The 112,675-nt window shown below is 41.0% G+C and overlaps 2 protein-coding genes across 2 annotated transcripts; both read right to left on the bottom strand.

The window, feature by feature from the left end:
- Positions 1–7,547: 7,547 nt before the first annotated feature.
- Positions 7,548–9,263, bottom strand: LOC147325099 (uncharacterized). Its single transcript, XM_086302738.1, has 4 exons — positions 9,243–9,263; positions 8,569–8,772; positions 7,987–8,471; positions 7,548–7,896 (listed from the first exon to the last, which is right to left on the bottom strand). Exons 1-4 carry the CDS (start codon positions 9,261–9,263, stop codon positions 7,548–7,550), a joined length of 1,059 nt encoding a protein of 352 aa, XP_086158864.1.
- A 5,062-nt stretch (positions 9,264–14,325) lies between these two features.
- On the bottom strand, positions 14,326–106,352 carry map1ab (microtubule-associated protein 1Ab). The gene is made up of 7 exons (XM_086299396.1): positions 106,012–106,352; positions 98,725–98,826; positions 34,297–34,379; positions 33,727–33,864; positions 20,087–31,859; positions 18,339–18,571; positions 14,326–15,974 (listed from the first exon to the last, which is right to left on the bottom strand). Exons 1-7 carry the CDS (start codon positions 106,274–106,276, stop codon positions 15,819–15,821), a joined length of 12,750 nt encoding a protein of 4,249 aa, XP_086155522.1. The 5' UTR covers positions 106,277–106,352; the 3' UTR covers positions 14,326–15,818.
- Between the last annotated feature and the right edge of the window lie 6,323 nt (positions 106,353–112,675).

Genomic DNA, 112,675 nt, shown 5'->3' with positions numbered 1-112,675 from the left:
CATCACTCCAGAGAACACGTCTGCACTGTCCAGTAGCAGCATGCTTTACACCACCTCTTCTGTCATTTTGCATTGCATTTTGTGATGCAAGGCTTGGATGCAGCTGCTCTGCCATTGAAACCCAGTCCATTAAGCGCTCTACACACTTTTCTTGAGCTAATCTGAAGGCCACATGAAGTTTGGAGGTCTGTAGTGATTGACTGATTGCTGACTGATTGATTTTATGTGGCTCTGGCTGATTCTCAATCACTTCCACTTTGTTATAATTTCGCCAATCTTTGTAGAGGCGGTCTGCATGCTTAGGTGGTTTATTTTATACACCTGTGGCCATGGAAGTGATTGGAACGTATTTTGAATCATTTGGATGGCTAAGTGAATACTTGGGCAATACAGTGTATGTTTGTGTTGTGTCATATTTTCCACAGACCTATATGACAACTTACACAGCTCTGACTTCAATCATGTAATGCTGCTTTGTTTTTCAAACCAGCATTTTGTTTTAACTTAAAACCACAGAGGAAGGTATTTTATAAAACCTGAATCTGTGGAGTACATTCACTCATGTTCTTAATCTGAGGAGACTAAATTGTTCACCTAGAAGACTGAGATCCTTTACCAAATAGTTACCAAAGTATCTCTATGTATAAAGTTTTTATGTGGGACCTCTAAATGAAGGTTCATGGGGGGGAAAAAAACGGGGGGAAAAAACCCAGTACCATTCACAGAGAGTTGGGGAATGGCTGCAATCACAGCACTGTAAGATGGTGAACATGTACCCTTAGGCCCCCTCCTCGATTCAGAGATGGTCTTTCCCTTTTCACATGATCAGTGGTTATTGGTCAGTGGCAGTTTAGCCACTCTCCTTTGACCTCTGATATCAACAAGGTATTTTCATCCAGAGACTTGCTTCTCGGATATTTTCTCTTTTTGAACAATTCTCTGTAAACTCTAGAGATGGTTGCGTGGAACATCTGAGATGATCAGCATCTTCTGAAATGCACCAAGAGCTCATATGCACCAACAATCATGCTACCTTCAAAGTCTCTTAAATCACCTTTCTTTCCTACTCTGATACTCTGTTTGAAATTCAGCAGCTCTTCTTGACCATGTCTACATGCCTAAATGCCTCGAATTGCTGCCATGTGATTGATTTGCATTAAGAAGAGGTTGAATAAGCGCATTTAAGAAAGTGGGCAGTGAGTGCATAGCCTCATGTAAAAATAATCGATGTGAGTCAGGAAATTTATTCTGATGGGAAAAGAAATGTCTAAAGTAACTCTTACCGCAGTCCAAATATTTCAAATATAGTCAGTCTTAAATTAAATGATGTCATCACCAGTGAGACTGGCCAGTGCTTGCATTGTGAAGGGTCTAAATAATAAACACAAATAGCATGACTGAGTATATTAATATGTTATGATGTCCCATAACACTCATGGTAATAGACTTGTTAATCAGCTGTCACTGTTTCAACCAAACGTGAAGATTTGGTGCTAATCCCGTATCACAGAGTGGTAATGTCAGACTGTCAGACTAGCACTGTTGAGCTGCTGTAACTAGAATAGAAGCAAATAGCTGGATGTCCACCCTCTGGAACTAATCACAGTTAATGAGAACAGCCCAATAACGCAAAAAAAACAAAAACAAAAACATGTTCAAACCAGCTTCACTTTATGTGACAATATTATGTTGCTAAAAACAACATGAATGCTCTGCTTTATCCTATTTGCTATGTGAAAATATAGACATCATGCTTAGCAAGAATCATTCTTACAAACTGTGTCTTCATTTCATCCTTAATTGCAATACTTTATGCAATTTTCTGGTTGCTTATTACACTTTCGAGTGTAGGGTGGTAGGTTTTTTGTTTGTTTTGTTTTATTTGTCAAAAATCCTTTAGTTTCCCAACCTAAAAAACTAAAATAAAGTAAATTATACCTGGATAGTAACTGTTGTGTGGATCAGCTGACACAGTATTTTGGTCTGACTGCGTCAGATATTTGATATTGTCACTGCAGGCAGTGTAGACACTGTTGTCCAAATTCACCCTTGTCCCCAGATTATTTTGGACAATATATGTGCTCTACGGTGTACATTCTAGGACATCGTCAGGTCTCAAAAAAAAAGTTGTCAGGTATCAGACAAAAAAATTGTCAGGTCTCAGTTGTCAGGAAAAAAGTTGTCAGGTATCAGAACACAAGGTACCAGAGAGAAAATCTTCCTGCAGGTGGCGGTGTTGTCATGTCCCACCCAGTGTTGCCAATTTAGCGACTTTGTCGCTATATTTAGCGAGTTTTCAGACCATCTTAGCGACTTTTTTTCTGAAACGCGACTAGCGACAAATCTGGCGACTTTTTCTGGCGTTATTAGAGACTTATTTATGACGACTTTTTGGCGTGAAAGCGCGTATCGCTCTTACTCTCAATAAGCAGCGGGTGCTGCGGTGGGCACCTCGCTCGTGCCAAAGCGCTCACAGGCGGAGGATAGTCCTCCCCCAGCTGCTATCAGGGCAGGGCTCCCGCACTGACTGTAACGCAGTCAGTTCTTCTTTTACTGTTATGTTGTTTTGTGGACCACAAAGTTTAAAACCACACACACACACACACACACACACACACACACACACACACACACACACAATAACTCCACCAGAGTGCCTGCTTCGGGTCACTTTTGCCGGTCCAAGCCCGGATAAAGGAGCAGGGTTGGAATTGTGACATTAAAAAAACAATAATTGCTAAAAGAAATTTAATTTGTAGTTCTAAATAAATTCTAAATGCATTTAAGACGTTTTTTACTGACTTTATGTCTCTTCCACGATGTTATTTCTCTCTCCAACAGCGTAGGTTAGAATTACATTAGCATGACCAATTATGCAAATTAGGCGATGACATCATTTTCGCTAAATGATGTCATCGCCTAATTTGCCTGTCCCATTTGGTTCTTTAGCCGTCAGAATTGTTGTCTGAAGACCAACGAGGATACCCAATGGATTTATTTTGCCAAATGGATCATCGTGGCATTGCCGTATTGGTCCATTTGATCGACCTTTGTTTTTATTATTTATTTTATTTTATTTTCAGCTGTTACAGACGGGACGGACATGAGTGAGGGATAGGAAAGGGAGAAAGAAAGAGGAAGGAAAAGAAAAACAGAAGGGGAGAGGGAAAGTGAGAAAGGGGGGAAAAAATAAATAAATAAATAAAATAAAATACAATCTCCTGGATCACCAGTTGAGAGAGAAAGAATCGAAAACAAGCAAAAACAAAACAAAACAAAGTAACATACTAAACACAACACCATCGCATTAATCTAGCTAAGTGTAAACAGCAGTAAATACTAAATATTCAATGTTGTTGTGCAGCACGCAGGACAGACAGCGCACAATGTGCTTTGAAGTAGCAGCCAAGAAAGGTGTAATTTAAGTCTACGAATAGTGAACACGCGTGTGCACACCTGTGTGGATCAGCGCGCTTGTATTCAAATGGTTTCCACATGTAATGGTCTGCAAGAGGGTGTAGAGAGCCATAGCCCTGTCCCACAGGGCATGAAGCAGGCATGGAGGAGATCCAGGCCCCAGACATCCAGAGTGCGAGAGCCCAAGGAGGACCACCGGAGGGGCATCCGTGCCACCTTCATGGGAAGGGCTAAGGATCCCCAGACGAGGCGTCACCCAGTAGCCACCGAGCAGAAGCTAGAGGGGCTGCACCGGCGTGCCCGCCGGCTCTGCCGGCAGCCAGCTGTGCCAGAGTGAACCGAGCCACAGGCCCAGAGGCCGGAGGGCTGAAATCGATTTCCAAATACGTCATCAACGTGTGACAGCGGGAGAGCGTAAGGTCATTGACCTCACCTGAGTTTTACTGCGGTTCAGGCTCCTAACGACACAAGGGCTGTATCCCAATTCAGGGTCTGCAGCTTTAAAGTGCGCAGCCTTAACGGTCCACAAGGGCCGCGTACTTAAAGGCCGGAAGTGAGAGGCTTGTGAAATGGGACAGTCTAGCCTCCGTCGCGCTGCCCTGGATGCCTAGCAACCATGATACTAACAGCTGGAAACGTTTCATACAGCTTTGTTTGACAGAAATGAAAGAGAAAATCTTTTGTTTGTTTGTTTGTACATGAGCTTTGATTTGATAAGTATCTGAGGCTGACTGTGAAATCATGATTATTGGGCTTCACGTCTGTACTGAACAGTCATTTAAGATTACCTAGTAAATAACAATTAGCTAATGTTGTTCATGAGACTAAAGTCATCTCACTTTGGTAATGTAAATATAATATGGCCAATATTAAAGTTATAATTTCAATCATTATTAGTTATTACAGCAGTGAATGAACTCTGTTTCAAATACTGAGCTTCAGTAAAGATTCAAGCTGCATTTATTTATATTATTTATATTTCCTGTCACCTTAAATCTTCACTCAAAGACAGGTTTCTTTGACACAGTATATATAACTGTGTTATATATATGAGAGACAAATATTGTTCTTTTAATATGTTGGCATTACTAAATTTGTCTCAGTGCTTAATTTAAATATCCATAAAATCATCACATTCTCTGTAAGATTAAGGTCAACTATTGAACGGCGTATATTTTAAAGTAAAGGCTTTAAAACCAAGTTAGTACAAACATCGCTAATGTCACATAACTTTGCCGACATTTGGCCAACAGTAATGTTTTAATGTTCTTCGTTATTAAACATTCGCACATAAATAAGTAACATAATATTCAGTTGTAACACTTCCAATTTCTCCAATCAGGGCTAAGTTTCAAATGATGTGACTCATCCTGTGCATGCCCAATTCAGTTCTGCTATCACATGTGAAAAATCAGCACATTTTGTCAAACACAGACAATTTAACATGAAAAAAAGTAATTTGTATGCCAAAAAGTAAGTTTTTCTACTTTATTTCAATGTTTAATAGCATTATCTGCTTTGCAGTTAAACTCATCAAACTTAAATTATGTTATTTGTATGTCTATGGGGATATATTCTGTCTAGGTCTTTAGTGCTAATGTTTTAGCCATTGGCTGTAATGTTAGCTAGTTCATGGCTATAGGAGTCTGGGTCAGTTGTAACAGCAACAGTCTGGGTTAGTTGTAACAATAATGCAGATGTTACAACTTACCGCACTATTACTTTAACTTATATTAAACAAGTTGGGGCAACGACATCAGCAGAGAGAGGTTCACTGGTCACTTTTGTATATGCGGTTAATGCCATTGGCAACACAATTCCTCCACTGTTTGTGTTCCCCACACATACATTATGCAGACCACTGTGTCAGAGATGGACCAGTAGGAAGTACTGGTAGTGGAAATAAATCAGGATGGGTGCAAGAAACAGATTTCCTCATCTTTCTGAAGCACTTTGCAAACCACACCAAGGTAAGCCATGATAAAAAGTAATGGAATTGCGATGCTGGTGCACAACTAGATTTTTTCAGCTTCATTGTTATGTTCAAAATTGGTGCAAGAGTTGTAGGTTATAATGCCCACTGAGCCAATGAGGCCAAACTCAAGGAAGACCAACCAAAATTAATGAAATATTCAGTTGCAGAAATTTCCATAATTTGTCTTTTTTGGGGGGGTTGGAATATGTTCAAAAGCTAGATTTCTGCATTCTGTCACACACACACACAGCTACATAAATGGCTCTAAGTGCATTCATGTGTTGAATAAACAAAGATTACATGTTAATGTTTTGTTAGTACCCTTATTTCATTGTGTTACATTTCACCCCAGGATATGTTACAACTAACCCAGACTATGGGGTTAATTGTAACATTTCACTCTTTGTGTTTGAGGCCATACCATGCAATGGGTAATTGTGCTGCAGAGAAAATAGCTGCACTATTTAATAGCAGAGACATGTAAATACTTTGCATTACATTTTGAATCCACTACCTTAAACGAGCTCCAATTTACAGACAGAAATGTCAAAAATGTTACAACTATCCCCGGTCTCCCCTACTTTTAAAAGTTTACTCTTCGGTTGCCCGTCTTCCGCCGTTTTTTTCCCCGGCAAAATTATCCACACCCACCGCCGCGCTATGCATTCTGGGATATGTTGGGCCACGAAGTCTACACTGCCACGGCCTTAAAATTCAATGAAATGAAGGACACATTTGAGGACCGCATTTCGAGCAGCCTTTGAATTGGGACAGCCTTCGTCGTGTCGCTGTGACGTAATTGGCCTTAAAATACGGCCTTTAAGGCTGCAGACGCAGAATTGGGATACAGCCATGGTAAGTTAATAAACTTATCTTGGCCTGTATAGAGGCCATCCTGCTACACATGAAACACATCAGAGTCATAATTGTTATTTTAGTCACGTGTTTGTTTATTATCCTTATTGTTTTATTGTTTTAAGCAACAACTTCAAGAGGAGAAAAAACATAAACATGAGGCAGAAAATGAGATTGAAAATATGAAGAAAGAATTGTTGGAAACTCAAAAAGTGTTGGAGGAAGAGAAAATTAAAATACAGGAAGCAAAGAAAGAAATGGAAGATACAAAGAGTTACACTCAAAACATGAAGAAGGAACTGATGAAAGTGCAAGAAGAACTTGCAGAAGACAAAATTGAGGTGAAGGCATTCAAGAAAGAAATGACCGGCTCTGCGGTGACCAGGAAAGACTGCAAAGACGCACTTAAAGAAATACGAAAGCACAAAAAGGAAGCTAAAGAGCTCCTCAAACAGAAAGTGAAACTGGCCAAACAGCAGCTGAAAGAAAAATTTAAAGATGCCGAGGAGCAGCTCAACAAAACCTTAAAAGAACTAAAGGCAAAAGAAAAGAAAGCCGAGGACAGGAGGGGATTCTGGAGCAGACTGCTGAGAAAGAACTGACCCAGCAGCATCAAGTTTGAGGAGATCAATAGTTTCTTCCTCCTTCCCCCTCTCTCCACCTTTCTTTCACCCCATCCTTCTTCTTGGGACGTTTGTTTGTTTTTTAAAAACTCTAATCTAAATACATGTACTGAAATACACAAATAAAATTGCCATAACTTGACCTCATGTTGCCTGCTTCTTTTCTTGTGTGTCTGTGGATGTAAAACAGTAACACACTTTCTGCTCTCTCTTTAATTGTAAATAAATGCAATATGTTTTCATTTTAAAATGAAGTGCAAAAAACTTCTGCTCTAAATCTTTTTTTTTAGCAGAAAGCTTTTTTTTTTCCTGTTGTGGAAGTTTTCCATTTAAATAAAGCCTGCAGATGAGCGGTGAGCGGTAGCTAACATTCTTTAATCAAAACACACAAAGAACAGACAACCAAGCTTGATGAAGTCCCTGCATGACCGCGGGACAGACGGTCAGCAGAGTCTCCCTGAGCCTAGCATGGCTCTCAGTTAAATACCTTCTCCAGGAACAAAAGGCAGTACACAGCTGTTTCACACCTTAACACTAGAATTACTACCCTACTACTAGATTTACTAGCCCTGCGCAAATTTGCGTAAATTCCCCTGGCACTGCGTTGTCTTTACAGTCCCTGGCACAGCAGCTGCAGCAGCTTCAACAGCCTGCGTCTGTGCTAATATTTCCTTGTGCTACATGAATCGGCAACGAAGTTCCTGAGCTAGAAGACTCAGAAACAATCTTCTTTTGCCTGTCCACCCTGTACATGCCTTGTACAAAATGTAGGCATTCACCGCCGCCAGGTCCAGCATATTGTAGAAAACTGCTACTGACCACCTGCGTGTTGCTGCTCTTATGGAATACATCCGCACAAGTTGAGTAAGTTCATGCCAGACTTTATTCACTGTGCCCCATAACGGCGTTTTGCGCTGCAGCAGTCTGTGCGACAGTGACAGTGAAGTAAAGAAATTGTCTGTTGTGACGTTTCTCCCATCATCTAAAAACGGCTCCATCAGTTTCATGACCACGTTCTCTGCCAGCCTCTCTCCCTTCTGACGACTGGGGTCTTTTCCCAAGTAAGGAGATGCACTGCAGACATATTTGGTGTCCAAGTCCATGGCCATCCAGAACTTGATCCCAAATTTGTCTGGCTTGGTTGCGTTATACTGTGTGAATGGACAACGAACCTTGGTAGGGAACAGCTGTTCATCTATGGTCATGTGTTCTCCTGGAGTGAAACTCTTAGCACAGTTCTTGTTGAAGCGTGTCCAGATGTCGGAGATCGCCGCAAATTTATCTGTTTTCACCCGTTCTGCCCGCGTGTCCTTGTCATCAAATCGAAGGTGTTGCATAATTGAAATGAATCTATCTCGGGGCATTGTCTCTTTGATTACTGGCACCAGAAATCTTTCTGACCAGCAATCCACAATGGCACCAACAGGACACATGATTGCTCTTACAAACAGGATTGAAATGAATGCCATCAGTTCATGAACTGACAAATTCCAGTCCGGCTCTATTCTGTGGGCTTGATGGACCGTACACTCCCTGATGGTCTGCAGCATTCCCACGTCTAACAGGCAAAGGAAGCTTTGGAGCACACTTGTAATCTTACGCTGTCAGAAGATAGACAAATAGAGAATGGTAAATTTACATGGACCTCACTCTAAATGGGTTTATATAAATATCATGTGTAATATGGCAGTGACAAACCTTAGCAGACTCTGTGGGTCCAGCTTGTGCAGTGAAGCACGAGCGATTTGCTACTGCACTGGGCATTTCAATGTCCAATGTTTTTTCTTGAGAACTGAGACCTGACAATTTTTTTGTCTGATACCTGACAAATTTTTTCTTGAGACCTGACGATGTCCTAAAATGTACACCGTAGTGCTCACTTACATCTGGACGAGAATTTCCCTAAAATTTGAACAACATTACATCAAAAATGTTATTCTTTCAATACCCTCTATACCGCATATTTATATTTGGTGTCCACAGCTGTGAGTTGTTTTGGTAGAGAATTCATGTTCCCCTTAACTTAGTTTTTTTTCCCCAGAACCATCAATTATTCAATTATTTGTACTTTTTGCCAGTAAACTGGCCAGCATAGCTACATACATTCATTAACGAATTTGTACTTGCTGTTTCTTGTTTTGATTTCTATTATTATGTCTTATAGCTCATAAACGGCTTATAGCCACACTTTGTGTAAATATTTGAATATAGAATATATGAAAGTTTATCATTCTGAATTAAATGACCAAAAACAACCTTTTTTTCCCCCTATTTTTTTGTGATGCCGTAGTACTTAATATACAGAGTGTATTAAAAAAGAATGGTCCAATTTCAAAGTATAATTGAAAGTGTTTTACAAACAATGGCATTACCTGCTTAGAATTATCAACCATTTTACAGGGAGTGCAGAATTATTAGGCAAATGAGTATTTTGTCCACATCATCCTCTTCATGCATGTTGTCTTACTCCAAGCTGTATCGAAAGCCTACTACCAATTAAGCATATTAGGTGATGTGCATCTCTGTAATGAGAAGGGGTGTGGTCTAATGACATCAACACCCTATATCAGGTGTGCATAATTATTAGGCAACTTCCTTTCCTTTGGCAAAATGGGTCAAAAGAAGGACTTGACAGACTCAGAAAAGTCAAAAATAGTGAGATATCTTGCAGAGGGATGCAGCAGTCTCAAAATTGCAAAGCTTCTGAAGCGTGATCATCGAACAATCAAGCGTTTCATTCAAAATAGTCAACAGGGTCGCAAGAAGCGTGTGGAAAAACCAAGGCGCAAAATAACTGCCCATGAACTGAGAAAAGTCAAGCGTGCAGCTGCCAAGATGCCACTTTCCACCAGTTTGGCCATATTTCAGAGCTGCAACATCACTGGAGTGCCCAAAAGCACAAGGTGTGCAATACTCAGAGACATGGCCAAGGTAAGAAAGGCTGAAAGACGACCGCCACTGAACAAGACACACAAGCTGAAACGTCAAGACTGGGCCAAGAAATATCTCAAGACTGGTTTTTCTAAGGTTTTATGGACTGATGAAATGAGAGTGAGTCTTGATGGGCCCGTGGCTGGATTGGTAAAGGGCAGAGAGCTCCAGTCCGACTCAGACGCCAGCAAGGTGGAGGTGGAGTACTGGTTTGGGCTGGTATCATCAAAGATGAGCTTGTGGGGTCTTTTCGGGTTGAGGATGGAGTCAAGCTCAACTCCCAGTCCTACTGCCAGTTTCTGGAAGACACCTTCTTCAAGCAGTGGTACAGGAAGAAGTCTGCATCCTTCAAGAAAAACATGATTTTCATGCAGGACAATGCTCCATCACACGCGTCCAAGTACTCCACAGCGTGGCTGGCAAGAAAGGGTATAAAAGAAGAAAAACTAATGACATGGCCACCTTGTTCACCTGATCTGAACCCCATTGAGAACCTGTGGTCCATAATCAAATGTGAGATTTACAAGGAGGGACAACAGTACACCTCTCTGAACAGTGTCTGGGAGGCTGTGGTTGCTGCTGCACGCAATGTTGATGGTGAACAGATCAAAACACTGACAGAATCCATGGATGGCAGGCTTTTGAGTGTCCTTGCAAAGAAAGGTGGCTATATTGGTCGCTGATTTGTTTTTGTTTTGTTTTTGAATGTCAGAAATGTATATTTGTGAATGTGGAGATGTTATATTGGTGTCACTGGTAAAAATAAATAATTGAAATGGGTATATATTTGTTTTTTGTTAAGTTGCCTAATAATTATGCACAATAATAGTCACCTGCACACACAGATATCCCCCTAAAATAGCTAAAACTAAAAACAAACTAAAAACGACTTCCAAAAACATTCAGCTTTGATATTAATGAGTTTTTTGGGTTCATTGAGAACATGGTTGTTGTTCAATAATAAAATTATTCCTCAAAAATACAACTTGCCTAATAATTCTGCACTCCCTGTATGCTCAGTCCTGGTTTTCAGTTAACTGGACATACATTTATTCCTCTGGCTGTGGTATGGGGCCTCTCTTCAAGTGTTCTTGGCTTCGCTAGATGTTTATTAGAAGTTAATTTTCTTAACCATAGAAATCATTCTGAGATCATCCACTTCCAGGTCTTTTGGTCTTGCTGAGCTGGGCAGCGCATTTATTCTTTTTAAGAAGGAACCAGACTCCATATCCTGAAGTTTTTTTTTTTTTCTATCTCTGTAACAGGTTTATTTTGTTTTTTTCAACCAAATGATGGCCTCCTCATAATTTCATACTGTATTTAGAGTGCCTCTGACATGATACCAAATACACGTTAAACACTTGAACTCTACTCCAGATCTTTTACCTGATTAATTCATCACAGAATGATCAGGGCCTCATCTGGTCAGAAAACTGCTGTCAGTCAATCATGCAATTAGTTTTGTGCCTCTGAAAATGGGGGACTGTGTATAAAAATGTCTCTAAAATAGTTAATCAGATAATAAGACCTTGCTTTACAGCTGAATTGCTTAATTGCTGGAACAAACTGTAGTGGTGCACAGAGACAAAATCACAACAACAACAACAAAAAATCATAAAACATGTGTACAGAAACATACAGCAGATGACATACTGTATGTGGTCTCTCATAATTCAGTTAGATTTTAGTGACATTTTCAAAAAAGAAAAAGAATAAAAAAAAACACACAGGGACCACATTTAGATTTCATATATTTTAATTGATGATCACCAGGCTGTTTCCCCTTTTACAATGAATCTGCAGTAGTTCTAGTTTTACCAGTTAGATTTAAAGAGACAGAGAGATATTGAATATTGCGCTGCGGAAGAAACCATAAATTTAATACAATGCAAAAAATAAAAAATAAAAATAAAAATAAGAGAGAGAGACAGAAAGAGAGAGAAAGAAAGAATCAAATAGAACTACCAGTACAGTGTCTTTTTTTTACAACATGTTAATAGGGCAAGCAATAAAAGCACAGCCCAGTTTTATATTAGGTCAGTACCAGTTAAGACAATTAGCTTTTTTTTTCAAATATACTTCTTTAAAATAGCATTGTATTTTTTTCATTATAATTATTATTGTTATTATTATTTCAATGTTAAACAAGTACATTCAGGATATAACTAAATAAATCACATGCAGAAAGATTAGATGGACAGATGACACCATACGTTGATTGTGATCATTTTAATGCAGGAGATGAAATCGAACTGAAAGATGCACTTTTTTTTCTTTCCATATCTTATCAGCGTTTTGTGTAGCTTCAGCTGTTTTTGATCATCCCGTCACATAAAACTGCCTAAAATAAACAAGATTCGCTTCTTCGTTGTATCTTTCAGATTTGCTCTTTCCAGAGCGATATGTACAAATCTGTGTACAGCACACAAGTGTGCGTGTAGCATTTTATTGAGTTTATCAATTTTATTAATGGTGTTTTGAGTCTGCATGTGTTTCAAGTCATTTTCAGGAAAAGGAAAAAGTTGCAGCTGCAGTTAGTACTATGTTACTGTGTTACTGTTAATATGTTGCTTGTGGGATCTCAGTTTCTTTCTTGAACCTTCCTCTTTCTTTGGAACAGAACTGAGACTGCAGTATCTGCTCGCCTTCTGCACGCCGTTACATTTATTTCTGTCTAAGTTGGTGTGAATGTTTTTTTTGTATTTGCATTTTTTCTTTGTTTTTGTCTATTGTTTTTGATCCAGCAACATTCATATGGTAGTACCAACTCTACATTCAGAAAAATAGATCTCCTGTATAGTGCATTCAGCTTCTGTATAGCAATACAGTTCAGTATTGAGTGATTCACAGCGTTCTACTTAATGCCTCAGGAAAAAAATCTCAAGGCCGGGTATTTGGAATCTGCCAACTTAAAAACATTATTCAAAGACAGTACAACAAATCAGACCATCCATAAAATCTGATTCGCACATTTAATAAAAAGCTTCTTCCTGCTTTGATCCCAGCTCATACAGCATCGAAAGGAGAAGTGAAAAGGACTTTTTGCTTGCTTGATCGGTTCACAGACATTTAAACATGTCTTCAGGGGAGTCATTTTAAAACCTTCATGCTAGGCTGGATATGTACTTGTGCGTACGCAGATGTTTGATATACAACCTGCATCAAACTCAGAGATTCTCTGCAGGTGTGATTTGTTTTAAAAGAAAGGAAAAACACACAGAAGCCATGTCTGCCTCTGAAACAACACAAGCATGGGATGCATATCAAGGCTTGTACAGTGCATAATGGATGAGGGCTATGATGAAAAGAAAAGGAAAACAACATTCAGTGGCAGCTGTGTGAGTTCGCCATCTTTGATTTTAAAACTAAAGTAGAGCGGGCAGAACAGCGAGGCATTGGAAGATGAGGTATAAAGTAAGGAGTCTTATGAGCAGCAAGATATTGGCACTGGTCCCAGGCTAGCCCGAGGTGATGATGCGGTCTAGCCTTAGTTTCTTCCGTGTATTGAATCCAATTGAGGTAAAGGACTGACTAAAGTTTAGCTGTGAAAGCTTTTAATAGCAACATCCTGACAAAAAGGACTTTTTGGGAATCAAAACCAGCCATGCGTCCTCCATCCTGGCCCTCCTTTTTAGCTTTAAATCAGCCAACAAAAGAAACATAACAAAACAACAAAAAAACATAAAATATTTCTTGATTTTATATCTCAAACAAAGAGCAAATTAACCTCTGAAAAGTAAATCGGAATTGGATTTGCTTTGCAGCACCAAATTTAAAGGTTAAATTGTGAATATCTTTTAAAAAACGTGCATATAAATTAGGAAATGAAACATGGCCCAATGTGAATATGAGCTGCTCTCGAGTCTGGCTGTAAACAAGCAGAAAGACCTTTCACAGTGAACTCACAGAAAACTCGCCTACAAAACCAAAACCATGCTGCAATTAAAAACAGCTACTCAGAGCGTACTGTATACTCAAGCACACAAAAAACTACTTCTAAAACATTCCTACAGTATATCTGTGACCATAACCCACATTCATGCTCATTCTCTCTCTCTCTCTCTCTCTCTATATATATATATATATATATATATATATATATATATATATATATATATATATATATATATATATATATATATATTACTGTGACTAACATCAGGCAATTGCTTCATGTTGATCTCGTCCCTCGCTATTAGCAAGCTCAGTCTGGAGGAACGTCCTGTACATAGTTTAATTTATATTATTGAAAACTTCCTCTCTGCTACTACACAAACTCTCTGTGCTTCGACTTCAAACAGCGCCCCATCCCCGCCTCAGAAAAGTGCATTGCTATTTGGTGCAACACGTTGCTCTCAGACATTCATATTGGTTAGAAAGTAGTATTTTGATATGAGGATTTAATGCTTGGCTTGAATTATACGGTTCCAAAGTTTGAGTAGTGGGAGAGTACTATATCGCAGTGCAATTTACAACTTTAGTGTATGAAGAGATTGGTCCTCAGTTTTAAAGTTTTCTACTTGGTTTCTTTCTTTTTTTTTCTGACTCTGCTTCAAAATGGCTGACATGTCCATAAAACATCCTCCGCTCTCTAAAGGCACGTGAAAGAAGCCTCCTGTAACATGTTTTTGTTGTGAAAAGTACCCCCCTCCTTAATAAATAGAAATACTGCAGTTCCCGCTGGCATATCGTTACCACTGAAGGGACGAGCAGGCAAGCTTTCGTTGCTACATTTGCCACAGGTCACTGCTTGCTGTTGTGTTTTTTTCTTTCCCATCCCTTTGTGATACTAACGGAGACGGTACATTGTAGCTAAACAGGAGGAAATGACAAGAATTAAACCCTCTCACTTAAAACGCTGCGTTCGCCTCAGGATCAAATCATCACAAAATATATAATTTATTCAACAGAAACTCTGTGTTGATATGAAACATTAATCTTATATGCATACTGGAGTACACAGAACCAACAAAGACTGTGATAAAGACTTAAAGAAGAACACCCAGCAGAGATGTGATTACTGTAGAAACGTCGTCCCTTTTGCCTGGCGCCTACTGAAATCACTTGAGCGCAGACAGCCAAACAGTGTAGTAGTCTATCCACACTATACTGCATTTCACACTTGAAAGGCCGGCTAAAGAAAGGTTTAACCCTACGCAGTTCTCTCCAGAAGAGTCCGAGCTAAAACACAAGCAACATGCACCAGCTAAGCTGTGAGAGCCAGAAGAAGAAAGAGTTTTCCAGGCACCTCCTAAAACTTCACCACAAATCACAAGAAGGAACTTTTTTGTTGTTTTGTTACATAACATCAATTTATGCCGTTATCGAGTTAATCAAAACACTACTGTAGCATGAGCTGAATTGCAAAGGATGCATTTTGCTGTGTACGTCGATGGAAAAGAAAGGTTCGGATTAAGAAACGAAAGCTTTTCTAGTCTTATAAAAACACTTTGCGTATGATCTTAAGAAATAATTGATCACGGATTCGTTTAGACACCATTTTGGAGATGATGAGAATTCCTAGTTCAGTAGTGTTTTGGCACTTGTTTTGACCACTTGGAGGTCTAACTTTGCAATGTAATTTGAGTCACCTTTGTAAGAGCTACACGTGACTAATCTTGATCTTTAACTGTGGCATTATTATTCCTTTGTGGGATAATGATCTATGTTTATCTGTCAGGTGTAAATATGTTTTTGAAAAGTATTTAAATTTGTTCCACAACTGCTAGCGCTTCTATAAGAAATGTGTAAGGGCAGACATTTAACTCACAGAAGAAAACAAATATAAAAAGTACGGTATTATTTGCGAGATAGCCCCACTATCACAAAGCATATACCCAGAATTTTGACTAACAGAATCTAGTGTATTGAGGACTGCAGCAAATGGGTCTGAGACTGGTACCATGAGAGAATGAGAAGCTTTGAAGAAGCAGAGTACTGTTCGCTCTCGCTCTAACGTCATGATGAGGAGGGAGGGGTTGTTGGCGGCGGGAAAAGCGGAGCGGTGCCCTCGAAGCTCAGAACTCGATCTTGCAGGCGGGGAAGGACTCATCCTGCATGACTACGGTGCTGCTGGAGGCCAGAACCATGATGTTCAGGTCCTGCTGCCTCTCGTGCGTCTGCTGATACCATTCCCGGGTCACCTCTGTGTCATGGGTCGGGATCAGAGTAACCTGACAGAGATATAACAAAAGGAAATGAGAGGCGAGCTGGCAGGAAGGGAGTAGGACAGATTGATTTGGAGAGGACTCTGGAGTCAGAATTTGTACAGGTCCAATGGCTAGTGTTTTAACTAACAGTACATAGTCTCCAAACCATTCTCCAGACAGATCTACCTGCCAGAGATGTCTTATATCATCAATGCTGTTCATACGTGCCACAGGGCCACTGACTGTATAAGACAGCGTCCAAACCGAAAGTACTACTATTGATCCACTCAGTTACGCTCTGCACTCTTCTATTTTTGACTGACTGAGCCTCTACCTCTAAAACAGTTCTTATAATTCAATTCAATTCAATTTTAGTGATATAGCGCCAAATCACAACAACAGTCACCTCAAGGCAGACTCTGAAATACAAAAAAGAACAACAGGAAACCCTTTTCTTAGAAATACAATAGACGTGATATAAATTTTATTAGCATATTAAAGATACTCCCTCTATATCACCCTTCTGCCTCTTATGGATGCATCATATATTGCTTAGAATTTGGATGAGAAAAGGTGTCCAAAAAATGGAGATTTGTACGTGGATAGTAATCTTCTGACAATTAACCAGTAATCTCAGATATATGAGTTTTGTCAAAAATATTTTCAAAAACATGCAATTAAAACATCTGATATCATCAAAATATAGGCAATGTGAGCTGCCATGATGCCATCTTGGGTACTCTATTCTTCACAATAAGAACAGCCTTGTTTGCTGCATAGTGGTGAATCCAGTACTGACATGTGTGACAGAATACAGATGAAAGGGAGCGGGGACGGGGACGCTTTAAAACCAAATACTTAATCTATTCAAACTAGAACGAAACTGTTAACATACAAACTGCTGATGAGGAATTATATTGCACCAGTGAACATTTCTAACACATGTGTCAAATGTTTGAGGGAAAAGCCACTCTCTTTCACTGTGTATGGGACTATCCTAAATTACAACTATGCTCGAAAGCAGTTGTTTAAATTTTATCAACTGTAAATTTAAAGATTCGCTATCAGGCAATAAATGTACATATTTGGTAAATAACCCAAAATTTTTACTGTCTTAATTAATTTTGGACTGCAGTAGAACAGGAGGCCAAAACTGGATTTACCAACAATACATGCATGAGTCAAAGAAATGGCACGGCACTCTGACGGAAAGACTGACTTAGATAACAAGAGGAAGAGCAGGAGACTTTAAAACACTGTGGAAAACTTTAGCTGAATTCCTTGGTCGTCAAGGTGCACAGTTATTTTTAAAGTGCTCTGTTGCCGAGTGTGTGTTTTCTTAAATATGTTTAGTTCATAAACCATGTGAGCCAAAAGCTCAGGCTTCAGATTGCTCTAAATGCTCAATAGCCTTAATAGGGTCATGTTGTGCACACCATAGACAGCGTATAAGGTGGACATGGCTATCATGACATCGCCAATCGGTTTCTTAAGTCCAGTGAGTTGGGAGGAGCAGCTAATCAGAAGAAAGTTGGCTTAAAAGGAAATGAGGTAAAACAGCTTTTTTTAGACAGTAGGTTAATTGAGGGGCTGCACCAATTAACCCCTGAATTTATCTCACACAATTAACTGTGTGAGATAAATAAGGTTTACTTTGAGCTGTGACTCACACAAAGCTACTCTTATAGGAATATAAGAAAGGAGTCGGAAATGAAAATAGCAAACGTTTAATTTTTTTATTACAATTTGATAATTGATAATGTGCTCACTTGAGCTATAGCTGTCTTTTCTTTAGAGACAAGAATGACGTTCTAGTTATATTTGCTGCTGTGGGCCACAAGGTCAAGTAAATGTACACATTAGGTGCTCTGCAGGATACAGTGAAGTCATCAGCCTTATTATGATTATTATCCTTTTAGCTCAGATGTCTACCAACTTCTTTAATAAGAAAGTGTTGATTCCATGATTGCCATGGTTTCCCAAAGTAATGAATCTATGCTGTGCACTTCATATATGTAATCCAGCGGTCCCCAACCTTTTTTGCGCCACAGACTGGTTTATGTCCGACAATATTTTCACGGGCCGGCCTTTAAGGTGTTGCGGGTAAATACAGCAAAATAAAACTAGTACCGGTACCAGAAAAAGAACATTTATTCATAACACATGGTAAAAGACCCAGGGAAACAGTTAATGATAAAAACGATTTAAAAAAATAACGATAAAAACGATAAAAACCCTGAAAACCATAAATTTCACACCCGAGCCTCAACTCTTGCTGATGTAATCTATCCATATATTATAGAGTACATATATTATAGTCATAGAAAACGTGAGAAAATATCAAAAGAGAACAAGATGCTGAAGCTAAGGCAGCGAGGGGGCAAATACCTGCAAATTGGAGCCCCACTGAGCTTTGCCTTCCAGCAGGGCATCCAGGACTCCACGGCTAGGCTCTCCACTGCTTGGGTCATTCCCACTCACAACGTAGTATGCAGCCCGCACTCTCTTGAAGAATTCCTGGTCCACATTCTTGGCACTGCAGTGGTTGGGCACATAGGCCAGGTCAACATAGACAGGTGGTCCAGGGGGGACAGTCGAACTGGATTTCTGGGCGTTATTACCTGGAAGTGATCAAGGATACAAAATAAGAATTCAAATATTAAAAATGACTTTCCTGAAAATGCACAAAGGAATAAGCGCTTTCATCAAGTGAGATAATTATCTAATTCATTCATATGACGAAATTATTTTTGTTTGGATTTTTAAATGTGATCCGATTGGGACCTGAACATTCTCCATTTTGTTTGAAGTGCTAATGTTATCACCACCTGAGGAGTTATCGCTTGAAGTGATTTTTCTTAGAAAAGCTTTGTAAGTAATGAGTTCTATTGTTATACAATCAACCTTGATGTCACTGTTTTGTGTGCAACAGCCATAGACTTAAAATTCAAGACAAACATAGCCAATAATTTTTCAGCTGTGAAGCCTCAATTTGAGCATTTTTGCCTTTGTCACTTTGGCTTTTTGAAAGCAGATGCTACAGGTCTGACGAAGCTTGCCCTGCTTAATCATTCTTTTTACTCTGATGAAGGCATACAAAATGAAAAATATGAACATCATGTTTCATGGACCCCTTCTGGCCATTATAAATAATACAGGTTAAAGGAACCTTTTCACTGGCATCACTTTTCAGACCCAGAAGCTATTTCCATCAAACAGTAATACAGCAGGTAAATAAGTATTAAAAAAATCATAAATTTTCTAAGAAAAGAGGTGCAGAAAGGCATGGAAAGTCACGACACCTACTGAAATCTATCAGTAATTAGATAATGAGCTCTCTCAAGACCTTAACCTTATTGAAGAGTTGTCCAAGAGCCAAGGAGTACTTGTGGAGCGTTACAGAAAGACCTGGAATCAGCAGGTACAATTGTTTCAAAGAAAACAATAAGTAATGTATTCAACCGCCATGGCCTGTATCATGGCAATGGAGTCACACAAGACTCCATTGCTGAAGAAATGTTAATGCATGTTAAAGCACATTTCAAGTTTGCTGAACAACATTTAGACAAGTCTGTGAAATACTGGAAGGATTCAGTCTGGCTAGATGAGACCAAAACTGAAGTCTTTAGATGCCACGATATATGGAGATCAAAAGTCACTGCATTTCACCAAAAAACATCATACCAACAGTGAAGTCTGGAGGTGGGAGGTGAAATCTGTTTTTTAGCATACAGTACTGCTTCATATAACAGAAGGAAGGATAAATGGGAAAATGTGCCAAGATATTCTAGGTATAAATCTGCTGCTATCTACCAGGATGATGAAGATGAAACAAGTGAGAACATTTTAGCAAGACTGTGCGTGTGTGGATTGGATGGGCTGTTACTGACGTCTGGTGATAATTTTATGTCAATAGCACCTTTAGAAGTTTCTTTACTTGGAAAATTGGTGACTTGTTCGATGCTTATTTTACCTGCTGTAAATGTGCAAAGTTCTTAAAGTGCTCCTTCTGAATATGCATTACACAGTAAAGTGAAGGTCAAATATCTAGGGGCAATAATGATAATAACAGCTCTCCTGATTAAATTTGGTTTTCCAAAAGCTTAGTGTTACCGAATGTTAATGATTAACCTCACCTGAACTGCTCTTGATGCCATTGACCAAGCCTTTCCCAGGGTTGAGGATCTCGCTCCTTGAACCATGGGTTTCAGACATTTTGATGAGCCTGGAGCTTCTGTCTGTGTCCTTCCTCCTGAGGGAGGCTGATCGCGGCGAGGCAGAGTCCTTAGACTGTTTCACTGGAGTAGAAGACCTCTTCCTGACTTCCCCCTTTCGAGCAGGAGAGGCTGACTTGGGTTTCCCCTTTCTCAGGCCCTTGGTGGTCTTGTGCTCCTTCTTGAGAATTTTCTCTGTACTGCTGTGATCATTGAGAAGAGCCTCTGGATCCACCATGCACACATCTGGGTGAGGTGGGTGGGGTAGAGGGTCCTTCATCGGAGCGGGAAGGGGATCGTGAGTCTTCTGAGATGACCGTGGTGATGAAGGATGGTGGCCACCACCAGCTCCAGATAATTTGTCCACCGGCAGATGCTCAGCATCTTCGTCTGAGTCCAGATTTCCCTCTGCCGTTATTGATGGACACTCCTCAGTTTCTGGAGGGACATCAGAGTCGGACTGTGACGGCAATGACTCGCTCACTGATGTCGGTGGTGTCTCCTCACCAGCTAAAGTCACAGCCAAACCAGATGACATTGCACCAGGCAGCTGGCCTTGTCCCTGTCCGGCATCTCCATGGTGACTCTGAGCATGGTGGCGCCTCTGCTTGTGTGACCTCCTTTTCACAGAGTGCTGCTCTTGATCATCCTCACCCCCTTCCTGGGAGTGGCCACTGCCACAATCAACTTCACCCTCATCACTGGAGAGCTGGTGAGGGCTGGGGTTGATGAAGGATGGAGAAAGTTCGCCTTTGCGATGTTTGTATTCACAGGAGGAGAATCCTGGCGGGGATTCAGAGGAGGAAGTTGCTCCAGTGTTCAAATCCGAAGGGCGATCAGTCTTTACATCTCCTTTGCTGGATGTTTCTGTGTGGTACGTGTCTTTTGAGGTACTGTGGGCACTTGCCATCCACTCCATTCCTTCCTCATCATCATCACCATAACCTGGAGGGGGGGCACTTGGAAAGTCGTCCGGCCTTTGTAGAAGCTCCCAATCAGATATACTGCTCTTTCTCCTTACCTCTAATCTCTCAGACGGCATCTCCAATAAGCTTTTCTCCTCCGCTATTTCGGCCTCCCTTTGTTTCCCATCTTCTACCTTTTCACTCAGTTTGGGATCACAAGTTACTTTTTTCTCCTCTGTGATGTCTTTAATGCTCTTTTCCTCTGGTTTCTTTTCTTCTATTACCTGTTTGAATTCAGTGTCTTTCATTTTGTCTGCCTTTTCATCTTTTTCACTTGATTCTTTTTCTGACACCTTGGCATCATCCTTTAGTGGTGCAGTATCCCCAGCACTCTTTTCTTCTTTTACCTGCGATTGTTTCTCTTTCACCTCTTCTGATTTGGGCAGGTCTGTTACGGCACATGAGGTTTTGGTAGTGTCAGTGTCACTCACCGGAGTGACCGATGCTGCCTGTTGAGCTGTTTCCACCGTTGCATCAGGTTTAGACACAGCGGTTGCAGAGGTAATGGCGACTGTCTTTGTTTCTTCAGAGGTTGTTGTACTCTGTGCGACACATGATTCAGTTATTAATGAGAAAGTCTGTTTTTGCTCAGCTACTTGGATTTTTTGACATTCAATACGACACGGTAGGGTGCCATCCTCCATTTCAAGGGTATCAGGTTCCTTCTCTTGGGACTGTTTGTCAGAAGAGTCAGCCCTTTGGAGGGGAGAGACATCAAAGCGTGCTTCTGATGTGGATGAACTCTCCTTAACGTCTCCTGTAGTTTGTAAAAATGGTGCTGTTGTTGATGCTTTTAACACAGGTTCAAGCATATGAAAGCTGTCAGTAGAAGATTTTGCGTCTGGCTTTACAGAACTACTTTGATCTTCTGGCTGCTTGGCAGTAGTAGACAAGCCTGGAGATGATGGTTTGCTCTCTGCAAACTGACTGGGCAAGGACTCTTTTGTTTCAGGTTTTGTCATTACCTCCATGTACTCGTCTCTTTGAAACCCTCCAAAGCAGGAACTTGTTGACGCTGCCGCAGTTGATGGTTCCTCTTTGGCCAAAGATACTTCAGAGGTTGATAATTTATAAGGTTCATCTTTGCCTCCCAGCTTTTGGCTCAGATGGGTAGACCCTGAATATGAATAACTGTACGATGTTGAGGAGTACGTCGAAGCGGAGTATGTTAAGCTTGTGTATGGGCAAGGTGATGAGGTAGAGTCCTCGTGTTTTTCTGTGATACCAGAAGTACGCCTCACATCTTGACTTCCTTCTTGGACATCTCTTTGGCTTAAATACTTATCCTCACTTTGCTGGGAGGCATCTGAGAGCACAAGGGTGTCTTTCCTGTCATCCTTCAATGCTACTCCATTCTCTTCACTGTAGTAACTCTCATACCTACTATGTCCAATATCAGCATAGCTACCTGTTAGCGGTGAGGATGGACTGGACGTAGGCTTTGACATAGAATCAGTTTGGTCTGTTGCCAAAGAGCTGCCAGTTAAGCTACTCGTGGATGTCGGATGACAGGTTTCCTTTGATGAAAGACTTGACTCTGGTGATGGAGACTCTTTATCTTCAACTCCTTTTTTTGATTCTAGTACATCAGATGAAGAAACACCCTCTGCTGACGACAACCTCCTCTTTGTGGATGGCTCAGGGGACAAATGCTTTTTGTCAGTATCCTCTAATTTTATTTCTTCAGTATGTTTGGGTGTAACTGTTGGAGCAACAGAGCTTTCATCTATTTTCTGCGCACACGTGTCTGTTGATGAAGTTGTTCTGCCTTCGTCTTTACTTGCTGCTTCAGGAGGTTTGGATGTGCTTGTATCTCTAGCAGTGGCCTCCTCTTTAATTGGTTTTGGTTCAGGTGCTTTTTTACTTACATCCTGGACTTCTTTATCCACGGCTTTAAAAGCTGAGGCATCATCAGGTGTCATCTTACATACAGTCTCCTCTTTAGTTGAGTCAGGGACCTGTGACTTTTTATTTGAGTCCTCTACCTCTGCTAACCCAGCACTGTCACCAGAGCTACGTCTGCACATTTCCTTCTCAGACTGTTCTCTCGCACCTTTTTCCATATCTATGTCACTTGACTCTTCCTCTTCTTCATCCTCCTCCTCCTCCTCATCTTCATCTTCGTCATCATCAACGTTAAAATCCTCTCCCTCAACAAGTAATCTTTTGTCTATCAGGCTCTCTTTTCCTTCAGCACAACTTAAGGATTTAGATGTAGCAGAACTGCTAACTTCGCTATAATCAGATGCCAAAACATTATCATCAATTTCATGTCCTATAAATGTGGCCGAAGAGGGACTCCTTGAATCACTCGATGCATCCTCTCTCTCTAACACCGATGGCTGCTGAGGTAAAATGTCTTTTTCTGCAGGCGAGTACCGACCAGATGGAGATCCCTCTCTATGGTCGCAGGAGTCAGTTTTGTCTTTGAGTGACTCCTCAGATTTTTCTTTGTCTTTTTCTGTTGCTTCCTTTTCTCTGAATTCTCCAAAAGGTGAAGCAGTACCTGATGCTTGTTCACCAAGATCTGTCTGGCTCCATGAGGGAGAGGGTATTTCTTGTCTTACGCCTGCTGATTGAAGAGCAGCACTGCTGGACTCTAAATCACTTTCTACTGGTGCCTGTGTTTGAAAGGCTGCTGCAGCACCTTCCTTTATGTCATCTTTCTCTTTTTCTGACCTCTCTGGTTTGTCTTCTTTTGGAGTGAAAGAATAGGCCTCAGCAGCTTGAGACATTTTGTTGTCTTGCACCTCTAAAGCTGAAAAGCTTTTGTCAACATATGGTGTGTCTGCCCTTTCTTCTCTCTCACTCTCTTCCTCTTGGCCTTTCTCACGGTCTTCATATCTTGGGGAGTCACTTCGACTGTGGTGGCTGCTTCGCTCGCTTTCTGTGAGGGAAACTGGGCTGTAGTCGACTCTGCTGAATGAGAGAGGTTCTTCTTTGTACTGCTCATCCAGGAGGAACATGGCTCCTCCAGCTTCCGCCTGGCTTGATCTTCTGTTATCATCAATACAGATGTCAGAAGCATGATCAAAACCAAGAGAAACTTCTTGTGAGTCCAAATCGTGATCTCCTGGAATAGGTTTTTCATATGGATCGTACTTAGAGGCGCCAAAGCTGTGCTTCTCGTCTTCAAGCCTTCCACTGACAGTCTCCTCTGTGCTCAGTTTTTCACTTTCCACTTTTGCTGGGCCAGCCGTGCGTCTGACATGTTCAGAATCTTTGTCCAGCATAAAATACGAACAAGGTTGTGATAATCCCGGAGACGCCACCTCTCGTTCTCCTTCCATCTCTCTCTCCGTTTCTTTTACTGGTTTCTCATCCAGTTTTGTCTTCTCTGGAGCACTCTGGATTCCTGAGCTCACCTCAGCTGGCATCTGTTTCTCTTGATGTGGCATTTCCTCCACGCTAGATTGGCTTTCAGTACTTGAAAGTGTGTAGCTCATAGGTTGGCTGTCTGTGCTTGATATTGCTGACAGTGCTGGCTTTTTCTCAGATGAGTCTGACACTGGTTCTGTTTTGGCAGAGGTTGTCTCCTTTGATGTGGGAATATCAAAGGATGGCTCGGGCTTAGCGAGTGGTGCAGGTGTAGCTTCTATTTTTGCAATATTTTTGTCTGCTTCAAGGAAAAGCATGGACTCCTCTTTCCCAAACTCTTTGAAGTCCTCATCCATAGAGGGTTCCTGCATTGTAAGTGTAGGTATAATCACTGTGGGCTGTTGAGATGTAGGTGATTTTGTTTGATCACCCATCTGTACCGTTTGGGTTAAAGGCAAACCTGCAGAAGAGATGTCATGGTCAGATTTTCTAGGCTCCACTGACAAAGGTCTGGAACCTGCTCCTCCCATACAAATGTCTTCATCCTCTTCATCTTCTCTGTCTTCATCAGATGACTGAACCACAAATGCAGGTTTGTACTCTAACTTGGATGCCGATACTTCCTCTCCAGAGAGCACCAGAGCAGGTTGCTTAATGGTTTTGTCCATGTCCTTCTCCTGTAATTCCTCTTTCTCCCATTTCTCCTCTTTGGTGTGGTCTGCATCAGAGACATCTTGTTTTTCCTTCTCTGAGAGCTCATCGGTCTTTACGCTGGCAGAATCCTTTTCTTTAATCATCGTTTCGTCCTCTGCTGTCTCTTTCTTTTCTTCTGTGATGCCTTCAGATTCGTATGTGTATTCTTTTTCTTGCTCTTTTTCCATTTTCTGTTCTTTGCTCAGTTCCGCAACATGTGTATCATCTTTTTCTTTTCCCATCTTGTCTTCAACACCAATAATGACCCCTGATTCTATATCTTTTTCTTTTGTATCCTTTAAAATTTGGTCAGGAGATTTACAAACGTCATCTTTTACTGACGTTGCTGCCAAAGAGTCTGGCTGCTTTTCGACTGATGCAGCTCCAAAAATATCCTTCTTATCTGCTTCAGGAAGCTTATCAGAGGTCACTCCATGTTTATCACTAATATCAAAAACATAATCTTTCTTAGTCTTCTCCTCTTCCAAGGGCTGGGTCTGTGAAAGACCCACTAGTTTTCCATCATCTTTCCTAGATTCTGGCTCAAGAGGGGAATCATCTTTTATTTCCTTCTCTTCTTTAGAAACTGTTGGAGTGTACACCTCCTTCTCCGGTTCCTGTTTGATAGATTCTGCATCACAAATGTGATGTTTGACCGTATCGATTGTTTCATCCTTAATGGTTTCAACTTTAGATGGTTCTGTTTTTTTTGCATCTGTGGGTTGCTCGTCAGTGGTGTCGGCTTCTTTCTCTTTTGTTGCATCACCCTTAACAGTTTCTTTATCCTTCAAATCTTCCAAAATAGCTTTGTGGTCATCAGTATCACTCTTCTCCTGCTCTTTAGGCTCCTGCTTTATTTTTTGTTTCTCAGAAATGTCACTTTTTTCCACAACTTTGTCATCCTCAGTGGGTTGAAAGTTGGTATCATCAGTGTCTTTTTCCTTCATCTCCTTTATGGGTGCCCCTTCAGAAATAATCTGTTCATCCTCTTTTTTAATATCTTTATCACAAGTTTCCTCCTTTGGTATTTCTTTTGCCTCTTCCTGGATGAGTTTTACATCTGATGGAGCATCTCTAAGTTCAGCCTCCTTTACCTCGTCTGTGAGGGACTTGACACCAGCTGTGTCTTTGGTTTCCTGCACTATGGAGGGTTTTGCATCAGAAATTACATCTTTAATAGCGTCTGTATCTTTTTCTTCTTTCTTGGTGGGTTCGATAGCAACACTATGATCCTGGATTGTCTCTTCTTCCTTGGACAGTTTGACAGTCAGCATTTCCTCCTCACGTGTCGTCTTCCTTTTTCCTTCTTCTGTGGCTGATTCCACAGCACAAATATCTTTACCATTTTCTCTGTCTTTTTCGTCCTGCGCTGCTGGTGTAGCACCAGCTACAACAATTTCTGTGCTTGTTTTGACAGGAGGAATCTCTTTGCTCATCATTGCATCCTCTTCCTCCATCTTGGCGGGTATGGCAGAAGGAGTTACGTCTTTACTCAATACTTGTTCCTTTTCTTCTTCTACAACTGGTTCGACGGTCTGAAGTGTTTTCTCTGTGTCTGCTTCAGTTGGTGTAGCTGAGAAACTATCGACTTTAGATACGGTCAGGTGATCTTTTTCCATCTCGGTAAGTTTAATGGTGGCAGCATCTTTACTTTCCTCTTGTTGCTTTTCTTCTTCACCTGCTGGTTTAACACCAGAAATTTCATCTATGCTTGTAAGTTTATCTTTTTCTTCTGCCAAGGTAGGTTTAATAGCAGGAGGAGTCTCATCTTTACATATGCCCTCCTTCTTCTCCTCTTCTACAGTGGGTGTGAAGATGTAAGCGTCGTCCATGTTTGTTGTTATATCTTTAGCCAGTTCCCTGGGAGCTGTGGTGTCATCACTCTCTTTTTTGTCCTTCTCTAGCTTTTCTGTGGCTGGTTTAGCCACAGAGTCATCTTTACACACTGTTGCATCCTTTTCTTCTGACTTGGTAAGGCTTGGTGTAATATCCATACTAATCTCTTGCCCCTTTTCTTCTTTTATAGTAATGGCTGATTCATCTTTTTTGCTAATACTGTCTTCTTCTTCTTTGCTGACTTTAGGAACAGTAATGTCAAAAATCTCTTTTTTCTCCTCTTTCTGCTCAACAGTAAAGGGCTTGGCAGCAGAAGAATCTATCTTATCCATCTCTTTTTCCTCTTTATTATCTTTGAAGACTTGACTAGTATATAATGTTTCAGTCTCCTTTTTCTTCTCCATGAAAGGGAGATCTTCTCCCTTTCCCTCTTTCCCCATGTCTTCCTTCTCAGGCTTGATATCTGAAAGGTGGATTTCTTTGACTTCTTTTTCTTGAATCTTAAAAGTGCTACTATGAAGGGTGTCACTCTTTTCTGTCTCTTCCTTCTCCTCCATCAAAATCTTGCTATCAGACACATCCTCCTTTTTAACCTGTGTCTCCTTAACCTCACCTGTGGTTTTGAGGTCAAAATCATCTTTTTGTGTTTCGTCTTTCTGTTTCTGTTCATCTGTAAGTTTTTTGTCCTCAGGAGCATCAGTTTCTACCTCTACTTCTTGGGCCACTGGGGTGTAGTCTTTTTCTGGCTCCTTGTATTCATCTTTAATATCAACAGTCAATGTGTCCTTAGCCACTTCCTCTTTGACAGGTCTAGCATCAGAAGTATCATCTATCACTGCCTCTTTCTGTGTGTTCTCATCTGTGACAGATTTAATGGCTGAAATGTCTTCCTGAATGACAGATTCCTGCTTCTGTTCTTCCTTGATTTGTTCAGCATGTAAAGTATCGTCATTTTCCATTTCCCATTCTGCCTTGATGGTTTTAACTGCAGGTTTATCATCATGATCGTCATCATCTTTCTTGTTATCATCATCATCATCGTCCAGGAAACGACTCTCCCTGTCTGGAAATTTACCTGTTTCAGGCACTTTAGGTTCTTTCTCTGTGAGCCTGTCGTCAGATTCCAGTGAATTGCTCCCTAAAACTGGTAGTTGTACATCTGTTACAGGTTGTGCAACAACAGGTAAAGTTTCTGCCTGTTTTCCTTCATCTTTTGGCGCGAATGAAGCGTCTTTTTCTTGGTCTTTGATCACTGGAGCCTCTTTCATGTCTTTTTCAGATAATTTGTCCAAAGATTTTGCAGATTCTACTTCATGCTGATCTGCTTTCTGTTGATCAACCTCTGTCTCAGTTTTTGCATCATCTTTTGCGCCTTTTTTGTCCTCAGTTGTGGTCACTATATCACCAAATTCCTCTTGCTTTTGCAGCTCCAAATCAGGGAGCTTCATCTTGTCTTCCACTGGTGACTGACGAAGTGGAGAGTGAGCTGCGCTTGAGGGTCCAGACTGCGGAGGAGAGGCCATTTTCACAGTGACATCATCTGGACTGAAGCAACGCTCTTCGCTCTCTGAAGTCACTGAGTCGGATCCGAAAGGTCTAGTAGGCACAACAGATGAAATGTCTTTAGGTGTAACTGCGTCAATATTTTCCTCTTCAACTGGTAGATGGTCAGGTTTGAGGTCTTGTAGAGACTTTTCAGGTGACCCCGAGCTAGCAACTTTTTCAATGTCTTTCTCTTTACCCTGCAACAATTGGGTTGAAGCGTAGCCCTCTTGGAGTTTTTCAAGTGAAATTTCAACATTAGGAGTTTGGTCTTCTTCCTCCTCCTCCTCCTCTTCCTCTTCCTGAGTATCTACAACCTTAGCTGCCATTTGCACTTCTGCAACAGGAAGTTGTAGATCATCAGATGGAGACTTGGACTGTTTGTCTTCTTCCAAAGAAGGTGGTGAAAGAGTTCCTGCAGAAAGTGGCTGCTCTTTGCCTTGAGTAGAGTCAGGCGGAGTGGACAGGGGACCTGGAGTTTTAGGCGGCTCTTCAGATTGAGGTGCTGCAACGGATGCCACCGACTGATCTTCAGCGATAGATGTAGGAAAGGAGGATATTTTGTCGTACTCTGTTATGGATGTTGCAGAAGATACATGCTCTTCTTCTGCCAGAGGAGCAGTGATGATGTTGGTGAACACCGATACTTGCTCTTGCACACCTGGAATAAAACCTTTCTCTGTCATGGCTGCAGCTTGTATCTCCCTCATGCCGTGGATGTTTACAAATGAACCCGTCTGATCTGGAACAGAGATGTCGTAGGCACCGACGTCATACTGAAGATGTGGTATTCTCTCCTCTGCCTCCTCGTGAATCTCCTCATCAGAGATAGTCTGTTCTGTTTCAGAGTAACCAGGAATAGTTTCATCTTGGATGTAGGACATGGGTTCAGCTGCAGCAGCACCTTGAGCTACTGAGGTTATAGGAGCAGTAGCCCCTCCAACATGTGATAGGTAGCCTTCCTCCTCTTCTTCTTCTTCTTCTTCTTCTTCTTCTTCCACTTTGACCTCAGTCAGAATTTCTGTGGTTTTGCTTTCATCCATATGTTCAGGTTTGATCTCTTCATCAGCTATTACATCTAAATCTTCCACCTCCTCCAGTTCAGCCTTCTCCACTGCCTCCTCCTCTTCCCTTGATGGAATCATCTGTTGCTCCTCTTTAGTCACAACCTTGGCTAAGAGAGTTTCTGACTTCTCCATTTCCTCTAGCTCGTGTTTTCTATCAAATGCTTCATCTTTTGCCTCCTTCCATTTTGACTCATCTTCCTCCTCTCCTATTCCCATGTCTTCTTCCACCTCCTCCTGTATTTTCTTTACAGCAGCTGGGGGCTCTTCCTCTTCTTCCTCATCCTCATCCTGAGTTTGTGCTCCCTCATCTTCAAACCTTTGAGCGTCTTCTAGTTCTCGCTCCTGAGTCACTTCCTTGTCTTCGTCTTTAGCTTCAGCTTTGAGTTCTGCGGCTGGTGCTTCCTTTTCAGGGGACTTTGTTCCAGGTGGGATTTCAGACACTTCTTCGTGTTTTCTTTTCTCTTCCGTTCCTGCTTGCGGCTCAGAAGAGACCTTATTGCTGTCCACCAGCTCTGCTGAAACCGTTTTAACTTGAGTCTTTTTAAGTTCTTCAAACTCCTTGGTGAGGTCTTCAGGTGTGGAGGGAACAGATGTTCCCTCAACAGCTCCATTTTCTACCGGTTCAGGTTGTATAACTTCAGGTTTGGACTCCTCTGCTTTGGGTTCAGCGGGTTCAACCTTCACCGTTTTGCTTTTGCCAGTTTTGGCTTTACTTGACACTTTAGCTTTATGTAATGTCTTCCTTACCTCTGGTGTAAGTGGTTTCAGGTCAGGCTTAGTAATTTTTCTTAGCTCAGGTTTGGATGAGTCCTTCTTCTTGTCATCCTTGAACTTTGCATCCTTCTTGTCATCTTTTTTGGCAGAGTCATCCTTCTTCACTTTCTTGATCTCCTTTTTTTCCTTGTCCTTTTTCTCATCCATCTTTGACACTCTTTCCTTGGAATGTTTTTTCAGTGATTTTTCTTTCATGATTTTTTTCTTCTCTGGCACTTCAGTTTTAGATTTTATAGTCTTAGTGGGCTTTTTCTCCTCTTTTTTCTCTGATATGTTTTCTTTCACAGAGTCACTCTTTGCCTCTGTGGTGGCTGACACATCATCCTGCCCCTCGACTTCTTTCTTTGGGGCCTTTGCAGTGGTCTTCGGAGAGGATTTGAGACTCTCTTTGCTATCCGTTCTTTGTTTTAACTTGGTTTGTTTTATAACAGAGGGAGGAGCTCCTGAGGCAATGTCCTTTTGTGTGGCAACAGGATAGCGCAAGAAGTCAAGGTGCTTTAATTTTTCAAGGCCCTCTAGGATCTTGTTTTGTGGCGCATTCCCGGGGAACAGCACCCTAATAATCTTTTCTGTAGGGCTGGCAGGAAGCCATACAACTAAGGCTGTGACTGAAGTCAGGTAGGGCACAGATATTTCTCCTTCTTTCCCGTTGGGCAGCACAATGCCAGTTTTGGCCTTGCTGTTGCCAGCCCACTTCTGCATTAAAAATTGCATCTCTTTACTGTCTTTGACGGGGTTGAGAATGTACATGTCTAACCGGCCCACTCCCATCTTGTGGAAAAGTGTAATGGGCTCAATGGTGTTGCTGACAACTCGAAAGAGAGGCTCCGGCTTGACGCCGAGTTTGTTAAGGTACTGCAAAGTAAGCGAGGCCTCTTCGATGCTACGTTTCACTTTAAGATTAGATTCTGGCATGCGAAGCTTCTCTGGCACGTTGAAGAACACAACACCTAGTTCAGGAGAAATCAGGTTCTTCATCCAGTCACTATAGTTGGTGGAGCCTTGTGACTGCTCCTCTTCCTGTTCTGCTATCTTCCTTTGAAGAAGCCCATTGATGCCCGGGAGATTGTCAGCGCCGATGTGTGTGAGGAGTATTGAGTCGATGCGGTCTAAGTGGCGGACCAGCTTCCAGAAGCAGGACTTTCGATCGGAGCCTCCATCCACTAAGATGTTGAAGCCATTCACAGCAAAGAGAGCAGAGTCTCCTCTTCCGCCCGGAAAGATGTAGCAGCATGGCTTGGAAAGTTTCAGGAAGCCTCCAGAAGTGGGAGGCTCCAGGAGGTCAAAAGGTGAAGGGACATCGACGGTTTCAGAGACGTACTCTGTGAACTCTGTGACACCCTCCATCTTGGGCAGAACAGGTTCAGGGTTTAGTTTGTATTCAAAGAACTCCCGCAGGGTCTGCTGCTGTCCCAGGGAGCTCCAGCCCACCTCCCCGCGGCAGGACACAGTAAGTGTAGCCTGCTGCTTGGGGGCTGATGTGCCCAGCAATTCACTGACCTGCAAGAAAGGCACACCCAGACATGTCTGAGTCAGTGATCATACGCATAGAAACAACATAAACTCTTATGTCAAGGGAAGAAATGACAAAAATGATATTTCAACTAAACGAACCACCAAAACTGCCTAAATAAATAAATAAATAAATAAATAATACAGAAAATAAAAATAGGCAATTGGGGATTTCAGTTTTTAATTTGATTTTGTATTATTTTTGTGTTGTAATGAGATGCTTAGACAATGACTTGCTTAAAATTATTTAAAACTGAAGGTTCAGCTGTGTGTGCATGTATGCTGCTAATTGAAACAGACGGTAAGTCAGAGCATCCACACGAAAAAGTAAATAGTCCTGACTGACTGCACTATTTTCAGCTAGATTAGCTAAGCGCCACAGCTCTTCAGCAATCTCCCGACTAAAGGAAGTCATTTCTGCTGTGAGCCTGGCATTGATCAACAAAGGTGACACCATGGCACACTTTGAATGACAAGCCCTCATTTCCATAATGCAGAAATGCAAAAAGTGTAAAAAGAAATAAATAAACATCTAAGGAAGCAAACAGGAAACAAAGTGAAGGGTAAATAATTAGCAAACAAATACATTATAAAATACTTTATAATTAAAGTGAACTTATGATAAAACAAAGGCAAATAAATATAGAAGTAAATTATACAGATTTTTTAAATATAAATTAATAGACGACTTTATTTATTTATAGTGCTTTTTATTTAATAATCGATTGACTTATTTCTTCTTCCTCTTCTTTCGGCTGTTCCCTTTACGGGTGTCCTGTCACACTGCATGTCCTCCTTCATTACATCCATGAAGCTCTTCTAAGGTCTTCCTCTTTTCCTTCTACCTGTAAACTTCATCTTCAACATCCTTTGTCTGCACATGTCCAAATTACCGCAGCCTTGTGTCTCTAACTTTGTCTCCAAGCCGCTCAATCTGAAACATCTCTCTCATTTCTAATCTTGTTCATCCAGGTACTACCCAATGAATATCTTAAGATTTTCAACTGCCACATCCAGCTTGGCCTCCTGTCTTTTCTTCAGTGTCACCATCTCCACACCATGCTTCATAGCAGGTCCCACTATCATCTCAATAAACCTCCCCTCTCACTCTTGCTGCTATCCGTCTGTCACAAATCACCCCTGACACTCGTTTCCACCCATCCAGTACCACAGTTCTTCTCTTGGCACCCTATCGTCTGCTTTCACTAGACCTCTAGTCCTTCTGTCTCCATCACCCTAACTTGCTGCACATCCTTTTCCTCTTCCTTACTGTACAGCCTAACATACAACTCACTACAAGCCTTTCTTTTTGTCACTTCTTTACACCTAGTCTCACTACTTTCTTCATCTCCCTAACTATCTGACTTTGTTTTGTTTTTTTGCTAATCTTTTCCTTTAACTTACTTCCTCATTCCACCACCAAGTCTTCTTCCTCTGTCCAGAAGATCATACACATCAAACACCTTCTTCACCTCTACAGCTGTGTTTTCCCAGTCATCTGGTAACTCGTCCCTACTACCCAGAGCCTGTCTGAACTCCTCTCTGAACTCTGTGCAACACCCTTCTATCTCACTTAATTAACATATTTATTTGTTTAATTTAATTTTGCGAGCTTTGATCTTTTTTAAAAACTGAACGTTTAGAAAGTTGGGACAGGAATACTTTCAATTCTCATCATCTTTTGTGAAATATACAGTTATACATATTGTTTGTCTTTGTAGTCATTTTACAACTGATAAAAATTTGCATTTGTCCTTTGAGAGTAAACAGTTTTTAACCACACACATAACTGTGAATGCAAAATCTGAATGTTGTTATTCGTTTCATTATTACCAAAGAACAGTAGATGGCTTACCCCAGGATCAGTAAAGACACGTGAAAAGGTCTGGGAGGTGAAAACACCAGTTTGAAGGAGGAGGGCACCGTGATCTGAGCTCTGCCCACTCAAGACCAGAAGCTTGTGTCCTGCTGAGTCTGTGACTAAAGACTGGATCTGGGACACACACAGAGGAACAAAGGACAGAGAGGGACAGAGGACAGTTAAAGGGGAGCCAACACAGCCAAGATAGATAGAGAAATACCTGCATTAGTGATAAATAAAGATTCACTTAAACTGTGTCAAGGTTAACAAGATTAAACATTAATGGCCTGATTTTTTTCACGCTTCTTTCCTTTCAAAAGGGACAAAAAGATAATGCCGAATACTTGATTTAAGCAACTGAAATAATTTATTTTGTGTCATAGAAAGTCATAGAAACAACTCAAATTTGTGTGCAATAAAGAGATGAACGTAACTGAGGAAGGTAAAATAATTAGGTAAAATAGGACTGCTAAACACAGATGAACTCACTATAAGCATCTCCTTTTCTCACATCAATAAACGTAAACCAGCAAAGAACAGCAATTCAGAACATGCTGCTCTTACCTCTGATAAAACAGTGCCTTCTGAAGGGTTGACGAGCACTACGGTCTCTAAGACATCACTCCTGTGGTGGAGAGTCCTTTGTCCTGAAAGAGAAGATGGAAAACCTTTTAAAAAAAATTTTTAATGTAACAAATCTGAAGAAAGGTTATGGAGGCCCGAAAGGTCGAATGAGGTAAACGACTTGATCGAAACTGCTGGCAGACATTCAGCCATCTGGTTTGAAGACATCCTGTTTGGATTGCATCCAGACCTGATCTGGAAAACCTCTTTGAGTCAGAGAGATTTACTGTACTGCATTCTCCACTATATGTGGGGCAGTCCCTTTATAGAGACAGGCAACCCACTTGTGCATCAATGCAAGAGCAAAAGTTGGAATAAGAAAGAGGTCACAAATGTCTGTTGGGTGAAGTTTAAAATTAAAGCCTCAAGATTTTATTCGTTGTTTCTCTGCGCTCGTCTTTCCTCCCTTCGTTCTCTCCTCACCACAACCTGGTGAGGGAGATGGCTCCCCTCCCTCAGGCTGGTTTTGCTGGAGGTTTATTCCCATTAAAAGGGAGTTCTCCCCTTTTTTCTGCAAAGTTCTCGATTAAAGGGAACTGCTGGGTCATAAGCTTGCTGTATGCAAGTTGCGCTAGGATGGCTAACACCATTTTATACAGTGCATTACAGAACTTGGGAACAATGTCCGTAAATTGGACATCATTTTTCTCTATTTTTTTGACTGAATAGAAACAGTATTTGGACATGGATTGAAAGTAAACACTAACGCACTTATACATAGAGGACATAAAACAAGCGAAACGCAAGAAAATTGAAAACACTTCCTTACATTTTTTTGTGCATTTAAATTTTTGATATTATGTGTCTCCCCCAAAAGTACACCACAAATTAAAAGTTAGGTTTTATCTCACTTATTAACAGAGAAACAATCAACACTTTAAATTCAAAGATTTAAAACAGCAGCAGCATGTCAGAGTCATGTCATGTTTAGCTAGAAACAAGCCACTACAACAGAGGCTGCTGTCCCATTTTGGAGAGCTCAGCCTAGAGTTTATATTTTAGTTAATGTGCAAAAGTTACATATGGCAAAATTCCTATAGCTGCACAGGGAGTCTATGGAGATGCTGAGATCTCTGTTGCACTGATGTTGATCACAGTCAGCTTGACTATAGTATGAGTTACAAAATCTTTACATGGATGATGAGCAAAATATTGTTTTATATTCGTGCAGATCATTTCATCAAAAGTCTTTGAGTGAATGGGAATGAATGACACAGGGACAGCGGTCAGCTTCCCTGCGTTCTCGTCTAATGTGTTAGGCTGAGGTCTGGCATTTTGTTAGCAACTGACAGCTCTACTCACATGATTGGTAACCAATGTATTGTTTATGTAGTACTAGGTGACCAATCCAGGGCAGGGCTTTTAGAAAGGTCTAGACAGGAGCTAAACGTACAGTATGTAAAAACAAAATGACATTTTAAACATTAACATTTAAAATAAAATAAAAAAACACTTACTTACTAAATGAGCATAAAAATGGGAACTATCATATTTGTTATATTATGTACATTACTCATTTTAGAGGTGGTGTTAAGCTTTTAATTCCCCTTTGTTTCAGTGCAAATTAGATATCTCAGAGCTCTATTAATAGGAGGATCTCAGTGACTCCACCATCCGCCGGGATCTTCAGTGCATCCCCCGAGTTTGCAGAACTTTGCCTTCCTCTTTGCGATCTGTCACGTGTTTTCCATGAAAAGACTAATGTAAATCACTGCCAGCTTAAGATACCATGCTGCAAAAAGAACAGCATTAAGAAAAAACAAAGTACTGTTAAGATGCAGAGGAGTTTGAATGAAACAAGTAATTTAATACATTAAAGAGAAGCTCTGAAATTATTCCACTTGAATATCAATAATGCAATCAGTGTGATATTAAGTCTAGACCATCTGTGATCACAGGAAGAAGCACTCAAATATTATATTGCACACAATAATCACAGACATATTATCTGTTTTCAGCTGATCTGATTCATCCATTTATATCCTTTTTTTTGTACCAAATGATATTAGTATAATTTTGAAAAAAAGAGTGAGCTGAACTGAATCATTTTGTATTCAACCACATTTTTCTCTTTTCTACAAATCATCTGTGACATTTTCAGAAAATGTCAAGAGTTATTTTCTCTCCTCACAGTGATTCTACCTATTCTGAGATCATGAACTCTTTCACACAGGTGATCTTTTTGTGGTGCGTCATAAGAACTAAAAGCTGCATATCACGTTTTCAATAGCAATAACAATGGTTCAACGTAGAGTTAATAAACGTTATATTCTAATTAAGCTCCCACAGTTTTAACACCAAAAACCACAGCATATATACTACTATTATCAAGGAGAAGACAGGCTCTCTGGATATTTACATTAAATTACAGATGTTGGTTGTTACTTCAGGAAGTGAACAATGAACTTTCAGACGGTCTAATTGCTTCTTTTTGATTCAAATGTTGTGGTTCATTAGGAGTTACACAGGGATATGGTTGATGGTTTTTGATATCACCATTTCATAAACACAATATCCTTTTTTTATATTTGATTTATGTCATTTGAGAGTAATAATTGTGTTTAAATTACTGGCACACGTACGTCAGCTTAATCTCTCTTCTGAGTGGTCTTGGAAACAAAAGCGTTTGGACTTCTTTAAGATTCTTGAAGATGTTTCCTCTCTCATCCAAGAAGCTTCTTCAGTTCACCTCTGAGTGAATGTTGGAATGTCTGAGGTATTTTTTTTACATGTAATTTATGTGCATAATTTAATAAACGAATACATGCCCATGCTACGATATTGGTTGACCTGTTCTTGGAACTGGATAAATGCAAAAACTGAGTCATTTTAGCCCATTGCTAGGTGGTTGCTAGGGAAAATGATGACATCATGCTATCTGATATAGATGAGACCCTTATAGATACTGTGATTTTTAGTTATCATCTATTTCCATTTTTAGTCATGTTGATATATTAAATTGTGTCAGTGTCCTTATATAGAGCCCTTAAAACTGGCTAGTTTAAAGTAGCTATACAAATAAACAAGACTTCTGCTTGCATTTAGCATTCATTATGTTTTGATTCGTTTTAGCATTTTAAGCTAATTGTTATTGTTCATTAAGCTCTCTTGTTACTGGTGCATTAAACTACAAACAGGAAATGTGAGCTAGCAATACTACTACCATAGTGAAAGACTATTTTCATCCAAAACCTCTTGCATCTTGACTGATTTATCACAACTAAGGATGCAAACAGTTTAAATTATGAAACCCATGTGAACCTATAAAGTGGATTTATTTTCATATTGCAATGTATTCTTCATAAGGCAGCATTCTGCCAGCATCATTCAACCAAATTAGAAGATGTGGCTCCCTCTGTTGATGTTACCATAGGAACACACTGCAGACCAATAGAAAGCAACGATTTCTAATCAACTGACAGCTTCATAGGGTGAGTGGCGATGAGAGGTCACTGAAGGATTTAACTGAAGAACGACACCCCTTGCTGGGACAGCAGTCAGAAGTTCTAACACTCCAGCAGATCTGCCCACAGACGCGTCCGGTTTCACAGCACGATGACTAAGCTGCGAGGGTGAGCCATGATTTGCAAGTTTGCTTTGATACTTTAATCCCTGGCAAGAGCAAAACGCAACACCGAGCAGCCTCGTCGATATGGACAATAGAGACGCTGGAACCACAAAGCTGCAGGATGAATTTGTTAATTTGCTCTCACAAGAACGAGGCCCATACACTTGGTGCTTTCCTTTGACCTCCAGGTGAAGCAGATGAGGAGAGACTCCATTAGCTGCTGCCGATGGCTGCCCGCAAGCTGATTGTTCGCTGACACTGCAGACTGGTACGACAAGATACTACAACAACAAAGACACTCTCTGTCAGTGTGAAATGCTGATGTTTCTCCTCGGGGTCACAGCACATCAACAAGCCTCTCAGAGGGCTCGCTGTCACTGCAGGATGAGATTTCTCAGACCACGTCACCTTTACTCCTAATTACTGCTAATGGGGATAATTCTGTGTAGGTGACAGTGGTGCACTGGCAGGTTAAAAGGCCCTCCAACACTCAACTTTTAGCATTTTGTTATTATGTAATTCAGGTGAAGACCCCTCCCCTCTTATGTTTTAACCCTCTCAGGCCCAAATTAATTTTTTTGCTGCTAATGCACAACCAAGTCCTGCAGTGGTACTTCTGAGTAAAAAAAACTCATAAAATATGTATGTGGGATAATCAGGTTGTTAGGTCTTAACTGTTGCAAATCTGCAGCGTCTGCCTGGAGAGGGTTAAGGGGATTTAATTAAAAGAAAATGAATTTCAAACAACATTTATAATCATTTCATATTTGGAGGTATTTTTTTTAAGATGATAAACATTTTTTAAAGCTGTCCATATAAGAAAATGTGCAGCTATTTTTTGTTTTAACTATAAAAAATATAAGATTTGGGTGGTATAAACTGGAAAACCTGTGAATGGGGTACAGCAGCAGAAGACACCAGGTCGCTCCTTTCCGCTGAGAACAAAAAACTGATGCTACAGTTCATAGAGGCTCACCGAAACTTGACAACAGACTGGAACTGGTGCCAGGTCTCATGAGTCTGATTTTTTTTTCTTTATGTTAGAATCAACAACATGAAAGAATAGATCCATCCTTCCTTGTGTCAACAGTTTATGCTGGAGGTGGTATAATGATGTGTGGGATGTTTTCCTGGAACACGGCCTCTTAGTACCAACTCAGTATTGTTTAAGATTACAGCCTGCCTGAGTATTGTCTTCCTTAGTCGTCTTTCAGTGACTGCCTCTGTCACAAAGCTCAAATCAGCTCAAACTAGTTTCTTGAACGTGACAGTGAGATCACTGCTTTAAAATGGCCTCCACTGCCACCAGATATCACTTCAGTAGAGCACCTTTGGGATGTGATGCTGGGAGATTTGGATCATAAATGTAGGGCCAACAAATCTGCAACAGATGTTATCATGTCAACATGAATCAAAGTCTCTGAGGAATGTTTCCACAACCTTGTTGAGTCTATGACATGAAGACATTAAGGTAATCTTAATGCGCTAGACTTAACATACAGACATGCACAAGATAAATGTAAAAAATGTAAAACAAGTAGCAGGCAGAGGAGTTTAGATGGTTGTAGGCAAGTGAAGGTTAGGGCACCGAGTTAGTCATCCCTCCTACTGAGGAGCTGGAACATCAGTAATGAAAATTTCTTGTCCTTTAAAAAGACAAGGTATTACTACTACTGCACTATACCAAGTCACTGTTTTATCATTATCTTTATTTATTTATGTTTTTACTTTTTAACCCAATGTGTCCTAATACATGCTGTTTCTCTGTGAATTATAAAAATTCTCTTCACATACACAGTGAAACAACCGGGTCAGCATCATTATATTCCTGTCTCCAAAATAATGATGTAAGCTACATTATGAGCCAAGGACATAATGTATTTCCATAGTGTCATCTGTATCTGTCTGAACATGGGATACATCAATGCATCAGCAGGACTTCTTCAAATAAGATGAAACTGACCAATGGCAGTGGCCAATTTAGCAATGGATAAATGACTAAATCTGAATGAAACCGTTATAATAACGATTTTGTTTCACAGTAAAAAAAAAAAAAAAAAGGGTAATACATAAAAACAAAATAAACACACACAAAAAAGAAATATTGTGAATAATGCTGTCCCAGCTTCCACAGCTATCCAGCCTGTAGTTCACTCCAAAACCACAAATACCAGCATGTTGCTGTACATTCAGGGCACACCATTTACCTTCAGGACAATGTTGGCGTTCTTCATCTAACCTCAGTTTTTCTTTGTACACAGGCAGGCTCAGACCCAGACACCTCGACATTCAACACAAAATGTCAGCTTGCTCCTTTATTTTCTATCCTGTCCTAACTTTTAATTCATTGTCCTGTCATGTACTTATTGTTTTACTTTTGTTTCTCCTCTGTGTGCTTGTCCGTGTCTCCTGTTTTGCAGTTTTAAAACCTCCCAAAATGAAGCTTTTATGTTCAGTTGGGTAGATGTGATCTCTTACATTCTGCCTCTATTCCTCCTGGTGATTCAGGCTATTCCTGAAGCTCTATTTTCTCCCACACTTCTGATTTCCCACGCTGTCAGAATCACCTCATTCTCAATTTCAGCATCACTACTCTTGTCCAGCGAACTTTCTGCCTACGCTCTCCGAGCCAATCAGCACCCACTCCCTGTTCTTTAAATTCATTCTGCGGTAACTCTGCCTTTGATCTATTTTGTATCCATTCTCATCTCATCCAGGTTGTTCAGGACATCCATCATTGATTAATGAGCTCTTCTTATAGAAACTGCTGTTGTCAAAAAGACAAAAGTGTTACACTGATCGGCCACGTGGACTACGAATCTGCAGGACAGTGACAAATGACAAAGTCATGTGCAAGTCCTGCCAAAGTTTCTCACTTATCTAATGAACATGATCAGCATAAAGAAAGCTGTCAAATGCTGGTGGATTTTTCAGTGGTTTAAATTAACACACAATTAACACATATATAAATCAAAATATCCAACTTTCAAGAATTTTCAAGCATTTCCATGTATTTAAAGAAACTAAAGGTAAAAAAAAAAAGGTTAATGACAAACATCATTGTTCATATCAGCCTTTTAACCCAGTGCCCTGTGATAAATTCCTATTGTAATAAATAATGAGACATTTACTGGAAATTACAGCCCGGTGATGTGAGTCAGCCTTGTGGGTCTCAGTACACCGAGAACCAAACAGTGCGAAGCTAAAGGCTCCTCAGGCAGGCCAGCGTCTGCTCCACAGCTTAAATGTGTTTGTTTAAAGAGCCCTATTGAAGACAGCAATGTTCAGCCAAGTTGCCCTCATCTATTCATCCCTGTGGCTTTCTTTTACTGGCATTGCAGCCAGCGAGGAGGCATCATCCTATCACATAAAGTGACGTCCAAGCAAAGGCAGTGAAATGAAGACTCGCGCTGTTCAGACTGGCTGATTTTCACTTTTTTTTTTTAAATTTTTAAATAACTCATATCTCTGCAGAGGCTTTACTGCTTTTAGAAGGTCCCGGCTTTCCGTCTGAGCTGAATTTGTCTTAAGTACTAATGACATACTCGTATCAAATCAGCGCTCAGGCTTTGTGATGTGTCTGCGATTTTAACATCAAAGCAGTGCATTAGAATATCATTGTCACAGATTTTACTAAGTCCACAACAAAGACTGCAGCCAAAGATAAATCTTCCTATTTGTTAGCAGTCGCTTGGTGAGTGTCGAAACTGCAAAGCACAGTTATTTTTTTTAAACAAGAGCAATTATTTTTTTATCATATATAGTGTAACAACGGTGGCCAAATGTAAAATAATAATAATAATAATGATAAAGTCAAGTAATCCCCATTAACCAAAAGGTTCAGGCTTCAGGCTGCTCTAAACTCAGTTGGTTTTATATAATGATAATGAGAGTGGATACATGTTGTCACCTCTGGCACGCAGAAGCCCCGCCTAACACAGTGGATGAATTGAGAGACTGCTCCAGGGCTATAATTAAGGATTATTATAAACAGTGAGTCATGCAAAGCTACTCAGTCTGAGCATAAAACTATGGAGATGAAAATGAGCAGATATTGAAGGAAATATTCAAGGAAAGCCTTTCTCCTTGGTGGCCGTTCTACTTAATCATCTGTTAAGCTTCTTTTTAGGTAGACAGTTTAGATGATGCCACCATTGTTAAAAAAAATCATCTTAATAATCATTTAAAACAATCAAATACAGATAGACTGAGCGATGTTGTTTTTATTTCACATTTTACAATGTTACTATTTTACATTTGACTATTTTACTAAAACTGGCCTATTCTTTAAAACGATATATTAGAAGTATAGCCAGTAATGAACAAGATTGTACATTTTATTGTATTTGGTGATTTTTTGTGTTGTTTTTTTTTTTTATTATACCTTATCTAGCATTGTCTTTTAACTTATTTTGTTTCTATATTTTTACTTTATTATTATTTAATTAAATGTATTTGACACACTAGGCTGCTTTATTTGATGTTTCATCTTTGATTGTTAACTGCTGCACATTATTTGTTTTGTTTCATTACATTTCGCTCCATCTGATTATCCGATTGTCACCGTTAATTGCACTAACCTGCAAGAAAGGTGTTAGACAAAGAGTTTGATTAACTAAATTGAAACTCTGCTCTGAGGTTTTTTTTTGGTTTTTTTGGTTCTTTTAAACAGCAAATACCTCGCAGGGCCAAAGTATTCAAAAATAAAGTTTCCTTTCTTATGAAAACTTTGTGATTACTTGCAGCATCTGGGTACAGTGGTTAATATTCAAATAGGAGCACATTAATTCAGCAACTTCATATTTTTTGACAATGTGTGACAACAGTGTCTCTAAATAAACAATCCATTGAGTGGATTTTGCTTAGAGGGCTCACTGCAAGGTGCAAATCTGTTAAACTTCTGTTTTTCCCTATGTTTGTTCCTTGTTTCACCCTGAACTTCAAAACTGTTACATATAAATTTCATCAGTTCAAAGAAGTACTCGGTAATCCATCGGAGACATTCGTGCTAACACATGTCTGCAGTGGTCCATCTTCTTGACAAAAATAACTCTGGCAGCAGGTTCCATGCTGGGTGTCATCTGTCCTGCTTCCATCGGTTGAGTTTGGGGATCTTGGGAGATGTGAACTCTTCGCTTCCCCTCAGTTTTTGCACGACTCTGCATGTCAGGCCCAGAGGAAGGAAGGTCATTTGTTAGACAGGACTCAGTGTTTCAGCTCTCGACTCTCTCTTCTCAGCTGACCTGCTTGATATAAATATCCACGTCTGAACTCCCAAAATGAGAACGCTCTGTTTAAAGGCGACTAAAACGGAGCACTGATCGACCGAGGCCCAGCCACTGCACTGCTCCATATAGCATGTTCCACATTTACAGCAGCGGGCTGGCGTGAGGGGGGGGGGGGGGGGGGGGGGGGGGTTCAAGGAATTTAAAGACAACAGCTTAAAAAAAAAAACTTCTAGGGAGATTGGTCTAACAGAGCTTAGAATATTGGGTTTTATTTATAGTGGAAAACAAACTTGAAAAATGGACCACAGCATTGGATCAGAGGCTTTAAAGCATTCATGAGGAAAAGAGTTGAAAGTGATTCGGGAACAAGGATCGCTACTTTTTTATATTTAAAAAATAATCATAAAATATCTACAGGGAGATATTTTTTAATATAAAACCACTGAGTTTGAGAGCGTACCTACAAACCTTGCTTCTGTACCACCTATGCTATTTTTTTACCTCGACCACGTACATTCTTTTAATCAATATGATACATAAAAGTTTTACCAATTAATAAATTAACAACTTAATTTCTATTACTTAACATCTTTCATGCCTATGGCGTTAGAAGAAGTAGCCTCAGTTATTAAGAAATATAATAATGTTAATTTAAAAAGAAAGCCATCACATCATGAGAGAGTCACTGCTGGAGTTATTTTACAGGATCTTTAACATCAGATCAAACCTAGCGTGACTGGAGGTGACTAAGATACCGTAAATTTCAGAGCAGCCATCAGAAAGGTGTGTGAAAATCTGGGATATATACTTTATGTGACAAATTAAAATAAATAAATAAATTCAAAAACAGCACTTGAACCCTACAGTGAGGGGATATGGTGGCTCTGTTATGTGATGTGGGGTGTGGGGTGTTGGCATTGTTTTGATCCCCTTGTTCCCTTAGCTCAGTGTTTCTCAAACTTTTTTTCTGGCATGCCCCAGTTTCCAAGCCTAAAAAAAGTTCATGCCCCACAAGAGTAACAATCATTAAGGATCCATAATGAATTTCATTTTAATGCTTAGCACAATAACACTTCTTATTTTTCACCTGGTTGTTCCTGGTTGCTTAGAAATTGGTACTGCAAATCACTACAGTCACTGTTGGTTCTGAATGATCACCTTTATCATACAATCAAACACAGGAAGGGAGTAGACACTCAAAGTTCTTCTTTGGATGTTGGCTGGCTTCGATAATAATAAGGTCGGGGATCTGGGGAGGCCACTGATCCTGCTTCATTGCGTGTTTTTCTATCCAGGTATGCTTTTGCTGCACTGACAGTATGTTTAGGATCACTGTCTTGCTCAAACATAAACCTTTCACCATCAGACACTTTCCAGATGGTATTGCCTGGTGGATCAAACTCTGTCGGCCATTCTCCGAGTTCATAATACAATTAATGTAGACAGGAGCCCCAAAACCACTCACTGAAATCCAGCCCCAAAGCATCACAGAGCATCTACAGTGTTTTACAGATGCCTGCAGATATCAGTGTTGTACCTCTCTCCTTACCTTCTCCATGCATATTTATGATGATTTCAACCAAAAAGTTCAAATTCGAATGAGTTCATAAGACCTAGGCTGAAATAAGAATTTTCATTCAGTTCTACAGTAATGTGGCATACTTCAGCTGTTTCTCTCTTTTCCCCTTCCTTAAGAATGGTTTTGTGACAGCCACCTTTCCACTAAGACCATTTCTGTGTTCAGTGAACAGTAGATGGATCATGTGAAGGACCGGATACATCGCTCAAGTCCTCTGTCAGATCTTTATTTGATTTTTCTTCTTAAGGACATGACTATTAGATATTGCTCATCTGCTGTAAATATTTTTCAGGCCAAACACCATTCTGAGATATACCAGGTTTTCAGGCATCACCTTGTTCGTACAGATATACTATTTTATGCCTCTTAGACTGTCCTCTTTGTAATTTTTGTAGATTCAACTATAGAAATATTAGACTGTTAGCAATAAAATGCCAAGAGACAAAATGTAAAATTGGTTATTTGCTAATTTGTCTGTTATGTGGGGAAACAATACTGGTTCATGATTTGAGAACTGGACAGAACAAATGAGTGAAATAACAGCCAATGTCCAAAGAAAAACTTCACAAAGACCTTCACAAAGCCTGAAGTTCTATTGCTTAACACCATTATTTTGCCTATACACACAGACACACATAGCAAGCTAGCTGTATGTGTGTCTGTGTGTATAGCCAAAATAATGCCAAAATAATGGTGTGCTAGCTAGCTAGCTAGCTAGCAACCAGCCAGCCAGCCACATAGATTTCATACTCAAAAAGGTAAAAAACAAGCAGTGGTAGGAAGATTTCAAAATCTGTGACGTGTGTTCATGATTATTTGTACTCCATGAACATCAGCAGAGAGCTGGGTCAAAAAACCAAGCACTGGCAAGAAAGCAGCTGGAGTCTCATTAGCTTAAAATGTTATGCAATTTAAGCAGAAACATTTTTGATTTTTCTGCTAGTTATTTTCTCCACAAACTATCGTTTTCATCTATGAAAAAAAGAAAGATCAGAATTAACAATTTTTCAAAGACCAAGATGACATCTTAAGATGCATGATTTTCTCAAACCAACAGATAGAAGATACTGAGTTTATTATCGTGGAAGATGAAAGAAATCAGCAGAAATTAGCATTTAAAAAGAGTCAGTTCATTTTTGACACTTCTGATGAATAAACGTCTTAAATACTTTGTCATGACAGGCCAGGACTTCTTGCAGCTGTAGGCCTGGACATGATTTCTCCCGAGGAAAATAAAGTTAAAAAATCAACGAGTTAATGAGGAAGAACCGATGCTTTGGGCTTCATCTTTATATCCCTGTCAGGACAGCAGAGGTTGACTGAAGTAACATCACAAAGTCATTACCCTGCTTTTAATCTCATTTGCCTAATGTGAGCTTATTCCTTCCCTAGGACCGAGTACTATTGTCTGTACTTATAGATAAAGAGGTGTGAAGTGGGCTGGAAAATTAAAGAAGTCAATACAGACATTGCTTTTCCCTGCTCATTTCAGGACTGTGTCGGCTTTGAGCAGTAAAGCCATGCATCAACACTACAAGGCCAATCGTCTGTTTTTATCTAAAAGCAACGAGTGACTGCTGAGTCAATGTTGCAGTCTGCAATCCACTGAAACAGAGCTGCTATAGCTGTTTAAGTTTTAGTAGGTTTTCATCATTTCTAAAGAGCGCTAACTGAATGACAGAAATGAAAATTATGGGATGAATACTGATGAGAATAATTAGCTTCACACACACAGATTTGTCCTGTTCTTTGAATCTAATAGCTCAAATCAATGTCATATTTCTACACTGCCGCTTACCGTGTTTAAGCTGACTGTGTAGTTATGACTGCCTCATCCACTGTAATTAGCCCTAACCTCAGCTGCTTTGGGTTGTTCTTGTTAATATTTTCAAGGACATCCAGGCATCAAAGCTAAGGTATCAAACCAGCTCCTCGAACTATAGTCATTATCATCAGTTTACAACAGCCACAGAAAGCCACAGTCTTAGTTTCTGATGCTAATCCAGGTTCTGTGATTTAACATCTGAATGTTTAGGATGATAAGCCAGATAAGTGTCTGTCAGTGACTGCTGGGTGTCAGTGTTGGGGATTCACTGTATTTAATTTGGACAAAATCATAGATATTTTCCACAACTTGCACATTAATGTCTTTACGTCAGTGGATTAGGTTCTGTTATAGTAATTGTTAATCTTCCTGGAGTCACCACTTTAAAAATGACTAAATAGAAAATAACAAATGAAAATATAGACAAAACTGAACTAACAAAAATTAAACACAGCTAATGTCATATAAAACACATAATATAAAATGCAATATTGTGTCCAGGGGCAAAACAGTGTGCTTGAGCATCAGAGCTCAAACTGATGGCTGGACATTCTCCTTCAAGATTTTCTGGTACAGATCAGAATTCATGGTTTCATCAATTGAGACAAGTAGGGATGGGTATCGTTTAGGTTTTATCCGATACCGGTGCCAAATCGGTACTTTTGAAACGGTGCCGGTGCTCAAACGGTGCTCAAACCGGTGCTTAAAGAATGGAGAACACAAAATTGGTCCAAAAACCTCTCATGGTCAGCTGGTTTTTTGTAAAAAGATAACAATGTTAGCCTTTTCTGCAGCTATGGGGCATATATGGTATCACTCTTAGCTGGAAGCAGTGCTTAAACAATGGAAAAAATACAAACTTTGTCCAAAAACCTCTCATGTTTAGCTGTTTCCCTCTTTTTCTTTGGTCATTTTAGCCTTTTTGGCCAGGGTGAAGGGAGTATCTGCCATCAAACAAGAAGACAGCCGCATGTAGCTATGATGATGTTTGCTAGTTCACCTTACATGCATTAATGTAATAACGTGGTTAGCCTACTCAACGTAAATTACACACGAACAACATTAAGCTACTCACGCAGAGAAGAACGGCTGCTGCTGCCATCAAATACGGCGCATTTCTCGGCTTTTAAAAAAAAACAAAAAACGCTATGCGTCGCCAGGTGTTTCATCGGATTCGAGGTGTTACTTCCTTTGACAGTATCACAGTATCAGCTTAAAGCACTTGTTGCAGGCTGCTGAGTTTGCATCTTTTGCTGTGAAGTACAGCCAGACTTTTGACCGCTTCGCCTTGGGCATTTTTAATCTGTAGCTCTGCATAAAAGAACTCACGTACCTGGCCCCGCCTACTATCCTCGGAAACGTAAAATGATTGGCTAGAAGTGTATCACAGCTCAGGAAAAAAAAGCACCGAAATAAAGCACCGAAATGTGCGCTGCTTTTCGGTCTGGTTACTACCGTTTATGTCAGAACCGGTGCCATCATGGCACCGGACACCGGTACCCATCCCTAGAGACAAGTCATCCAGGTCCTGAAGCAGCAAAGCAGCCGCAGACCATCACACCACTACCACCATGTTTGACGGCTCGTCTGATGTTCTTTTATGAAATGAAAAACTTCCAGAAAGTTTTGCTTTTGTCTTGTCAGTCCACAAAATATTGGATCATGTGCATCATTTTTATGACTTTTGAGACTGTTTATTTTTAGTATTCAGACTATGTTTCATGTATGTGTCCTACACGTGGACTATAAACAGAAACCTAAAATGAACATTTAGCTCTTTGCCAGCAGATTCTTCTCTTGTAGAGAACAAAACTGCAAGAAACAGTACTACAGCACTTAGTAACTGTGGAAACATATTTAAAATGAATGCGGGTGATACTATTTCATATTCTTATATTGTTTGTAGGAGTGGGGTAATGGATACTGAACACAACAGAGTCCACTCAACTTTGACTTGTAATGCAGGAAATCCTTTGCAGCATCTTTTTCGAGTCAGCTGGTTTAATAAGCGGACCGTGTGTGAGCTACCAGATATCCAAATCCCTGCAAACTCTACAGATTTCCCCACAGGGATTCATTAAAGTGTATCTTATCTTTAAAAAAACACTTAAGTCCCACTTGTCACAGCCTAAATATGTGCACAGAAGTGCCAGTATTGGATTGTCTCAAAAGTAATCTTCTACTGAACTCATACCAAGGCCCATTGGTGATGATAAATGGTCTATTATAAAAGTACAAAGCCAGCGCAGTGATGGCTTCAGTAGACTTGGCTTGCTTAAGACTCCAGTCAAACAATAAGCCATGAATGTAGTGAAATGCACCTTTAACACTCTGAAAGTGGTCGAATGCATCACAAATCTGGTTAAAAAAAAGGTTTTGTAACTTCACACGGGAACAATAAATGGCATATGATTACGACAAAATTTTAACTTCAGTTAAAAATATTCACCTGCCTACTGTAACTGTTTTTTCTAAATACCTGCAAATCATTATCACCATATGAGTCACTCCCAAGTCAATAAGGGAGATGAGAACACAAAACATTAGGCCACCAATTGCAAAGTGCTTCACTAACTTTCCCAGTGTTTCTGAAGTGGTGAAGCATTAGCTCACTGTCATTATGTCTGAAACAGTGAAAGGAAGAAATCAGTGGGAAGAACAAGAGGAGACTGAGGTCAAAGAACCATGAAGGAAAGAGACACAGCTCATTGGTGCTTCAGTATGTAAGTATTGCAGCGTTTTGAGTCTAAACGAACTTAGTTTCATACCAGCCTTCCTTTCTGCGCCCTCCTTGAAGGGCCTCTGAGCTGCTTTTGGAAGCCTATCATTCAATCTTTGTTGCTGCAGACTGCCATGGTGATGCCTCGCAGCTCAAACATCCACACACAAACCCAGAGTACCTGCGCCACATGCCTTTATGTGAACACTGGAGTCTGTATACTAAAAGTCTTTTTTTAACTGACATTGCAGATTCACTATCTACAAATACTGTTTTTTATTTAGTAGAATATTGACCATAACACTGGCCTCAAAACAGGCTATATGCCCAGAATTTCACTTTTTATTCTTGTTACAGAGAAAAGCCTCTGAATGAGGCATTTATAACAATAATTAAATGATGGCTCAAAATAGAAATAATAATAGCAAAGCCCCGAACAATCGCATGCCTAAACAACATACTAAAAATAGCTGTTCAGGGATTAAAGTAAAATGTTTAAATTGTTTACGCAGCAGTGGCACAGCCTGCACAGGCACATGCCAAAACAAACGCTTTAGATTTCAACCTTCAAAGTGAACTGTAGTAATGATGCAGATTATTTAAACCATTTTAATAAGTCTAGCTTGACAAAAGACCTTTAAGGCAGACTTTATAGGACTAACAGAGAGTGAGAAAAACAACCAGGCCAACACGCCGACTGACCACCCTGAAAGTGAGGAGCGGCATGAAAAAGCTGCTGCTAGAAAAGGGCAGCGGGAAGATATTGGCAACGTGTCATCGTCTCTTAGAGTCCAGTCCACAGTGTGCCAACTATGACATCATTGCTACCCCCGGTACTCAGACCATCTAAATGGCCCCAAATGGGTGCTCAAAACAGTAAACGTTCAAACAACATACACACATAAAGAGACACAGACACACACACATGCTGCCAAAAACATCACACCAAAATGTGTCAGTCCATCCTTTTCAGGCCACCACAAACAGTTTCTGTCCAGCAGAGAGGAAGACCCATTCAAACATGTCTGCATTATTTGTCCTAAGTCAGCTTGTGTGGCAGTGTGTATGTTGCAATGCCAAACTCTGGGAATTATAAAATCCAGTTAAATCCAAGCAGCAATCCCAAAGCTGAAGTGATAAAACTGCAGTTCCTACACATGACCACTTGAGGCTGACTCCAAAAGTGAGCCATCATTGACTCCTGTGTTAAAAATGCCAGAATTTAATGCAAAAATGAAAATGTTTGTATCTTGCTACAAAAAGCAGTTCTGATCTGTACAGTGGGCGATTTTTTTTTAGGTTTAATGCACTTTGAGTGATATATACCACAATGGGTGGTATATGTCAAAGTAGCATCCACATGGACGGCAGGACCCAAGGTTTCCTAGGAGAACATTGCTCAAAGCATCACTCTGCCTCCGCAGGTTTGCCTTCTTCCCATAGTGCATCCTGGTGCCAGGTGTTCCCCAGGTAAGTGACGTAGATGCAGGCAGCCATCCACGTGATGTAAAAGAAGACATGATTCATCAGACCAGACCACCTTCTCCCATTGCTCTGTGGTCCAGTTCTGATGCTTACGTGCCCGTTGTTGGAGGTTTGGAGGTTGTTGGAGGTGGACGGGGTCAGCAAACTGTGATACTCCATGTATTCTGACACCTTTCTATCAGAACCAGCGTTAAGGCTGGAAGGGTGGACTGAGCTAAGTTGCTAAGTCTGAGTTAAGTAACTGAGACAACCTTTCACTCCCCTCATGCATAAATGAGCCTTAGCTGCACAGTTTGGCCCTCAAACTCGCTCAGACCCTTATACTTGTCCATTTTTCCTGCTTTAAGGGCAAAATGTTCACTTTCACTTTCTCCCTAACATAGCCCATCCACTAACAGGTGCCATGATGAAATCAGTGTTATTCCCTTCACCTGGCAGTGCCTGTCCAACAACTTAATAAACATGCTATTCATTTAATATCATATACTTTGTGATTACAGCAAACATCTGTATTTTTATCGTTTGTTAAAAATACATATTTGCATGGTACTTTCATTCTACTTTTTTCTCTTTGAGCATAGTTAATGGCAGCTTTGCATGTAGTAATTCTTATTACTTTGTATTTCTTTTCAGAACAAAGTGAAATATTTTAAAAACATTTCATTTTTCATTGTGGCATAAAAATATATGCACATTTACGCACAAGCTCACATGCTTCTGGCTTGTTTTTTAAAAGGACACTGCTTATTTTTCTCGCTCAGGTGTCAGGAGGTGAGGCGCATTGATAATAAACTAGCTGTCAGCAATATATTGACAAGATAAGGCATCTCATTCATCATGGAGATGGCCACAGGACAGGCTCCCTGGGTCGCATACATCCAGGTGAGTGAGAAGGCAGTTTGGAAAAAAATGTGTGTCAATGCGACCTTACCTCACACAAGGACAGTGTATTTAATCCTCCAAGGTGGGGAAAGACAAAACGAAGGGCACGGGAATGACAAAGCTTTCCTTGTCTGTTTGAGAAGACAGGCCTGAGAGAGAGTAAATGGGAATGGAGAGGTGGGAGAAAAAAGTGTCATTCAGAAGTCACAGGCTGTTAAATTGGCTGCAGATAGACTGCTATTTGTTTGGAGCTCTTTCTGCGGTAGCTCCTCTGTGAGAGGCTTTGGCCCTCAGGGATTTACTCTCAGCTTAAGGTGCTTTTCAAACCACCAGAGCACAGGTTCAAGTTACTGGCTGGTTGCTTGGTAATAACTTGTCGAAAACAACAGCCCTGTGGATAGATGTCTCTGGGTGGAGGATGACTCACATGGTGATCCACTCTAACACACGCAGAAGTTTCTCGAGCTAGAAGTATATACTATGACTCTGTATCTCAGAGCTTTGCCAGGAAAAGCTGATGGAGCTCCAAACTAGATGAGCTTGAAAGAAAACTGGAGCACACAGCTTCTGCTTCCACTGTTATTTATTGCCTCCATTGATTTCAAAGTAATAACGAAAGAAAAAAAGAGGTGTTCCAGTTTCTTTATGGACCCAGAAATTCATGCCTTGAGAGCCTATGAGGAGTAACGCTTGAAGCTCTTTTCTGAACTGTTTTCTATCATATTTCAGGCTTGCTTATAGAACAAAATGACAGAGTATGCCTCAGACGTTAGTGAGAGTGGTCTTTGCCTATGCAGCTATCCTTGGAAATCCCCAGAAACTATTCGTCTTTACTGATATATGTTGAGGTGACAAAACTCGTCACTACAGGGGAGATTGTCAAATGTTGTGTTTATGGGGGGAAAGAGTTAAAAGTCTGGAGAAACTTCAAGATTTAAATTAGAACTGTATCTATTCAGTATATGAAAAATTCAGTCTTCTAGTAAAGACTTAAAGACATCAATTACTCAAGGCCTGTGGACAAATCACCTTCAATTTCAAATGCAACAGAACAGAAAAGTTTGTTTCTGAAGTGAGTATTTTTAATCTTCACCTTTTTTTTCCAGGTTAGCTCAGCTTTCTTATAAAACATAATAAACCAGTCAAGCTATTTCACATTACAACAGGGTTAAGTGAAGGACAGGTTGCCATGGACACCTCATTAGTTATTGTCTCCCTCCTCATTTGCATCTCCTCGTTGCAAAGCACATTCAATCCTGCAATGTTCAGCAACATGAAGGTCCTGAGGTTAAGCTTCGTAATTTCTTACTTGCAGCGTTTCTTGTCCTTGCACAGTCTAATGACTCACTGTGTTCACTTCAAGTGCAGGAGCTTCATAAAAGAGAGGCGGTAAAATGCTGCTCTTTGAACCGCTGCACATTTAGTCCAAATTTAAAGAAACAACCTTGGCCACAAATATATCTCCTAACTAAACTTCTCAGTTTATTAAAAATGAATTTGCCAAGTGTGGTAATCTACTTCACTGCTTCTTCCACCAGCCTGCATTTTGTACACCTACTTAAAACAGCATTTCCTCCAACTCCCAAAAAAGCCCTTCAAAGACGTCCAGGAAAAAGCCGACACATTTGAGCTTAGGGTTAATACTACAGGTGGTAGGCAAAGGCTAAGGCCTGGGTGTGTGGGCACTCAGCATCGTAGGAACCTGAGCTAGAGATGGAGTGCTATTGACTAGAGACAGACCTCGAACTCACTGGAGAGATTATCTCTCTCATCTGGCCTGGAAATGCCTCAGGATCCCTCAGCACACAACAAACCCTACTGTTGTGTGCTACATATGAGAAAGGAAAACTGCAGACAAAATTAAGACCTGATTCTTCTAACTTTGTCAGAGTTCATTTATTAAAACTATAGATATAAAAGATGGACGTAGCCATACTGATATCACTGTTTGGACTGTGCATTTTGAAGGCATAAGGTCATGACTGACCGACACTGTTGATTTTTTGGACATTGATGTGACCATATTTGGATGACAGGGTGGATTGCTATGTTATTTGCTAAGAAATTCTATGGATGCACAGCAGAGACACACATTTCTGCTAATTAGTGCTAAGTAGCAGACTAATAAAATACTAGAATGGTACTCATAAATACTAAAGCCGAAACTATTTGGATGGGCTGGACCCAAAGACAGACATATTCATTTAACATGAATAGTAACTACGACAAAGAGGTCCATTTCTGTGAGGTCTAAGCAGCAAGCAACTACACACCATACCTGCCAATCAAATGTTAATGGACTGGTTCTTATATTGTGCTTTTCTAACATACTGGAGCACTCCCAGTGCTTTATACAGCTTGCCTTATTCACCCATTCATACAAGTACTTTTCTCTATACATAAGTGCTTTCCATCTAACATTCACACACAATCATTCTCCAGTACAGAGAGAGCAGCTTGGGGTTCAGTATCTTGCCCAAGGACACTTTGGTCAGGTATTGAACCACCAACTTTTCAATTAATTAGTGGGTGACCTGCTCTACCTCCTGAGCAACAGCTACCACTAATTTTAAGCACAATCCAAATGTATGACTTATAAAAAATAATAACAATGCGTTATGAAGTCTGCAACTATCCTTAAAGCATTTTATCTTTACAACATTTTAACTATCTACAGAGATTAACTCACTTTGGAGCCGGCCACGAGTGACCACTGCAGGAAATGCAGCTTTCGTATTGACTAAATAGTTGCTTTAAAGTGATTTAATTATGGCTCAGTACAACTTTACTCTTTTAGATGCCCATCTTTTTTTTTTTTCTCAGAGCATGAGATGGAAAAGAGTAGACTGGACAGCACCTTCACTTCACAGCAAGAAGGACCAGTAGGTCCTTGCTATGTTCTTTCTGTTATATGGTTCTTCCCACAGTCCAAAGACACACATGTTAACTTGTACAAATCTCATTTCAAGTTCAGTAAGAAAGATGTTTAATCAAACATCTGTCTACTACCTTTGGTGTTTGGTGGCTAGTCTATGATTTTCATCACTTCCTCTTTCTCATTGCTGACATCATCTGTACCAATCCTCTTTCTGCCCGCCATCTTCAAATCAATTAGCCTCCACTCCACGTACTTTAAATCTCACTGCTCACAAATCGTTCTCCCTTTCAGACTCTTTCGCGCAATCCACCTCCTCCCGATTTCCACCTCTTTTACATTCCTCAGAGCTCCATCTCAGCCTCCATCTTTATCAACACCACCAGCATCTACACTCTTGGGGGTCCTGTCTAATTCCTATCACCACTGGAATTTGTGGTGAAAACCCTGCGCTGTGGCCAATCGCTAAATAGCTTGACTGAATTCTGTTTATCAATAAATCGTGTTAAATCCATCCTAACAATCTCTCCTTATTAAACTGTTAGGGTGGACCTTCTTTTTTTCCCCCCAATGCCACATTTTGCAATGAAGTCTGATGAAGCACAAAGCAAATGTGGCTCATTGCAAACTTATCCTGCAACATCTTCCATCTGCAATGCAGCTACATCAAACTAAAAACACTTTTCCAAAAAAGAAAATAAGCCAGACAACAAGAAGCACAAGAAAATGTCTTGTCTTGTTTAGAGGTGTGCTAAAACTCATGGTAAAAAAAAAAAAAGGTAAAACAATTTATTCAGATTACACGGCTGAGAAACTGGGTGTGTCGGGTGCACTGCACACGTGGAAGCTCTGTCAGCAGTTCAGAGGGGACAAAGAGATGGAGGATGAGGCAAACAACTGCTGAAGGAGGAATCAATGTTTACTGCTGCTCTGCACCATCAGGAGGCAGGGGGAAGGCAGCAGACACCGTGGCATCACCAATATGGCTACCCTCAGCATGAACTGACTGTGGAGTGACAACTTTCCCTTACCCTGCCCTGTTTTTATCATTCAGGTCATTCCCCGTCAGTCTGTTGTTGTCGTTGTTAGTCAGGCCGTCTTTCTGTCAATTTAGAGCCATCTCCTTCTCTCTCTTTTTCTCTCTCTCTCTCTGTTGTGTCATATATTTATTTCTGTCCTCTTCTCCTTCTCCTATCCTTTTGCTTCATCATTCACACTCTTCGGTCTTTGCAGCGTTTTAATGAACCTTCAAGTGACATAAGATTTTCCTATATCTGTTCCTCTCTATTTCTGCTCCACAACCCCCCAGGGTGCATGGAGAAAAAGATGAAAACACTTGGTTGTTAACCCTCTATGTGCCTGAGCTGCTGGCTAGTGGACTGCATGTTTCAGAATGTGGGATGAGGGTTGCACAGGTCCACAAGTATAAAAAAAAAAAAAAAATATATATATATATATATATATATATATATATATATATATATATATATTTTTTTTTTTTTTTTTTTTTTTAAACAACAGATTTTTTTTAACGCTGGTAAAAAGGCAGGTGGAAAGCTTCTGCAAAAAGCTCGTCAAGCAGAACGAAGCAGAGGTAGAAAATGAACAGAGGGACAGAGACAGTGATCTACATTTTCTTCAGAGCAGAAGACATTTTCGTCTCAGCAGGAGACATCGTGAAGGGTCTGTCGCACATTGGTCTGAGCTGAGGGTCGAAAGGGTCTCTTTTTAGACAAACATAAGACAAACACAGCGAGAAAAATTTCTGCATAACTGTACATTGTCTCTCTGTTTCTGTGTGTGTCACACACTCCAGCAGCAGAGAGAGCAGGCAAAAAAGCAGCAGAGCAAACAGGGAGGTGCAAAAACACTGCAAAGACTGCTCACTGCTGCATTTTCTGAGCCAGAGCCTCCCTTCTTTTCTCTCCATTGTTGTCGATGAGTCCCGAGACTCTCGCCTCAGTACCCCTTCTCTCCGTGCTCCTCCTTTTGTATTACTGAAACAGCGCAGTGTTTTCACAGGCAGAATAAGATACGGATGGCCATTTGTGCTTGGCTGTCATTCAGGTACTGAGCTCTTCTATTTTGGACATGAATGTCATAAAGAGATAGAACTTGTATTTTTTGCTGTGAAAAACAAAGCAGGCCATGCAGCGGTTTAAACAAGAAGAATTTTGACAGTCTTTTAAACATTAACATGTTCTGGAAATGGAAATTTCATGGCCCCAAAAGTACAGTACTTCATGTTCGTTCTGGCACATTGGTTCAAAAATCAGACACTAAAACTGCCCACTCAAACCAGGAAACAAGGCTTAGGCAGGCCAGACACTCCTTAAGTAGAGTGATTTTTCTAAGTCTCTAAAACTGGAAGATTGGAATATTAATCTTTCTCATTTGGTGTCTTGATGCTCCTGTACATGTAGGTATTCATCTGGATCTCAATCTGTGATTCACATCATTATCAACCCCGTCAAACAATTCCTTGACAACGTGTCCTTGTGCCTTATGGGTGGGGTTGTCGTCCTGAAAGAGACCACTTCTGTCAGGGAGAGTCACTTTGTACTGATTAGCAGTGACTATTTCCCCCAAAGGAGACCATCAAAGTGTCCACCAACAGCATACCATAGCCACCAGATGCGTGCATACCTACTAAACAACCATTCATGAATACAAATCTATGCCCTACTGGTTTAACATCACTCTGCACTAAACAGAATCCAAAGAAAATGCTATATATGCAAATGCTGACAGCCAACATCACCGTCAGCAGTTTAAATTTGTTAACTGGTAATAAAACTTTCACAGACAGCTTCAGTGTAAATTATTAAACACCCTAATTTCATATTTATACAGCCATTCATTGGATCTTTGCTAGCCCTCAGACTTACTCTATTCCAAGCAATGTCCACCCAAATCAAAGCCAAACAATGGCTCTGTCACAACAGGACAAAGAGTCTACAGTCACACTAGCAGCGCTGTAAAGTTGTACTTGGGCACAGTGTTGCTTTCAGCTGTATATTCACACTGGCATACTACTAAGACCATAGTAACAATAACACAGTGTTACAGATATTTTTACTACATCCACAATGTTTGTTTAATGTCTGAGCATGCTAGCATTCGAAAACTGGCACCAAGTGGCTGACAGAAATCTAGTTAATGGACCTGATCATGAAAAGTCCGAAACTCACCAGACGTAATCATGGTCCCTTCAGGAACAAATTCTATACGATGACATGAAAACACAATGTAATTCAATGGTAATTCATCATCAAATTGTAAATGGACTGCTACCAGTAGGGCATGTTTCTACTCTATTTGAGCACTCAAAAGCACTTTTCACTAAAAGAATCATTCACCCAATCACACACACATGTTCATTCAAGCACTTTTTCCAGACCTTAGCAACTTGTCTAATATTTGTGCTACACTCACACCTCGGGTCAACTCAGGGTTTAGTAACTTGTCCAAGGATATTTTGACATGCAGATTGGAATAGTCAGGGATCGAACGGCTCCCTCTATTACCTGAACCACAGCTGCCCCTCTAAAGTCAAATATTCCCAAAGAACAGTTCAACTGTTATCATCATTACTAAGATATTCCAGTGTTTTATCAAAGTCATGGACTCCCACTTCCACGCTACCATCCTTAGAGCTGCTACCGAGGCTACCTTTGGCGTTTGTCCTGTGTAGTTGCCCCACACAACTGGCACTACCGAACCTACTGTTCATAATTGAAATTTAGTTTAGTTGAGGATAAAAGTTTCTATGTAAAAGCTTTAAAGCATCTGTGAGGCCAATGAAAAAATATCCTGACCCTTAAGTTTTTTAAATTAATCTCTGACATGTTGTGTTTCCATATAGCACCTGATTCCTCATGCATGCTTACAGGGAAACTGACACATCTGGTGTGGAGAAAAATAGGCAATGTATTCTATTTACATTTATTTTTAAATGACCTGCTGGAATATAAGCCAAAAATAACTCTAAAAATAGATTTTTGGACACATGCTATAACCAATTTTGTAATGGCAGTGAACCAGCAGCATGGTGATGCCAGTTTTCTGGACTGCCCTTTATGATGTCGACACACTTCATCTAACAATGCAACACAGTCCTGGTATTTCTGAACATACTGTTGAGGATAGTGAATGCTCTTATCTGAACTGAGCAGGTAGGGGCTCAGTGTCTGCAGAAATCATGGAAGCCGCCAACAAAGCTGGGACTTTCCTGCTAGACATCTGCCTCTCTAAGAAGTCAGCTGGGCCTGTGGAGAGCAGATAGTAGTAACTGGATGCCTCACTCTGTGAGACAGGAGAGAGGGGAAAACAGAGAAATGTCTGTGCAGGTTTTTTGCAGTAAGTAGAAGTAATAGTAGTGGTTGTAGTAGCCCAATTAGCAGATCAGTGGACTTCGTTACATAACGAAATAAGTGTTTTGTTTTGGGGGTTTTCTAAGAAACAACAGGTCCTTTCTACAACCCAAGAGGATTGTTCAAAGTCCAGTTAGTAAAAGAACAAAAAAAACAGGTTCAAGCTGATTTCAGCTGCACTTACATAATCTGGTTGGTCACTAATTGGAAAGCTATCTAATGTTCCCAACCGAGCATTTACCCAGTGACATAAGACGGCTAATACTTTAATAAGATGGCCTAATGAAGTGTGTCAACGATCACAGTGGTCGCCATCTCGGGCTCTGCCAAGTGGTCCTGCGAGAGTCACGGGGGCTTCGGGGGGCTTCATAATGGCCAGCAGTTAAGCCTTTTAGAGACATTAAATGGGATCAAGGTGGGTGGGTGGGTGCCACATATGAGTGAAGCTCATGTGTGGCACACACATGTATGTGTGGGTGTATGATTTTAATCAATAACATTTATATAAATGAGGTGTTTGGTCTGTCATACGATCTGCCCCAACCCCCACCCCACCCCCCACACGCATTTCCCTCCCCTCTGTGTTAAGCTGGCCAGCAGCTAATCCGTGAGCAAGCACAGCTCATTGTCTCCATCACAATCCCAAATCCTCACAGTTTAACAAGCAAACACCTTCTCTTTCGGCTGAGAGTTAGTGATTTGAAAACATACAGTGAGGTAAGTTGTGTATAATAAGTGAAGTAAGCATAACTGCATTTTAATAAACAAAGATAAACTCGCATTCACAGCTTTGGTCACTTGAGAATCACCAGTTAACCCAACATGGGGGTCTGTGGACTGCAGGAGAAAGCCAGAGTACCCAGAGAGAAGCCACACAGGTGCAGGGAGAACATGCAAACTCCAAATCCAAAGGCCACAGCCAGCCAGTGGATTTCACCCCAAGCGTTCTTACTATGAGGGAACAATACTAACCACTGCATTGACCTTGTGTAGCAACACAAGACTTAATCCCTTTACTTACAATAAATTCAGATAAAACTCTTAAGTCTATTTTTTATGCATGACTCTCAAGCATTCTCAAGCTCCAGCAAACTATGAGAAACTGAGAGAATTTCTGCTTTTCTTCAGCAACCTGAATATCTTTGGAGTTTTTGTCAGAGAAATCAAGCTTGTTGTGATGGACACTATCCCCCCAAAAAACAGAACAAACAAATAATTGATTCTTTAACATAATAAATAGCAAAATAATGGTTTTGGTCCCGGTGCGTAATTGAGCAACATCCATGTTTTTCCTGGGCTATCGATGTCATTGCAAAGACCACTGAAGGTTAAAAAGACTACTTCCTACTTCCTACTTGTTGGTTGCAAATTTGCTTCTGTGATGGCTCAATATAAATAATGGGGAATCACAAAACATGCAATTTTGATCAAACAACTCTGAACAGCAAGATTATAGTTTTGTCATACTTAGTTTTTGACCCCTTTGCTCAGAAACAGCAGCAACTTCTTAAGTGTGTTGAGAAAGCCACACACATGAATAATTATGTGTCCGTGCGTCCTATCAGCAGCTCAGGTGAAGCAGTTGAGAAATGATTCACTTTATCAGAGGAAGCTGATGAAACGCACCAACTGCTGACTCATTAATTTTTCTTTCCCAACACAGATTAATATCATGCAGTCTGCTCCTCTAACCTGGCGTAGCTCCAACATATTAAACCAGAAGACCAGATTCAGAGCTCTGAATATCGACTTTTTCTTTTACAATTAAAGATTCAAACAACCGACCAGCATCTAAGACATCATTTCATTTGACAGCTCATCTAATGATTTGTTTTTCCTTCACAGGTCATCACAGTTTTTAGAGTTCATGTAGAAGCTCTGAAATTATGTAGAGGCATGTGAAGACTGAATCACGTGAAGCAAATGTCACAAAAAGTGATTCAGCACTCTCACCACCGCTACTTACAGTTGATTCACTGGTAGCCAAAGTAGCCAGGACTGTATGCTATTCCTGAACTTCACTGATCAGTGACTGAGAGAAGCTCTGAGGATTTAAACCATGCAGCTTTAAGCATATTTTTCATTGTCACCATTGTATAAGAACATGGATAGAACCAGCAGGAATGTTACTTTAATGTACATTTAACCAGGTACTTTCAGCTACTGAAATACAGGTTTACTGTTCTGTATTTTATTGAACTATTTCTATATTATGCTACTTTCTGATACTAAACAAAGAAAAAATGTAGAACCAGTGGGAAAAACTAGCTAATATTCAGTAGCTTGTAGAACTACATATAGGATCAATAACTTTTTTTGGCCCACTCTTCTTCACTCTTCTTTTGCCAAGCTGTCAGGCAGGTGGTCCCACATTTTACTCTGGTAAACAGAGGAATGCATGATCTGCTCAATGATTGGAGATCATGATCTGTGTCTGCAAAACAAGCCGCCACCATGCTTTTACCATAACCGTAATTACAATTGCATCACTAACTGATAAATATAACCCATTCTTATTCATCATAATTAGTGTCTTTACTGTACTCTAACTTTTGCTCTATGAAGATAATTAATTAGGATTAGAAATTTGACTTAAGTGAAAAGTAAAAAGAAAATTTCCACTTTGCAAAAGAATTACTCAGCATAGAATGACGTTTAAACTCTTGTGGAGCACCACTTGAACACAGGGCTGTGCATAAACCTGAAAACCATGCCCAAAGTTTTGTAGATCATTTTCTACACAGATTTTACTCCTGATGAAAAGTTCTGACTTGCTGTTAGAACGTCCTTCCTCTTGCCCCCGCTGATGCGACCTTATTTAAAATCATGCATTATAAATCTCTCTCTTACTCCTCGGCACTACCTAGTCTGTGGATTTTTGTATACTTGGAAAGTTAATCCATGTGCCTCCACTAGAAAGCGCTTTGGTTCAACTCCAGCTGTGCTCTCTGCCAAGGAGTGTTATGTGATTGGTTCAGTCTGTCTGTTTGTTTTGTCTTTTAGCAGAATTACTCAAAAAGCTATGGATGGATTTGCATTAAACTTTTTCCAGAGATGGGACTTGTTCCAACTTAGAAGTGATTAATTTTTGGAGTTGATCAGTATGAGCATTTTGATTCAGGAATTCCTTCCCACTGTAAGATGGACATAATTATATTTTTTGAATATTAAAGTAAGTAAAATCAGAGACATTTATTTGATGTTCCACAGAAAATACCACAAACTAATTAGGATGCAGATATCCGGGTGGATCCAGGGATTCAATTTAAGCACGGCATGAAGAGAACTTGGAGCTGCTCTGTTTAAATGTGGTATACATTTATAAAAGTGGCTTTACTTAACTTGACCTGGTAACAGCTGATTGGTTTGGCAGTCACGGCTAAAAGTTTAGAGTAGCCTGGCGATCAAAGCAGTGCGACGGATTCCCAGAAAATTGCAGATTCCTAATTCTGCTTAAGAGAGCATCAAGGTGTCTCAGTGTAAGTTTTGACACAAACTTTGACACACACACACACACACACTACTGCAGGACAGTACTCATCAGCTAATTACAGCTGTACGTCTAGCTACTCCGAGATAGCAGCTAGTTAACGTCAAGCAGAATATTAAGATATCATCTTCCTATGACTTCATAAGTAATGCAAAAATAAAATATAAAGTAATGCTGCGTTTTACAAAGTCACTAGCTGATGGGCAGCTTGACCAACAAAAATCAAAGCTGCACATCAGAGGAAATGTTTCATGATATATGATTAGAGAATCTGATGGGTCGATTTTACCCGAAAATGAAAGTTGGGATTATTACACTGCAAAGTAATTACAGACACAGCCATGCATGCAGACAATCACAGTTCAGATCGCAGAGCTAAAATCATCCTGCATGCAGACAGACACTCATTTAGATCAGTAACAAACACACACACACACACACACAGATACAGATACACACAAAGAGCCTGGGTCGAACCACCTTTGCTGAGTCACTGGAAACATTCAGTACCAAACCTGGTACAGGAAACTGGAGCAGACTATTACATGATGATAACTTAATAGCACAGGATGAAAACTGACTAATGGGGAAAAATAGGAGCTTTTCCATCTGTCATCGTCACAGACAGCCCACAACACACTCGCAGACACACACTCGCAGACACCATAGAGGAGGATGGCTTCAGAGCAACGGCAGTGGCAAAATGCTCGGCATGAATGAATCATCAGAAACACAGTTATCTACCCTAGAGTACAAATGACTGGTTGGTTGTTTTGCCACCGCAACATATAACCCTTACACACACACACACACACACACACACACACACACACACACACACACACACACACACACACACAGTCTCAATCTCCTTCTTTTGTGCTCTCAAGTTTGGTTTTACATGGTCATTTGTCTCGTTCTGGACAAACACGCAGACAACATCAGTCTTCCCAGCATGCCAAATGGAAACCATAGCAATGTCTCAACTAACACAATACAGACTCTTTGTTATGTTTTGATTTTTTTTCCACCCCTCTGGGGGAGGGGGGAGGGAGCAATGGGTTCATCTGCATCACCTGCATGTAAGGTGTCTTTCAGATTTACGCACTTTAACTGGCAGTGACAACACAGGAGAGAGTCATTTCAGGGAATCAAACCTGTGTCCCTGCATATACAGGGCAGCTGCCACATCCACCACATCATCCTTTAAACTCTTACGTTTTGCCTACCGTTCTTTTGATTAGTATTTCACAAAGAAAAGGAGGTCGCTGTGTTGGCTTTTAATGATCTTGTGCCAAACAGACGGTGTATTTTTACGAACAGGTTAAAGGCTCGGCTCTCCTAAACACCTGCATTAATCCCGTCACTTGGCTAAGGAAAGGACTTGCTTAAATCCCCGACTGAACCTTGCGTGCTTCTTCTTATGTCAAGGTAGATTTAAGAGGACCGGCTGGTTAACGAGTTTATGTGCTGTCTCATGCCCTAATTTCTTCCAGACATTTCTCTTTCCCCTGTTACGCACCACCAAAGGTAAAAAAAAAAAAAAAAAAAAAAAAGCACTGCGCATAAAAGTAAATATCTGGCTACCGGGTGATGTATGCTGGATCGGAATTATGCAACAAAACCAGACGAAACGAAAAACCAGCTCACAAGCAGTGGTTTGAGAAGAAACGTCACGTCTGTGCGGAGAAGAGGAAAAAAATCTTAGCTGAGGACGGAGGGGGGGAAAAAACAAGCAACATATGCAGCAGTCGCTCCACAGCATCCCACTCAAGCAATCTGTCGCTGTAATCAACTCCGAGAAGAAGAAAACAAGGCAGAAAAACACACAGCATACATCGTTTTTTGGTTTTTCACAAACACTTTACGTACCGTTATGGGTGACGAGCCACTTTAGCGGAGTGTTGTGCGTCTAGAAACCGGAGAGGAGCGTCGGCGGTGCTTGCGTGTGTGTGTTTGTGTGCGTCAGGCGGACACAGGAGGACAGAGGAGGAGATTTGGCACATTTGGAGAGGAACGCAGCCTGGTGGCGGAGCGCAGAGCACCGGGATGCGGCAACATCCGTCTGCAGACGACAGACCAGCGGCGTGCACTCCTACCAGGGAGGGGCGCACCAGGCACACACACACACACACACACACACTGCACCAGCAGTAACTCATTCACTGCCAGGGCGGTGTGGGTGGGTGGACTGCTTTTGCAGAGACAGAGAGAGAGAGCAGTTCGCCGTGTCTGTGTGCGAGTGTGTTCATATGCGCCATATGTCACAGCTCTTTATCAAAACACCAGCTCGGTTTAACACTTCTATGACGATATTCGCTGACAATTACAGAAAAAATACTTCTGGACGAAAAAGCAGCAAATTTAAAGTATGACAGTAAAAATCTCATATATGTAAGGAATAAAACAGGACAAGTTCCACATCAGGTCTACAAAAGTGATCTTTTGTTTCTGTAAAAGTTTAAAGTAAGGTTCTGGCTCTATACTTCTACGTAGTCTTTAACAAGTCGAGTGCTGTCTTTGAAAAATAAATGCATTTTTTTTTTTGGTGCTACAGGAAAGATCTGAGTCACCCAAACTATTGTAAATCGGGCAAAGAAAGACTATGAAATCCAAATGTCATGCCCACAAGCACAAGAGGGTTACAAACAATTACCAAAAGGATAAAAGCAGCTGAACACACAGAAGAGTCTGGAAACAAAAAAGGAGGCCCCATGCCCCTTCACATTTTTCCTACACTAAACACAGATTAATAGAGAACATGCAGTTTGTAGCACAAACGCCTTTAACTCAATGACTTACTATGAGAGACTGGGTCTTGAGATTGCTTTGAAAGTATACGAAATGCAAAGACATGTTGTTCCTGCCGTTTAATCAAATCGCCACAGTCACCTCAAAGCACTTTAAATTGTAAAGTACAACAATAGAGAGAAAACCCCAATGATAAAATGCCCCCTATGTGTTAGGATGCCTGGGTCGTTGACCCAGGGTGTTTGAGTTTATGTTATTATTTATACTTTCTAGTTTTTGGTTTCTTTGAGTTCCGTCTTATGGCTTATGTCTCCCCTATCACCTGCATCCCCTTGTCTAGTTCGCGTCTATGTGTATCCTAAGTTCCTATATCCCCGTGTTCAGTCTGTGTTATGTGTTTCCTGTTTTACTTTGAAAGTCCATGTCTGATGTTAATGTGTCTGGTTTTGCTTCCTCTTGTCTCATTAGGCCTGATTTGCCCCAGCTGTGTTTCCCTCCTGTTACCCATTCCCTGATTGCTCCCTCTGTGTATTTAAGCCCAGTGTTTCTCTGTGTCTGTGTCGTGATCTACTGTTTTCCTAGCTGTGTGTTCTGGCATTTCTCTAGTTTAAGTTTGTTTTGAGTTTTTTCAGTTATGTTATATTTTGAGTATTAAATTAAAGCCTTTTTTGAGTTCACGTCTGTCTCCGGAGTCTGCACCTTGGGTCCTATTCCTGCCTGCACACAGCCTTAACCTAACACTATGAGCAAGCACTTGGTGACAGTGGAGAGGAAAAACTCCCTTTCAACGGAAATAAATCTCTGGCAGAACCAGACTCGGGGAGGGGCAGCCAACTGGAGTGACGAGAGGGAGGCGGGACAAAAAGACGCACTGTGGATCACATGACCGTTTTTCACAATGCTCAGCTGGCCAATCATGTGCAAGTAGGAGTAGCAAAAGGAAGCAAACTGCACTTAAAGCCATGGATGTTTTCTGAAAGTTACACAGAACTCTAAACTTAACTTTGGGGAAAATCGCTTTTTAAAAAACTTAATAAAGTTGCTTATCAAATTAAATTGGTTAAATTAAATTCGATGTGGAGTTTATGTACTGGTGACTGTTTGAATTACAATTATGATTCCTCTCTATTTATTTAGAGGAGGCTTTTAAAAACCTGCCCTGGAGGCTTTAACATGATGGTTGCTGAGCGGCAGGAGAACCTTTGACAGATTCCAACATCTCATACAAGGACATGCTTTAGAATTAGCTATGAAAAAATGTAATGATTTGTAATGACTGTTTTTCTTGCTCTAGTTGAATAGAAAACTATAATGTACACATAGCCCTGCTGTGGTCTGACCTAAACAGGCATAATCATAATCCTGCATGCATAATGTACACCCACAATACTGATGAGTCTATATTTAGTTGCTGAATACGTATCATGTTGTGTGACAAGCAGGACCGGCCCACCCTCATGTCGTTCACGTTTGCTCTGAGCTTTTACACCTTGCTCTGCCTCTGTGCTGTTTTATTCTTTGCTCCTCTCTTCTATATAGCAAAAATATCTTATAGTTATTTATAAAAGTGATGACAATATTTACACTCCAGTAAAGGGGACTGCAAATGTGTTTGCTTTATAAGCTGGATGAATAATAATGTTTGGATCCTGTTTTAGTGCATGCCACTAGAAGCTGGCCGTTCTTCTGTGTGCTCCTGTACTCTTGCCATAAAAACACGGCACAAACTGCAGTCCAGTTTTATCTCATACTTTAAAGACCCACATGCCATCCTTTTCCAGACCGTATATAAATTTCTCACCAGAGTAAATTCTGTCAGTCGATTAGGTCATATTTCACAAAGCCCATTCGGGAGATGGTGAGACTGCGCCGCTTCACCCGGCATGCCCAGCCAATCGAAAGAAGCTGAGTGGCTGCTGGATACGTCCCTGAATACATATAGGGGAGCAGTTTCGAACAAAGTTTCTCCTTCCTGTTCTTGGCAACAAAGCAGCTTAGTCATGCCCGTAGGTTTGCTGTAGCTCTTCCTAATACCCAAAAGGCTGTAGCCTGTAACTATAAATACGCGTTAGCATTTCCATGATTGTTTTATTTTGTAAGAGGTTGTTTTGCAGTATTGCCACTGAGAAACTGAGAGCTCAAAAAACATAAACACCCAACAAACACACTTAAACACCCCCCCCCTCCCCCACACACACACACACACACACACTTAAGCTTTTTAAAACAGACATCAGGGACACTGGCCTGCACGGTAATTAGCTGATGACTTTTCAGTCACAAAACAAAGCCTGCTTCATCGTCCTTTTTGACTACCGACTTAAATTCATGCTGCTTTCAACAAGCCTTAAACCTAGTGACTAAGACCATAAAACTTGCCATGAAAATGTTTACGGAGGTCACAGAGCACACAAAGTGAGGGATATTTTCACAAAGGGTTCTGCACAGCTGGACAACTCTTTGCGCAAACAGAGGAGTCGCCCCCTGCTGGCCATTAGAAATTATATCACATAAGCAACTTCCACGCTGACCCAAAATTTACATCCAATCACAAGTCAAGGAGTTAGAAGATGATACTTTTGTTTTGGGACAAATTTCCAGATCATTTCTTAATAAATATTTTTGTGGGTTTTTTTTTTAATTACCTAAGCATGTGTTTTTATTATTAGCCATTTGATTGTGTTTATGTGCAGCCACCACTGAAGCAGTCTATACATGACAAAAAGAGTGTGGAATAGGATAAAGGGCCCTCTTTAAAATATGATTCATGAGTTTAATTAGTCAACACTGGGTAACACTCTTCTTTATTTTGAATTTGTAGTACTTAAACTCATGCATTCTGCTGCCACAGCGCTAATTCCTTTTCACACTGAGGCAGTACTGCTCCTTTGATCAATCACTATGCAGAGTAAAGCATTAGGACAGCTGGTTGTTGTTCAGCAGTACATCAGTTTCTAACATTTCAGTCTTTAAAGTTAGTGTTTCTCACTTGATGTGGTAAACCCCGACTGAATTTTCCCTGATGAACCTGTCAACCAGGAAAACAGTCCCATGGAGACTGACTCGATGTAGGAGTTGCTCTCTATAAAACCAATGCTGATATAAAAGACTCAGCTTTTACAACATATTCTAAATGGATCATGTGCTAAGACCACCTTACTGTTGGCCCTGTAGGGACACCTTTCATGATATGTGAAGTAAAAAGCTCTTCCCAGAGGGATAACATTTATCCTAAATATTTCTCTCTTTACCTTCTCTTCTAAAGCACTTTCTTTGTTCTCTTAACTTCAAAAGTAACTTTACAACTTTAAGTCTTATCTCTGTTCTTCAAAGCAAACTTCCCCGGTGCTGTTCTCATGCACCATCTTTGTCTTATTTTGTTTTCAGCAGGTTCCCCCACTTTCATCAGTGCAATCTCTCTTACAGTATGCACGTCTCTTTCACTACTGCTAATTTCCTTTAGTTACTTTTTCTCTCTCTTCTTCCCTCTCACTCACTTTCTCTCCATCCCACAGACTGCAGCGATGGCAAGCCCTGGGATCAATATCAAAGCTTTGCATAATTCAGCAGCTGCTTCAATAATGAATGACGCAACGAGCCACTTTGGAAGGAAGGCTCCCTCTCTCGCTCCCTCGTCCTGACTCTGTCAGTGTCTCCCTCTCTCTGTCTTGCCTGGCCTCCCTTAGCCAGATGAAGTCAACCTGCTTTACTGTCTTCATTAATGAAAAATAACGGGCATAGATCTGCTAATGAAAGCTGGAAGGCTGCACGTCTGACTTCCAGATTAAGGAGTTAAAATTTTAACAGTTAAAATTGTTCCTTCTCTTACTTAAATACCAATGACTCAACAAAATGTTATACAACTACAAAAAAAGTGGGTGACTCACTGAGATGTGAATCGTTGTGTTGAACGTTGCCTCAATGCTACAATTAGCAATTTTACAAAGATTATCTTTGAGGGAAAAGAAGGTTTGATTCCAGATTCAAAGTTGTTAGATGAGCTGCAGCTAGGACAATACAGAATAGATGAGTACTTACGTTACCAAAGGTTCACAAATTTCACAAACTTCAAAGTAAGGCAACAATTTTGTTTAACCCGAAGAAAATCTTTATCTTCTTTAGGACAGAAATTTAAGTTGAAAAATACGTCGTAACAACCACACATGCTCATTTGCGCCCATGTGGGAAGGGTCAGGCTGGTGGCTGAACCACCTAAAAGAGATTAGAGTAGAGCTGTCTGTGATGACGCTGCGCTCTAAGCACTGCTGGATTAGCATTAGTATAAACGCAGTTGTAGATTGACTCCATTCAGCACCCACGGGAGCAGCTTAAAATATATCCTCAAAGATCTGAGCTTTTTAAAAAAAAAAAAATCTTTCTGAGGACTCCTTCAAAGAGTGACCTGTTATCTGCAGTTACTGCGAATCTGTGGATTCATTTGAGCCTGCCAGTCAAAAATCAACCACCACAGCGTGTTTAGAAAGCTACTACGCAGAAGGACTTTGATGCATCCATTAATCACAATGACTCATTTCAGACTGTAGCTTTTTATTACCAATGGTAAATAGCCTCTTACTTTATTCAATGCAATGTGAATTGATTTTTTGTTACAAGTGAAACTTGAGAAGTCCTTATCTTCCTGTGGCTTCCAAGAACTTAATATAACCAAATAAGTAAAGACCCTGACTACCAGGATTTTTGCCAAAGTCTGACAATATATTTTCCATCTTATTCTGTGTTTATCCAAAGAGGTTTTTTTTATCCAGTTGCAACGTATAATGTCACCCCCCATTTGAAATGGGATTACAGTTGGCATGGCTGTTTGTGCCACACTGCATTCCTTTGCTTTTTCCCACACTCTGGCTTCCTAGCAAACCAGCAACAAGGATGTTCACTAAAGACATAAAGCAAATTTGACAATTAACCTTGGTTTATGCCTGGTGCTATTAACCCTGCAAACAGCAGTAGACACCAAAAGTGGCTACCGCTGCTAATGTATATCTTGTGTTCATTTCTTTTTAGCTTCTTGTAGAGGTTTCAGTTTCCTGGCCTGGGAATCGTGTTGATGAGTGTTCAATCATGTTGGGTTTCACTATCATTTCAATGATATATCAGTACGGAGCTCAGAGGTTTCCAGGTTACAGAGAGGGAAATGCTGCAACAGTTCAAAAAGATGAGACTTTCTTGAGAAAACTTTAAAAAAGATGATTTCATTGCTTCCTGTTTCAATTTTGTCAATTCAGGAGACAAGTGTGATGACCCTTATAGCAATGCAGTTGGCAGTCGGCGCATTCTGTGGTGACCATGTGAAGGCAACATAACTTACAACACAGGTAGCAAAAAAAAAAAAGAACATTAAAAAAAGTATTAGAGAAAGTGTGACTGTTCGTGCTGTTTGTCTATACAGAAAATGAACAACACAGATTTTTGATTTACCAGTAAGTCACGTTACCTAAAATAACCCCCTCCTCCCTCTTCATAGCTCGTGTTCATAGACAGTGAAATGATTTGAAATGTTCCTCAACAGCACTCGTATGGGACTGCATCTGGTGAAACTATTCAGGCGAACCTGCCAAAAACACGAATACAAGAAATAAACATGAAATTTTCATGTTCCACTAAGCGACAGAAGCCTGTGGCACTTACGAACTTTTCACCCTCCTCACCACCTCTGGTCGCTGGGGAGTGTCTTACTAGAAAGCACAAGACAAGACGATGTGCAGAGAGGCAGAAAGAAAAGAGTCGACTCGGCGCAAACAGCCTTTCCACACTGGTTCATCTCAGGGCCAGAGAAACGGAAACCGACAGCTCCTTGGATGCATTTCCAGCGATATGGCTGACTCTGGGAGTATTTGTAGAGCAGATTGTCCTGCAAATCTAAGTGTGTGTGTTTGTGTGCCTGCATGAACATAAGCATATGGTACACACATTGGGACTGCTGCATGAGAAAGAAGCATCTATGTGAGAGTGTGTGTGTGTGTGTTCCTGTCCAGCTATCTTTGTGAGGACCAAAATCTGCATTCTACTATACTTGTGAGAACCAACAGTCACTTGTGAGGTCCTCACAAGCTTGAAGGCCTTTTTGAGGCTGTTACGTTCCCCCCGAAGGGGTCTAGGCATATGAGTGAGGGGACCAGTAACAAATGAGTCCGGAATCAGAATGAAAAGGAAAACAGACAGAGTTGTTCTGTATTAATAGAACTTTATTACGAAATGGTACAGGTGGATTACAAACGACATTAACATTAACTTAAAGGGCCGGCAACGCCGTCTTACCAACAACGCCAAAGAAACAAAGAAAACGCTCGCAGCCACGAAAGGCAGGAAGACTACCAAACAAACACAATAAAAAAGGCGGCACTTCCCACACTTACTACCCTACTCCCCACCACGGGGAGACACTCTCAGGGCCCACAAGCCCGTCTGCTCACTGGTCAGAAAGAGGCTGTCTGTCCAACATCTAGCACCGAAACGCGTAGAGCCACCGAGGAAAAAAGCCACCCTGCTCACAGCTCATCCTCAGTTTAAATAGCCTCAGAGGATGATTGCTGACTGGAGTCAGGTGGCAAACGAGGCTAATCAGCAGCAGCTGTGTCCTGGGGAGAGAGGAGAGTGAGAGAGACAGAGAGGGGTAGGAGTGGCAAGAGGGGTGGAGGCGGGGAGAGTGGGCAAACGCCCCACCCACACACTCCCACAGCCTCACAGAACGTAACATTCCCCCCCCCTTACATTGAAGCCCTACCAAAACAACAACAACAACAACAACAACACCCTATTGCGAGCTGCGTGAGAGTGCATCAGCCACTATATTGTCAGTACCTTTCTTGTGTATGATCATCAGATTGTAATCCTGGGCCAGGAGTGCCCAGCGCATCAGTCGCTGGTTGTGATTGTACATCCGGTTCAGAAAAACAAGGGGGTTGTGGTCTGTGAACACGGTCACCGGGGAAGCGCTGGAGCCCACATACACTTCAAAGTGCTGCAGAGCTAGAAGCAGAGCTAAGGCTTCCTTCTCTATGGTAGAGTAGTTCAGTTGATGGGGTTTGAACTTTGCAGAGAAATAACAGACCGGATGGCACACACCTTCCTCATCATCCTGCAGCAGGACTGCCCCGGCTCCGGTGGCACTGGCATCGACCTCTAGCTTAAAGGGGCGAGAGAAGTTTGGAGCTGCCAATACAGGGGTGCTGCACAGAAGAGATTTTGCCGACTCAAAGGCATGCTGGCATTCAACTGACCATTCAAAAGGCACCTTTGGGCTACACAGTTTGGTTAGCGGGGTCACGACCACAGAAAAGTTCTTACAGAAACACCAGTAATATCCGGTCATCCCTAGGAACCGCCTTAGTTCCCGTCTGGTGGCTGGACTCGGGTAGTCCAGGATTGCAGCAACCTTCGCCTCCACTGGGCGGACCTGCCCAAACCCCACCTGCTTACCTAGGTAAGTGACGGTTGCCTTACCAAACTCACACTTAGTGAGATTGAGGGTCAACGAGGCCTCGGCTAGCCGCTGAAACACTGTCCTCAGAAGGGACATATGATCTGCCCATGTGTCTGTGTATAGCACCACGTCATCTAGATACACATTGCACTGGGGCACATCTCCCAACACCAACTGCATCAGTCGTTGAAAAGTAGCTGGGGCATTTTTCATGCCAAAGGCCATTACTGTGTATTGCATGAAGTGGTCAGGGGTGACAAATGCAGAAATCTCTGAAGCTCTGGGAGTGAGAGGCACCTGCCAGTAGCCTTTAAGGAGATCGAGTTTGGTGATGAATTTGGCAGGGCCGATGCTGTCAATGCAGTCTTCCATACGAGGAAGCGGAAAAGAGTCAGAGACCGTTACAGCGTTTACCTTCCGATAATCTGTGCAGAAACGGGGTGTGCCATCAGACTTAGGTGTTAGTAGACATGGGGAGCTCCAGGGGCTACAACTAGGTTGTGCCAAGCCGTTTTCTACTAAGTACTCAACTTCTTCTTTCATGACCTTACGTTTGGCGAAGGGGCAACGATATGCATGCTGCTTGATTGGGACTGCGTCTCCAACGTCAATGTCATGCTCACAAACGTGGGTACGCGAGGGTACGTCACTAAAAAGAGACAGGTAGGAGTGCAGCAAGTCAAGTACCTCTTTACACTGGGACGGAGGAAGGTGAGATAGGTTGGCCTCGGCCTTAGCTAAAAAAACAGAATTTGACAACCGCCCACATTGCTGTCCCTCAGAAAGGGTACCCAGATCATCATCACCCTTAACTTCAACACTTAGCAGGGCAACAGGGACTGAACCGGGGACAGCCGTCCCAGCAGTGTCTGATGATTCTGTCATGCTGGTGTCTCTGGTATGGTATGGTTTCAACATGTTGACATGGCATAGGCGAGTCTTCCTTCTGCGTTCTGGGGTGTTGAGAATATAGTTGGTGTCAGACACTTTTTTCACTATCACATAGGGGCCTGAGAAACGAGCCATGAGGGCAGAACTGGGCACGGGCAACAACACAAGAACTTTGTCCCCAGGCTGGAACTGTCTTTCCACTGCTTTTTGATCACATCGTTTTTTCATGTTTGCCTGGGATACACAGAGAGCCTCTTTTGCTAACAAAGTAGCCCGTTGCCACCTGTCCTTGCATGTTTTTACAAACTCCACCACAGTAGTTTTAGGCACACAACCACTGAGAAAACTCTCCTTCAGCACCTTTAGCGGACCCCGCACGTCATGTCCAAACACCAGGGTAGCTGGGCTGAACCCCAAAGACTCCTGCTTCGCATCACGTATAGCGAACAATACAAAAGGGACCCCTTCATCCCAGCTTTTTCCGGTGTCGTGGCAATACTTACTCAACATCGCCTTGAGAGTTTGATGCCACCACTCCAGTGCACCTTGTGACTCTGGGTGATAAGCACTAGACACAGAATGAGAAACTCCAAAGGACCGTAGAGTCCGATTAAAATCCCTGGACATGAAATTGGTACCCTGATCTGTCTGCACGGTTTTCGGGAGGCCAAAGGTGGTAAAGAATTTGACTAGTGCTTTGGTAATGCTTGCTGTCGTGATTTTCCGCAGAGGAATCGCCTCTGGGTATCGAGTGGACACACACATTATGGTTAACAAGAACTGATTCCCTGCCCGCGTCTTTGGTAAGGGGCCAACACAGTCTACCAGGATATGCTCAAAAGGTTCACCGACAGCAGGGATAGGACGTAGGGGGGCGGGGGGCACCGCCTGGTTCGGTTTACCCACAAGCTGGCAAGTGTGACAGGTGTTACAAAACTGCACTACATCTGCTTTCATTGCCGGCCAAAAGAAATGCTGCAGTATACGGTCATATGTTTTAGTGACACCCAAATGACCTGACCATGCGTGATCATGTGCTAACTGCAGCACATGCCACCAACCCCCGGAAACGCTGCCTATAGGCTTCTGGGACCAGCTCATAGGCCAGCAGGATAGCCCTTTTCAGCTTGTCATAGTCCAAGCTGTCCTCAGCTGACAACGAGGAACAAACTTCTTGAGCCTTACCCGCCAGCTTACATTGGAGCAAAATGGCCCATGAATCCCGTGGCCAGTGCAAGGCCGTGGCTATTCGTTCAAACGACTCGAAGTAGCTGTCGACCTCAGTGTCACGGAACATCGGAACCAGACGACTGTTTTTCCCTACGTCAAACGGGGTGTCCGCCTGACGAATGGAGGCGGTCGGAGGAAGGGAAACCTGCCGGAGTTCCAGCTGTCGCAACCTCACAGCTGTCTCTGCCTCCACCTCCACCTTCCTCAATTCGACCTCTCTGGCTCTAGCAAGCTCTGCGTCTAAACGCCTAAGCTCCAGCTCTTTCTTTAGCTGGAACTCCCTCTCACGGTCCTCCTTTTCTAACTGGAGACGAGCCAGGCGTACATGGAGCTTAGCATCCTGCTTCGAGCCTTCACTTGATTCAATGGAGAGGGGTTCGAAGCGAGGCAATGTCATGGGTTTGTCCTCAGGCAGCCCCTGATCAACAGGTGTCGACACCAATGGACCTACAGCTTGAGCTGACGCCTGCGGAACAGGCTGAGACGCTGCCCCATGCTCAAGTGGACTGGCAGATACTGGCAAGGCCACTATCCCTTTCTCCACCAAGCCAGACACAAGAGCAGCTTTCAGCTCAGCCTTACGCAGAGCTGTGGAAACAGAAATGCTATAACCTGATGCCACCTCATGCAAATCCCTCTTCCTACAGGCGTCCAGTTGGACAAGCGAGGGGTTTTTCTTAAACACGGCAATATCAAAGGTAGCCATCAACTCTAAAAACAAAAAACTACCTGAGGCTAACAATAACAACAAAGAAGCACCACCTCCAATACACAAATGAGAAAACAGGCGGGAAAAGTGTGGCCAGAGGTTAACCAATAAATAAAAGTACCGCCGACCCTCTCCCCAGACCTGCCTACTAAAATCTTAGCCTAGTTAGCTTCTGGAGTGTACCAGGCTCGAGGCAACTTTAAAGGCTAAGCATCAAGTGCACAAAGCACCGACAAGCCTACCCCCGACAGGGAACTAATCCCCACCCGGGATTACTCCAAAAATAATAAAGGAAAAATAAAAAATGAGTGCCTGAAGGAGGAGCTTACGCTCAGCTAGACACTCCCCTTTTGCTAACTGGAGAGGGAGCGCAGCCGATACAATACAACTAACCAGGCCACCGGCAAACAACTCACAAAAACTCTATTTTCCTTCCATTCATATCCCGGACGAGCCCCCACATTGTTACGTTCCCCCCGAAGGGGTCTAGGCATATGAGTGAGGGGACCAGTAACAAATGAGTCCGGAATCAGAATGAAAAGGAAAACAGACAGAGTTGTTCTGTATTAATAGAACTTTATTACGAAATGGTACAGGTGGATTACAAACGACATTAACATTAACTTAAAGGGCCGGCAACGCCGTCTTACCAACAACGCCAAAGAAACAAAGAAAACGCTCGCAGCCACGAAAGGCAGGAAGACTACCAAACAAACACAATAAAAAAGGCGGCACTTCCCACACTTCCTACCCTACTCCCCACCACGGGGAGACACTCTCAGGGCCCACAAGCCCGTCTGCTCACTGGTCAGAAAGAGGCTGTCTGTCCAACATCTAGCACCGAAACGCGTAGAGCCACCGAGGAAAAAAGCCACCCTGCTCACAGCTCATCCCCAGTTTAAATAGCCTCAGAGGATGATTGCTGACTGGAGTCAGGTGGCAAACGAGGCTAATCAGCAGCAGCTGTGTCCTGGGGAGAGAGGAGAGTGAGAGAGACAGAGAGGGGTAGGAGTGGCAAGAGGGGTGGAGGCGGGGAGAGTGGGCAAACACCCCACCCACACACTCCCACAGCCTCACAGAACGTAACAGAGGCTTAAAATGTGGTTTTAGTGTCAGTGTTACAATTAAGTTATGGTTAGGTGTAAAGAGAGTTTGATTTAGTTCTCTTTTGCTAAAGCTTTTGATGCACAGTCCTAGGGGCTGCTGGATCATCCATACTCTCCTTTAAGGTTCCTGATAAACTTTTCTGCTCCCCTTCTCCTTCCCTTGACGTTCCTCTTTGGTGTATACTGTAGTTGATCCCTTCTGACCATGTATTAAGTTAATGCGGAAATATTCAGCTTTTGAGTAAACAGAAAGAGTGGTATCTTAGGCATTAATTTTTAATGGTTAGGGTAAGGGGCTAGGGAAACCATTATGTCAATGAAGGTCCTCACTAAGATAGCTGAATGGGCTTGTGTGTGTGTGTGTGTGTGTGTGTGTGTGTGTGTGTGTGGTCGGCAGGTCTTTTTAGGAAGGTTAAAGTGTCCCAGAAGTGAGTCGGCATGCCGCTCTCCTATTAAAGCTGCGACAAGGTGAGAGGACAGAACTGCTGTATCACTGTCAGGACAATGTTACACAGCAGAACTCACTGAGTGTAATTAAAGCCAGCGACACAGCCGGGATATGATGATGAAAATGAAGATGACACTAAATATTATAAATCTTTTTATGTCAGGTTTTACCGGTGTAGTAGACTGCCCAATGACACCATCTGTGATAAAAAATAGAGCACCACCTGTGATTTGGTGATGAAATTCACAGGGGGTTAGCACTTTTTGCTATGTGTCTTCATTCTTCAAGACATTTCACGAGACATTTTGTCTGCTTCCAGTCATTTTCCATATTCAGTTTCTTCTGTTTTGACTGTACTGACCACACAGTTTAGACTGTAGAAGCAACACAAGTCTGCTTTTATTACTTATCGAGCCAAAAAGTTTTACCCTAATCATCCATCCAGTTTTCCAGGCCCTTGTTTTATCACACAGCCACACCACAGTTCATGAACACACTTCATATCTAACAATTCAATGTTCAGATAAAGATAAAAGGAGAAAAGGTTCATATTTAGTGGCTTGACAGTGACATTAATTTTTTTCCCACTCACATCTGGAAGACTGCTGTTTGAGTCCCAGATGGAAATGATGATTTTTATTTTGTATGCTTTAGAAAATAAAACTACTTACTTGGGAAAAAGCTACAATGGTTGCCAGGCACCAGTTTTGCACACTTCCTCTGTTCTCTTTCATCTCTGCTCTACACCCCTGAACTGTTAATTAAAGGCAAAAAGCCTGAAAAAAACACGGTTGCCACTTTTTCCAAAGCTCTGATTCGTTGGTTGACAGGATGACACGTCAACTTTGACTCTCAACAACAATAACACGTGCTGCTAACACTGCGCGTACTTCCAACTCTTGTGAAAAAGTGGAGCAATCTGTGTCCATGCACATGAAAAAACACAACACGCTTTGTTGTGGCAACTTTAAGTTTGGTATTAAGACCAGACTGAAAGACCAGAACAAAACCCAGAAGCTGTGCAGTTTACCATTAGCATGGACAGGGAAAGCTTTATATTTCTACTTCTGAGAAGCATAAATACATAAAAGGTTGACACAAATTTAGATTTTTTAGATTTTTAAAAAAAATAATTGTTAATTAACTTCTGGCGACTTTTCCATATGATCCCCATGTGTAGCTTAAACAAATCCCCAGAACAAGCAGAAAATAAAATCCTGCACTTTGTGTGACTTTGTCATGCAATAGCAATAAATACATTTAAAGCCACTTATTAGTGGGAAATCTGGGGGTGGTACTGAGGACACTGGAGGGTGAGATGTCAATTGTGTAAAGAAAAACATTGCACTTCTTCTTCATTTAGTTCTCATATAATAAATATCTCTACGCCTACATGTCTGGCCCAAATTCAGAGACTAAGACAGCAAATCACTGTCAAATAATAGCAATTCAATTTTGGTGTTCAGTAAAGATCCAGTTCTGTCTTCCCTTTCTTGTTTAGTTTCTTGGGGTTTTTTTATGTTAAAGTACCAAAAGGCAGCCAAAATGCAGATGTGACAACCTTCCATGGTCCTGGGGGAAAAACCCTCTGTGCTTGCTAACCATAACTTCTTCTCCTACCGCGCTCAATCGATTTCTTCAAGGGAATCTAGCAGTGATGAAAATGTCTCCTTTCTACCATCCAGTACACAAGATGAACACAGAGATGGACACAGGAAGAAATATTTCCCACACTGGAGGTGATAGGCGAGGACAGAGCAATGATGCCGTAAAATTTAGAAACAGCTACGTTTTTATAAGGGTTTAGACATCCTCTCACTGTCGTCCTTCAAAAATTGGTACAACATGATGAACATCACACACGTCACTGGCAGAATGAAAGCTCTGACTCCAACAAATCTCAGGACCAATAAGTCAGTGAGAAAGCATGACCTGGATGAAGTTTGGATTGAATTGTAATTAGGCAGTCCACCTTTTCTTCCCTTCCAAGATTTTACCACATACCATAGCTGGCAAATTTAAAAACATAAAACAAACAATGCAACCTGAAATCCCATGCATCCCTGAATAATTGTGTATTTATTTATTTTTTATCAAAATTGCATGGAGGTTTCAAATTTTAGTGCAGAGGTTGTTCTCCTTTTATGCTTCCCTCAAGTATGTAGGAGAAAAAGAACTTGACAGAAACATCAGTATTAGATAGTACAAGATTTCAAAAGCATGGCATGGTCCTTGGCGCAAGACAGGTTGCTGATCTACTGGCATTTTCTGGGATCAACTATCTATAGGGTTTACTGAGAATGGTCTGAAAAAAAGAGAAAATATCCAGTGAGCAGTCGAAGTCATGTCAGAGGTCATAGAGGAATGGCCAGGCTGCCTTAAGCTGATAGGAAAGCAACAGTAACTCAAATATCCATTCATTGCAACAAGGAAGAGCATCTCACAACAACGTGTATGCTCAACACGTCAAACCTTAAAGCAGATGGACAACAGAAGACTAGAAAAAAACTCCTGGTCTAGCTGATTTCTGCAGCCTCATTCAGATGTTAGACTCAGAATTGGGTATAAACAACATGAAAGCATGAACGCACCCTGTCCCTAACAATATTTCAGGCTGGTGTTGTTGTTAGTGGTGGTATAAGAATATGAGGGATATTGTCTTGGCACATTTTGGGCTTCTCATGGCTGCTTCCTGTCATGAACTGGACGAATGGCAGGCAGATAAACCAAAGTAGATTTTAATTCACAGCTTTGTTTACATTGAGAGCTGAACAGGAACTTGAGGCTCAGACACCATCAGGGAGGACACCACAGAGAACAGAGGGAGACACAGACAGTGTATACACAGGGCAGAATGAACACATCTGGGTGCACAGCTGAACAGAATCTAACTAACTAGACAGGGGACAGCACACACAAGACAAGTGACAATCAGAATAAAACACAAAGTAACAAACAGACACAAGACAAAGGACTATCAAAATAAGACACAAAGTAACACACACACACACACACAAGACAAGGGACTATCAGAATAAAACACAAAGTAACAAACAGACACAAGACAAAGGACTATCAAAATAAGACACAAAGTAACACACACACACACAAACACACACAAGACAAGGGACTATCAGAATAAAACACAAAGTAACAAGGATCAGAAACACGGAGATAAGACTGATGACCACAAGAGACACTGAGGGCAAGACACAAAGACAAAACTAGGACAGACTGGGCATGAAAGGCCACCAGTGTTGGGACTAACGCGTTATTAAGTAACGCGTTACAGTAACTACATTATTATTGTGGTAACGAGCACGGTAACTAGTTATTATGCCAAAACCAGGAACGCATTACTCGTTACTGGGATTTAGATAGGGTCGTGTCAATGGAAAATTGTATTTAGTAGTCAGTATAATCTTTTAGTGATATAAGTTTGCATATGATAGAATACTGCATGTAGTTATTTGTATTAGGAAATATTCAACCATGTATACTTAGAGGCATATAATCAATTGTGTGTGATCTCTAACAGGCTGCAGGCTTGGTGTGCACTCCAGGAATGCACCCCCACGTCCTGGGAGCATGAGAGTTCGTACCTGGTTTTATTGTTTTATGGCAGGATTAACGTAGCTACGTTTGTTCTAGTCTAAGTGCTTTTTGTTTAGATGAACTGCAGGACTTCCTCACCGTGTTATCTAGGGTGAACCATCTAGGGTGAGGGGGGGTCTACCCTTTTCCTCTCCTAGGATGTTTGCCTTTTGTGCTTTTATGTATATGACCCTTTGATCAGCAGTAACACACACACACACACACACACACACACACACACACACACACACACACACACACACACACACACACTGAAGTATAAAATAAAGACCAGGGCAAAGCTCAGCGCGAGTCACTGAGACTGCCCTTGCTAGCAAGAAGTTCTGTGTGTTTCTCTTCTCTGAGTCTTTACTGAAGAAATGTTTTAGAATATTTTCCCTAACAGGTCGTTATTCGTTACTTCGTGTGGTGGCTATCGCGGAGCTTCCACAGATTCAGTAACATTCGCAAGTGGTGGAAGCCAGCAGGTGGATGAAGGAAAAGGGAGGCAAGAGGAGAGACCCGAAGCGGCCGCTGGTCCGAGAGTGTCAGGTGAACTGAACTTCAGGTAAGAAGTTATGACCTGCAGTCCATCTGGGTCCGATATGAACCAAGTTTAGGTGGAGTTTATTTTCGTTATGCTGACTTTTCCGTACTGCGTGCTAGCTAGCATGACGGAGTTTCTACACAGCTGGGTGGGTGCTATGAAGTTAATGACGCTGAACTTTATTTTGTTCATAGGTTAATTATTAGAGTTTCCAACCGTCCCGTAAAAAACGTAATCGTCTGGTATTCAGAGAAAAGACACAAAGCTGGAGTTATTCTGTGTTTACGCTGCACAGCTGCCTCTTCTTCTCTCATCCGCTCACCCTCCCTCTCCTGATTCTACTTCAATCATGAAACTGATCAATGATCAGCTGATCGGCTTTTCTCTCTTGTTTATTTATCGCCCACTTTGCGCCAGAAAGAGGAAACCAGCGGATGTCGCGCTAAACAACAGCAGCACTTTTAAGCTTGATCAGCTGTTGTTAGAATTTATTTAATATTAATTTCTAGTATCAGCTGAAGTTTGCTGGAGCCACAGCTGTAAACCTGCTGGTCATAAAGGTTTGGTTATGTGATGAGAGGGAAACATGAAGATGAAACCAGGACATGTCCTTACTGAATCATCAGAGCTGAACAGGTGATGGAGAAACAGGTTTACCTTTTAGGTGACATGAATGAGTTGAAGGGAAGTTATGAACTGTTTCTGAGAGACAAATAACAACAGGATCCTTTTTTTATGTAGCTGACAGCTGGTAACTGTGCAGGGGCGGGTCTAGCAAAGTGTTGCCAGGGGGGCATGTAGGGCATTAAAAGGGAAAAGGGGGCACAAAGAAATACTTTCTCATTCTCATTTAAAATGTCTCACTTTTAAAAAAAAAATTATCTGAGTCTTGCAACAAACAATTGATAAATTGATACATATATACCATCAGAACAGTGTACATCACTGTCACAACAGAGTTTATTTTCATTCAAAGGCTTTATGATTTTTCCTATAATGGTGGGCCAGTCTCTAGTCAAAATACCCGGGCTAATTTTCTGTCCCAGTCCAGCCCTGTAAGCAGCTCATCTGCAGTCTGGTGTTACCTACATCTTCCTATTCAGAAGGCAGAATTTCCGAGTTCTGAGTACAATCGAAAGCACCACGACTGCAGTTTTTGTGTTGGATGTAAAAAGCAGGCTAGGATAGAATCAGGCGTGGGATTTCTCTCGTGGAAATGTGCACATTATTTTTTCCTTTCTATTGGTAGGTGGCACAGTGCACTTGTGGCAAGTAAGCAAGCTAGAAGACTGGCAATCTTGCTGGGTATCCAGTTACGGAAGCAACACATTAACAAGAGAATTCTGAGAAAAACCAAAGTTACTTTCCCTAGTAACTCGTTACTCTGAAAGTAACGAGTAACTTGAAGTAACTGAGTTACTTTTGATAGAAGTAACTAGTAATGTAACTAAGTTACTAATTTAAAGTAACTTATCCAACACTGAAGGCCACTAACATAATTATAAGAGCATAGAGAACAAAACTCAGAAGCACTGGGAAGCAGGGAACAATATAATACTTAACAAGGTAATCAGTTATTATTCAATATGTAAGGGGGCTGGTACTACATTGTTCTGTGGAAACAAAGAAAATAGTAAATCAGAGTGGGTGCAGTTGTAAGCTTAAGATATGTATGAAAAAATGAAATAAAAACAATGGAGTTGATTTGCTAACCTCTTTTTTACTAGAATTACTGCCAATTAACCTCTATTTTACCTTTAAGTTATTTCAAGTAAAGGTGTGACCTAATAAAGTGGTTACTTAAGATAGTTGCACTTAGTCATTGACAGGAGGTAACAGCTTCCCAACCTTTTTATTTACCACTGCAGCAGGGAGTGAAACCACTGGGCCTCAACTCAAATCCTGCTGGATTACATTTTTCTCGTGTCTCCCCCTCACATATTTCCCCGACAGCTCCTGTCTATGAAAAGAAATAAAAAAATATGGGCAGACAAGCAATTTTCCCTTAAAAAAAAAAAAGACATCAGAAATGATCAGCAAAACTGTTATTTGATGTTGAGATGTTATTGAGGTAAGAGGTCACGATGCTGACTTTTGGTCAGTGCAGGTTTTTAGTACGCACAAGTGTCAGAGGAAGATGAAAGCTGTGAAGTATGGGCCACAGCTCTGGTGTGATTAGAGCTCTGAAATCTTTGTGGCTTTCCCTCTCACATCCACATTCAAAGTACCGTCTCCAGCATGAATGATCCTAAAGCTCCAACCGTACAAGCAACTAATACCGGACTGATTCTGAATCAAAAAGACCCAGAGCGATGGTATTAGAGGTTAGAGAGAGAAAGAAATAATATGGAAACTGAGGAAAGAGAAAAAGTCTTAATGCAGCAGTTAAAGCCATCAGCTGCTTAGATTTTAGGTGTAAAACTATCAATTTAAATCTAAAAGGACAAAATTTGATAAAAAAGGAAGCGAGATCTCATAAGAGGGTTGCTTTTGCTTTCAGATAAGCATTTTTTAGAGCCATTTAGATTTGAATTTGAATTTGGAGAACGTCACAATGGGACGTGAGATAATGCTTCCAAAAATTTAAAGCAGTAAGACTAATAAGACTAATGAAAGGCTGACCACATGATGAACTTTCACATTAGCTTAAAAAATGATGATTAAAAGCTCACAGCTCAAGCTAATACTTCAGAGCAGACTGAGCAATAGCAAAAGGTTAGCATTAACCAAAGTAAGAAGATTGTTTTGAATGAAATAATCAGAGATTCAGAAGGCAAAAAAACTTTAATATCTTTGATTAAATATAGCATCATTAGGAATAAATGACATACGTAACTGCCACATGACAGGGACAATTTTTTGCTGCATAGCCTACTGCAGACCAGAAACAGCCCGACACAGAATCCAACCCACAGTGCGTAAAGAGGACTCTCCATTTACATCAACAAATTGGAGTCTATTAGATAGATATCATTCAAACCACTTCAGCGCATTACATTTAATACCTACAGCATGCTCTAATCACTTTTATAAATATAACAGTCAACGGTATCAAATGCTACTGGTGCATGTGCAACAATATGTCTCAGTTTTTCCAGTTTTGCACAATATGTCCACTATCCCTCCTCTGCATGTCGAAACCATCTCGACAGTGTCGCTTTACAGTGAAGTGTTCAAGGAGGAGAGATGTTGAAGGTACACGAGTTTAAATAACTGGGGTCAACCATCCAAAGCAACAGAGAGGTGAAGAAGAGAGTGCAGGCAGGGTGGAGTGGGTGTCAGGGGTGATTTTTGACAGAAGCATAGCAGCAAAGTGAAAGCGACAATTTACAAGATGGACGAGACCTGCTATGATGTATGGGTTTGGAGGAGGAGGTGCTACCAAAATGAGAGGAGGTGGAGCCGGAGACGGCAGAGCTGAAGATGTTACATTTGCAATGGAAGTGACCAGGATTGAAAAGATGAAAAAGAAGAAGAAGAAGATTTAGTGTGAGTGTGGCCAAAGGTAAAGGGTTTGTCAGTAAGAATGCTGTAAATTGGTTGAATCCAACTACTTGCTCAGATGAGTCAGACTGATGACGTGAATAATTCTGAATAATTTCTAACACAATGCTCTCAAAAATTATGCTCTTCTTCTCTGAGATTTTTTCCCTCTACAAAGGCATCCAGTTCATCAGATGATGATGACAATGAAGCTCATCCAGTTACTATAAGCAACCGTTTTTTTCTCGTCTTCACAATGAAGATTTTTACATAATATGCAAGAATATGTAGAACAATATGTTGTAGATGATCATAAGCACAAAAACACCATGCACTTTTTTTATATATGAATTCATGATTGCCCCAGGATAATTCTATTGACTTTGGTAATTCCCTGAACTGCCATCTTTAATAAATACCAAGTTAAATTTTCACTTACATGAAATATGACTGTAATCGTTTTTTAAGATTTTACGGCAATAACATCCACTCTAGATTAATTTTTAACTTAACCCTTAAATTTTAATTTGGCATCTCTATCAGGTTAAAACAGAATTGCATCCACTTGGTTTGTGACCAGTCCTCTTGACACCACCAGCAGCCTCAGTTGCTCTTTGTGTTTATTGGTAACTATAAAACATTAGAAGACTAAACAAGCATTGGAATGCCAGCATTTTACATATACTATAGCTTTTGAATGCGGCTTAGCCTGTTTGACTGGAGCTCATTGTTCACATCTTAATTTAAAGGAACATACAGTCCAATGTTTTCCAGATTTGCACAAGTAGACATTAAACTCAAAAATATGCCTATCATTCACAGCGAGGCTTTAAAATTTTCGCACTCATTAATATCACGTTGTACCTGATTACACATTAGTGATTACACATTTTGGAGCTCTTTGAGCTGCAGATTATATCATATTTCTCAAACCAATACCAGCTAAAGTGCATCCTCTTATGGAGCAAGGTCACGCACGGTGCCTCCTTCTTGTGACCTTCAGCACGTGCTCTGCCCATCCTCAACCAGTTTGACTTTAGCCACAGTTAATCGATGAAGGTCATGCAAACCTCTTTAACATTTCATCTTTGACACCTTCAGGGTCATTAGAGCGTTATTCCACTCAGGCCCTGATGGTGAGGTTGCTACAGCAACAGTCATGAAAGGCACATTTCCCTGGGCGCCAGAGCTAATTGGCTCCACCATCAAATATGAATCTTTAATCACCCGCAGCTAACTCTCACCTCGACCACATCTACGTCAGGCGCCACAGAGATGACGCTCCGCACAGGTCACACACAGGTCGGGCTGAGGGAAACATGTTGGAGGAATTGAATTCTCAAATGATTATGTTTGATTTTTTTTTTACTGTATTCATCATAATCATGTTGAATTCATGTATGTATTTATGCATTTTTCATGCTAAGAGGTCACATTTAGATGCAGTCTAAGTCCAGTAATATGACTACCTTCATGAATTAACTGCAGTAGTTGTAAAATGACGTCTATCCTGCAGATAATTTTGGAAGCCTCTTATTAAGGATCGGATCAACTATGTAGTCTATCATGAGCCCCCCTGCCTGGGTAAGCCATCTTACTGAGCTCACCCTGCCTCTGCGTGTATGAACGTGTGTGGGAGGGAGGATCCAGGCGTAACGACTGCATTGAGTTTATTCCCACCGATTCTTTCACTTTTCTCCTTTTTCTCCGCCCACACCTCCCTCAGCAAGATTGAGCAAAGGAGAGAGTCAGGAAGAAACGAGGAACGTGATGCTTCACATCTCACTTCAAAGCATCTCTGGACCTTTGGGACGTTCAAACACGTTTCCCGCTAACCCAACGCACAAATTCTCACTACCTTGTTCACTGTGTTTCAGATATGTTCCTGCGTTGATGGACTAAGAGCAGCAATACATGCCGTTAAAGCTGCTCTCATTTTAAGCTACCTTCTAAAGGTGTCTCCTAAGAGTTTTGATGTGCTATTGAAACAAATGTGCCTCTATTTAGACCCTGGGAGACGTACATGCTGCCAGCTAAATAATAAAAACCTGTTTCAAAATGTTCTGATTTGTGATCTAGACACACTGTTCTTTTCCACAGTTTGACTGCGGGCATATGAAATAAGACTGAAATTAAATAATAAATAGACATACTAATCATTACTAGAGTCATATATCTCGCCTTTGCTTCACTTCATTTAGCCTAGCAGCTTTACAATGATTCCTGTTGCACAATGAAGAAAACACTTATTTCATAATCAGGCCCAAACATTAAAAAGATCAGACAGACAGAGCAGTTCAAATAATAAATCAAAGTAAGAGCTCTGATACTCGAAACTCAAACACTACAAATGACACACACAAGTAAACTAATCAAAGAAATTAGGGACACACGAAGAGATACTTGTTAATTCTAAATAGGAGGGTTAATCAGTTTAAATCGCTCACACAGGATCCTCAGGCTCTCTCACCCGCTCCTCACCTGGGTATCTGTGTGGCAGACCCTTCGTTGTGTGTCTGTGTGTGTTTGTGTGTATGCATACAAGCTACTGCTTCACAGAAAGTGCATCACTTAAGGGCTTTTTGATTTGTCATTGTTTAAAGAGTAGGACCAGAGAAGTAGGCAGCGTCTCTGTGCAGAAATATCAAGTCATCCCTGCAGTACTCCGTTTCAACACTGGGGGGCCACTGTGTAATATTAATAGGCTGCAGAGTGGATATCTTGAGTACAGCCTGTGTTTTATAAACGTCAGCTTATAAAGTGAACCCTCAAACACCTATCATCAAATACATTGCCCTCAGTTTCTGACACGTCGTTCTGCTTTTTCATCGTGACAGGCAGATGTTGTAAAGCACACTCGAGCATCTTTTTAACTGGAAAGGTGATTGTGTTCCCTTAACTGTAAGGCTCTGTATTGAACAGCAGTGTCATCATGCTCCTACTGAATGCACCCATTAAATGAAAAGCGATCACCATGGAAAACCTGATGTAACATTTTATATGTTAGATCAATTTTCTATCTTCCATATTTAACCTCAACTGTATTACAGTAACATAAAACTTCCCAGTATGGCCCTTCAAAGATGTTTCTGAACTTCAAATACAAAAGCACTGCAGTGGGTGTTCCACTTATTTAGCAGTATAGTTGGCCTCTGCTTTCAGGAGATAAAAACAGACCTGAAACATATCTATAGACAAACAGCAGCTGTACTCTGGATACAGTAACTGTATCATGTTATCAGTGGGAATGGGTAAATCTCGTGGGTGAATCCCTTTGCATCCGTATTGTGATGTGACCTTAAGATCAAGATAAAAGGAAGCCACCCTCCTCATTTCACAAGAATGCACAGAGCTTCATAGATGTTTATTACAGAAAACAGAGTACTGTGAAGTGTGAAGACATAATTCCAGCTAGTTTTGAACAGCATGCTGTGTGATTCTAAATAATAACGGTGATTAGAAGTGCTGTACTCTTCCCATTTAATGACACACTAACAAGCAAAGCTTCCAATGCTTTTGTTAGTTCACACTTGGATATGGTTACTAATGCAACAAGGAGGCTTCATATCTAATTGTTGACAGTGCAACCAACCTTGGTTGTGGTAGCACAACCTTGATAGTTAGCAGGATCTGAATAATCCCCACCGCAGGGAAAAGGGTAACACCACCTGGGTCTGGGTGCAATTCCCCCCTCCAGGGGCAAGGGTACCTAGACCCGGTTTGTAGAGTACGCTTGGGGAGTGTGATTGTGTGTACAGCGTCTCTTTATGTCTGTCTCCACGTTGGTTGAGTGTGGAGTGAGTGCATATGAGAGCATGAGGGTGGGAATGGATGTTTGTGTCTGTGTGTGCCCGTATGTCTGTGTCTATATGTCAGGTTGGGTATCAGACGCCACCTCTCTGGGGACATCTCAGGCCCTCCAAGGTTTGGAGGCCTATCTCCACCCACCACCACTTCCCCTGCCGGTGGCGGACTCCCTCAGGTGTCGGTGTGTTGGTGGTTCTTTGTATCTGGGGGTGGGCGTCCGGGTACACACCGGCTCACTCCTTGGCGGCCGCTTGTCGGGGCCTGGGGCCTGGGGCTCGCTCGGGCCCCTTTGGAGGTGGGGTGCCCCCGGCCTCTCGGCCTGGGGCTCGGTCACTCAGGCACAGCTGGGGGCCGGCGGAGCTCACGGGCGCGTCACTGCAACTCCCCCTGACTTCTGCTCCGCGGCTGCTGGGCGAGCCCTCATCTGGGACTCTCCTCAGCTCTTACTGGAACAGTGGCGCGGCTGCCCCTCTGTTGGTCTTCCATGGTCTCTTGTATTCTGGGGGCCTCTGGATGTCTGGAGTTTTGATCTCCTCCATACCCACTTCACACCCTGGAGGACGGGGCTGTGGCCCCCCCACACTCCCTAGCAGATCATTACATGGAGAAACCTTTGGAATGCAAGCATGCTGATCCACACAGGTATGCACACAGGTGTACACACGGGTATTCACAGACGCGGACTAAAGCTTTCTTGGCTGCTGCCTCAAAGCACACTGTGCGCTGTCTATCTTGCGTGCTGCACAATATCGTTTATTATTTAGTAAATATTGATATCTATGACTAGCTAGTTTATTGTGATGGTGCTTTGTTTTCTCTATTATTATGTTGCTCTTTGTTGTTTGCTGTCTCCTCTGTTTGTTTTTTTTGTTTGTTTCTTTTTTTCTCCATACAGGTGACCCAGGAGTTCTTTTTTTTCTCTCTCTTCCCCCCCCTTCTCACCGTCTCTTCTCCCCTTTGGTTTTCTTTCTTTCTCTCCCCCTCTTTCTCTCATTCATTCCCCCTGTCCTATTTATTAAAAAAAAAAAAAAAATGACAAAGGATGAACTGAAGCTCTGCCATCACGTAATGTCGCATACTGCTGTTTCTGATGTCATTTAAAAAAAAAAAAGAAAGAAAGAAAAAAAAAAAAAAAAAAAAAAAAAGGATCTGAATAATCCTGCAATGTTTCCGTTTTCTCTGCAGTTACCATGAAGCTCAGAACTGGTTTTGAGGGCAGCTAATCTATGTCTGAAAATATAAGTGACACCTCCATATACTGTTGTCCCAACTAGCTGACAACAGCCCCCTGGAGAAAACCGTGCTTTCATTACTGAGAAGAGACCAGCTGCTAGAGCATTATAAGATAAATGTCCCCTCACGGTGTTTTACCACCAGAGAGTTTGGATACAAAGAAGAAATCCACCAAAAAACATTGTGCATTTCAATGGGGCTGGCAGCACAAAGGCTTATCTGGAAAGGAAAAATGGTAGTAGAGCTGTAAGTTTCAGAAACAGGCTCACATTGGGCTGCTGACTTTTTAAATGTTCTCTTAATACTTCCTTTGCTTTAAATATTTCCTTAAAAATAAATCAACTTTACGCTATTTCAATTAAGTTCATTTCAATTATATTTATATAATGCCAAATCACAACAGTCCCCCCAAGGCCCTTAATATTGTAAGGTAACAACAATGCAGTAATACAGAAAACCTCAAAAGACGATTCCCCATCAGCAAACACTTGGTGACAGTAGGAAAGAAAAACTGCTTTTTAACAGGAAGAAACCTCCAGCAGAACCAGGCTCAGGGAGGAGCAAAACAGGACGAAAGACACACTGTGGAAGACAGCCAGAGATTGATAATAACTAATGATTAAATACAGAGTGGTGTATAAACACATAGTATTTCAAAAGTCTTGAATCATACATTCCATTATATTTTGAGTTATCTCGACTTATCTTGAGTGGTCTTGATCAACACTTCTCCAGGCTTTCTGAAGGTCTTTCAGAGTTTTTTCTTTGGGCATTAACACTGACCAATGAATCATTCAAGTATAAATTGGCACCTTTCTCAAGGGATGAGCCAGCGTTACTTCTAAACGTAACCAGAAAAAATTAAATTGGGTGGTAATTTTTCATGTTTAACAATTTCATGTTTCTATAGTGAACATAATTAAATCATGTAGGATCTGCATGAAATTCAACAACTTAATTTGTTCTTGTTGAGATGACATGATGCAATCTAGTAAGTGGTCAGTTGCCTGGACAAGATCACCTGAGATTTCAAACCACAGGAAACTCTCCGGGGGAAAGACAACCACAACACAGACAACACAATGCCTGTGTATGCTATTGCTATTTATTGTGGTTTAACTTGTCAAGGACAAAAACGTAAAGAAAAGTTTGTATCAAGTATTGTAACCATAGCTTTCCTACTTTATTTGTCCAAAAACTGGACAAGTGGAGGACAAAAGGAGAAGTGGCAGACCTAAAAAAATGGCCAGAGGCAGAGCTGGAGGAGATGACCTGGTCTGGACATCTCTGTTGAAACTACTGGAAAAGTGATGAACTGAAATTGAACTGTAAACAAAAACATATAAAAATGAATACAAATCAAAACAAAAACTACAAAACCAAACTGAACTATAATTTGTTTGTCCCTGGCACACCTGCAAACAGCAGTCTAATACTTTAACTTAAAAGGACTGCAAGATGACATCTTGACAAAGCAGAATATAATCGATGCACCCTGTTGACCTTCCTACATCTGATCAGAGAAGCGATTGGCCCTCCCTCGCCGTATCAGCTCATTTCCAAGAGCAGCCCACAGGGTAGCACTACTGCCGATTTCCAACAAGGGAAATTTTCCATCAACCCAACGAAATGTGATCTCCACATCTATTTCTGCAGTGCAGCCATTGGATTGCTCTGCATCAAAGTGCTATTGATTTAGCTTGTTGTCCTGCACTGAGGAAAGGATGGTGGGATAATCAGGAGCAGTCAATACTCCCAGTTTCCATCCTCGGCCCTCTGGTCTCGGTGGCCACAGTTTTCAAAAGGGATGAGGGACTTTCAGTGATCTCCCTTATCAGTTGTTTGAAAGCACGCCATTGCTTTTCAGCACAATGTACAGCATGTAAGAATGAATAAATGGTTCTTTTTATAAACGTAGCCCCTAAATACTACAGACAGTCTCACAAGGATCCTGTAGTCAGAATTAAAAATACACTCCCTCTACACATGGTTAAGCATTGAGTTGTATCTGTTGATATCACAAACACATGAATTCATCAACAACAGGGAGTTCCACACTTCTCCTTCACCTCATCTCTTTTCCAAACAAGAAAAAAAAAACAGCCATACACTCAGTGTGTTTACATTCTTTCATGCACCGTGTTAGTGATCAGTGCTCACTTTGAGCACATGGTTTACACAGGAGATGGCTTTGCTAGATGTGTGTTATGATCTGTGAAAAGAAAAAGAAATAAGGAGCCTTTCCTCGGCTCCCTTAACAATGCCGTTCCTATAAACAGTCTCTGCAGAGTCCTGAGATTTAGGAGACGGGAGAAAACACAATCTGAAGCTTAAAGGTACAGTATGTATATTTAACAGCTAGATGCTTTTTCCACTGAAGAGATACCATATTACATACATTATTACATGGATTCTTTTTAAAGGAAACCAGGTAGCAATTCGTCTGGTAGGAAAGTCTGAGAAAAACACCATATTGCCAAAAGTATTTGTTCAACTACCTTGACACATATATGAACTTGAGTGCCATCCCGTTCTTAATTAAATTAGGGTTTAATATGAACCTTTGCAGCTAGAACAGCTTTAGCTCTTCTGGGAAGGCTTTCCATACGTTTAGGAGTGTTTATGGGAATTTTTGATCATTCTTCTAAAAGCACATTTGTAAGGCCTGGCTCATAGTCTCCATTCTAATTCATCCCAAAGGTGTTTTGTCAGGTTGAGGTCAGGACTCTGTGCAGGCCAGTCACGTTCTTCTACACCAAACTCACTCATTCAAATCTTTATCTTTAATCTCTGTGAACTGGTGTCATGTTTAAACAAGAAGGGGCCATCCCTAAGCGGTTCCCAAAAATTTAGGAGCATGATATTGTCCAAAATGTCTTGCCTTTCCTTTCACTGGTACTAAGGGATCGAGCCCAACTCCTGAAAAACAATCCCACTCCATAACCCCGCCTCCACCAAACTTTACACTTGGTACAATGCAATGAGACAAGTACTGTTCTCCTGGTAACCACCAAACCCACACTCGTTCTTGAGTAATACCACTTTGTGTATAGTACATTTATATCACTACCAAACTGTTCTCAGTCCAACACGAGAGGGAAAAAAGTAGCGTAGTTTATGACTAAGACCTCTCAGTGAAGGAGAGGTGGTCAATAAATTAAACAACCAATAAATAAAACAAGGATCAAACCTCCGACTGTACCTATGCTTCATCTCTCCTCTCAGAGAACTAGAGGCCTGCTTGGTTTTTTGGGGTTTTTTTCTGGTCCATAAAAAAACATTTTTTTCTATATAATATATTAGCAGTATATAATACTTTATATGTTGCAAGTTAGGATTCGGGGGGATTGGGGTCTTTTGTTTGTTCTGAGTCTAATCCCTAATAATAAGTCATCCTTTATTAGTTTTAGAGAAGTATTAGTTTCTTTTTTTTGTCTTCATAATAAAATTGAAGAATTGAAGTGACTGAAGTTTTGAAATAAAGCTACAAACTCAGGCGTGCTGAGGGTATCACCGTTAGAAAGAGCGCCGGAGCAGGTAGAAAGAATGCCTTCCTTCACATTTCTTTCAGTTTTATGCTAACATTTAAGCCACATCAGACTCTGAACAAAGTCATACTTTTATTTTTTTAAATGTAAAAATACTGAGTGTGAGAAAAAAAATCATTAGTTGGTTCATTTTATCCACTTTGCTTCACAGGTGGGCTCAAATGGTGAAAATGCCATCCATGCTGTATGTTTTTCATTTGAAAAATATTAAAATCACTTGTAAAAACCTAAAGTTTAAATAAAAGCATTTTGTTAAGTCAATGAACAGCCTTATTAAATAATCGAGATTACACTTAATGACTAAAAATACTGGTGATTATGTTTTTTGATGTATTTGAGCACAACTTCTGCTGATTAGTTAGTTGTGGTTTCTAAACTCTTTCACTTCCACTGATTTGTTGCAATGGCAGCATCCTATTACAGCACCACGCTCAAATTAATAGAGCTCTTCAGAACGACCCATTGCTTCACAGTGTTTGGAAAAGCAGACTGCATAGCTAGGTGCTTAACTTTATATACCTGTACCAATTGAACTGAAAACATTGAATTTAAAGATTAACAAGTGTGAACAAGTGTAGCATAGCAACAGCTGTTTTAACATAACTGACACATCACTAAGACTCAGAGCACAATAAGAGGATATTGAGGGTATGCAGTGATAAGATAGTTCAGGTGCAAGGTTTGTGGATAAATTCTGACAATCTCCAAAGAAAACACAACTTACAAACATCCAGTGTGCACACAAAAGGATTCAGCAATGCATCCACGGGGACAATGTCTCTCAAATCAATGACAGTTAGAGTCATAAATCAATACTGCTTCTTTCAATACAATATGACTGCATTCAAGATGCATTCAGTGTCAAAGTAACACTGACATAAATATATCCAAAAAAGTGCTGGGGCTCGCTCGGGCCACTTCGGAGGTGGGGTGCCCCCGGCCTCTCGGCCTGGGGCTCGGTCACTCAGGCACAGCTGGCTGCCGGCGGAGCTCACGGGCGCGTCACTGCAACTCCCCCTGGCTTCTGCTCCGCGGCTGCTGAGTGAGCCCTCATCTGGGACTCTCCTCAGCTCTTACTGGGACAGTGGCGCAGCTGCCCCTCTGTTGGTCTTCCTTGGTCTCTTGTGTTCTGGGGGCCTCTGGATGTCTGGAGTTTTGATCTCCTTGTTACGTCCCTCTGCAGCTTCTAATCGTCTCAGTGTTTTCAGCTGGTGCTAATTGGCCACACCTAGTCAGGTGTGGATAAAAGCATACCTGAGGCAAGCTTTCCGGCAGTGCACTAGTCTTTGCCTTGGTGGCACCAGCCATTTTAGCCAACCTGGTTTTCCATTTTAGGATGAAACCTCTTCTCACCCACACTCTGTTGTTCGTCTCCTTTTTTTTTTATGTTGCGGCTTTTGAGCCGGGTCGTAACATAAGTGGGGGCTTGTCCGGGATAATTGAAAAGGGAGTTCTGTGTTGGATTTGGTTTTTTTTGATTATCTCGCTTTGGCACCTTTTAGAGATTCATAACTTCCCAGTTAAGGTAGGTGAGTGTCCAGCTGAGCTTAAGTTCCTCCTTCGGGCACTCTTTTGTTATTTTGCCTTTATTGTTTTTGGAGTAATCCTGGGTGGGGATTAATTCTCTGTCGGGGGTAGGCAATTCAGGGCTCCGGTCGCTGAAGTTCTGCCTTTAAAGTTGCCTCGAGCCCAGCACGCTCCAGAAGATAGGTAGGTAAAGTGTGTGTGTGTGTGTGTGTGTGTGTGTGTGTGTGTGTGTGTGTGTGTGTGTGTCTCAGAAGGTAAGTTGGTGGAGAGTCCTTTTGTCCCTCTGTGGGGGGTTTCTCCCACTAGGTTTATATCTGGGACTCTCCACCATTTGACCTTAGAACTGAAGAAGCTTCTCGGATGAGAGGTGAAACGTCTTCAAGTAACTTAAAGAAGTCCAGATGCTTTTCTTTGCAAGCTCCTTTGACAGCAGCTTTAAGCACAAAAATAAGGTGAATCACACCGATTCAAATGAGTGGAGGAGTCGTTCCTTAGAAGAGTAACCCTTTAAGACAGACTGCATAACAGATGGTATGAAAGACAGTAATGTTTACTGTTTCACAGGAATTCCAGTGTTTCCTTTGAATGTGTTCTCTTTGTTTAGCAGTTGTCTTGAAAAACGCTGTGTCACTTTCTGCTGACTGCAGCTCCTGCTTAGCATTTGCCACCTGTGCAGTTTTGCTGGTCTTTCTTCTGCATATTTGTATATGTTTGATCCCTTCAGGCTCTTACCTGGAAGATGATTGAAATAATTCCCAGTTCAGCATCCACTGCATGCTCAGCCTGGGCTCTGAGCCTAAAGTGCTGCATTATATAGATGGGTGAGCAAGCACTCTCTCTCACTCTAACACATGCACACATACATCTAACACCACAGGTCCACAGCTCTCTGCAGAGTCGCTGTGGTGATTATAGTCACCGCACAGCTTTGATGCAATGCAGATAAATTAAATGCCTACACGATCAATAGCTCAAATAATTACAATAAAAATTGATTTCTGTGACAGTAGTAGTAGTTTGATGTGCTTTGTTATCATTTAAAATCCTAATAATGAACTAATCATGGTTAGCAGTAAGGTAAAAACTCTGAAATGATGTAAATTTTTACCAAAAGATCTCAACATATCATTTTTTTAGAATAGAATAGCCTTTATTGTCATTGTACAGACTACAACGAAATTGGAGTGCCACTCCCTTGGTGCAAGTTTCAATAATAAATATAAATGTAAAATATAAAAAGTACAAAAAAAACCCAAAAACAATCGTAAGTACTCAAACAATAGTATGTACAATATATACAGGGATAGCAGCATTAATATAATCAATGTAATTAAAAATACTTAAGTAAATAGGTTAGGCAGGCAAATAAAGTCATCCAATTCAAGTAAGTGTCACTAAACCTCAAATAAGCCTTAACCTAAATTTATTTTTTTATCAACAAATCTGAAGCAATATTAAAGTGGTCCTGTTATTCTTTTCCTTTTTTGCTACACAGAGGGCTGTGAACCATATTCTTATATTGCTTCACATTATTTTTAATTTTAGACAAGGATAACCTGAGAAAATATAAAATGCAATTTTGAAATGATGACTTTATTCATTAAGGGTAAAACTATGCCATCTCAATCTGATTTAAGTCCAGACTTTAACTAGGCAACTCCAAAACCTTTTGGGGGGTTTTAGCGATTCGGAGGCAGACTTGCTGGTGTGTTTAAGATCATCGCCCTGCTGCAGAACCCAAGTGTGCTTCAGTTTCAGGGCATTAACTGAGAGTTGTAGATTGTACTTCATGATTTTCTGGTAAAGAGCAGAATTTATGTTTCCATCAATTATGGCAAGTGGTCCAGGTCCTGAAGCAGCAAAGCAGCCCCACATCATCACACTACCTGTTGGTCTCTTTTCATGAAATGCTGTGTTAGTTTTACACCAGATATAACGCGACTCAAACCATCCAAACTGTTCAACTTTTGTCTCGTCAGATCAAACCACCAACCTTCCGATTAGTAGATGACTTGCTCTACCACCTGAGCAATTCCAGTGAGCTCCTTAATGAGCAGACTGTGCGCTCTTGAAATAGTTTTCGTAGCCCACTCCTGGGAAGTTTCACCACTGTTCCAAGTTGCCTTTGGATAATGGCTGTCATTGTGGTTCACAGGAGTCCCAAAGCCTTAGAGATGGCCTTGTAATCCTTTCAGGACTGATAGATGCTAATGACTTGTTTCTCATCTGTTCGTGACACAATGTGTTGCTTTCTGAGATCTTTTAGCCTACTTCACTTTGTCACACAGGTTCTGTTTAAGTGATTTCTTGATTTAACAGGTCTGGCAATAATAAGCGCTGGGTGTGAAATTCAGTGCATTTAAAAAAAAAAAAAAGATTTAATAAGGGGTAGCAATTACTTTTTTTTTACTGCACTCACTGTATACTGTCAGTAAGTGGACACTTAATTATTGTCCACTTACAAATAATGAGGTCTTCCCATTGTGATTATGATGATTGGGATGAAGCTTTCCATGTCTGCTGGGGGCATGGAGCTAAAACAGCTAATTTCAAAGATGACAGACAGGCCCAGCGTGAGATAAATAACATTATTTTGAAATGTGAATCGTCCAAGGTTACTCTAGCAAAGTCCAAGAATAAAAATATGGAGTTGTTGTTAGTATAACAGACCCCCTTTAATGATCTAGGTGCGTTTGGCAGCTTTGAATGATAGCATCTATTGACCGGATAAAGAAAAAAATCCATAAACTGAAAACTACACACTAGGGCTGGGCCATATCATACCGTTCACGGTAATACCGGTATAATGTTGGGCAACGGCAAGAAAATGAAATATCGCGATAGGATATGGGTAAAACGCGCATGCGCAGTGCCTTTGTTTACATACGCACATGAAAAAGGCACGGCGGCGAAGGGCGAAAGCGGGTCGTTGAATGAAACGGATGAACCAGAATTGGTTTGTAAAAATGCTGCAACTTCAGTGGTGTAGAACTGGTTTTGTCCGTCAGATAGACAACAAAGCACAATTTTTGGTAGAGCATGCTAGTGGACCGTCGTTATTACCGTGTTTTTTGGAAAATACGGCACACTTAAAATCAATCCTTTGATTTTTCTGAAAATCGACAGAATCCTGTGTGCCTTATGTATGAATTCTGGTTGTGTTCACTGACCTCAAAACGATTTTATGTCGTACACGGCGCTCGAAAATCCGTCAAATGTTTTAGTACGACTTTGCTAAGCTACAAACCCGCACCGCTTGATGGATTGTCGGAGCATTATGGCTATATTAGGCAGGAGCCTCGCGGAGTGATACGTACGGTGCTTCAACATAATATTACCGTATTGTGTGTTTATAACCTCTTTTTAAGTTTTGTGGATATTATACATGGTTATGCTGAGGATATGTCGGGAAATTTCCACTGGAAATGCCTTTTGGTTAAACTGTCAGCAAGGAATTTGCACTGTTACATTTTTATATAACTTTAATGCAAAAAACAGCTGCTTAAGTGAAAATGCATTGATGGGTTTTTTGCACTAATAAAATTGTGGAGTTGTAAAGTATTTTGTCTAGTGTCAATTATATTGTCAGTTATATCGTTATCGCAAATTTTCAAATCTATATCGTGATAAATATTTTTGGTCTTATCGCCCTGCTCTACTACACACAGAATGCTCAGTGGTGAACAAATAAACAAAGAAGGTCCCACTTTGTCAGTCACTGCTAGCCTAAAATCCATCCAGAAACACACAGAAACCAAAAAAGATCTTCACTTGATTAAACTGAGCACATCTACAAAATATCACACAGGTCGATAAAACACTAATGATTTATTCTGTATTTTATATCTACTTGCATTCAGTTCAATTCTTGCTAAATGTTGACTTTAAAGACTGGAGCTACATCGTCACGATAATACAAAAATATACAAGATAATAAAAAAAGCTTCATTGTTTAGAATGTTATTCAGAATACGTTGCTGGTTTCTGTCAAGTCATCTCCAGGCTCATAAAGAGCCACATCACACTGACCTCTGACCTCGGAGGAGAAGTGGGCAGAGTGGCGAGTTATAAACAGCTGCAGCTGCTGATCAAGGTCGCAGCACTTGAGGTCGACGTCCCAGGATCGAATTCCTGCCAGGAAGAAAGACAATGATTGTTCAAGGACAACGTGATGCAGTGAAGCACAGGCATTGGTGAAACTAAGCAAACTTTTCTGAGCCTTTCTTTTATCTGTGTACTTGAGGTAACCTTTTATCAGATGCTGCTGTCGTGTCTTGTCTTTCCTCAACTCGCTTTCTGAATTCTGTTTGGGTTTTGGGGAAGGTCAATGACCTGAAACCACTTCATATGTTCAAAATGTCCAGAAACTCAAAGCATCACGTGCTTTTCTCATTTCAGAAATACTAACCTTAAAAACCAGTGAAAGCACATTATATCCACAGCAGTATTACAGCCTGTGATGACTTTTAGTCAGCTAAAGGTTTCTGACATGACATCATGCACACATTGCTTGAAACTTGTCCACTATATTGGATGTAATACATTTTTATGAGAGTGTGAACAGGGTCTTATTCACTTTACCCTAAAAGTGAATAAAATGCCATTGTGTCACATGTCCAAAATGGCAGACGAGTTAATGTCACATGGCTAGTGGTCAGTTCTGTGTGGTAAAGGTAGATGTGGAAGCTAGCTGCTCAATATTGATGGGTCTAGCCTTGATTTTGGTTTTGGTGATTTTATGAAGGTCTTTTGAACAGTTTACACCCTGTTGTATGCTAATCTGCCTCATTTGTCTGGTGAACACTGTAAATTAGTTACACATAAGGTGAAAATAATTCAGAAATCCAATCCGTTCTTAGATTTCTTTAAAGCTCTGAGTGTTTGTAAAACCATCGGTGGGCTTATTAATTGTAATTGGAAGCCACAGGACTTTGCCTAGAGTTGGATATCTGACCAAACTGAGTAGAATAAGAAAAATCCCACGATCGCCAAGCTTTAGACGCCCTCTGAAAAGATGGGGTAACATAACAGAGAAATGAGCATCTCATCACACCTTTTCATTTAGGCTTTCATAGCTGACTAGCTATGACTGCCTACTTAAAATATGGTAAACTATCTTTAAAAGATTCTGAGAGTACAACAAGACAAATAATTGGTCTTCTTCTGTAACCCTTTCTAACTTTTGTTATGACATTTAAGAGTAAGCAGGAGTTCCTGTATTCTCTGGTCTTACAGGTCAAAAAATAAACTGTTCGGGCAGTTTTGTGTTTGTCAGCTATGTGTCTGACAAACACTCACCATTACCTGGCTAATCCCATTCCTACAGTATAGCTTGTGATAGTAGCAACATGTCAGGGGTAGGCTAATCTAAACTAAATCTATATTTGGAAAGAAAGAGAGAGAAAAAAATCCCATTACTCCAGCAATGCATGTGTAAGTCTTTCTTTGTAAGAGCACAAAAATCCAAAAGGGGCCACTTCCATGAGAAAAAACAAAACAAAACAGTATACTGAACATGTACATGTACTGCTTGTCCATTTTTTTCCCATATGGGCAGAGAGGTCCTTGAAGAAAACCTGCTGAGATTGATCCAGTTAAGTTCAAGACTGAATCTTATTGACTCTTCAGTCCTTTGAATTACAAGGCTCCAGTGCATCTGGCTACTAACCATGTGTTAGCTTGTTAATATGTGTAAATGGAGTGTTGATGGCTTATAACAAAAAAAGGCACGCTTCAACAGACAATAGATATCAAGAAGGTACTGAGCAGGTACTGCATTATTATCAGATAATCGGGGCAGCTCTCTCTCTCCCTCTCTCTCCCTCTCTCTCTCGCTCTCTCATCGTCAAACTTCAGAGGGAACTTATGTCAGATCTCATCCAGCAGGACGGAAACCAATGCACACGCCTCTCTCATCTCACCCACTTCTGGATTCCTTTACTCACAGCAAGAAATTAGATTTAAATTTTTTTCCAAATCCATACCCCTCTGCTTAAATGCCCTTAACAGAGTAGAAAATGTTCCATGACTACAGACTGCAGTCTGTGCACAGAGATGCTGTATCACTCTTACTGTTCTGTCTTTCTTTGCACTACCAGATGCATAAAAATGATAACCTTCTAGAGGCACAATATTACATTTTCATCACAATCCCCATGACAACATAACTGTTGGCATCGAGAGAAGACTAAAGGACAGGGCAAATTATGATAATAACAAAGGCCTTCTTATTTTTGATCGACCCATCATAGAGGATGACATCTGTCAGCAAGTTAATAGAGTCAACATTTCAAACACTGTAATTAGTCTCACACATTAATGGCTGTTTATAGGCAAGAAAGGATTCACCAGTTTCTGCATATGCTGGCGTGAGGAGTTCCAGTCGAGTACATTTTTAGGCGTTTCTAAAGAAACCTCCTTTGTGTCTGTGCAAAAAACAGATGTCTGGATATGACGCTGCAAAATACGTAGGCAAGGAATACGATCTCTGGTACTGGAAGCTTTCTGGGTTTGGCTTCAGTTTGTAGTTCACTTTTAGTTTGTATTTTACTGATCAGCCACGTTTGAACAGGTTTTTGGTTGCATGCAGGTAAAACTGTCAATGTGGAGAACAAAAGAGGAAAACGCTTTTGCAGGAATGCAGTCTCAGAACCATCTGCTGTAAACTGACCAATTTAGCTTTCTAATAGCCTATATTTAATATCTGAGCAGCTGGGGCTGAAAATTGCCTGTTAGGCCTCACCTTGCTGATTGAAGTCACTGAAGTGGGCGTCTCGATCGCGTTTGTGTTACTATTTTGTTTGTTTTAATGGAATTATCTGTCAAACAATAATAACACTGAAAATAATAAGAGAAGAGAATGAAATTCTACAACATTATTATCTGTTGCTTAGCACTGACTTGTGTATCTGTGCACCGAAACCACTCAGTTTGCCAGCTAACGTCTCAGCACTCCACCCTCTCTTCCAGTGTGAAGAGTTGCTGCTTGTATATCACAATAGATTTGATATTTTTGGGTTTTGGTTTCCCCACATCTTTGTAACAATAAAATAAATCATTAATTTAAAAACCTTAAAAATATTTACTTATTTACATATCTATAAAAAGTAATTCGTTAACTGAACCCATTCACAAGTTCAAATAAGTCACCTAAACTAATGAGAAGCCTGGTTGGACTGACTTTATACATGCAGAAGAAAACCTCTGACTTCTGGTTGTCGGCATCTGCTCAAAGTGAGTCTCTCAGACAGTCCACGTTAATTTCAAATAAATTACTTATTTTTAAAAACGAACAATGCTCTTCATCACATGGATTGTAAGTTAATCGTACCTGTAGTTCCTAATCTTACTGTATGTAAGGTCTTCTTGTGAAACCTCTCCAAGTAAGGCATAGTTTTCATTCCCATGTTTAATGAGTGGCATTAAAATATCCTTAATGAGGCTAAAATTATGAATTAAACAGTTCAGCACACCGCAGGAAATGTGAAATATAAAATAAAGTCATTTGGTTTAGTCTTGTCAATGTGCAGAGTCAGTAGTGGGTTTATGAAAAATTCATGTTCATCTGAATAAGACCTTAAGCAGAGCACGGCCAGTAAAGCTGGCCAACAACCACCCTGTGTACTCTGGGAATGTCCCTATAATACAGTGTTTGGAGCTGCAGCAGGACAGGAGAATGGGAAGGTTGTTAAAGGCTAATAATAGCATAAAAACAACATATAGTTTTTGAATGAGTCATTTACTACACTATGTGTAGAATATTTCCTCTTTCCCCACTTTGAGATACGGAGAAAGGATTATAACTGCTTAATGCTGCAGACTGCCTACAGGTAGGCTTTATGGCAAAGTTTTTCAATAGTGTCTAAATGAATCAAATCCAAAATATGAACTTGCAGTTTTTTTCCAGCTCGCAGCACATTTGAAGAAGAAATTATAGAAATGAAAGGATTTAAACAGAAAAGTTGGGCACTGATTCTGATGTAATAATCATTAAGCTGAGCGAGTGGTCAGCTTGTGTTCAATAATAAATACAAGTTGTTTCATGAACTACTGAAAGCCTTAATACTTCAATATCACAGGATATATAATTTTTTTTAAAAGCCAGCCTCAGTGTTAACTTTCAAAGCACCCATGGGCAGACTGGGGGCCAATAACCATCACAATCATACCTAACTAAACACCCCCGCTAAACATTATATTAATAAATCTTGCAGTAAATGGCAGTAATGAGTCTGTACTAGTGTTGATTCAAAAAAAAAAGGCACTACACTTGTCATGACCCTCTGAAACAAACTGTAGATTAAGTATATAGGTGTATGCATTAGTCTATATGTATAACAGAATGTGCACGTAAGAAATGAGTTAGATCTAGGTGATTGTAAAGGCTTATATGACATTTACACTAAGTGGATTGTTTTATCTAAGCAATCTTTTCATTTTTAACATCAGAAGGAGCCAGATACCCTGTAATCTGTAAAAAGGTGAATTTGGTCAATAGCCTCAACCCCAACTGGTGGTGACAGATGGCCCCGCCCCTCCCTGAGCCTGGTTGTGTTGGAGGTTTCTTCCTGTTAAAAGGGAGTTTTTCTTTGCCACTCCTGCCAAGTGACCCCAACAATCAGACAACTCTTGTAGTTTTCTGATTGTCTGGGTTTTCTCTTTTTTATTGTAAGATCTTGTTTTGATGTGATGCTATATAAATAAAATTGAATTGATTAGTAAAATAATCCAGTGTGTCTGCTGCATTAATGGAGTTTTAGAAAAATGCTTTATCTATATCTATATCAATATAATCCTCGGGAAAAATGTTGCCCATCCTTGTTTTAAAGCGCAAATGTCACTTGCTACATGAGCACCATGTTTGCTGATAATATAAATCATAAATGACCAAAGTGCTCAGGGGAAAAAATGGCATAAATGTGACATTTGTCAGTAGTAGGGAGATGTAGATCTCAGTCATTCAGATTTCAGTCAACTGATTTCGCTGTCTTACCCCTCCCAATAATCCTAACTACAGTGGTTACTGTATATATAAAAACAAGTTTTTTTCCATCATGGCTGGCCAGCGTGTTTTCTCCAATAGTTTGGACCAGATCCATATCCCCTGAGATCCCTATCGGTGGAAGACTGTTTACCTCAGCCGCCAATGCTGCATGAGAAGCATTCCCATCTGTTCACATCATTCTGGAAAAGGCTGTAAAATTTTGTGAAAAGAGTCCAGGTATGGAGTCAAAGAACCTCACTTCTGACTGATGACAGCGATACTGAGGTGAGCTGTTAAGGATGTCGAGAACTTTTCTGTCAGTAAGCGCAGCTGCTGTTAGCTGCTGTTAGCTGCTGTTAGCCAGTGTAAGTGAAAGTACCTTTGAAGAAAATGTAACTCATATGTTTGTGAGAATGTAATCAAACTCAGAGGGAAAATGTGATTTTTGAGGCAAATAAACCTAACATTAGTTGGTATATTGTTAGTTTATAACCTGCTGTTGTTGGTGTTTACTCAGCTCTTGTTTTGGCACCTGTCTGCAAATCTATCTCCCTTTGCATTTTTGCTTCTTTGATGAAGGGAACTCCTTTGATGATAAAACAGGTATGATGCTTCATATCTTAAATTCTGAAGGTGCAGACAGGAATTGAACTCTCCCTCCACATGGGAATTTCTACAAACTGCAAACCCACTCCTCTGTATTTTAAATGGGTTCAATGTAAGTTCATTGAAACACATCAATTTGTTGGAAGACATAATCATACACTACTCAATGTATGTTTGTCAGTGTATGTCCTTTTTCTATTAAATCACCATAAAAACATAAACCGGCTGTACCTTTAAGATGATCATCTGTTTATCTCATTATTTTCATTCGCTCTTTTTTAGTTATTGTTAGTTTAAAAAAAACTGTTAAGGATGTAATCATTTTTCAGTTCCTAACTTTTATTTTTCTTTAGAAAGGTGCCAAGTGTACTATGCACTTGCAAAACTAACCTAATAAAATAAGAATATAAAAGAACCTGTCATTATTTTTAATTTTTCAGTGTTTTCACATCAAATTCATTATCAGAACCTGTCTGATGAGGTTTTCAAGTTAACTGCCTTCATAAAGATCAGCACTGCAATGCCAATTTCTCATTATATTCTGACCTTTTGTATAAGCATTAGCCTGTTGTTTCAAAAGACTTGGGGCACGTCATGTCAACCAAAGGATTAACCAAAATGTGGCCATTTAACCAGCAATGAAATGAACCATCAGCTTTAGCAAAATGAAGATTCTGGCCTTTTGCTTTGATGAAATTACAACACTGCAGTAAGGGTGACTTGTTGCAGGCCTACACGGGGACCCTGCAGCTGAGGTGTAATGTGAGTCGACAGCAGGTCTTTTACTTTGAGTCACGCTTAAAACACCGACCTGGGAAAATCGATGCAGTAATGAGCTGAGTGGGTGTGACACTGAGCTTGTGATCACAAGAGGAGGTCAGACGGGACGCACAGGGGTTGATATGGCATTGCAACGGGAACAGCTTAGATTGGCAACGGTGGCGCAGAAAATAGCTGACAAGCGTGCTCCTGAAACATCTTTCACACAACAAAGCATTTACTCTCTAAACTTCAGACAGCCCTCAGTGACAAGAACGACTGCAAGCTGCTGCAGTTCCACAGGAGAAGGAAGAGGAGGAGGGTTTCAACTCAGAGTAGCGCTGAGATATTCACCCGAGTAATGATGGCAAAATAATCAGTCCAGCAGGAAACTGAAAACTCTTCCCTCATTGTGTCTGGGAAACAGTTGTGTTCTTGTTGCTGGGCAAAGCCTACAAAGTTTGTGTGTTTACTGATTTGACTTGACATCACTGCAACAAAGAAGGAAAAAAACAAAAAAAACAAAAACACTATAGTGACACTCCAAGCACAAAAACACACTCGGATGCCTGAAAACACAAACTATTTTCTTTTCTTTTTAACTAAAGACTTCCTGTGCAGATTGTGATCTGCTGACATGCTGATTTATGTCTCTTTATCTGGTAAATGGTGAGTGTTTGTAGGTGTTTAGTGCAGTATTTGGAGCTCCAAGAGAGATTTTGGCCAAACTGCTGCACTATTAAATTCCATTCTGCCTCTTATGAGTCTGCAGTTTTTACAGCAACACTCTGTGGGTAAGGAAAATGCGTAGTGTCCCATGGTGCAATGCTGCAGTAACGGCTTCTGCCTATGGATACTATCCCATCATTGCGTCAAAACACGTCTCTCCTGTTGCTGTTCCATGTTTGCTGCACACTGAATCACGGAAGACACACGGGTAATAAAGCGGATGGACGTCCGTCACTCACCCCGCTCTATCTGCGCTCTGGCGGTGTCCAGCTGGTGCTCGGTGCCGATCTCCCCAATCACTAGCAGCATGTAGTAGCTGCCCCGGTTGAACGGCACCCCTCGCCGGCGTCTCCCCGCGCCTCTGCGGTGCCCTAATCGCCCCTCGCACCCCGGCAGCGGCGCGCTGAAGTCCTCGTCTTCCTCCACCACCGGGAGCGCACCTCGCACGGGGATCTCCATGGCAACAACCCCCGGAGCCGACGCCGGGGCTGACTCCATCGCCATGACAACTACCGGTGTGAACGAGGGGAAGAGCCTGGTAGGGTGGGGGCGGGAGTGGAGGATGAGGATGGAGGACGCTGAGAGGTGAGGAAGGGGAGGGAGGTGAAGACAGGTGATAGCAAACGGGCCAGAAATCCAAAAGAAATTTCCGCCTAAACTTTCAAAATAAGAGCGCTTTCGTGAAAGTGCTGTTTTATACATTTAGCAAGCCGGATCCAATCCGTTATTTTAGTTTTGTTACATTTGTGATGTTTTACTTATAGATCATATAAAATTATATTCAAGGTGCGATATGTGGGGGGGGGGGGGGGGAGAAAACAAATCTGAGCTGCTGTCAGTGTAATGTTTATCAATTCTGCAAGTCTCAATTTAATTTTATTTATACAGCACCAAATCACAACAACAGTCGCCTCAAGGCGCTTTGTATTGTAAGGTAGACCCTACAATAATACACAAACTTGAACTATGAACTTGAACTAACGGCAGATGAAAAAGAGCAGATGATTCTCTGCTACAGAGTTACGGTGAAGGAAATAATAATTTGATGATTATGATGATTATGATTATTCTGAATTTTCTCACCCTCAAAGAAAGGAACAGTCTACAATGTTAGATTCATTTTAATAGAGGGAGACAAAGTATCAATAAAAAAATTCACATTAAATATAAGGTATTAACTGATTTGTGTGTCACTGAGTGAAATAAGTATTCCTTCCCCTACAATCCAACCAGAAGTCTGGCTCCCACAGATTGGGTGTGTGCCCATGTGATATACGGTTTACAATCAATTAATCACAGATATACTACACTAAATTGGTTTAAAATCTTGAAGCACCTGCAAGGTCCCACTGTTCAAGCAAGCAGCAGTACAGGTCCATCTTAAATCTACCAGTAAGTGCTAAATGATTCAGTGAAGGCTTGGGAGAAAGTGCTGTGGGGGGAGAAGAAGTATAAATTGAGTTATTTTGCATAAACTAGACCCGCAATGATTGGAGAAGACAAATGCTTAGTGTTGTAAAGGTTCACCTTTCAGCACATTCACTTCACTGGATGCACCTTGTTTCTTTTCCTCACCTTTGATTGGGTGTGGTGCTTTCCCTTAATTGTGCTCACCTGCCACTCGTTATATAAGGACTGCACTCACCTACAGCTCATGCTTTCTTCACTCCCACATGGGGCAGCAGCTGAGGTGAGTTTCTGTATTATTTTGAGTTACTTAAAATCTCACTATTTCCTTTCAGAGATAGCATTCCATGTGTGTCTTTCCATTGCTCATTATTCAATAAAATGAAAACCCTGCAAGTGATTGCTGACTGTTCATTCTCATCCTGACCGGATGAGCCCCTGATGGTAACAATCTCCAACCTCCTCTGAACCTTCCTCCAAAACACTTAGTATGACCAAAGCTTCGAGTTACCAAGAAACTTAAAGGATTTAAAGTGTCTAAAAATAGGAGTGAGCCAAAATCCCTCATGAGATGTGTGCAAACCTGGTGGACCAAACATCTCACTGCTGTGCTTGCCAAAAAGGATTTCACCACCAAGTCATATTTTCACTCAGTTACATGCAGTGTTGGTCAAGTTACTTGAAAAAGTAATCAGTAACTAATTACTGATTACTTCCCCAAAAAAGTAATCCTGCTACTCTGATTACTTATTTTCAAAAGTAATTAATTACTTAATTACTTTTTAAAAACTATTTACAACCTGAATAGGTGATAAAGCGATAGATCTTTCAGCCCAATTCTACCATCATACAATGTAATCAAATGGAAAAGTCCCTTTTTAAAACTTGTGTTATTAGTTTTAATCTTTATGCATCAAGCAAAAATTTAATTAAATTTTATATGCAACATTCTCTGACTGGAAGAAATTTGTTTAATATTTAAACCTATTTTCTGCACATTCCAGCACAAACTAATTTTTTTTGTGTTTACACTCAGTCTTTCAAATAGATGCAAGTAAAACACAGCAGAAAATAAAGTCAAAGACTCAGCGGTCCTTTTGCTCTATTTTCACCTGTAAAGCAGGAGTTGGGTAGGCGGAGGTTTACCCTGGTGCAGGTGTGCTGCGGTCAGTTGAAGAATCCGCGAGTTTGAGTTTCCCATTACGTCATAGCGCACTTGGTGCTTGCTTGGAAGTTTAGGGGTTTTTTTCGCTGTAAAAATAAGTTTTCTTCCCACGCACGATGGACGCTAATGTTTTTGTCACTTTTTATGGAATCAAACTCAAAGTAAGGTCAGTACTTCCACGCTTTAAACGCTGCACGCTCATACTCTCTCCCACAATGATATATTATCCATTGTTGATCTGCACACAGCTGTTGTCACAAACGTCGCACTCGCTTACGTTTTGACCCTATGCAACCCGGATCCGATCATGGTATGACGGCGTGAACGGCACAAATCCGATATTTTCAAATCCCATCTGGGTCACTTTCGTATGTGGTAGCTACTGAATCCGAAACATATCCGATGTCTTAGAAAGCGACTGCTGTTTGAACAGTCATGTCGCATTAAATCAGTCTTTTACGTCACTGACACAAGACAGACGCCAATTATCAGCGCCGGAGAAGACATCGCAAACGCTTCCTGGCCAATAAGTGTAGATGTTAGTGAAACTGTTGGGAAGACAACAAACGAACATTTTATTTGTACTGTATAATCTGCAGATTCTGACAAATCTGCAACTATCCTTTGAAGCACCGCTCCTCTAAAACAGCAATAAGGATCATTATTAGGTCATCTACATTATTATGTAAATAACAAAACTTAAAGCAAAAATTGGGAAACGTAAAGTCCGAAGTCTTTATATTAAGGGCATCAGTCAAACAATATTGTTTGCTCTGGGTCTAAACAGAGCACGTTGTGTGTGACGTTCTTTTGCGCATGCGGGCCGCTTTGAGCGTTCACACTAGAGCGCGTTTGCTGTCGCAATTTATTTGTAGTGTGAACAAGCAGACAAAAAAAAAAAATCTGATTTGATCAAAAAAAATCGGAATTGAGCATTAAGACCTGCAGTGTGAACGTAGCCTAAGGAATGTTGACAACGCAACCCGGGAAGAGAGTTACACCTCAGGAAAGATTTTTATAGCCATATAGATATTACACTAGCTACCAAAGCCCACAGGCTCGTTATTAACAGCAGAGGTGAGGCAGATCAGTTTTACAAATCAAAATTAAGAAAAACTAAAAGCATAGAACTGTAAGATCAGAGAAATTCTTAGGGTAGCAGGGCTGAGACTGCAACACTCTTATTTAAAACACTTTATTAACAAACAGTGATTAAAACAGGCTCGCTACCACAGTGCTACCCTAGTAAAATAACTAAACAAAACGGTGGAGACAGACCAGTTGAGGAGGCAACCTACAGAGAGGAGCGTCCAAGGGTGCCACCAATTACTCACCCGTGTAGTTCCACTGCAAACCTCACTGTCACTCACATTGCACCATTTAGATTTCAATCTACCCATGCCCGGTGTGTACACTCATGCATCGGGGAGGGGATTCCACCTCACGTGCCTAGCCCCTCAACAAGCGGCCGCACCTCCACTAAAGCAACAAAACAAAGCAATAACTAGTTGAACAAATTAGTAAAAGATGAATAAAACAAAGACACCCTAAGTTACAGTTCTTTATAAAAGATTGATTAAAATGTATAAAACAATTTGGAGTAAAAGACCATAAAACCAGGAGTCAGGTGAGGCCACTCCATAAACGTTTGTAAGATGACAACAAAACAGAATAAAACTAAACAATACAGCAGCAGTATGGCACAATCCTGTAACAAAAGAGGGAAACAGTCGTCAAGGTCCACTCTACTACACACAAACACAACACAAAAGTCCCACTGACCACTATCTAAAGGGCAATACTGAAATGAGCAGCTTTCCTGAGATCTGCAGTGCTTAGCTGCCTAACGCTCTCAGCCACCTTGGATGGGAAAAGACTACCAAGTGCCTCCACATGGTTGTGAAGCACAGCTGTTTCTTATAAGGTTGCTAATTATCAGCTGGGAAGGTGTGGATGTTAGTGCTGCATTTGCGGACATTATGTAAAATCCTACCCCAAAATCTACTTCACTACATTTGTAAGTGTGCAATTTTACAGTCACCAGGGGATCAAACAATTACTTCCCCCGACTGTAAATCATATTGTAGAAGGTAACAGCAAGTATCAAAGATTAAAGATGTCTGTCTTTGTGGCATCAGTCTGTTAGAGAAAGTGCTCTACTGCCTGTCCAGTAAGTGGTGAAGAGGGGGGTCAGGATTATCCCTGATGGATAACAGTTTGTTCACAGCTCCAAATGTTTCCATTTTACAGCCAATCACAGAACCAGCCCTCCCAATCAGTTTTTTCAGTCTTTTGGTGTCACCAGCTTCAATGCTCATCAGACCAGAGCAAAGTGTCCTGTCTGCCACAACAGACTGACAGAAAATTCCCCGCATTTTGATTGAGAAGTTGAAGGATCTCAGCTTTATGAAATAGTGCACTGTGTTGGTTTCTTTGTACTCCTCCTACCCTGCACCTATACATCTAACCACTGCAGAGTATTTGTGTAGGTGGCATGGCCTAGACCCAGAGTTGTACTGGAAGTCTTAGATGAACAACAATGACGATTTCTGTAAATATTTGTAAAGTAAGATGAGCTAATGACAGCCAATCACAAGTATTTGCCCTCAGTGTCAAAGTCACGTCCACCACTCACTTTTCATGGACTGATTCTGTATATAGCACTTTTCTACTCTACCTGAGCACTCAAAGCGCTTTATACAACTTACCTCATTCACCCATTCAAAGGGATTGAACGATCAACCTTCTGATTAGAATGTGACCTGCTCTACCTCCTGAGCTACAGCTACCCCATGCTTTCAAAACGCCAAGATGCTAACACCGAAAACACTTAGCTCAGAACTTCATAACACGACTTCACTAACCAGTGGATGTCATGTGACCGTCTTCACTTTTTATACCATCTATGGATGCAGCACTTACAACGGTTACACGTTTAATACAATATCAAAAGCATCGAGTGTGTCGTTCACAACATTGTTGTAGATTTTCTCCGGATAACCCTCTCCCCACCCGACACCATCCTCCAATGGTAGCCTGACTCAGCAGAACACTGTGGCTCAACCAAGCCTCCAAATGCTGACCCAGCCTTCCAGCTCCCCGTACTTCAGTCAGATTGAGCATCCATGAGAAGTATGAAGGTCCAGACTGGCAGCACACAAGTCACAAGTCCTGGTGTCAGAAAGCACACGTTACCCCCAATGTCATGTATCCATGTGCCAACAGGTCAGAGCTTTTAACTGGCACAAAGGGGACCTTACACAGATGGTTTACGTGTAGCATGTTTATGCCCACGTCTCCTCTTACACTGTATGAATGTTCAATTAGGTTTGTTTTTTGTTTTTTTGCTTGTTTTCTTTGTTTTGTCGTGGGGTTGTTTTTTTGGAGGGGGGGGGGGGGGGTTAAAAGCAAAACTCTAGGCTCTAGGCAAGTGAGAGTTATAGAAGTAAAGCTTGATCAGACTGCTCTAAACATCAGTCAGGCACTAATTCTGCCTCCCAGTCTTAACTCTGGATTCAGATGGTGTCTAGTAGAATGGATGCAGTGCAGAGGACTTATTCAAATGATCTGCAGAAAATTCAAGTTTCTTCAGACTTTAAATGTCTTTAGCAACAGTGAGGACAAACTGATGAAAACACAAAAAGAACACAGCATTAAAATAGGCTTCCTTCCTTCCTTCCTTCCTTCCTTCCTTCCTTCCTTCCTTCCTTCCTTCCTTCCTTCCTTCCTTTCTTTCTTTCTGCTCACACAAATGATCCTCATTCAGCTTTTTCCTGGTTGACCTTGAGCTTGGCACATTTTGGAGCGTAGTGGAGGGAATCTCAGCATAAACTGTCAGCACCACACTGAGAGGATAACACGAAGGTTTGCATCAACTACTGGCTTTTGTCTCCCTCTACCTACAAACAACATAATACATGGCAGGAGCTGGTGGTGAAGGACTGAACATATATGACTGTTTATGCATTTACATCTTTTTTGCTTTTGCTCAATAAGCATCTTTCGATGCCAGTGTTAAAAATAAAAGCAGCACTTGCGCTTCATCATGTTTGGTAAGGTTACTGGATATTACAGTTAGCTGTCTGTAATATCCAGTAACTTTACAGGAGCTCCAGTCAAAAAAGGCAGAAATAAACTGTGTGTAGCATCCCACCCTGTGTGGATACCTCACCACAGGCTTTTGCTGCAAGTCTCTCTGACAGTGAGTCAGCACTTCTAACCACACAGCACCTAACCACAGCCATGCTTCCCTCTAGTGGTAAAACTACAGTCTTTTGTCTCACCACACTTTAGCAGATGATGTAATCCATGTGCAGTTGTATTATGTCAAG

The sequence above is a fragment of the Aulonocara sp. 'chitande type north' Nkhata Bay genome, linkage group LG7 (assembly GCF_057382095.1).
Source record: "Aulonocara sp. 'chitande type north' Nkhata Bay isolate Kocher_YH1m ecotype deep benthic linkage group LG7, A_spYH_male_GT1.1, whole genome shotgun sequence".
Lineage (NCBI taxonomy): Eukaryota > Metazoa > Chordata > Actinopteri > Cichliformes > Cichlidae > Aulonocara > Aulonocara sp. 'chitande type north' Nkhata Bay.
This window is presented reverse-complemented; position numbering and strand designations above follow the sequence as displayed.

Bases quoted from the DNA above. Each gene is read 5' to 3' on its own strand.
- map1ab (XM_086299396.1), bottom strand. From the start codon at position 106,276: ATGGCGATGGAGTCAGCCCCGGCGTCGGCTCCGGGGGTTGTTGCCATG. The intron at 98,827-106,011 runs GTGAGTGACGGA...TCTTCCTGGCAG, and splicing joins CAGAGCGCAGATAGAGCGGG to GAATTCGATCCTGGGACGTC. The intron at 15,975-18,338 runs GTATTTGCCCCC...TATCTCTGTCAG, and splicing joins AGTGGGGCTCCAATTTGCAG to GTTACTCTGATCCCGACCCA.
- LOC147325099 (XM_086302738.1), bottom strand. From the start codon at position 9,263: ATGGTTGATAATTCTAAGCAG. The intron at 8,472-8,568 runs GTTTGTCACTGC...ATCTTCTGACAG, and splicing joins GACCCACAGAGTCTGCTAAG to CGTAAGATTACAAGTGTGCT. The intron at 7,897-7,986 runs GTTCTGGATGGC...GAAGGGAGAGAG, and splicing joins CCAGACAAATTTGGGATCAA to GCTGGCAGAGAACGTGGTCA.